This window comes from Mauremys reevesii, linkage group 1 (genome assembly GCF_016161935.1).
Source record: "Mauremys reevesii isolate NIE-2019 linkage group 1, ASM1616193v1, whole genome shotgun sequence".
NCBI classification, from domain to species: domain Eukaryota; kingdom Metazoa; phylum Chordata; order Testudines; family Geoemydidae; genus Mauremys; species Mauremys reevesii.
The window spans coordinates 279,596,343-279,740,521 of record NC_052623.1 but is presented as its reverse complement, the minus strand read 5'-3'; the positions used below and the strand labels follow the sequence as shown (position 1 = coordinate 279,740,521).

Below are 144,179 nucleotides of genomic sequence, written 5' to 3'. Positions count from 1 at the left end.
TTGGTTCAAGTTGCAAGGATCACTTTAAACTCCCTGTTTTGTAACAAATTAACTCTTTCACTTTTTGACCAGAAGAACCATTGTTAGGGAGCAGATTTTAAAATCCTTTTTCCAGCTTGCACTACTCCATGCTAAACTTTAAGAACTGAGTTTACTACTATTTCTTTTCTCCCCCTCTCCATTTTTCCTTTTTCCTTCTCCTCCATTCTCTCTAATTTTGTTGTGTAGTACAGGGCAGACCACATATGCACCCAAAATAGCAGTGCCAAAGAAGATAAAGGAGCACGATCAGTTTGCAATCTAGGCAATTTCTAGAAAAGGCGTTTAATGTATATACTGTATAGTTTAACAGACTGCACATGCCCCCAAATCCCATACCTAATTTAAATGAATTGTATTTTCCTACATTTAAAAAAATGTTTTCTCTCCCCTATTCATTTTGAAAGACTTGTAGACGCAAAAAGGAAAACAGACTAACAGATTATAGGTAGGAACAGCGAACTGTTAACTCATCCTGTCAAGCCTACAGGTATTTATGGGGGTCTCAAAACAGTCTATAAACTTAAACATGTACTGAACTACAGTAATAAGGCACAAAAGTGTGATTTTTTTAACAATGGATTTGCAGCCTTAAGTTTGAATCTCCTCACTTTTGTAAATTTGACAGTCCCTTAACATTATTTTAAAAAGGTAATAACTTGTAATGGAAAATTTAATAAAGCATTCTATTCAGAAGAGATCCTGCTGATATACTTTCTATTTAATTTTTGTTCTAGCCTTTTTATAGTGATATTTGAATGAAAATAAGTTATTTACTTCTTAAAACTTTCTTTCTCCTTGTGGTTTATTCTCTATCTGAAGTAATAATTTCCGTCTTGTGACATCACAATCATTTTTACAGCAGCCAGTTGTGATTTTACAAACAAGGGATTAGGACTTCAAATGAGAAATAAACAGCAGGAGCAAAGGAAATCTTAAAATACAATTTACATACAAATGCCACTAACAAAACAGGAGAAGATACATACAGCAAATCTGTAATAAGGGCAGCTTTCTTCTCTAGGTAGAATACATTATAAAATTTTCCAGCATGAATCAGAGTGGCTTTAAAATGTGGTCCTAATCTGAAAAGTTACCATATTAAAATAGCATTTTCCTTAGCAACAGATCTGCTCCCAGCATATTTTCAGAGAGACAATTATTTTAGCAACAAAAATACATTTGCACTACTTTTTTTTAAAACTCCCATTAACAATGCAAAAGCAGCACAGTTCTGAAAGAGTGAGCTAAATCCTATTCAAGTGCTCACATCATCAACATCAGAATTGTTAACTAATTTCCGAACTATATGGACATATTCTGATCCCCATTGCACGTGTGCAATTGGAAACAAATGGGTTCTACAGGAGTAACATAGAGCTGAATTTGAAAACATGTGAATTGCACAGATGAAAATAGGAGCAGAATATGGTTTTCAAAATCTTTATTACTTTATAGCACTAGTGACGATGCATGAGTCAGAAAGAAGCCTGCTTGATTTTTAACTCCCATCTTGAATTTGAGATGCTGGCAGTAATTAAAACCATCTTTTTGTTCAAACTAAACAAATGTGATCTGGAATCACTGAGACATTATAAACATGGAAGCCCACAATGCCATATTTACAGAGTCACTTTGCAAAGTAGATTTTTTCAAAGGAACCTCATGAATTGTATAAGTGGCCTGCTAAATATTAACAATTTTTTTTGGCAACTAGCAAACTAAACAAAACTAACTCAAATCTTTCTCTCCACTTGTCCACATCCTCAGCATTATGTTTATATATTACAAATAATCTTTTTTTTTTTTAAACACAGCTGTTTGAAACAGTCCCCCTTTTCAGATGTTAAAGTAGTTATTTCAGGAGTTACCCCAAAGTCTGAACTCAAAAGACATTTGACACTCCCAGAGCTTTCTCTCTGTATGGATAGTGAATCCACATACATATTCTACCTACGTTCTTTTATTCAGAAGTCATATTAATAGTAAAGTTCACATTACCTTATCACTAGACCTCACCCTTTTGCCTGCTATGCCACAAAACCTAGCAATGTTATACATATGTTTGCATCTTTCCCGTGCCACAAATTTTGAATTTTTAAAGACACAATTAAGTATTTTAATGCAGTCTCTAGGATTTTTAAAAAAAATTCTAATCCTTTATCTCATGATACCTAAAAACAATTTTCCATCCCAATTTTGCCCTCTTCTGTTGGGCAATTCGTTACATTTTTCCTATTTTGAATAGACCTGATATTAACATGGTTATTATTTTGCTTGCTTTTAAATAATACATAGGGTTGGCAGAAATCAATATTTATTTGATAATTTGACAGATAATTATTTTTAAGTTTAATTTTTCTATTTTTATCAATTTTAAATGTTCACGGCTGTCAGAAATTATGGTGGATCAGACAATGGGGGGTTAGACAATAATTATTCAATGACAGTAGATGTTGAGACTTATAACTTTATAACTGTTAAAACACTAGCTGTCAACTCATATCAAAATAGACAAACTGAATACCCTTAAATCAACTTTCAAACGTTGTCAAGCAGCATTTTTCGTACTTTGCCTATCTGTAAATTTTAATTATTATCCATGGAAATATTTTTCACAGGTGTCTGTCCAGTGAAATCCACATTTATCAACATTTCCAGGCAAAAATCGAACCCTTTCAAGCCTCCTACCAAAACATCAACAGCCCTAAGCAATGCAAAGCCAGCAGAAGGAGGACTACAGTGCACCGTTTCTGTGAGCCCCACCAAAAGCGGTTTACAGATTATATAAAAATGGAACAACAGACTAGTAGATGGTTGTAATAAAAAGATATTTTAGTGCCTGCATGTGTGGGGGCAGGAGTTTCAACTATAAAAATATCCGTATAAAGAGTTTCTAACTCTTGGCAGTGTCCCTTTAAGTACCTAATAGGCCTGAGACTGATTTCCCCCAGAGAAAGAGAACTCCCAAGCCCTTTTATTACTGCGCAAGGCTGAGGTGCTGCTACAGCTCTCGAGTCCCGACTTTCCTGGGAAAAGGAAGCTACATCAAGCGTAGAGACTGGCTGGGACGCCCAATTCCCGAGTCGTGCAGTCAGGGCGAGGTGCCCCCAGGTGAGGGCGATCCGCTTGCTACGGGCGCCACCCGGCTCTTAAGGAGGGCCCCAGGTTTGTATCCCGAAAAGCAACGATCACTCTCGGGAGGAGGAGAAGAGGGTTTCCTGGGTCAATCCGCCCGGCCCCGAAGAGCGCCCCGCTAACGGAGCTGGACTCCCGGGACAGAGGGAATAGCTGGTATGTGTGGGCGACACGGGGGCAGAGGGCGTGGGAGGGCGGCTCGACCCTACAGCGACACCTGGCCCCCGGCTGTGTCAGCCAGCCACGCTGCGATCACAGCAGCTGCCTGACGCGCTGCCTCGCCTGCTGACCCCAGCCTATCCTCGACCTCCGGCCGCGCCCCCAGACCGCGTGGGCCCGAGGACGGTCGGGGCGCCGCAGGGCAGCGATGCGCCGGCGTAGGGAGGATTCACTAGCCGCGGGAGGCCGCCCCCGGCCCGGGCCAGGGGGGCCGGTGTTGTACCCCAGCCGGGTGTCTCCTCCCTGCCGTGCGGGGTGGGAGGGGCGGCTGCTGAGGCTGCTCCACGCCTGGCGGCGGCGGCTCCGGCCCGGCTCCCCTTCAGTGCGGAGGCGCCAGAGCTGGCGCTGTCACATGATGCGGTTCCTGGAAAGTTCCTGGAAAGCAGCCTGTGCAGTCACCAGCGCGGAGAGGCGGGGGGCGCCCTGGGCTAAAGACGTGCACGCGTCTCCGTGCTGCCTGCCGGGGGGGTGGCCCGCTGGCCCGGCGGCTCCTGCCCGCTCCCCTAGCAGAGGCCTGGGCGGTGCGGGCGAGAGGGGCTCCCCGTCCGCCTCCCGCCCCGCCGCGCGCGGCTCGCCCCGGGGGCCCTGCCCGGCTGGGCGCCTCCCGCCCCGCGCAGTAACAGCCTAGCGAATAAGAGCAACCTGCTGCTCGCCCCCTACCTGAGCCCGCCGGCGTCTCCCACAGGCTGGGCTCCAGGGGCCGACCCCCACCCGGCTTCTCCTGGTCTCCGAGTCCCGGGCCACGGTCCTCCCCCCACCGCCTGGCTACTGACCCAGGGACGCTGGTGTGGCGAAGGTAAGAGCCGGGCTCGGTGCCCCAGACGCCGCCTTCTGCGGCCGCCCGGCTCCGGCCGCGCCAGGCGGTTTGTTGGCGGGGCCGCGTGTTCCTCGACAGCAGCAACAGTGGCGCTGCCCTGGCTGCAGCGAGGCGGCCCCTCCGCTCCTTCCCCGCGCGGGCACGTTGGGGACTCGGCCCCTCAGCTGGAGCTGCGCCCCCGGGGCCGCCGCGCCGGGAGAGGCGAGTCTCCGCGCCAGTGGGGGGCTGCCCGCCCCGTCTGCTTGTGGGCGGCTCCTTCCCCTGCTGGGCGCGGGGAGAGGCCGCTCCGCCCGGCCGGCACCCGGGAGGTGGGCGCTGGGCTGGGTGCGAGGACGCGCGGGCTGAGGCTCGGCGGTAAAGCTCGCTCTCCTCTCGGCTTGCAGGCTGCGGCGGGCGCCCCGGGCAAGGGGCTGGGGGCATGTCCGGGCGGCGCTGAGAGCGGAGCTTCCCGGGCTGTGACCGGCGGGTGACTTCTGCCTCCCCCCAAATGACCCTGCGCTCTTTCGAGCCCTCGGATGGCGCGGAGCGGGCCGGGACCGAGTGGCGGGGTCCCCGGGCTGAGGGGACCGAGCGGGCGGCGGCGGAGCGCCTGGCCGCGGCCATGGAGGAGCTGAGGCGGGCAGGTAAGCGGGGCGGGCGCTTTTCCCGGGGGATCGGCCGGGCACATGCACCGCGGACCTCGCGGCTGGGCCGGGCTAGCGCAGGGCCCGGCCCCGGGACACTTGTCTGCCGCCTGGGGAGGCGGCTTCGGCGTGGAGGTGCCCCAACCTATCGCTGCCCCTTGCGGAGCCGGGCTTGCTTCCCCCGACCCCGGGAGGCTGGCCAGCGGCCGGGCGGTGGGAGCGTCCCCTGTCTCCCCACAGTGGCAAATAAACGGTCTACTAGCCCAATGCCTGGGTCACATCCCCACCCCGGCGGGGGCCGGCTCCCCTCCCCTCCGACTCCGCGGGCAGGGGGGCCTCTTCCTCCGGCTCGCCCCGGCCGAGCAGCAGCTCCGCTAGGCAGCGGGAGACTCGCGGGGAGCCGCCTTGCCCAGGCTCCTTCCCTCGGGCTGCGGGCGGACTAGCGATTTGTAGCAATTTCATGCGAATCCGCTCTCCATTGGATCACCCAGCGCTGCGCGCCCTGCAACCACGTAGCTTTTAACTGCTGGTTTAAAAACAAATTGTCTTGCTGTGGTGACTGTTTCTCAGAAACCAGCTCAGGTGGCTTTGTTTCCTCCTCTCTCTATCTTTAGGTAGAGGAAAAGGAAGAGACACAACCTCAATCCCATACGCAGCAATGAACGGGGGAATAAATCCAGTTGTAGATTACTGGGTTTCTATTTTTTAAATAAATTTAAAACTTTTTAAAAAATCCTGGAACTTCAAGTCGCCTGTTCTGGAACGATGGTATCTGGTGGAAAAACTACTCTTACAAATCTCTGAGAACCATGTGTTTTTTTTTGTTAAAGATAGCTTCACTTTATATATAAAAATTAAGCCTTAATAAAATCATGAAACACTTAAATAGCATTGTTATCCCAGATGGAACTCAGAATTACTGTCCAGGGGGGAATAAATTGTTAAAAATAGTATCAAACTTGAGTTTCCCAAAGTTCAGAAGAGTTTAGCTTAGCCCTCTTATGTTCCCATACACTTTTTAAAGCCTTTTCAGTTATATTTATATCACTCAAATGTGGAAAAGGAAAAATAGCTCATCATACAGCTCTAGAAATTATTGGTTTTTAAAATGAGGGATACTTGCAGGTCAAGGGACAATCAAAGGCATTACAAAATGCATGATTTTTATCTTCATTAGACTGCCAGAATGGAAGCCTTGTTTCATAACATGGATTTCCTCTTACTTGTACTGTCTTTTTTTCTAACTAATTCAGTTATCATTTGACTAATAAGCTAACCAGAATTATTAAAAATAGAATCATTCTTGACTTCAAGCATTTATGTAGTTTGATATGAACTTATTTGGAATGTTGTACACAGGATGGTACATGATAGTGTCAGCAAATTTTGAAATCTAATATGTATTCACACAGGAATACACATGGAATTAGTGATCTGACAGGGTCGTGATAACACATTATACAATAAACAGTTAAATATTTAATAGACATTATAAAATGCCTGCTTTTTGGCAAGTTATAGTACTTACTTTTTCTAGTGATAAAGGAAATAAGATACTACAAAAACTTTTTTTTTTTTGCAATTTTTTTGTGGAGAGAAAAAAACAAACCATCTCTCTCTTCTAACAGGGTGGTACTGGGGCAGTATGAATGTTGCTGAAGCCAAAGAGAGATTACAAGATACTCCTGAAGGTACTTTCTTGGTTAGAGACAGCTCCCATTCAGAGTATCTACTGACTATCTCGGTAAAAACATCAGCTGGACCAACCAATCTGCGTATCGAGTATCAAGACGGCAAATTCAGACTGGACTCCATCATATGTGTCCGATCTCGGCTTAAACAATTTGATAGTGTGGTCCATCTGATTGAATACTACGTTCTTACATGCAAGGATAGAAAAACTGGGCCTGAAACTCCATCAAATGGAATAGTGCATCTTTATTTGAACAAACCTCTCTATACTTCAACTCCATCTCTGCAACATCACTGTAGAATAACTATAAACAAATGTACAGATAAGATCTTGGAACTGCCTTTACCAACAAGATTAAAAGAGTACTTGAAAGAGTATCAATACCAGGTATAAATATCTTTTCTAAATATGTCTCTCAGAGAGTAACTTTGAATGCAACTATTAAGATCAGCCGAAGAACTGAGTATCCAGCTGTACAATTCGGCATGGAATTCATTATCAAAATAGGGTCAGTCTATTGGGGGGGAAGGTTTAGATTTAAAATGCCTCCAAATAAGGTTCTGCGCAGAGCCTTCCCAAGTCATATTTTTGATGGGAGTGGAGGGGATGAGGCTGCAGTCTCTTAACAAGGTATGTTGGTATCCTTGGGATCCTGTCCAAGATATATAGTGTTATGTTTGAAGAAAATGGTGTAGAGCACTGTAATGGCCACCAAGTAATATCTAAAGTGGTGATACACAGGAAGTGGGAGAGACTGCAGCTTTAGATGGAAAAGGTCATAGAATAAGTAAATGGCCTCAGTTGTCTGATTCCAAGGCTAGTTAGGTGCTGATGCTGGTATGCTTTTGCAATGTTAAGTGGCTTGTGCTTGTGATTCTCTGGCCAAACTTATGCAATTAATCAACCAAGCCAAAAAGCTATCAACCTCAGTTTTGTCTGTACTGAACCATAATCCTGTGGGGTTTTTAGCTCTTGTTTGTCTTTTTTTGCAAACATAAGAGTACTGCAGTAATCCAATTTAAAAACCTTTTGGAAATAAGCTTTTAAAACTGGATTTAAGGGGAAACACTTCATTATCTTTCAGGGGACCCCAGTGTGTCACTGATCTACCAGATTGGTATACCAGCATCTTTGTGGATGTGTTAACATCTTCCCTTCTTACTATTTAGCCTCTTTTTGGATGAGGCCATAGACTCTACACAGCAGCTCTGCAGTTGCTCAGTTTCAATATCTAAGCATGAATAGCAGCAGTTATGGCTGCCTTCTACAATGTAGAAGAGCTTTTTCAATTTGTTTCCTAGAACTATAGGAAAGTTTTGTTTATACACTGCTGTAGCTGTCAGACTTCAGACTGTATTCAATAAAGCGTACCTAACTGCACAGGTTGTATTTCCTTCTAATTTGTGTTGAAACTTGCTACTTTCTGATAGTCATGTTTCCTGTGAACCTCAACTTCTTTTCCCCCTAACGAACATACAAGTGAGTGCACAAATATCAGATGGTTGGATTATTCATATTAGTGGAGTAGAGACTGTTTGATGAATTTCTGTAACTAAAATGATGGTAGAGAAAATAGCAAAGATAATACTTGTATTTCAGTAGCTCCCAGAAGCTGCAAATGGGATGAAGACCCTAGTCTGATAAGTGTGTGCGCGCACACACACACACACACACACACACACACACACACACACACACACACACACACACACACACACACACACACAGAGCAGGGTAATAGAAATACGTGGTTACATAGAGGAACTAGTCCAGTTTGTTGCTCAGTTATCACTTTTATAAACAGGCAAAGAGTTAAGATTATCTTAATGTCTGCTTTTTCAAATAGAACAGAGCTTGAACAAGGACTGCTGAGACTCACTATAAACTAAACCTGCCCAGGTTGAAAGGCAAGCAAAACAAACGGCTTTTTGTTTTTGAGCAAAACTCCTTTATGCTACTGTCCAGACCCAATATCCACTAATCTAAAGAGACTTCAGTCTATATGACCAGAATCAACTCAGGCTCCAAGGCCCACTTGCAGGAACAGCTCCAGGTTTTCTGCTGCCCCAAGTGCCGCCCCCCCCCGCCCCCGCAAAAAAAGCCATGGCAGCGCGGTTGCGCCGTTCCACTCTTCGGCGGCCATTTGGCAGCAGGCCTTTCGCTCCGAAAGGGACTGAGGGACCCGCTGCCGAAGACCCGGACGTGCCGCCCCAATAGTGACTGGAGTGCCGCCCCTTGCTATTGGCCGCCTCAAGCACCTATTTCTTTAGCTGGTGCCTGGAGCTGGCCCTGCCCACTTGAAGCTTTTATTTTATTTAAAAATTTGATTTCCTAGAAGTGTGCAAGAGTAGAGCTCTCTGATCCCATCATGCCTTCTTGGTCTAACCACTGGCCTGTTTTCTGGGGAACCCTAATTCTGGAGTACCTTGGCCTTATATATGTATGACATGCTGGACCTGGAGATTGCTGCAAGGTTCTGTCCCCCAGTAGCAAGCCAGAACATCTGGCAGCAGCTACCAAAGCACAGTATCCCTCTATTCTGCTACTTGTTGCACCTATATTTTCAGTGTTTGCAGATTCACTTGCATCAAAAACACATGACTGCACTACAGTTGTTGGCTGGAAATTTCAGTTTGGTAGGGGATGGTTGAGATTATGGGAGACTATCTTTTAGCCCCAGTTGCTGTCTCCTCCTGTCTCCTTGTCTTCCTCTTCTTCTTGCGCCCTCCCCCCCCCCCCTCCCCGGATCCACTGAGATGTGCTACTACTGCCAACAGCAAGCTCTTATGCTTGCTGATAACTAACTGCTGGGTTTTTTGATTGGGTTTTTGGGGGGAGGGTGGGGGGGGTGGAGAATGTGATGTTTAATGGCCATTTGACTTCAGGGATGCCACAGAGTGGAGGGGGGGTATTGTACTAAGTTGGGGGGGAGGGAGAGACTACAGACCCCTAAAGATAGTCCTTGCACCCTAAAGAATCTACCACATGTTAGAAAAGTGGATCAAACAAATTATAGTTGTTTTGGGAAGCAGGGTTGGTTAGGAAGCTACAGTAAGTTATTGACTTAGTACAATGAATGAGTCATGGCTTGCCAGTGACAATGAGTCAGCAGGTGTCTTGTAGGCCTCCCAGCATAGCTAGATGGGTTTTTGTTGGGAACCAGTAGAAACCACCTCAGTGAGTGAGCTAGCCAGTCCACACAAAAGAAGTGGGTGTGAGAATGCCTATTATCTTGATCTGAAGGTCATGAAAACCACCTTTTCATGCTGCCCAATATTGTCTGATTGTTTCCCATCTGTCTGTATCTATCTGTTGTCTCTTATATTGTAAAAGCAACAAAGAATCCTGTGGCACCTTATAGACTAACAGACATTTTGCAGCATGAGCTTTCGTGGGTGAATACCCACTTCTTCGGATGCAAGTGAAGTGAATTCGGTATTCATGGGTGAATACCCACTTCTTCTTGCATCCGAAGAAGTGGGTATTCACCCACGAAAGCTCATGCTGCAAAACGTCTGTTAGTCTATAAGGTGCCACAGGATTCTTTGTTGCTTTTACAGATCCAGACTAACACGGCTACCCCTCTGATACTCGTATATTGTATGATTGTTGGCATAGGGATGGTCGTCTTGTTCTTTGTACAGCATCTAGCGTGATGGGGTCCTGGGCTGTGACTAGGATTCCTAGGTACTATAATACTAATAGTGCAGGTGGAAAGTGAGTTTAAAGAAGGGGGGGGGGGGGAAGAAATAACTGAAATCCATATATGTTGTTGCCTATAAGACTGAACTTTAGGAAAACCAAGCTCATGGTAAAAACATGTGGCTGTTGGGCTTTCAGCAGGGCCAGAGGGCAAGGACTTCAGCATAATAGTCTACATATTTCCAAGGAGAGCTTTAGAAAGTTTTTATGTATCTTATTGCTATCAGACTTGTAGTGTCTGACTTCAGTGATGAACCATGTGGCTCTTTGTTGCAGTCAAATCTAAAAGAAACCCTATTTAAAAAGGAGAGGGCCTGCTTCCCTCCTCCCCGCCCCCACACACACACACATACACTTGGGACCAACCAAAAATAAATAAATAAATTTTTGAAAAATGCTCCAGAAGCTGAATGCTGCATTAAGAAAAAACTTTAAAATGCAAGAACAAAAGCTGTGTAGTGGTATCTACTTTATATCCACAGACCATGTTTGCGGATTGAATGCAGATACAAAATTTGTATCTGTGCAGGGCTCTATGCAGTTGGGGATGAGAAACAAGCAGAGATTTTATTAGAAAAGAGTGGGATGGATATTATGCAGAAAGTTTTTCAGTGTTGACTCTGATACAGAGTCAAAATAAGAAAACAACCAAATTAAATATCTCTCTAGTTTTCTTTCACTGGCATGGCTTATGTAAATGATTATTTTGTTTTGGATCAAATTGGCTTTAAGCATTAGATAATTGAGGTTTAAATTCTGCCTGCTGCAGAAAAATAAATGTCTGAAATTGCTTCATATAGGACCAGTCCAAAGTCCATAGAAAAATTCCTGTTGACTTCAATAGGCTTTAGATCAGGCTCTATAAACTTCATGTGAGAAACAGTTGCATGGTATATTGAATTGTCAGAACCACTGTAAGAGAACTTTTTAAATGTGGTTGTATTTGTTAAAATTAAATATACATGTTCAGGCCCCAGTCCTACAATCAGATGGAGTCAGTCTTCCATTGAGTTTGGGTTTTGGATTTGGTCCATATTTCAGGGTGGGCTTTTCTGTTAACCTGCAGTACTGTATATCACTCATTTTTCCACGTAATATCTGAATCTCCACAAAACCTCTGCTAACTTCTCATCCCATAATACTGTACGTAGCACACAAGTTCCACATGTATCGATCTAACTGTGGGACTGTAGCCATAACTAATGATATAATGGGACAACTTTCCTTCTCCTCCCCAGCAAAGATGGACATAATTAAAATACCATCTTTAGTAAGGAAGAAATCATGGATCATTATTTCTGTGATATTTTTTGTTTGGTTATGGAATTCCTTGTTGTTCACTTTCTTATATGAAAAGCAGTTTTATACGGGACTTAGCCTGTACAAGATTGTCTATATGTGCTTGTATGTAAGGATTGTAAAGGTTTGTATTGTTAATTATTACATTTTTGTTAATTTGTTTTTAAACTCAGTTATACTCTTATAACATCTGCCATGAATTTAAGCTACGTGGTGGTGATGTCTTTATATGGGTATGCTTTGATGGGGAGAGATGAAATTAAGAAACCCAGCATCATATGTGACTACATTACACAAGCAGTAGTAACAGAATGTCTGTCTGTAGGGAAATTAGTTGAAGTACTTCAGAGGGATGTTATCTGTAAAGAAAATTACTTGCATTAAGATCAGTGTTTTGAAGACATTCATCTGCTCTTTCTCTTTGCTCCCTGATTGTCTCTGACAACATAATCAATCCACAGCAGTGTCAAGAAAAAATTAGTTTCACTACAACCAGGGAATAAATATAGTAGTAGAGAATTGGAGGAGCCTGTTCTGTTTTAAAATGGGTTTTAGGGAAGAAATATAGAAAATGACAAGTCTCTGAATAGACTACTTTGCAAAACTTTCCATAAGTCATTAATGACTTCTTAAAACGTACCCTGAAAGTTTTAGCCTTTTAAAAATGTAACATATATTGATTTGGCCATTTCAAAATTGGGATAAGAAATATAAGCTTACCAAAATAAGGTACTTAATTTCTTCCTTTAAATAACAAAACCAGCTTTCTAATCCTCCCCTGTATTCAGAATACCAAGCAACTAGTTTTATGTTTGATATGTTGTAATTTTGTAAGTAAAATAGAGCTGAAACTTTATTTCAAGCCCAATCTGACTCTTAATTTTCTTTCCCTTATTAGTCAAAGTCAGACGTTTAGGGTTAGTTTGTATATATGGTTCAATATGTCTAATTCACACACTATTAAAATAGGTGCTTTTCATTTTAAACATTGAGATTTTTCAATATTTCATCCAACTTAAAAATTCAACTTGTAGATTCACTGCATAAAGAACATAATGCATTTGTAAATTTCTTTTTTTTTATGTATGTACTTTAAACAATGAACTAAACATTGCTTAGGTAGAAAATATGTATTAAACTTTGCAAATATTTATTGCCATTCATTCCAGGGATTTCTTCCTGTAAGGAATATGCTATATGCACATTTGAAGGTTGTCCTGCTCTTAGAGCTACACAATATCTTTTTTTGGCCAGAGATTAATCATACCAGACTAAATATAATTTTAAAAAATTACTTCCAGTACTGTTCATCAAGAGTTACATTTTGTAAACATCATTTTAAATTTAGATATTTTATGAACATTTCAAGCTTTATTCATGGATTCCAGGGCCAAAAGTGACCACTGTGATCATCTACTCTGACTTTTTGTATAACACATGCTATAGAATTTCCCTAAAGCATATCTTTTTAGAGAAACATCCAGTCTTGATTTAAAATTATCAGTGCTGGAGACTCCACCATGACCGTTCGTAACTGTTCCAACTATTAATTACTTGCACTGTTAAAAAGGTATGCATAATTTCCAGTCTGAATTTGTCTTTGTTCAACTTCTAGCAATTGGATTGTTATACCTTTCTCTGCTAGATTGAAAAGCCCATTATTAAATATTTGTTCCCTGTGTTATGTATTAATCAAATCACCCCTTTACCCTCTCTTGCTAAGCTAAATAGATTGAGCTCCTTAAGTCTATCACTATCAGGCATGTTTCCTAATCCTTTTAATTTTTCTTGTGGGCCTTCTCTGAATCCTCTCCAACATCCTTGAATTGTGAACAGCAGAACCAGACACAGTATTCTAGCAGCAGTCCAAATACAGAGGTGTAAAAACCTCTTGTATTTACTCAAGATTACTCTGTGCATCTCAGGATTACATTAGCTCTTGTTCAGCTGACTAGCCATTACAACCCCCAAATCTTTTTCAGAGTTGCTGCTTTCTAGGATAGAGTCCCCCATCCTATAAGCATGACCTACATTATTTGTTCCTAGATTTATGTTTACATTTAGACATATTGTTTGCTTGCACCCAGTTTACCAAGCATTCAGATCACTTAGTGTCAGTGACTTGAATTCGTTATTTACCACTCCCCCAATTTTTGTTCCTTCTGCAAATTTTTGTTTTCAGCCAAGTCACTAATAAAATACTAATGCACCTAGGGCCAAGAACTGATCCTTGCAGAATTCCTCTAGAAACACGGCTGTTCAATGATGATTCCCCATTTACATTTTGAGACCTATCAGCCAGTTTTTAATCCATTTACTGTGTGCCATGTTAATTTAAATCTTTTTTTTTAATCAGAGTGTCATGTAGTACCAAGTCAAATGCCTTACAGAAGTCTAAGCATGGTACATCAACGCAACTATCTTTATCAACCAAACTTGTAGTCTCAAATAAAATATCTTAAAAATCATCAATTTAGTCTGTCAGGATCTATTTTCTACAAACCCATGTTGATTGACAATTCATTATAAAACTTAAACCATCTCCTTATTGTCCTTAACTCTCCTGGCTATAACTTTCTTCTTATGTCCCTTTGCCTCCCTTATCTATCTTCTACAGTTACTAGTTTCTGATGTATTTTCCTTACTATCCGCTTCCCTTTTCTTCCATATTACTTTTTTTTATAAGTGTCTTCACTTCCCTTCTAGCCCAAAGTGGTTTTTTAACAGCCATCTTCCTTGATTTGTGGCTTTGGGGGCATCTAGTGAAAATTTCCCAATTATTATTTACATTTTCCTGATTTAAATTCTTCCTTCCAGCTGATTTTTTGGCTCAGAATTGTCTTCAGCTTTGTGAATTGGGTCCTGTTAAAGCAGAGTGAGAGAGAGAGTGTGTGTGTATATCATCATCACTGGTCTGGACTTTGTTAGCACATTATAAATGTCATGATCACTTGTACCTAAGGTACCATTAACTTTTTATATATCAAGAAGACATCCAACACATGTTGAGTTAGGAAACTAATCTAAACATTAGAAATTCCAAGGATGTTTTAATATTGGTAGCATGAGATTTCCAGTATATATCACTCAAATTGAAGTCCTCCGTGATTTTACAGCTATTTTCCTATAGAGCAGAAGCTCAGGCCTGGCCTACACTACAAATGTAGGTTGACATGAGCTGTGTTAAGTCGATCTAATAATGTATGTGTCTACACTACCGAGTCCCTTCTATCAACTTTAGTGGCCTGTAAAGTCGACTTCTGTACTCCACCTCTGCAAGAGGCGTAGTGCTTGATTTGACATCCTTCAACTCCACTACACATCAACCAGGTATACAGGAAACAGCCGCTCCCTGTTAAAGCCCTGGGAACTTATGAATGTTCATTTCCTGTTTGATCAGTATGGCGAGCTCAGCAGCACAGCTGATCATGGAGACTCAAGGCTGCAAACACACTCCAGCATGGAGTACACAGGAGGTGATGGATCTTATTGGTGGGGAGGGGGGGAGAAGAGTCTGGGCAGGCAGAGCTCCGATCCAGCAGAAGAAATGCTGACATCTATGCCAAGATTGTGCAGGGCATGGGGGAGAAGGGCTACACCAGGGACATGCAGCAGTGCTGCGTGAAAATAAAGGCGCTTCAGCAAGCATAGCAGAAGATAAGGGAGGTGAACAGTCATTATGGTTCTGCCCCACAGACATGCTGCTTTATGAGGCGCTGCATGCAATTCTTGGTGGTGACCCCATCACTACCCCAAAACACTCCATAGATACCTCCCAGGAGCCCCAGGCGGCCTCGAGCAACAACGAGGAAGAGGAGGAGAATGTAAAGCAGGCAAGCAGAGGATCCATTCTCCCCGGCAGCCAAGAACTGTTTTTAAACCCTAGAGCCCATCCCTTCATAGGAACAGTTGGCAGCGGAGCGTGATGCTGGGGAAGGCACCTCTGGTGAGTACACATTTCCAGTCAAACTGTAGTGCTATTTTTTACGTTTAATCTGAGCAAAAAAGTAAGTGTAGTAGGTATCGGTAGCCACTCCAGCTATGCAGAGGGTGCTCTCCGAAAAAGACTGTTTATTTTCACAGGGATGATCCAGGAATCCTCCATGGAGATCTCCAGGAAGCTTTCATGGAGGTACTCTGCAATCCGTTGTAGAAGGTTTCTGGGAAGGGCTGCCTTATTTTATTCACCACAATAGGACACTTTCCCGCACCACTCCATTATTCACTCTTCTGGCATCATTGCAGAACACAGCATTGCAGCATAAGGACCTGGTCTGCATCCAGACACTTGCAGCATCTGCTCCCTTGCTGCCTCTGTTACCCTCAGGAGAGTGATATCACATAGGGGAAATTGAGGAAGTTTTCAATGCTAGCCCTTAAACCGTAAATAATTCAATAAGTAATCTGCCCCGTTTGGTGACATCTGGGTCACACAATCACGCTTTCTCAAACGTGCCAGGGTTGTGGTTGGAAGGAATCACCATGTATTGCAAGCAGTATTTGGAAAAAAGGGAGGCTTCCTGTCAGGGGCGGCTCCCCCAGCGCGCCCCAGCAGGCGGGCGGGGGGGGGGCCTTTCGGGGCGGCGGGGGGCGGTGGACCTGGTGGACCTGCGCGACTGCGGACGGCGGGTCCCTCCTTCCCTGCTCGGTTGAGCGGCCGGCGCCGGGCGCGGCACTGGGTCCACTGGGCGGAGCCACCGGCACCCGCACAGTCATGCAGTCATGTCCGCCGTCCGTCCCTCCGTGTGACTGGCGCAGGCGGCATGAGTGGAGCTCGCAGGAGGCCGAGGGAGGGGACCCGCCATGGGACCGGGGAAGGGCGGCGCAGCGCACCGCGCTGCTTGGGGCAGCCTACTTTCTAGAGCCGCCCCTGCTTCCTGTTTGTCTCCCTTCCCCCACAACCCAGTCTCGCTTTTGTAAAAAAACCAAACTATTTGGGGGGGGCTTTACAATGGTGCCTCCCCTCAAGCACCCTCCAGATTCCTAGGGGAAAAGGGGCTTTTCTCAAGTTCCAACTTCCAATCCCAAGGATGTCTTCACAAAAGCAGCAGCACAAGACCTCTTGCCACCTTACTCACCATGGCTGGAGCAGCAAACCAACTCTTGCAATAGCCAGGAGTTGTGATTATGTTGTGGCTCGCAATGAAGTGTATTGAGGGGTGATTTTTTTTTTAATTAAAAAAAATTAACCTTGCACCAAAAACTATGTATGCACTGTCAATGCTATCCTTGTGCTTTGCATTCCTTGCAGCTGAAACCTTTTCCGTCGGCGCATCCTCCATACCGGGACAAAGACTTTCCCAGATTAGAAGGTGGAAAAAGACGACTCGGGAAGACATGTTTAATGAGTTAAGGCGCACCTCCAAAAGTGACAAGACGGAGCTCAGAGCATGGAGGATTACACTGTCCGAGAACCTGGACATGGAGAGGAAGGACATAAGAGCATGCAGGGAACAAGAGCATGCCATACAGGAAGAGATGCTGTGGATTATGAAGGAACAGACATGTTGAGGCATCTGGTTGAGGTTTAAGAAAGGCAGCTGGATGCTAGAGTCCCTCTGCAGCTTATGCTGAGCCTGCTGCTATAATCACCCAGTTCTACATCCTCCTCCTTAAAACATCCTATCAGGCAGGGTGTGACGGAATTCAGTATCCCTTTCACTCCACACCAATATCAGAGGGGTAGCCGTGTTAGTCTGGATCTGTAAAAAGCGACAGAGTCCTGTGGCACCTTATAGACTAACAGAAGTATTGGAGCATGAGCTTTTGTGGGTGAATACCCACTTCGTCAGACGCACCAGGAGAGGGTACAAGGACCAGAGGGTGCCCATTCCCACACCTTTGATTGTTACTGCAGTGCATCTGTAAACCAGCTTTCCTTGTTTCTTCCCCCCACAGTGTTAACCTGGGGCAAAAGGGCTGATATCTTACTTTTCTTTGCTGTCTGTGTGTTTGTGTGTATATTAAAACTCAACAGATTGAGGAGAAAAGGCTCTTTATTCATCCAACACACAATGGTTGGTGGGGGTGGAGTTTAATAATAATATATGGAGATATACCTATCTCATAGAACTGGAAGGGACCCTGAAAGGTCATTGAGTCCAGCCCCCTGCCTTCACAAGCAGGACCAAGTACTAATTTTTGCCTCAGATCCCTAAGTGGCCCCCTCAAGGATTGAGCTCATAATGCTGGGTTTAGCAGGCCAATGCTCAAACCACTGAGAGTTTACAGGGGAGAAAATGCAAACAGAGGGGACAGTTTGGTATTCCAAAGCCTCACAGAGACAGAGAGCCCCTTGATGTACTCTTGTTATTGCCCTGGTGTCTGGCTGCTCAAAATTGGCTGCCAGGCAATCTGCCTCATCACCCCACCCTGGCGGAAGCTTTTCTCCCTTTGTTTCACAGATATTATGGAGCACACACCAACAACAATGGGGATATTGCTTTCACTGAGTTCTAACCTTGTAAGCAAACAATGCCAGCGACCTTTTCAATGTCCAAAGGCACATTCCACCACCCTTCTGCACTTGCTCAGCCTATGGTTGAACCGGTCCTTACTGCTGTCCAGACTGCCTGTTTATGGCTTCATGAGCCAAGGGAACAAGGAGTAGGCTGGGTCTCCCAGGATCACGATTGGTATTTCAACATCACTAATGCTTATTTTTCAGTGTGAAAAGAAAGTCCCTGCTTGCAGCTTTCTGAACAGACCTGTGTTCTTAAGATGTGCATGTCATGTACCTTTCCCAACCATCCCACATTGATGTCAGTGAAACGGCCCCTGTGATCCACCACTGCTTGCAGCACCATTGAAAAGTATCCATTTTGGTTTATGTACTCTTTGGCAAGGTTGTGTGGTGCCAAGATAGGAATATGCATTCCGTCTGTTGCCCTACTGCAGTTAGGGAACCCCAGAGCGGCAAAACCATCCACTGTGTCCTGCACGTTGCCCAGAGTCACTACCCTTCTTAGCAGAAGTCTGTTGATGGCCCAGCAAACTTGGATCCCATGTTAGATTTACTCACTCCAAATTGATGCCCTACTGACGGATAGCAGTCTGGCATTGCAAGCTTCAACAGAGTGATTGCCATTCACTTCTCCACTGTCAGAGCATGTCTCATTTTTAGTATTGCTGTGCTTCAGGGCTGGGGAAAGCACTTCACACAGTCCCTGGAAAGTGGCCTTACGCATTTGAAAGTTTTGCAGCCACTGTTCATCATCCCATAGCTGCATGACAATGTGGTCCCACCAGTCAGTGCTTGTTTCCTGGGCCCAGAAATGGCACTCATCCATGTCAAGTTGATGTGTGACTGGCACCAGCAATTGCGAATTGCTCTTCTCTTTGTCTTCCAGCAGAGCTGCATATGTGGCATCACATTGTTCCATGCAGCGGCTCCAGTATCTGCTGTGTAAATACTGCAGGATAAGGCACGAGGTGTTCGTAATGCTTAACAACAACAGTGTACAACTGAGGGGGTCCATGCTTTTCATGCTGTGGTGTCTGCGTGGGTAACCCAGGCTTGCAAAAAAGATTTGGTTTGTTTGCTGTTGATTTCAGGGAAGGAGGTAAGTGCATCATGGGTGGCTAACGCCATATTCCCATAAGCACCTGTGCCAATGTTTTGGTCCCATAAGGCATTAAGCCCAACCCAAAATTCCACTCAGCTACATGCACTGTGGGTAGCTATCCCACAGTGCAGTGCTCCATGTGTTGATGCAAGCCCTGCTAGTGAGGATGCATTCCCCTGACACAATGAGCATAGTGTGACATTCAAGATCGACTTGCTTAAATTGGAGGCTCCATGTCAACTTACATTAAGTCGACTTAACTTTGTAGACATGGCCTCAGGGTAACGAACGCCTCAAGAATGGAGGTTGTTCATAACTCTGAAATGTTCATAATTGTGAACAAACCATTATGATTGTTCTTTCAAAAGCTTACAACTAAACATTGCCTTAATAGAGCTTTGAAACTTTATTGCGGAGAAGAAAAATGCTGCTTTTAACCATTTTAATTTAAATGAATCAAGCACCGAAAGAGTTTCCTTACTTATCACTTTTTTTTAAACTTTCCCTTTATTTTTTTAGTTGTTTACATTTAACACAACACTGAACTGTATTTGCCGCCCCCCCCCTTTTTTTTTTGGTCTCTGCTGCTGCCTGATTTCATACTTCCAGCTCCAAATAGTTTGTAACTCTGGTGTTCATAACTCTGAGGTTCTAATGTACGTTATAAATAGGTGCATAAGGAACCAGTCATCCTAAACCCTCGTGCAGGCCTGCACAACATACGGCCATGCGGACCGCGGAGCCTCACTGTGCAGTCTGCCGGGGGATTCTAAATCCCCTGCACACGGTGCTCTGCGGGCAGCCCAGAGCCCTTTAAATCCCAGCCGGGGCCGGGAATCAAACGGCTCTGGGCTGCCGGCAGCGGCGGGGAGCCCTGAGCCCTTTAAATCCCAGCCACGGCCGGAGTCAGAGGGCTCTGGGCTGCCCGCAGCGGTGGGGAGCCCAGAGCCCTTTAAATCCCAGCCGCGGCCGGGAATCAAACGGCTCTGGGCTGCCCGCAGAGATTCCCAACCGTGGCTGGGATTTCAAGGGCTCAGGGCTCCCTGTGGCTTCGGGCACCCCAGAGCTCTTTCAATCCCGGCCACAGCTCTGGCGGCGGGGCCGCGGCTGGGATTTAAAAGGCTCAGAGCTTCCCACGGCTGCGGCAGCCCAGAGCCCTTTGAATCCCGGCCATGGCTCCGGTGGCGGGGCCAGCTGGGATTTAAGGGGCTCAGGGCTCCCCACGGCTGCGGGCAGCCCAGAGCCCTTTGAATCCTGGCCCACGGCTGCTGATTGCCCCCTGCCCCAACTGCCCCCCAGAACCCCCCCCCCCTATATAAGCACCGCTGGTCCTTGTCCCCAGATACCCCTCTCCCGGGACCCCTGCCCCGAACTGCCCCCCCCGACTCCACCCCCTATCTAAATGCCACTGCTCCTTGTCCCCCGATTGTCCCTTCCCAAGACCCCTGCCCCTTGGGACCCCAGCCCCTATCTAAGCCTCCCTTCTCCTTGTCCACAACTGCCCCCTCCTGAGACCCCTGCAACTTCCCCCCAGGACCCCACCCTCTACCTGTCCCCTGATAAACCCCTGGGACTCCCATGCCTATCCAAATGCTGCCTGTCCCCTGACTGCCCCTCCGAACCTCTGCCCCATCCAACCCCCCCTGCTTCCTGTCCCTTGACTGCTCCCCGGAACCCCCTACCCCTTCTCCAACCCCCAGCCCCCTTATTATGCCACTCAGACCAGCATGTCTGGCTCCGTGCAGCTCCAGACACGTTGCTGCCATGCTCCCCCATGTAGCCCCACCCCTAGCACCTGCTTTCCAGATTTGAACACCTCAAAATTCAGGAGTGCTCAAGCTCAATTTGGGCAGCTGTTACTTCATTTCTCCCAAATCAAATATACTGATCCACTGTAACTTGCTGTAGAAAAAGTAGGATGAAATTGAGCAAGAAATGCTTATTAGGACTGGAATTGCTATTTTCAACATCCATTGCCTTTTTGTTTGTTTAAAAGGAAGACAGTGATATTGCATTGGCAAATTCCCCATAGAAAGAAAGAGTGGAACAAAAGAATAATAAAGGCACCTCAACTTTTCCTCATTTATGGAGGACAGTCTTATAATATGCATCCAGATATCCTCCAATCACACAAGCTGAAAATTGTTCCACTTTACTGCAGCTCTGTTTTGTGCACATCCAAAATTCCTGCTGAATGACCCGCCCTGGGAGCGAGTTACTAGTGACCCAGGGCTGGGGTGGCAGGAGGTGTGGGGAGGGACACTGGTGGGGCGGAGCCCAGGGCTGGGGCAGCAGCAGGGTGGGAGGAGGGCACTGGTGGGGAAGAAAGGGGGAAGCCCAGCGCTGGGGCGGCAGGGGGTGTGGGTATGTGGGGGGAGAGCCCAGGACTGGGGCAGCAGGGGAGTACAGGTGGGAGCCCAGGGCTGGGACGGGGGGCAGCCAAATATTTTTTTGCTTGGGGCAGCAAAAAACCTAGAGCCAGCCCTGCCGGGTTCCCCCAGCTGCCGGAACCCCGGGCCTTTTAATTTGACCCTGAGGGCTCCCAGCCACCTCTTCAGTGGCGCTGGGGAAGGAGGGTTTGTTTCCACAGGGCTGGGCAGCCCTGGGGCAGGGTGTTTCTGTGAGGCCGGGAGGTTTCGGCCCTCAGCTGTTTTCTTTGGAGTAATGTGGCCCTCGCCGCTTTACGAGTTGTGCAGGCCTGCCCTAGTGTGATCTGGTGGTCTGTAGCAGACACCAACTAGTACCCCATCTTGTGCTTTTTCTATAAGGACATTGGTGCATAAGCATTCAAGATCATTTTCTTCCAAGTGATCAGTGACTTGGAAACAGGTAATACCATTTTTGATAGTGCCACTTCCCCTCCTCTCTCCTTTTTCCCCCTCAATCCTTCCTAATAGATTATAACCATTGATTTTCTCATTCTAATTATGAGAATCATGCCACCGGGTTTCAGTAATACCAACTAGAGCAAATTTATGCTCATAAATGGGCAATTCCAATTCCTCTTGTTTATTACCCAGGCTCCTAGCATTGGTGTATAAGCAATTCAAGAATTTCTTCTCTTCATGCCCTTTGGTTCCTTGATTAATTTTATTCTCAACATCTCAGTTTTGTATTGAGCACTCATCTCTTCCCTCTTTTTACCATCCTCTTTTATTAGTTTAACGCTCATCTGACTACTGTAGCCAGTCTGTCCCTGAGAAGACTGATCCCACTTCCACTGAGGGGAAGGCCATCCAAACTGTACAGCCCTCTCTCCACCTAGAAGGTGGAGCAGTGTTACACAAAACCAAAACCTCACATCCCTATCCCACTTACCTACCCAGTGGTTTATTTCCAGAGTTTCTGCCTTCTGCTTGTGGTATAGCAAAGACCTCCAAGAAGATAGTTTGGATGTTCTTCTTTTTCAGCACACTTTCATGTTCCCTAAAATCATCTCTCATCAGTGAGATATCTCATGTCATTAGTGCCTATGCAACCATCACCAGTGGCTCCTTTCCTATGAACTTAAAAAGCCTATCCAATATTACAGTGATATTTTGTGTCTTAGCTCCTGGAAGCCAGCACATCGTCCTCTTGTCTGCCTGTCATTGCAGAATGTTCTTTTGATTCTTTTGAATCCCCTGCCAGGATCATCTATCTTTCTTGAATGGTTGGAGAACTCTTTTTGTAGACAAACATTTTCTAAGGTTGGGCCAAGCTGCTGTCCACTGTTGTGTCCTGTACACCTCTCCATTCCCATGGACCAGCTGGCTCTTGAAACTTATCTTCCACAGTTTCTGTCTTGAGGACCTGGTATTGACTGGAAACTCCTAGCTGTGTGGAATTCCTCCTGGTTCTCTCTGGTGACCACAGCCTGCCTATCCTTTTCTGTCTTCAGCCATGTAGAATACTGCTGAGAACTCTTGCCTCTGGTTATGAGGTACTAGCCTCTCTGACTTCCTCTCTCTCTCTCTGACTCCTTGGTGGCCAGTTCCTTTCTTCCTTGAACCTGGGATACTGATGTTTCCTAAACCTGGCTGTCTAGAAACTCCTCACATCTCTGATTCTCATTGGCATCTCTGCTTGCCCCTCCAATCCAAGTCTTCTCCTCCAGCAGCATAGGAAGTCCTTTCTGGCTTCAGGTAGGAAAGAAAACATGGCACATCCGTTGCAGGTCACCACCACTGTTCCATTGCTGGTCATCATGAAATTGCATGTAGAGGTGATTTTGGAAAGAGAGCCTTCCAAACTCCTCTAAACTATACTTGAAACTCTCTTGTGACCTGCCTCTGTTCCTGGGTCTCAATTTTGCCTAGCAAGGGATTTTTTTTATACCAAGTCTCCTTGCTTAACTTGTATATATTTCAATAGTGCATGCGCCATATTTAATTAATAAACTAGATCTTTTATTGCCAACATGTCCTAAGGAGAGAGAATTCCTGAAAATATAACCTCCGTTTTATATCACACAGTCTATATTATTTAGTTTTAATGTAAAGTGTATTACAAAATTTAATGTCTTGAATAAAATTTTAGTTTTCTAGACACATTCAGAAATGGTTTCTGTGAATCTATATTATTTGTTCTAAGTTAAACTGATAACCATGTAGTGTATTTTTCTATTCCCAACTTGGTTTCAGAAGTTTTATGAGAGATTTGACAAATTAGGTGTGTTTTAAATAAACAAATGTAGATTGTCAGATTTCACTTTTTTTGTCATTAAAATGGAATGCCATTCTACTGCCAACTGAAAACAAAGTATTGTCTTAATTGATTGTAAAATTGGTACAACCAATTTAAGTACATTTTGGCTCTTTTATCACTTGGGGGGGGAAACACTTTATCATGTAGAAAATAAATAAAATATTTAGATGCTAATATAGCACCAGACGCTACTTTGTATAAAGAATCCTCCCAATGGTGTGGGTTGTTGGGTTTTTTGTTTTGTTGTTGTTGTTTTAATAATTATATTTGTGAGGGGGTTTCTAAAAGAATCGATAACATTGTAATGCTTTTTTTTTTTAATGTGTGGTCACGTGTAAAGTCTGGCATTTTGATCTCTAGTAATCCATGTTTAAAGAAAATAATAACATTATCAGAGTGGTGGCCAGATTTTGACAGGCCACCCTAATCTAGATATTTTAGCCAAAGGAAGTCATGCAGTCCTGAAGTGTTGCTTCTGCATTCTTGCCCTAACTACAGGGGAAACACAGAGCTAATCAACTTCTGATTTCTATTGCTGCTGATGAACTTATGCAACCAGAACTGCATTTACTATTTCCAGTTATTGCTTTATATTTAAAAAAACACCAAGATGAGCACATGCCTTAAATGGATTAACCACATGATCATCTTGATGTTGCTCTCATCATTTCCTGCCCCATCTTTTCCTGTTTGTCAATCTAACTCGTTGCTTCATGTCTATACTTCCTTTGGCCAGGAGGGATCTATGAAGAGACTTAGACATAGCATCACTGAACGTTGCGGCATCTAACTTTTCAGCACCTAGAAAAGCACACGAACAACACTGTGATCCATAAGGCTTAGTTAGACACCTAGCCTCCCTATATAGTATTTGAGGAGAGACAGGTGCCTAAGAATGTGATCCACAAAAGGCAACACACTAGGTGCAGAGCCACCTAAGGTAGCCAATGGGAGATGCCAAGGAAAGGGTGATAGGTGCTGAGGGGCTGGACCCAGGGTTTCCCACCTCGCAGGTGGGTGCTCTAACCACAGGATTATAGAGTCATTCTTGCTTGCTCTCTCTCAGGCCCAATGACTGTTCCACTGTGGATATTTAAATGGTTTTTGGGCCAGAGCGAGTGAGAGAGAGAGAACCTAGTCCAGTGGTTAGGGCAGCCACCTGAGGTAGGAGACCCCTGGCTCCAGTCCCCCAGTTCCTATCACTTTCACTGGTTAGCCACCATGGAACAGCTTCAATAGGAGAGACTGAGGGAGTCCCATAACACAGCGTGCCTGAGATGTGGGAGAAGCCTGTTTAAATCCTTTCTCCCCTCTGATAGAAAGGGGGGAAAGTAAATCTGGGTCACCCACATCCCAGGTGAGTGTTCTAATAATTGGGCTAAACTTATAAGGTGGGCCCCATCACTACCTCCAGCCATTTTGAATGGCATCTGATCCCATAGAGTGTTCAGAGACTACCTACTGGACCAGGCCTCATGCATGACTATGAATACCTATCTTCCCCCCCGGCCCGGCTGCAGGGGACGGGCCACTCCTCAGCTCGCAGCGGCAGGATGAGCTGGAGCCCCAGCCTTTTGCCGCCCCCTAGATTTTGCCGCCCTAGGCACCAGCTTGTTTTGCTGGTGCCTAGAGCCGCCCCTGGGTGTGAGATACCTAGAGGAAGGCAACAGCCCTTGTGTCCGGAGGCAGAAACAATCACTTATGGAACGTCTACCCTGAAAACTGAGGTGCTGAATGAATTTAGGCACCTACAGAGTTTGGCTGGGGTTTTGTGGATCACAGTGGAACCTAAAACTGGGACTTAAGCATGTAAGTACCTTTGTGGATCTGGGCCTAAGCTCTTTGGGGGCAAAGACAATGGGTAAAATCCTGGCATGACTGAAGTCAGTGAGCTTTGCTATTGATTTCAGTGCAATCAGGATTTTGCCCTATGAATTTCTCTCTCTTCTGTGAAGTGCCTGTGACACTTCTGGGCACTATATAATAAATCAAAGTAAAAATCATGCCAAGGAAGGCACAGGTCCAGTCAGATGTTCATTTTTTTTTTTTTTTAATTTCAAATGTATGCACGTTAAATACAGATTCAGGCTTCCGGCGATGTGACATTGCAGGTGTCAGTGTTTGGTCACCACAGGCCTGGATAATATGATTCCTTATGTTCTGTATACATCTGAGAGAAACAAGCAGGCCACCAGAAAAGTAGGAAATTGTGAAGGGAGGCTTTCAGAGACCACATGGCTCTGCTCTGAAGAGTGACTGTATAAATGGATCCTGAGGTTGCTTGTTTATTGTCATCCATGATTCCATATCAGTTTTGCTCTGTTTACAAATATTGCATTTCCTCACTGCCAGCCCTACAAACTCTCTGTGGTATCTGAAAGCCTGACAAACATCTCAGTTGCACTTTAGGTACAATTATAATATACCGCTTCCAGGTCACTGGTGTTGCTGCACAAGAAGGAAGAACTTGTCCATTTGTGTGACTGTCTCAATAAAATACACTAATGTGTAAATGATATATTGGTACACCAGTTAGTCAAGTAGTGATTTTATTAGTCTCAATCTCTATTAGTGAAAAACTGACAAATCTGTACATGTATGTGAGGTAAAAACATTCACCTGAATGTATGGAAGTGTTAGAGTAAGGTGCTATTTAGCCATTATTTTAAAATAATTTAAATGCCTCACATTGAAATCATCCCAGAAAATGGGCATGCCACTTTTTCGGGGGCTGACTACTTTCAAATATTCTTTTAGATTTGCTAACAGACTGCCTCTCCAGAAATGCTACCTAAGTGATAAAATATATACTGATAAAATACATTTTAACTCTTTTAAAACACTTCTCAAACCCAGTATACCTTTGAATCCTGCCTTTTAGATTGTAATGTGTCCTGGGCCTACATAAAGTATTAACTTTGCTGTAAGCCATACATCAGTGAAAGAATTGAAGGAAAAAAGGTATGGAGGTTTTTATTTTATTTTATTTTTTTTTAAGTCAGACTCATCTCAATAATGCAAAATACGCCTAGCATATGCAGTATATTAACTCTAACCAGTAATACTTTGGTTTATATATTCTTAGCCTTGTCGCAGATATTTCCAGAGTACAGTCTCCAACAAATAGCTGAGAAAAGTTTCCATAAACAACTTAAAATCTGCTTAATTGTCTGAGTGATTTAAACTACTTACAAATCAGATTTTCAGAACAAGGTGGCAAAATTTTCAGGAGCAGCTGCAGCAGCTGCTATTTTTGTTTCTTAAAGGAGAGTCGTCAGCATTCAGAGCAGATGGTAGCAGGCTTGCTGTGACTGCCTACATCTTCAAGGCAACACATTCTGGTAATACAGGCGCTCTTTTCTTTAATCCCTGCTGCAGTCCCCAGATACAATATGTGCTGCAAACTAAGTTTAAAAAATAAATTGGGTTATAAAAAGCAAGCACCTGTCATCACTCAAGCACACATGAAGTCTGACACCTAGCCTCACTCAGAAGAAAGTACTTTGATCACATGTGACAAAAAATTACATTAAATCACACTATTGGATCTATGGATCATAGGCTCCTGTCATTTAAGTATTACATTTTCAAATATCTAGATAAAAAAGGGACTCTTGAGAGAGAGGTTTCCATATTTAATAAGATACTATTATTAACAATAAACTATAAGTATTGGTTTGTATATGGCATCTGAAGTACAGTAAAAACACTGTAAAAATACCAATATATTTGTTGAGATGGGTCCTAGTTTACCAATATTACTCTTATATGGGAAAGTTTTTCTCATTTGTTTTAAGTTTTATGCAGCTGTTCAAATAAGGTGCAAAGTAGGTAACTGTGTATAATACTGTATACATTACAGCTCTGTGTGTGGTACTTTCATGTGGCTTAGCACATACTTACAGATCAAAGTCAATACCTCCACTGAGTAATGAGTCCAAATGTTTGTTACAACAACCCCAACAGATTTCAAGTAAGTAGATTAAAAAAAAAAACAGTGATAAAAAGATCCGTTAGGACTAAATATTGAGAAACTCATTAGTGATAGACCCCCCAAAAAAGAACATTAAATTTGGTCCAATCCTGTGTACTTCTAAGCACCTTCAGTTCCCATTAAAGTCCACAGAAGCTGGGCAAGTGCAGCACTTCACAGGGTCAAACGCAAAGTGTATTATAGTGATAGTTCACAAAATATAAATTGATGGATAGTACAACTAACCTAATGACCCATGTTCAAATATGAAACACACAGTCATTCAATTGCATGGGGGGAAAAGAATGCAATAAATACTACTACTAGTGGTCCTATTTTTTATCATTTGGAGAGTTTTACATCTTCAAAGAATTATGTAAACAATACATAATGTGACTCAGAAGACACAGGAAATTACATACAGCCTTCTAATTAAGAAACAAGCAAGTGGCAAGGTTTTTTTTAAAGTTAATCCCCTCGTGTGCTATTATGAGATCATATTTATTAAAGTTATGTAGCATGTAGATACGGAATCCTTTGGGGAATCTTTGCTACTGATTTTTTTCCAGATATCATGTATCAGGCTAAACACAATATATTGCTTTCTACTTCCAAACGAAGAGTATAAATGAGGATATATTCTGGATACAAGTTCGGTGTCAACAAAAATTCTCTTCAAATATATAAGCTCCCCACCAAAATCAGTTTGAAGTTTTGAGTGGGTTTCTATGGTGTGGAAACTAGCCAGTTTTTGTTAACGTGGCTCTAAAAAGTTAGACAAAGAAGGTGAGGTAATATCTTGCACTGGACCAACTTCTGTGCAAGCTCATCCTCTCACCAACACAAGCAGCAAAGAATCCTGTGGCACCTTATAGACTAACAGATGTTTTGCAGCATGAGCTTTCGTGGGTGAATACCCACTCCTTCGGATGCAAGCATGCACTGCTTGCATCCGAAGAAGTGGGTATTCACCCACGAAAGCTCATGCTGCAAAACATCTGTTAGTCTATAAGGTGCCACAGGATTCTTTGCTGCTTCTACAGAACCAGACTAACACGGCTACCCCTCTGATACTTGTCACCAACACAAGTTGATGCAATAAAATATATTCCCTCACCTACCTTGTCTCTAATATCCTGGGACCAACATGCCTACAACAACCTTGCATGTTCTAAAAAGTTAACAGGAGACACCAGGAGAATAGAAGAGTTTAAAATAGGAAGCTTAGAATGTTTGTTGAATGTCTTAGCTAACTTCTTGGATTCTCTCTAACAAATTTCTCTTGAAGCAGCTATGTGTGTAATGAAATTTTGTACTAACATAGATCAAATAAGAATAACTTGCTGAAAATAAGTTTCTCAAGTACAAGACCCTCCCCAAGTAGCAAAAAATATCTTTTAAAATTGGACTGTCTAACTAATTTAATCTAATAGTAGTAGTATCAACTAGCCTGTAAACAGAATTTTGAAGCAGCAGCAGAGAGCCATTTCTCCTAGAACAATTTTCTTGTTATATATGGTATTTATATTTAATACTATTGCAGAAGCCAATTTAAGATGTTTATTCCCAGACAATGTATTAGTCAATAGGAAATGCTGAAGGGAGATCTAAAAACAGTGAATGGAGGCTAAATTGATTTGCAATGTTACTAAAGAAAGGAAGAACAGTCAAAAGACAGGGAAATTGCTTTCTCTAGGTCCAACCATTTTGGTATTCTATAACTGAAGAGCAACCCCATTAGTCTGTCTCATAGGCAGACTAATGGGCCCGAGCAAAACTCCATTGACTTCACTCCTAGCAGTATCAAAAAAATAGAAAGTATGGACCTGTATGAAATTTTTTACCTGACTGGTGTTGAAGGGCTTCTACCTTAGGGGAAGGTATCACTATGTATCTCTGTGAAGGGGTATAAAGATCCCACCCTCAGCTACTCCATAGATGGTGTGTATGAAGATTCTGCTACTGCCTGCTCTCTACCCCTTCCAAGGGGTGAGATGAAAATTCCATTGCTGGTGAAGAAGTATATAGTAGTGGCTGCCTCAGTGGGCTACGTCTCAAGACAAGACTGCTGCTGTCAAGAGGGAGCAGGTTCATGGCTTAGTGCTTCCAACCCATTGCCCAAGAGCACCATGACAATCTTGTGCCCCCACCAATCACAAAACACTTGGGTGATTTGATATGCACACAAAGGCAAGAAATAAAAACATACTAGGGCTAATATATATGAAATTTGAAAATGGTCAGTAAGCTAAAAATAACTAAGTAGAAATAATAAGTTGGAAAGGGCTATGGAAACAAATGGGGGGGGGTTCAGAACTAGGAAAGGGTTCAAAATAATTTATAACAAAGCAAGAAAGGAATAAAAAATTAAGAACGAATAGTGGCCAGCCAGAGAGGCAGTGCTCTTTTTATAGACATAAAAAAATAACATTATATAGAATATATAAACATATTAAAACCAAAAACCAACAATGACATAAACCCAATGGAACTAACCAAAGATGTCAGTCATCACTCTGACCTCTTTGCTTGTATGCTATATCTTTTTCTCATACCCTCATTTCCTTTAGGCCCCAGTACTGCCAGGAGTCCCTTGCAGGTCCACCTGCAAGCCTGCAGAGAGTTTGTTTGATTGTAATAGGACTCCATATGATCACTGGAGTCTCCCTGCAAAGATCTAGTTGCAAGTGTGACACTGCACCCCATATTCATCACAGTAACGTTGTTATGATTATCACATAATTATGATGAATTTTGTACAAGATAAGTTATGAGGTGTAATTGAAAATGTTATGATTTGATTAATATGATTATCCTATTTGTATGCATGTATAACTTTGTACCCGAATTTATGAATATTGGCTACATATCTGTATTTCAAATGTAGCTGGTTGGGAAGGGCCTAATCAGGGAAATGGGCCATTAGGAAAAACAATAGACCTTAGGAGAAGCTTATCCCCTATCTGGTGAGCCTTCCTGAGAATGCTACAGACAGCCTGTAAGTAATGGCTGCTATGACTCTACAAGGACATGTGTCAAGACCATATGATGCTGGACTCCCATCTTGGGATGTCAGTATTTTTCCACAAACTAGTCTGGGAACCAAGCTTTGAAACAAAAGGGTTCCCACCATAGGCTAAAGCTATATAAAGCAGGGAGTGACATCATCTGGAATTCTTCACTCCCTACACAAGAAGACTCCTGGAAACACCTGAGGAACTGGGGGAAGTGCTGGACCCAGGCTAAAGGGATTTCTAGCCTGGGGATTCCAAACTGCAAAGCAAGTGTAGCTTGTGCCTTAAGAATCTACAAGTCTGCCTGTACCATCAGTTAGAGTGAGAATCTGCTATTCATATCCAATCTATGTAGTATATTAAGTTTAGGCTGTGCTTTTGTTTATTTGCTAGGTAATCTGCTTTGATCTGTTTGCTATCATTTATAATCACTTTAAATCTATCTTTTGTAGTTAATAAACTTATTTTATGTTTTAATACAAACCAGTGAGCTCTGACTGGAGTGCTTGGGGAAAATCTCTGCTTGGTCACCACAAGTGTGCATTGCTCTCTTCACATTGAGGGAGAGGCAGACTGAGTATTAAACCCATATACTGGCCAGATTTGACCAGGGCAGGATGGTACTGCTCTGGGGTCCCTAGGTTGGGAGGCTGGTGGTGAGAGAGCCTGCGTGTAACTGCAGCTGTGTATGTCCCTATCTGTGTGAATGCTGGTGAAAGTGCAGGCTGTAGGGCTTTGCAGCTTGTCACAACAGCACAGTGTGAGAGGGAGCCCAGGCTGGTAGGTCAGAGGGCTCAGTGGTACCCCAGTTCCAGGTGGCACCCTGGGGGGAACCCGTCACAGTGGCGTAGTTGGCAGGATTAAATGCACAGCTTGTTGTTCTGAGAGAGCACTCCATACACTGGTGGTGATTTTAAGTGAGTTCTAAGTGTGGTGGCTTGAGATCAGTCAAAGAGGTTACCAGTTTGTTATTTTCTGTTTGCTTATTTTGGGAAAGGGAAGTAAGGACAGAAAAGCAGCAAAATGAGTGAAAGTGAAACTAGTAAAGAAGCTGGAGCTGTGCAAATTGCAGGCAGAAGAGAGGGTGAAAGAACACATGAGACGTATGGCATTAAAACAGCTGGAAATTGAGACACAGAATGCCAGACAAGAAGCTGCACACCGAAGGCCAAGGAACTGCAAGCCAAAGAAATAGAGAAGGAAAGAGAGAGAAAGCACCAGCTGGACTTGATAGAGAGGCAGAACCAGAACCCCCACACACTAGAGTCCTACTGCTCCAAAAATCCACAAATGGGAATGGTTGTGTCCTACATACATCAGGATGGGATATTGCTGAATATTTTATCACCTTTGGGAGGCTGTATGTATTTCATGAGATTCTTTGGTTGTAAAGTTGTCTGGGAGAGCTCTGGATATATTCAGCAAGATGCCAATTAGAGATGCTTCAGATTATGGTAAATTAAAGGAAATGTTTTTTAAACCATTTCAGATTACATCTGTAACATATAGAGTATAATTTTGAAGCCTTAAGAGGGGTGCTGGGATGAGTAATGTGGCATATGTAAACCGGATGAAAGATTTGATGGAAAAGTGGGTAAAGGGAAAAGGAGTTACAAGGTTTGAAGGAATGTGTGATCTTGTTGCTCAGAAACATTTCCTGAATATATGTGATGATGTGAAACAGTGTTTATGGGATAAAAAGGTGAAAACTATTGATGAACTGGCTACTTTAGTTGATCAATTTGAGCAAACTCAAGCATCTATTGCAAACAAGTCACAGACAGAGGGATTTAAACCTGGTGGGAAGCAGGGTTCCTGTTTTACCCCTGGGAAGAAGATGGGGGGGCACTCACCTCCCCAAATCCATTTATCTAGTCCTCGTCCCAAATCTCCTGTAAAAACAGAGGAACCCAGAAGCCACTGAACGCCTGAGAAATAAGTGTCCTGTGCTGGGAGGGAACAGGCAGCAAGCAATTCATGTGAATGCTGCTACCCAGAGCACAGAGGCACCTCAGGCAATTGCCACTTATCATACAGCGTTTGTAAAAGTAGCCTCTCCACAGCCAGGCATGAAGCACATGAAGGCTGTCAGGATTAATGGTAAGGAATGCCTTGGGTGGGAAGACACAGGGGCAGAAATTTCTGTGGTTAGAAGGAATGTTGTACAGGAAAGTGACTTACTGCAAGGACAGATGGCAGAACTTTTAATAGTAGGAGGTTACAAAATCCTTGTGCCTTTGGCTAAAGTGCACATAGAAACTGAAGATTAAGAAATGGAAGCTGTATTGGCTGTGGCTGTGGTAAATGATAACCTGATTGCCTTGTTCCTGGGGAATGATTTCTTCCGTGTAGCTTGGGCTGTCAAGACGAAATTTTATGCTGGAACCCCAGAGGGAAAGGGTAAAATCTCAGGAACTACTGGAGGAATGGGAGACTCTCTCTTTAATTCCTCTGCAGCAGTGGAAAACTTTATGCTTCCAGGGGTGGGTGTGGTTGAGACCAGCTTCTTCTGCCCTGTAGCTAAAGGCAGCATCTTCTCTGGGGGGGAGGGGAGTGTGTTGCCTGTCAGTGAGAAAACTGTTCAGGTTGCTGGCTGCCAACAGGTTAGCAAGGGACAGACCTCACTCTAGGGTGCATAGAGAAATGTGTCTTAGCCCTGGTCTACACAGGCTGGGGGAGGGAGGTGTCGACCTAAGATATGCTGACTTCAGCTACGTGAATAGCATAGCTGAAGTCGGCGTATCCTAGGTCGACTTACCTGGCCGTGAGGACGGTGTTGAGTCGACCCCTGCTGCTCCCCCGTCGACTCCGCTTCCGCCTCTTGCGAGCTGGAGTTCCGGAGTCGACGGGAAGCGCATTCGGGGATCGATTTATCCGCGTGTAGATGAGATGCGATAAATTGATCCCTGATAAATCGATCCCTACTTGCCGATCCAGTGGGTAGTGAAGACCTGCCCCTAGGGAAGACCAGTGAAGAGTGATGGAATCATAGAGACCACTGAGGTGGGTGAGGGATCCATTGATTCTGTAAACCCAGCTCAGAGAGGGAGGAGGGTATACCGCTTGCCAGGAAAGAACTGTTCCGGCTGTTAGCTATGAGCCCTTCACAGCTGAACAGGGGATAGATCCCACTCTAGAGAACACAGAAGTGTGTGTCTTAGATGGGGGCCCAGAGAAGAAGGCTGAGAGAGAATTGGTGGGAGTACAGGAAGGTCTCCTCACTGATTACAGTGGCTCAGGTTTTGAAAGGGAGCCATGTAACTGATCTCCCAGAGGGGAGCAGTCACACAACTAACCACTTGGGGATAGAGAAAGGGGTGACTGAGGGTGTCTCAATGCTGGTCCCACTTTTGTAAAATGCTGTTCCTGACATACTTGTGGAAACTAACTCTGTCTCTGTCTCTTTAAGACAGGATTGGAATCCTGCTGAATCCTACTGAAGACTTAGCAGATTCTGGTTCTTAGATTGTTGTCTCCCTAAGTGCTTATACAACACCTACCACACTTTGGAATGCTAATGTAATATACATAATAATATATGAATATCACACTAGCATATGGGCAATGGTGCTGTGAGGACAGACTACTGTGGCTGACAGCAGCTGTGAATCATTGGAATCCAGAAGGGAAAGTCCTGGACACTGTAGGCCTTGAGAAGTTTTGGAGGCATAGGAGCCAACAGAGACTGAATGGGTTGGGTTGAGGGAGACCGACAGGCAGAGAAAGCCAGCCTCTTTTTAGCCAATCAGAGTCCTAAAGGAATATAAAGAATGGCAGAGAACAGGCATTACCCCATCCTCTCATTCAGACTTGGAGATGCAATCAGGCCACATTTATGCATCACTTCCCTCTTCTTCCCTTTCAGATGTAACCCTGTCAGAAAGTTTTAGTACTAGAATGCAGACACCATTCCCATTCTCCTGTGTGCATAATCATTTCAGTGCCACAGCCACTCTTCCCATTACTTGGGAAACAATGATCATTCATTAAAACCTTTTTTTTTTTAAATAAGAAAATTCCCAGCATTTTTGGTGCTTGTTTTTTGTTTGTTTTGTTTTATTTTAAGACAAGGTTGCTAAATTCATTTCCACTCACAAAAACAGTTGTGAAAGAACATTGCAGTTATAAAAAAACCCAAAAACCTGAACACCCCAAAGTGAGTTTGTCCATAAATATGAATTCTCATGATAGTCAATTTGTAAATTTAGTAATACCAAACTAACTCTGGAATAGGGAGCCTTAGTTCTGTTTATCTCAGTTTAAAAGGGGCACTTTGAGTTAAAAGTCATGTGTTGTGAGGAAACATTTTGTCTTGCCTATGGACTCCATCCTACAATGCAGAAAGGGGCTCTGCTGTACGTGTGCAATTGCAGGCTCACTGATGGCCCAGATCCTGCAAAGACAAGTGCTTAACTACATGCCCTGAATAGCCTCATTGTAGTCAATGGGACTACTCACAGTGAGGAAAGTTAAGCATGTGTGTGTCCTGCAGAATTAGAGCCTGTATTACTAATAATGACACCTTAGATTTTTAAAACTGACAAAGAATTAAAAAAAACCAACAATTTACTTTTCACTTATGTTGTTTACTTTTTTGAATTTCCCTCAATTTGGACAATCAAGCCCGTTTCACCTTTGTTTACAGTCTGTTTAATTTGTACATTTTCAGTACTGCATTATTTGAGTTGTAATCACTGCAGAAAGATGTTTGTTTAAAAAAACAATTTCCATTGTAAATAAACAATATAGCAACATTTGTAATAAAGGTAGGTTTTCTTAATTTGTGCAAAATCTAAACATTGAGCCAAACTGTTCCCTTCCAATGGATTTTTGATATTATAATTATACTTCTCTATATATTAGTTTGCTATAGATTAAAATTAAATGACTGTACTTTAATGATTATGCACAATGGGGCAGAGTCAAGATTACATGTTCAGCCTGAACTATCACAGTTCTGTCTTTTGAGCATTTTAAATAGTAATTTGTTTCATGGATGGATATGAGCATTATAACAATCAAGTTGGCTCTTAAGGACAAAGCCCAATGTCACCCCCGACCTGCAGAAGTGCTCTGTGTAGCTAAAAAAGCTTGTCTCTCTTTCTAACAGAGCTGGGTCCAATAAAAGATTTTGCCTTTGTCTGACTGGGCTGCCAGGGCTACAACACTGCTCCAGACAAAGAACATTGTCTCGGGGTATTGATTACACAGTTCTCGTGTTACACTTACATGGCATTTCCCAGGTAAGTGCTCTCTACTAGTCTAACACTGGGGAGTGCCTGTGTCCACAACCCTGATGGCTGCTGCGCTTTCTATGCCAAAACATTTGACCTCAACAAACATGGCTGCTGCATTTCCCCCGGAGGACTCGTCCCCTTAGGAAGGATGGGGCAGGGCATTTCCTGTTCAGCCCTTTTGCCTTCAACAAAGATGGTGCCTCCAGCCCCCGGCCGGGAGCGTGTGTAATCCCCGGGTTTCCGGCTGTAAGTACACTTCAGTGCCTTCCCCGTGCGCAGGCTGGGAGCCCTGCTGCCGCTCCACTGGGGCGTGCAGCTTTCCTCCAGTCTCTTGTTTAGCCCTGTCCTTACATGATCCCTGCACCTTTCCTCCTGCCCCAAGCGGCACCGGCTTTGGAAGATCAATCCAGGCACGTACATGCACACGCACAGCAAGACAGGTCCAGCCATGGGAGTCTGTCCTCCTCCCCCCCCTCCCAGCAGCAGCAGCAGCTTCCGCAGCACTGACAGATCCTGCTACCGGCTCCGTTTATAATGGTATGGTGGCTTTGAGGAGGAGACGCCCCGCAATGCTGCTGTGATTTATGGGAGGCTACAGCGCTCCTGCCTTGCACACCCCCGGGGATTAGATCCCCGCTGCCGTAGCTAAAGGTTTTGCCCGGTCTGTTTTAGACACACTGGGGTGAAAAAACTGCCAGACTCAAAGTCTGATGTATAGTAAGTGTAATTTGTTGGCGGATTCCTGTGTTACTAGAGTTTAAATTACCAGCCACCCCAGAACCCCTGAGACAGTTCCACCTCCTGCAGGAAAGCTATAAAGTTCTCAATGAATTTCAGATGGCATTCTGGTGTTATGTGTATCTACACACTGTGTGAGACAGTAGCAGCATATATCGGTTCAATGAAATGACAAATGTCTCCCTACAGCTTTATGACATGGTCACTTTATGCAAGAGGAATAATGAGGAGAGGGAGGAACCCTAAATCTTAACCTGCTGGATTAGATGAGCTACAGAAAATACTAGACCTGCAGTGCCAGTAAGTATGAATGGCAATAGCCAATCTGTTTGTTCTGTATTGTCATGGATGCACCTGTTTTCTAAATTATGTATTGATAACTTCTGAAGTGTGAATCTATATAATTTATGGAGCACTTTCCAACTGAAAAAGTTGGGAAAAACTGTCCAGACCTGACAGGATAATAATCAGGCCGTTTGGAGTTAATGGCTCACATCATTCCTGCCTAACCAGGCACTAACTTCCCTATTGAAACGTTCCAGGAGTCATAGGGATCCAATCCAAATTATTATTGACTCACAGAGAAACCAATTAATATAATAACTATTAAATCGGGAGAAAAGCTAGAGTGTTTCTTTCAAAGGTTAAATAAATAGGTATGAGGAAGCTATTCAGAGCCAGATTTTCAACTTTCACTACTGGTGTGCTTCCACATCAATGTATGCATGCAAACAGTGATTTCCCCTGTGTCTATAGCAATACCTATGTCAGTGGTTCCCCAACCTTTTTCTGGCCAATAGCACATTAATGTTTTCAGAAGAGTGTGGCGGGCGCCAACAATTTTTCAAGGCTTATTTTGTATTTGTACATTAAATAATACAAAAACATCATATTTAATATTACATAATATATGAATCCATAAGATAAAAAAGGTAATTTTACATGTAAAAGGTGTTAATTAAATTATTCTGCAATTATTCTTTCACCTTACCAGGTGAATTTGCTCTTTTTTATCTACCTGTAAGAAAAATTAAGGCGTTTTTACAAAATAAATATCATAAACAGTGTTCATCTTATTTATTTTTAAAAAGTAAAACATTATTGAACTGCTGGTCCAAATATATTTGTTGTTCTTACTTTAACATAGCCAGTTATGGTTAATTAAAAATATTCTTTGTTTATTGAAATCTAGATACAAGTAACAATACAAACAAATATGAAAAAAGTTAAACACAAGTTAATCATACGCGCTCATCAGTACTTAATGGAAAATAGATATAATTAATTCATGTGGTTTTTCTAATAAAGTCAGTGTGACTTTTGGCACTGCATTTCTTCAGCCAATTTTTCGTAGTTGGGAGAGTAGGATGATATTTCCGTTCGTAAGCAACTGTCAAGATGGGCATCTGTAAGTCGAGATCTGTAGTTTGATTTTCTGATGTTCATTGTTGAAAACAGAACTTTGCATAGATAAGTGGAACTGAAATAAGATTTTATTTTGTATGCTATGTTTTTTAAGACAGGAAACTTTTTTTGGTCAACCAGATTCCAAAAGTTTTCATCTGTTGCGCAGGATTTTAGAATAATATCATTTTGAAGGTCCAAAATTTCCAGTTCCACGTCTTCTGTTCTTACTTGAATGAGACTCGCAATTAATGTAGCCATTTCTGTTACCTCTATTTGGCAAGTAAAAGGATTCACAAGAAAGGCAACTACAGGCTCAATGATGGTGAACTGTTGAAATCTCTTTTCAGATTGTTCCAGAAGTGTTTGAATGTGGATAACAAATGATGATGGGTTAAAATCACTGTCACGTACCATTTTTTTCATACTTGGGAAATGTACGAGAGACTTCGTCTTCATATGTGACATCCACAAGATCAGTTTTGCTTTGAATGATTTTACAGAACCTATCATTTGAGCCACATGTTTGTCTTTTCCCTGGAGCTCAAGATTTAAAATGTTCAATTTGCCAGTGATGTCGGCAAGAAAAGCCAAGGCCATTAGCCAGCTGGTGTCTTCTAGTTGCTCGAAGTTCTGATTTGTGGACTTCAGAAATTCTTTGATCTCTTCTATTAGGCTTAAAAAAGGTGCAAGAACTTTACCTTTGCTCAGCCATCGTACTTCTGTGTGCAAGATAAGATCAGATTGTTTATCATCAACATCTTCCAACAGGGCCTTAAAAAGTCGGTGTTGCAAAGGTTTCACTCGAATAGTTAATTATTTTAATAACATTCACAACGTATTGAAAAGAGAGAACTTTGACGCACACAGCTTCTTGGTGGATAATGCAATGATAAGACATAAAGTTCGGAAAGGATTCATTCTTCTTACAGAGTGCAATGAATCCATTGGTGCTGCCCATCATTGCTGGTGCCCCATCAGTGGTGATCGCAGACAGCTTGTGTAGTGGCAGACTAATTGATGTTGTGTATGATTTGCATAAATAATAGATGTCCTTACCCTTTGTTCGCCCTTTCATAGGCAATACTTTTAGTAACTCTTCTTTTACGGTGAAGTCACTAAATACCATCCTCACCATAACTGCCAACTGCACTGTATCCGATATATCTGTCGACTCATCGAATTGCAGTGAAAACCAGTCACATATTTCCAAGTCATCCTTAAGCTGAGTTTGCATGTCGCTTGCAATTGCATGTATCCTCCTTGTAACTGTGTTGTCTGATAACTGCAAGTCTTGTATTGCCGACAAAATCTCACCCTTGTTAGGAAATCCTTGAAACAGGCAATCAGCACCCGTCAAAAATGCTTCCTTCGACAATTCACCATCTTGAAAGGGTTTTTTCTTCTTTGCGACCAGATGAGCAATTTTAAAGGAAGCAATAGTAGCACTTTTAGACTTTACCACTTGTCTAGTGAAAACAGATTGCTGGGCAGATAGATTTGATTTGAGTTGATTAATTTTCTTCTTTCTCAACTCAGATTTAAGTGGATGGCTAATGTCAAAAGATCCATGATTAGTTTGAAAATCGCGTTCGACATTATGTTTTTTTCGGCACTGCAACAGCACCCCCGCGCAATAAGCAAACACGTTTCCCTTTATTTTCAATAAAACAATAGGATTCTTCCCACTCTGTGTTGAAATAATACGTACGTTGTCTTCTATTTGAACCACTCATTTTGAGGCAAAATGTTAAAAAAATAATAAATTGCAAAGCACAAGAAAACAACAGTATTAGTGCATTGGAAGAATACTCACATACAGGGCCGGCTCCAGGCACCAGTGGAGCAAGCATATGCCTGGGGCAGCACATGCTACGGGGCAGCATTCCATCCATTCTTGGGACGGGGGACGGCAGAGTCGGAGGTTTTTTTCGGTGTCAGTTCTGGGCAGCGCGGAGAGAAGCTGGAGAGAAGGCGCGAGGACAGAGAACACCAGCACCTGCAGCCTTGGAGTCCTCTGTCCCCAGCAGGGGTGGGGCCCCGGCTTCTCTCCCCTGCTGGGCACTAGGCGGGCCCTGCACCTGCTGGGGACAGAGAACACCGGTGCCTGCAGTCCCGGAGTTCTCTGTCCCCAGCTGGCACCGCACTGGGGATTATTGACCTATGTGCAAGTCAGGGACTGTGCAAGTACCTCTGAGTTGGTGAATGTTTCTTAAAGTCTGGTCCTAAAATTGAAAAATCACAAATATTTAGAAATACTTGGGAAAATTTTGCCTTTACGGTAACTTTGGCCTTCTTGCTTGGTGGACAGCGGTTTTCTGTGATAGCGATGATGTGGTGTTTCGTCTCTCTCTTCCCCTCCACCATCACTATCTATCTATCTTTTAAAAAGCCTCCTCTAGCTCAATCTTGGATCCCTTCCAGACAGTGGTTATAGTAGATTGGAACAGGAGGGGGAGCTCTCACTACAACAGTCAGGAGGGGGAAATTAGTGAGAGAGGGGTTGGAGGGGAAGCTCTTCTCTGCTTTTAGCTGTGCTCTATCTTTAAACTCTCCTCCCAGGCTGATCTCAGGTCAGGAATGGATCATGGTAAGTCTCCAAGTCTTCTGCTTGGTTCCCTGTCCACTGCCTCGCCTCCAAATATCTAGACTTTGGGAGCTCTCTACCCAGCCTGAAAGCCCTGAAAGACACTGGTATTTAAGCATCATTTAAAAACACAAAGGAGTTGTTGGTCCTTTGTAAATATCTAAGATAAGTACACACCTCACTCCACTTCCCCACTTCCCTCCCCACCCCCCAGCAGCTCTTGGCAAGGATCAGGACTGCTCATCAGTGCAATCTTGGCTCCTCTAATCTCTTACAAACAGCCTGAGTGGCCTTGGCTTTCTGGAAGGGAGCCATGTGGGAGGGGAGTTGTGGAATGTTGTATGCTGGGAAGATGGGTGTGTGGCAAGAAGAGTTCAACTGAGGTTGAGAGGAGAGGAATCGAGAGCAGCACTAGCTTTTTCTTCTCTCAGGAAATGGTAGACTCCATGCAAAAACTGTTTTCATATAGGAACTACTGTTAATCATTGAAATCTTTTGTGTTTATGGGGCACCAAGAGTGTTTCTAATGGGTGTCTTGTATTGTGTGTAAATCCAAGTAATTAAAGACAACTAATTCTATTGTTTTTAATACAAGCTGAGCTGTTTCAGGGGCAGAAAAGATCTTGAGTTCTTTCCTTTTAAGTCCTTTCACAGTAAGTCTGTCCTGCCCTAATTCTCAGTTTTTCACTTCCCGCAAAAAAAAAAAAAAGCGATTGACTCAGAAACATGCTATTTTAATCTCAATGTCCCAAGCCTACCAGTTACTCCAGCTGCACCCTTGTTCCAAGGATTGTGGCCTTGGTGCTTCAGTTCTGCTCCTATCTAAGTCTATGGCAAACACATTGACTTCAGTGGGAGAAGGATCAGGTCCCAAATTCATGGCCCCAGGTGCAATTTGAGAGGTAAGAAATCAACTCCCAGCTGAGGCAATATAGGAAATCCCAGCAGAAAAAAAGGTGTCTGAGCAGTGATGTATGATTCCCACTTTGGCTGATCATAGTGTGGTTTTCTTTTTAAACACGTTGAACAGTAAAATAGCTTTCTTTGATGCTAAAAACTGAAGCAATTTAATATCTCACGTGTCCTGCTTCTTCTCTCATATGCCTCGTGACAGATGGATGCCAGAGACAAGCAGGTTCTGCGTTCCCTGCGGCTGGTGCTCTGCTCAGAGGTGCTGGTGGAGGGGCTCATTGTTCAGTATCTCTACCAGGAAGGCATTCTAACAGAAAACCACCTTCAAGAAATAAAGTCCCAAGCCACCAATCACAGAAAAACCATGCTGCTTCTAGATATCCTTCCTACCAGAGGACCCAAGGCCTTTCAGACTTTCTTAGATTCCTTACAGGAGTTTCCATGGGTGAGAGACAACTTGGAGAGAAAACGTAAGGAAATGATGGCAGAGGATCCTGTAGGTAAGACCAGAACTATCACTGTGGTTTTGAAGTTGGCTTTGATGTTAGCAGCCAAGGAGCTGCACTTTCCTGACTGTTGAGATCACCAATAATTCCATCATTTGGGATGAGAGAGGCTGTGTCAGGTAGAGGTGAGGCATGGTGTCCATGGTTGGCCACAGACCATATTTCTTGAGAGTCAGCTGAGTGGGAGGAAGTAATGCAGATCTTGTGAGATGAGCAAAGGCTAGGCTAGGTTCCTAGGTGCTGGTTAGGCAGCCCAACAGAGGGGGAAAAAGATGAGCGTTGATTCAGGAGGAGCAGAATCTGGAGGGCCCAGGCAGGGAAGAATCATAGGGTTAGAAGAGGCCAAGATGCAAGATTTGTTGTGTCGGAACCATCCAAGAGAGATGCCTATCCAGCCTCCTATGAAAACCTCCAGTGAAGAAGTTTCCACAGCCTCCCAAGGAAGGAGATACTAGACCTCCTGGCCACAAAAGGACTGTGCTGTAAGCTTAGGAATGGTATTAACTAGCTGAAGAACAGGTCTATAAACCAGATATGTTATGTGTATGTTTTTTGTTTATAGTTTTTTTGTTCTAATGGAAGGATATTTGTTAACTTTTGTTGCTTACTGCTTGATAAACTACCTGTGGCATCACAAGTAGACTCCACCAGCCTCTATGGAAGCATGAAAATATGATAGTGACACAAGAACAGTTAAGAATGCAGCAGGTCTCAGTGAGACCAAATGTAAGTTAGTGTTTAGTTTTAGGAATGATGCAAACTTGATTTTGGGTTTGAGTCTCATTTACACTATGGCTGCTTTTCCCCCACTTTGATAGTGTAAGGGGGTGTAAACGTAAGTTTTACGTCAACTTTAAGTACTCTTTATGCTCCCAGAGCAGTGTAAAGTAGGCCTTGGTGTAAATGGGACTCAGGCCCTCCATCTTAAATATCTAGGAAGAGTCTCCCAAACCGCCTATCCATTGCTCAATTACAGCAAACAGGAGAAGGAGCTGAGGGATGTTGTTAAAATTGTACAAATTTGTATTATAACCCTTAGTGTCCTGACAGTTCAGTATATTTCCAAAACTTTCTACTTCCAGTCTGAAATTGTCTAGGGCTCAGCTTTGTTAAAAATAATTTCATACAAACATTTAAAAAAAATCATTCAAATATTTTTAAGTACAAGGAGAGTGAATAAAATGCACTTCCCTCATCATAAAAAGTCTCTGGCAAAAATTTTTGCCAAACAGCTGTAGTGCCAAAATGGTATGAAGTTAGCGGGGAATTAGTCCTCACTTCAGAGCCTTTGAGCGTTTGGCTGGAAACTGGCCTTGATTTGACCATGTTATGATTCACTGAAAGAAAAATATTCTGTGCAGGTAAGTTTTTGTGCAAGATTTTGTCTCTACACTTGTGAAGGTGGATAGCTAAGGAAGGCTATACAACAGGTGTGCACCCAGCTGATTTAGCTGCACAGTGGCGGATCTTTATTCAAGGCACTCAGTGAAGCTCCTCATTCGCTGCACATCTTACAAGTGGAGTAATCAACGAGGCAAAGCAAAAAATGTTTTCCTCATTTGCTGTGCAACTTTAGCATAGGCCTGATCCAAAGGCAATAGAAGTTGGGTACGTTTTTCTACCTTGACACATTCCCTTTGCATTGTGTAAGGCAGTGTTTCACAAAAGTGTAGCACTCATTGCCCTGGGAGGAGGTGAAGGGCTAACCTGGTGGGTGGGGAGAGCAGGGCCATTCCTAGGGGTGTGTGGGGCCTGGGACATAGGCGCCAAGTTTCTGTCTGCTCGGGAGTGCCCCCCCCTCGCTTTGCTCAGGTCCTGCCTCCACTCCACCCCTTCCCCTCCCCAAGGCCTCACCCCCTCTCCACCTCTTCCCACCCAGTTCCACCCCCTCCCCTAAGTGCACTGTGCCCTCTGTCCTCTCCCCAGCACTGAGTTCAGATGCTGCAAAACAGCTGATTGACAGTAGGTGCTGGGAGGGAGGGTGAGGTGCTGACCGGTGGGGCCAGCTGGTGGGCAGGAAGTGCAGGGGGGAGGTTGGTAGGGAGGCTATATGGTGGTGTTTGAGAACCATTATGTGATTAAAGATTTTTGAATGATTCTTTGACTTACACTGGTGAAAGTGCATTGGTTCAGTGGTATTATCCCTGATTTACACCCAAGTAAGTGAGATCAGAATCAGGTTCTGAATCATAATGTATACATGCCAGGAAGTAGATTTTAGCATGAGTGTGCAACTTTAAATTTGGTATTTCTTGTTTTTATTTTTTGAGTGCTAAATTGTGAACATTTAACGTTCTCTTATCATATTCCATTAAAAAAAAACAAGGTCACTTTTTTGTTGGATCTGGTCTAGACAGCATTTTATGCTTTCTCTTTGGCTGCAGAAATTTCTCAATAACTTTCACCATTTATTGAGAATAAAAAGCATATATTATGGGTGGGCATGAGTAGTATGAGCTACTCATATGTGTATATCGACAGTATTAAACAGTGTTGAAAAATACCTCATTGCTCTGACCCATCATAGTAATATTTTTTCTTGTTGTAGATTAGTAGTACATTTGCTACATATTAGTTTATCATCTGAATAATCTTTACAGTTACATGCATTGGACCCTCAGGTATGTTCAGCAGCATCATACAGTTTGATATTAGGATAGTTGCAGATTCTTATTCTTTCTCTAATTGTTTTTTCTCATAGTAAATAGTTTGTGACTAATGTACTTTATCTATGCACATTATGTTATTTAGTTTCAAGTGGTTGCCTCTGCTTGATAATCCTATTGCCAAACCTTGTGTGTAATCTAGAAAAGGGCTCCAGACTAGATTAGTGTGCCTTTTATTTTTATTGGAGCAACGCAGAATATGAAAACAAGATAGCAAGCAAATAGCCATGCCTAATATCTGAGTTTGTACTGCAGAAGTCAGAGAACAGAGCACCCATCATGCCTTAAGTAGCAGAAAACCTTAAAATAGGATGCTAACTATGATGACATCGCCAGTGCTGCTTGTATGCAAACATGAATGGCCTTGTTCTGTGTTTTTAAACAAACATAAATTTCTGTTCCATTTAAAAGTCTAGAAAGAGGAAAACACCCTACATTTGCCAAATGGAAAAGAAAGAATTGTTAAGGAGGAAAGTATTTTCCTAGCTCATTCAAGGAGTATTAAGAACAATGAAGAATAGAATTATCCTGTTTAAATTATATGGCATTATATATGTTTAAATACCTGTAGTGTTTAGAAGAATAAACTTTAAGACTAGAATGGAATTGTAAGGAGTTTAAACACAGTTCCTGCTAAAATGATTTCTGACATGGTTTGGCAGGCCAATGTGGAACTCTAGAAGTATAGTTTTTTAATGTGGGTTTAAAATAGTATGGAATTATCCACAATGGTTGGACAAAGCATGTTAAAAACTTGGAATGCTGGGACCCCACTTAAACTGACTGTGGACGTGGTTAAAAATCCAGCATGAATGGTGTCAAAGACTCATTTACTGTTTGGGTGATCAGGATGGGTAGCACTGCCACTGACTTGTGTCCATGGGCCCCCGTCCAACAAAGCATGTAAGCACAGGAATAGTTCTTGCTGACTTAACGTTAAGCATGTGCTTAAGTGCTTTGTTGGATCAGCACTATATTTCTCTGCCTTGGTTTCCCTGTCTGTAAAACTGGGATAATAATATCTTACATTGTTGTGAGGTTTAGCTTGTTTGTATTTTTAAAGCACTTTGAGATGATCAGCTGAAAATTGCTTTAGACATGCCCCGTATACTATAGCTAATAAATGTTTCCTTAAATCTGTTATGAGAATTTTAAAGAAATTATATATTTTTATTTGCTAGCTTCCTAGTTCTACTCTTTCTGGCCTGAAACATGCAATCTCTTTCTGTTAGGTAGTAAAGACAAAGGTATTAACAGAACTATTGACTATTTTCCTACATGATTCATAGTCATGGAGGAGATTCGTTTTGTGGCTAGGGCACTGGACTGGCACTTGGGAGATGGGGTTCCTACTCAAAGACTGTCAGACATTCTGCATAGTCCTGATAAATCACTTAATTCCTCTGTTAAACCTTCTGTAAAAAAGAGATAACAGCACTTCCCTCCTCTCAGGGAGGTGCACAGATCCTATGGAGAGTGTGGGGAGGCAAAGATAGATAGATTTGATGAGATGTAAAAAGTATTCGGGGGAGGAGGGAGAATACCACCAGTCAGGGCCAGATTAACTTTGTGGGCCCGTCACCAAACATACTTGTGGGCCCCCATGGGGCAAGGTGCAGGGGGGCGGGATGGTCAGTCTCCAGAATGAAGGGCGGGCTGGGGGCAATGAGTCACAGCGCAGTGGGAGCAGCCCTGCTCTGCGCAGCCCAGCAGGAGGGCACTGTTTACAAACCTGCAGCTGCCAGACGCACACTGGCCTGCCCAGCCCTATGCTGCCAGCATGCCCCTTCCCCTTGAGGGTGGGCCCGCACCACACCCCCCCCCGCCCAGTGCCCCACCCTTATGCCCAGCACACCCTCACCCAGAGACCTCCACCACAGATCTCTATGCCCAGCCCCCACCCCTCCCAGAGACCTCCCCCGCTGGCCTCCCACCACAACTGCACAGCACCCTGCACACCACACCGCTCGTCCAGCATCCCACGCCCATAGACCTCCCCACTGCCCACCACCTTCCTTACAGTCCCACCATCACAGCTGCACAGCACCCCATATTCCTGAAGGGATTCTGCGCACAAAATTTTAAAATTCTGCAAATATTATTTGTCAATAAATAAATGTGGAGGCTCTAACATGGCAGTGGGGAGTACAGCCACTGGATGCATGGAGATGGGAGATTATCCTGCAGCCTCCCCCCTACCCCACCCTACCCTGGGACAGGGACTTGGCAGTGAGGCTGCACCCAACCCTGACACAGTGCAAGGGCCAGGCCTGCCCCAGAAACACCCTGGGGCCCTGCCCCCCTGTGCCAGGCACACCAAGTGTGGGTGAGCAGGCTCCGCCCGGCAGCAGGATCCAAGAGCAGAGGAACTTAGTGTGGGGGGGATCCAGGTGGGGTTAAGAGAGTTTTCTGTGGAGCAATCTGAGTGCAGGTGGCTCAGTGGCAGATTTGGATGCACAGGGGCTCATTGGGGGGTTCTGGGTGCAGAGGCAATGGGACTCTGCAGGGGATTCAGGTGAAGGTGTTTGGGGCTCAGCAGGGGGGGCCTAGGTGCAGGAGAGGTGGGGTTCATTTGGGTACAGCAATTCAAATTGTTGGGCATTGCTTCGTTATACTAAGATCTTGATTGTTCTGATGAAATGGCATGTGTAATGGCTTCATAATTATTAGAAGAGAAATTTCAAAAAGTGAAAATAATTCAGTATAGAAAACAAGGAAGTACTTTAAACTGACAGATTGATTCAGTTCAGTTGGGGCCACGATTAAGGAGAACGTTTAGACACGCGTTTAACTTTAAGCATGTAAATAGCTTCATTGCAGTCAATAGGACTTCTTGTGCTTCAAGTTAAAACACAGGTTTAAGTGCTCTTCTGTGTCAAGGCCATAGTAGGTACGATCCTGAGCCAACTCCTTTCAAAGTCAATAGAAAGGCCCTTATTGACTTTTGTGAGAGCATTATCCTCTGTGAATCATAGTTTGTTAATGACAATATGTTTGAAAGAAAAATTCTAGAATGAAAAGAACCTGCAGGATATATGTTTAACATTCTTTACAGTCTGATAATTTGAAATTTATTTTATGAACCAAATCATTATTAATATGAGAAATGCTTACCCATGGAAGTAGTCCCACTGAAGTCAGGATTTACCTGGACTTTGTTGGATCAAGCCACATAGCCCCAAACTGTGCAGATCTAGTTACATAAACAGAGCCTGTTGGCATATAATAATTTGTTCCTTGACGGCAGGTTGAATTTCATAGCTGAGCAAGATTTGTTGTTGATCATATTTAAGACTGCTAAATTCAGTGTAGTGGTCTCCCCACATCCAAAGAAGCAAAAAAAGTGAACATTGTTAAATGTCTTGCTAAGCAGAACTCTGAATTATTCAACATTTTGTTTCACTAAATCAACCTCATTTTATCTCTGACTCAGTTAGGAAACGCATTCTGGTGGTTTCATGGTCATAAGAGTGCTGCTTCAAGTTGCTGAGAAGTTGTTTTATTATTTTTCCACTTTCCAAGTAAAAAGATAGAACAACTATTATAAGATTTGTAGTGAGGTTTTCCAAAAGCTCTATGAGTGTACTCTAGTGGACTGAGTAGCTGTTGAATAGAAGCCAGGAGTTTGAGTTTTAAACAAGACTCTGCCACTGACTCATTGTGTAGCATTGGGCAAATCACTCTGAGCCAAATTATGTAGCGATGTACAACTCCTATAACTCACTGTGATAGTAGTGGAATAGCTGCACAGAGTGTAGCTGTAGGTCAGCACAGAATTTGGCCCTAGCAGTCTGTTTGGTCATTTGTAAATATACAAAAATATTTGCAACACCTCTGAGTTTTAATAGCACAAGGGAGTCAGTTAACTGACACTTCTGCTTGGAAATATGTTACCTACTGTTGTTACTGAAACACTAAAAGGCCCCAGTCCTACAACTACATAAGAAAGGGGGTATCCCTACTGCATGCTTGAGTCTATGTGTATGCGTGTAGGTACGGGATTGGGGGTATACAATTGCTAGACCTGAAAGACATGATATGACAATATATTCTTCTCTCCCCATCCCACCCCATTTGTTTACTTTGGGCATTTGACAGCCCTTTGTGAATAGTCAGTTTCCTCTGTGGTATTTTTTGTTTGTTTGTTTTTGCCTTTTGTTTTTTTGTGGATATATCATGTGGCAACAAAGAAACTTTTTTTTTCAGATGGAAAGGCATGATTGTAAAGCCAAAGAATCAGCAGAGAGATTCAGAGTCATGTAGTTCAGATGAGGTACCTGTAACTTGTTAAGTTGCTGGTGTCATTTCTTTTTTGTAAAGTAGCTAGGGTGAAACAACAAAGAATCCTGTGGCACCTTATAGACTAACAGATGTTTTGCAGCATGAGCTTTCGTGGGTGAATACCCACTTCTTCGGGTGAAACAATTCATGCTCATACCTCATTTAAGCACTCAAGGGGTGAATTCAGGGGTGCTGGAACAATTTTTATAGTGGGGGTGCCAAGAGCTATTGAACCAAACTGTAAACCATATATATGATGGAGACCACTTCAAGCCAGGGGTGTGGCAGCACTCCTAGTTCCAGCACCTTTGGGTGAATATCACCTTTTGAACATAAAACCCACTATTGTGCTCAGTATTAAGGACAATCTAGTAGGGCTATTTTGTAAGAAAAGGTTGTTTTTCTACTCTGAACAATGTTATGACTTTGTCAAAAGTGTAAATCTTCTATATAATGTTTATGATTCCTCTGAAAGGCTACAGCTGTTGGCAACAAAATGTAATTCTTTCTAGGAACAGCAATCCATTACCTGACATGTGTTTCTACAGAATGGAAAATGCATGTTATGGAGGCGATTTGTTTGTTTGATAGAATGTTTTTGTATTCTGGTCTCTGTTCAGGAATGTCTTCTCTTTATTAATTTTTTCTCTATATTTTAGATGTTTGTGTAAAAGTATTTATTTCTAAAACCTCTTTTAACCCACCTCTCTTCAGTATGGTTTTTGTTTGTTTCTGCCTGGAAGAACCTGGCATATCAAAACAGATAAAAGTCTGAGGTTGAAGTTGGAATTATGGAACAGCAATTGCTAACCTGCTTTATTAGCTTGTGTTAGTGAATTTTGGGGATGGAGTCAGATAAGATCAACCTGAGAGGGGATTGTGTTTCTTCCCACTAATAAACAAGAGCTATTTTCTAATGCATGGTCTGTTTGCTGAAGTGTATGATCCCAAATTGTGTTTGGATTTTGTAAATTTGGATTTATATATAATTTTTTTTTAATTGCAGTTTTGTCTTGTGTGGACTGTAAAACACATACAAGGACACAGTTTTGGATAAAGCATATACATTTCAGAAAACAAATTTGTTGCTGATAAAGCTCTAAAGTTCGTTCTCCACATCAGAGCTGTGCTTGGGTCACACAGTTTGGAAGAATTCCAGTTCAGGACTAGTCACATTTGGGCTTTGTCAGGTTTACCTTCTCTCCTTGCTGCTGCTGCTAAGTATTTCTCACCCTGTTCCTGCCTTGCCTTGCCCCACCCATAGTGTAATCAGGAAATAAAGTTGGTCTTCTGTCAATGCCTATGTTGAGATCCTGAAGGGTAACAGCAGGTGGTTTCCTTCTCGCATTGACATGCATTCAAGTGGTGGGGACAGTAGGGTGTGTATTCTCTCTCTCTCCCCCCCACCTCTCATCTTAATTGCATGCTCAGGTGGCAGCAGGGTTCATTCCTTCTGTCTTCTCCCTATAGGTGCTGGAACTAGGGGTGTGGGGGGTGCTGCCACACCCTCTGGCTTGAAGTGGATTCCATTATATACAGGGTTTACAGTTTGTTTCAATAGCTCTCCGCAATTCCACTATAAAAATTGTTCCAGTACCCCTGCTTCTCCCACATGTTTGGAGGAAGGAGGTGGGCTTTGGCCTCACTGGGTTGATCTTTGTCAGATCAAGGAGCATTCTGCTTAGTGCTTCAGAGTATGCCTGAGGGTTGTAGGAAATGCCCTCTCTCTCTATTGAGAGGATTAAGTGTACTCTTGTAGGAGCGCTTCCCAACCTCTTCTCCACATCCCCAACGCTCCTGAAAGCCAGATATGACATTCAGGGCTTTGGCTTTGGTTCCAACTGCAATGAGATCTGTGAAATCTGACATTACGATCTGTGCACGCACTCAAGAAACCTTTATTGTGACATGGACAAGTGACTTTCTTAGTGCTACAGGGTGTTCCATGTGAATCCTGTATCAATTTAATGTGCAAGAGTACAAACTTGCAACCTTTTTGTAGCTAAAGGAATGTTTGTTTTGTAGCTTTTGTTTTATGTAGTTTTACTAAGCAGCTGTGTTTACATTTGCTTCTCACTTTGAAAAGCCTAGAGCACTGACAACACCGATAAGAGCTTAAAGAATGCACTGTGCTGTCTTAAACTATTTCCTTTAGCTAAGTGACCGGAAAGATGTAACCATACTTGGTCAACCCCTGAGAAACAGATAAAAATATTAGCTGGGGGGAGGGAAGGAATGATGGATTATTTGTAATAAAGTAAATATAGTGATGAAGAAGGGTCCAGTTTGACTCCCTTGGAGACTGAAGGCCTTTTATTTATCCACAGGATAGGTACAGCCTGGGCAACAACAATGCAAGCTTCCCTGCACTGTCCTGTCGTCATCCCTCGACTCTGTCTTGGAGGGTTTCCTCTCCAGATGGGAGGGAGGGTACTTACAGTGTGCCATTGTAGTCAATGGGAGTTGGGTGAGGACCTAATGCTTTAATCCAGAGTTTAACTGATGTTGAAAATAGGAAACGTTTTGGGTTAATGGATGTTGTAGCCTTGCCTGTAAGCATAAGCTGTCTTGGTACCAGTTTTCTGCCTCCCAAAACATGCTATGCATATCTATATGGTGGCAGTGATTTTACTCTTCCCCCTTCTCCCCCCCCGACTCCCCCCAAAAGCTTACTTCTGCTAAATTTAAGAACCAAAATTCTCCACTTAAACTATTGTACAGTGCTTCCCCCCATCAGATATGTCCATTTCTAAATAGCTTGCAGATTGCATTACATGTAATTTTCCATCAGACTGCATTTTCATAATACTGTCTTGGGTCCTTTTTCCTTCTTAGCTTTCACCAAAGTTGTTAGGCATAAGGTGATAAACTCATGCCAGAATCTTGTTTTATTTCAAACAAACATAGGCCTTTATGATCCTGGGGGTCCATTGTTAACTTGCTGCCAGTTTCTCATTGTTGCTCTTGTCTTTAAGATCTGGAAAATGCGCTATTGAAAATGATTTGGATAGATGGCAATAATTACATTTTTTTTAAATTAGAGATTAAACTTTCTTTAACTGCCTGCTCTTAGAGACTGATTAAGGTAGCAATTGAGCCTGAAAAGGCTGGAAAAAGTTACTTGGTTTTATGTACGCATGCTGCCACACCCGTGATATTAATATCTACCCACACACAGGTCAAAGTGACCCAGAGAAGTTCATGCCCATGATTTTCTGGAATTTCTTTCATTGAATTTTTCATCCCAAGTATTGAATATTTTCCTTTGTCATGGCCAGCTTTTGTTTCCAGCTCCTTCTGAATTGCCGTGGGGTGCCATCTGATAATAATTTTCATCTTTGTTTGTATTCCCACTGCCAAGAGAAGACCAGTTATCTCTTTAAGTAATGAAGAAATTCAGTTTGAAAAATATGAAATGTTGTGAATGCTGTTCAGTTTGTTTTAAAAGCAAATGTATGTGTATGAAAATTCAGGGTTGCTCTAAGACTCCCAACTACTTCAACAAAAACAAGGAGTCTGGTGGCACCTTAAAGACTAACAGATTTATTTGGGCATAAGCTTTCATGGGTAAAAAACCTCACTGTTTCAGATGCATGGAGTGAAAGTTACAGATGCAGGTATTATATAATGACACATGAAGAGAAGGGAGTTACCTCACAAGTGGAGAATCAGTGTTGATAGGGCCAATTAGATCAGGGTGGATGTAGTACACTCCCAATAATAGATCAGCAGGTGTCAATTCCAGGAGAGGCAAAACTGATTTTGTAATGAGCCATCCACTCCCAGTCCCCATTCAGGCCCAAATTAATGGCGTAAAATTTGAAAATGAATTTGCTGTTTCTCTTTGAAGTCTGTTTCTGACTTTTTTTGTTCAAGAATAGTTACTTTTAAATCTGTTATAGACTGTTCAGGGAGATTGAAATGTTCACCTACTGGCTTTTGTATGTTACCATTCTTGATGTCCGATTTGTGTCCATTTATTCTTTTAAGAATAAAGCTTATGGCCAAATAAATCTGTTAGTGTTTAAGGTGCCACTGGACTCCTTGTTGTTTTTGTGGATACAGACTAACACGGCTACCCCCTGATACTTAACTACTTCAACCGGTATTGAGTCCAAGCCCTTATGGCAACTGAAAATTGTACCACGTGTCCTGGGGTGAAATCCTGGCTCCATTGAAGTAAATGGCCAAACTCCTATTGATTTGAGGGGGAGAGATAGCTCAGTGGTTTGAGCATTGGCTTACTAAACCCAGAGTTATGAGTTCAATCCTTGCAGGGGCCATTTAGGGAACTGGTTTTTAAAATCCAGAGGAGGGATAGCTCAATGATTTGAGCATTGGCCTGCTAAACCCAGGGTTGTGAGTTCAATCCTTGAGGGGGCCATTTAGGGATCTGGGGCAAAAATCTGTCTGGGGATTGGTCCTGCTTTGAGCAGGGGGTTGGACTTAGATAACCTTCTGAGGTCCCTTCCAACCCTGGCATTCTAGGACTTCAGTAGGACCAGGATTTCACCCCTGGAGACTGCAGTGGTCTATTCATCCACAGAACAGATACAGCACAGGCTTCCTCGCACCAACACATCAGTGTGCCACCTTGACCTTGCATGTGGAAAGACCACCTCTAAGGGCAAAAGGGTGTTAATAATTTAGTTTATACACCCATTCAGTATTTGCCCTCTCTTCTGAGGTTGTCAACAACGATCTGACAGTCTCGCCTCTGAGAACTGGACTGAGGTCACAACTCATTTGACACAGGTCACCGAGCTCCCATGAGGCAGTAGTAACTTCTGGTCATTATAAAGCTAGACCCTGATCCTGCAGTGCAGTCTGCTCTCAAGTTCAAACGCCCCCCCCACACTACTCTTTTTCTGATTTTTTTTAATGTATTTTTAATTCAGTTGGTGGTATATCTGTGATTAAAAAAATTAGAACAGATACCCAAGTGTATTTCACCTCAGTCGCACCGGGATTTGATTGCAGTTTATCCTGTTAGTAGTCTGAACAGTTTATATGCAAGGCTTTTTAAAGCAATCATTAGCTATTTGTCAGTGACTATGTAAACAGAAAACCTATCTTGTTTCTTCTATGAGACATTTTTCTGGTGGATAGTTTTTTTTCTTTTATTTTGAATTTTCTTCCTGATTCTTCTTTGTCTGTAAATAGATTTCTATCCACTCATATGCTGACGTGTTGCCAAGCAGTTATACATGTACTTTGCAAAGCACTCGTAACTCGTAATATCGAGAGCAGAAGATAAGCAGTTTTCAGTGTTCCTTCATATTTGCCTTCTAGGGGAGCAGCTGGTTTGATTTGTTTTTAATTTTTTAAGGGAATCAGCCTTAAAGCCATGGGTCTGAAGGGAATAAATTGCCATTAATGCACCTTTTATTCAGAATGCTCTTTAATCTCTGCATTTAACCACCTCAAGTGGGATTTTCAAACTGCTCAGAGTTGGCCTAAATCTGCTGCCATTAAGGTCAATGGTAAAACTCCCATTGACTTCAGCAGAGGTGTAGTTAGGCCAACATCAAGCAGTTTTGGAAATCTCACCCTTCATTTGAAATTTAGTGTGTGTAGAGATATTTAATGAAGAGCCCAGTTCCTCTCTCTTCTTCTGTACCCACAGCTATGTGCAATAAAACATTTGATATGAGGAGGTGAAGGGATTTAGGCAGGTGTGAAAGTAACTTACAGGACTTACTAGTACTGCCGGAGTCCTGAGGGGGGGTGTGTGTGGCCTCATCTGGAGGAGGCGTGACCTCAACCAGAAGAGGCGGGGCCTCTCAAGATTTAAAGGCCCTGGTGCACCGGCTGTGGCTGGGAGCCCAAGGTCCTTTAAATCAACTCGGGGCTCTCAGCTGCAGAGGTGGCTGGGAGCCCCGGGGGCTCAGGGGCAAATTAAAGGGCCCGGGGCTCCAGCTGCCATGGAGCTCCGGGCCCTTTAAATCTGGCCCCAGCCCAGCAGCCGGAGCCGCGGGCGGGATTCAAAGGGCTCTGGGCTGCCTGCAGCCAGGGGAGCTCTGAGCCCTTTAAATCCTGGCCCCAGCCCGGCCGCCGGAGCCGTGGGCGGGATTCAAAGGGCTCTGGACTGGCCGCAACCACGGGAGCTCTGAGCCCTTTAAACCCTTGCCTCAGCCCAGTTGCCGGAGCTGCGGGCGGGATTTAAAGGGCTCTGGGCTGCCCGCAGCCGGGGGAGCCCAGAGCCCTTTAAATCCCCACCGCGGAAGCCAGTGCGGTCCGGCACGGCGTACTGGCTCTTGCCGGTACGCCGTACTGTACTGGCTTACTTTCACCTCTGGATTTAGGCTATGGCAGGTATGGAGTTAATTAATCAAGCAGCCAGCCAGCCCTGCACTTCTCTAACCAGCTCTAGTTGCAGGTAAGCCTCAGTAATAGCAAGCAGCTGATTCTCTAAGTAGCAGTATATGAATCCCCAGGGAAAGTAACTCCAAGAAAAAGAGGGCTGAAGCTGAGAGGAAACCAGTATTTTTCCTCCTTGCTGTCTGAAGAAAGCTTCTACATATACATTTATTTGCTATCGTTGATGAGAAACTGTTATTTTTACTTGGCTATTTAAAGCAGCAGGACATGTTATTTACATTTACTCTACTGTTTTTTAAATGAAACAAATCACACAGCTATCTGTATTCCATTTCTGCCACCGCCTGCTTGGGATTATTTTCCCCTTTTATCCTCTCGCAGTGATTGCTACAGTTAAGGCTGCAAACCTCTTTTGATTATAATCCCCTTATTTCACATGCTCATAATGATCTGAAAGGTTCACCTTTGATGCATTTTTGTTTTAAAAGCAAGCTGAGTTGAAAGACAATATTTTATGTTATTGTGGGAGCAGGTAGACTTTTTTTTTTATAGGGGAAACTAAATAAGACCCTGATCTTGCATTTAGATCCACTAGCACTGACCCTGTCACTGTGCAGTTACATTTATAGCCAGCTATACAGTTAGGCTTGGAAGGATTAGATTTTTATCACTAAATGTCAGTAAATGTCTATTTCACTGTACACTTCTCAACCGATGAAAAAATAATTCTATATTAATCCAAAATTTACACATAGACAAAACAAGAACAAATGCTGCTTGAGAAGTTTGATTTAAGGATATTTACTTTGTATGTTTGACATGTGATGTTGACAATTTGTGTTTTAGTGGTTTTAAAGCTTTAACTTGAATCTCAGTCTGCTGTCATTAAATCATTGTTTGACCTCCCCTCCCCTAATAACTTCCTACAGCTGTGAATATTTAAATTGATAAAAATGGAAAAATGCTTACATATTGATATTTTCCATCAAAATCATAAAAAAAAAATCAAATTCTGCCAAATGTACTTTTAACCTTTAGCCCAGTATTTGGGATACTCACCTGGGATGTGGGAGGCCCCCAGTTCAATTCCTCCCTCCTGATGAGAGGGGATCTGCTACCTCTCAGGTGAGTGCTCTAACACCTAGTCTATAGAGTCATTGTAACTTTTTCTCTGGCCCAATTAATATGTAATTATTCAATTACTCAATTAAAATGGAACTTCAACAGAAGAGACAGACAGAGCCCTACATCAGACTGTTCCGTAGCTCAGGGGTTCAAGCACTCACCAGAGAGGTGGCAGATCCCTGTTTAAATTCCTTCTCCCCAGACAGAGAGGGGACGTGAACTGAGGGGTCTCCCACATCCCCTGTTAGTACACTCACCACTATAGACTACATTTTATAAGGGGAAAGGTGCTCCTCTTCTCCTCACACTGTTTTATGTGGAGTTAGGGGGCCTCTGAGCATACCTGCCAGACTGGGCCCCACACATAATGTAGTATTCTAATCCTTTCCTGGGTTGGAATCACTCAGGGGCTTAGGCAGGAGATAGGTGCCTGGACTCCTAGAGAGAGACCACAGTGTGCACAGTCGGAGGCAGAAACCTAGGCACTGAGGGAACTTTATACTTCAAAAATTTAAGTAGGGTCGCCACCTTTCTAATTACTAGTAACCAGATCCCGGAGGCCCAACCTCCTGCTCTGCCACTTCCCCCCGGGCCTGCCCCCTGCTCAGCCTCCCCCCCCCCCCCCCCCAGGCCTGGCCTCTATTGCTCCTCTTTCTCACCTCCCCCTCCCCTTTCCCCCCGTCAATCGCTGGATCCTCTCAAGGAGCCTGTTTGCAGGTAGGAGGTGGTCCCAGCTGAACAGGCGCTGGCATGAGTTAATGACTTGATACCTGCCCCTGCTCCGCAGTAACCGGACTCCTGGTTTGGGTGCCATTTAGTGCTGCCAGGTCCCTGAAAACCGGCTACCTGGCAACCCTAAATGGCCCCTGGATACAGAAGCCAAAACCTGGACTGTCCAGGTAAAAATGAGATTGGCGGCAACCCTAGCGCTGAGTGACTTTAGGCACCTATGGGCAGGTGGCAGCTGAGGAGGAGGAGTTCCATGGATCACAGTGGAGCTAAAAATGGGGCTTGTTTAGGTGCCTAAGTACCATTGGGTACATCTACACTTCAACTAGACACCCTTAACTGGCCCATGCAGCTGACTTGGGCTCACGAGGCCCAGGCTGCGGGGCTCTTGCATTGCTGTGGAGACTTCTGGGCTCTGGCTGGAGCCCAGGCTCTAGGACCCTGCCAGGTGGGAGGGTCCCAGAGCTTGGTTTCCAGCCTGAGCCCAGAAGTCTCCACAGCAATGAAACAGCCCCTCAGCTATAGCCCCGCACTGGCTAGTTGACTGTTTTTCTTTGCTGTGTAGACATTAGGTTTGTGTCTCAATTTCTTCCGTAGTATTATCCTTATTTTACAAACATACCTAACAGGGAGATTGTTGAGGATTTCATTTAATCGGTTAATGTTTGTATAGCATGTAGACGATAAAAGCATTTTGAATGTATGCAAAATTGAGCTGGTTGCCGAACAGAAACAAATTATTGCAATTTTTTGCTAATTTTTTTCTGTTTTGTTTTTTGAAGGAGACTTTCTGAACAGCTGTAAGATTAAGTAATATTTTAAATAGCACAAAATAAATCATATTAGAGTCAGTATCCTATAATATGGACATCGTAATGATATCTAGGCAGTACTAAGGACACAATGACTGCATATACCTTGTCCGTGTTTTACAAATCAGTATTACTGCTACTAATAAGGCAATCTCTGGGTGTATATTTTTATATGTAGCTACAGAGAACAAGAGATTTGAACTTCTTAAACAAGAAATAATTCAGACTTGCTGTTTTCTCTTGAACCACAATTTAACATCTAAAAATATCTTAATTAGGAATTAGAAGGCATTTGGAAGCGACTGTTCAATCAGTTTTGTTGAATATGCTAAGAGAGACATCTGTGAGAGCAGAATTCTAAAGAGCTAATTTTGTTTTTATTTTATTTTGAGGCTTGGTGCTCACTAACTGTTTTTAATTGGATCTCTTGTGTTGTTGGGAGGGATCTGGTTGGGTGTATAAAAACTATTCAAAAAAGTGTTTTCTGTTTAGTTTAAAAAAAAAAGAAAACAATGGGCAGTGACTTCCTGGAAAGAGTGGATTTCCATTTTTATAAAATTAGTATTCTTTATGGAATTCATCGTTGAAGGCTCTGAGCATGCTGGCCCCAATCCAGCGAAGCATTTCAGTACATGCTTAATTTTAAGCACAAGTAGTCCCCTTGCAGTAAAAATAAGACAGGCCCCACACTTCAACCAAAGGAGACAGCAGTGTCTTGGGAAGGTTGTGGGAGTGAAAATGTGCTATGAAGGAGCTGAAATTACAAGAGAGAATTTAATCAACAGTGAAGTGAATTATAGTTCCAAAGATTCATTACAGTGCTTAACTACGCTATTGCTGCCAGATTACTAGGTATATCAAGTAAAATGCACCTCCTGTGCATGCCTCCCTTCCCCTCCCAGGTCCCCCATGTAGTGGAGTGGAATTTTTTTTAACCTTTTCTATTTTAAAAGTTCTGAAAAACATTGTTTTTAGGTCTACTCATTTCCCCCCTCTTTTTGGCTTCATTATTATTTGTACTACGGTAGAGCCTAGGAGCCCTTTGTGCTAGGTGCTAGGCACGGAACAAAAAGACAGCTAGTGAACCAAATAATCTGTTATTCAATACGGCTCTATTGCATCTCCTGAATTTCACTTTATCTACCTTAAGTATTATGTATTGGCATCCATCATCTCAGTGTCTAAGCAATTAAATTTCAGGTTTGTTTTTAAACCCTATTATGGTTAAAGCAAAACAAAGTGAAACTGGCAAGCTTTGTATTGCATATGGTTTTGCAAGGGCTTTGTAATAGTTCCTTCAACCTACAAAAACCTATTTATTGGTCAGGTTTTATAATGAAGGCTTGAAATGTAGTCTAAAAAGTTCATTCCTGTTCAGAGATTTCAGAACTCCAAGAGAAACTTATTCCTAAAAGTTTCATAGAAGCTAAAAGCATGTCAGAGCTACGAAAGGTTTGCACAGCTCTATTGAAAAGGTGCTGTTACTGTATGCTAGTCATAGTTCTCTAGTTCCCCTGCTCTTCCCCCACTACATTCTCTGTCTGTCCTTGGTTTTTTTATTTTATTTTTTTTGTAGACCACCAGAAAAGTACCAATAAATCATTGTTGGAATCTATCCTTTAGCTCTTTTTTGCCAAAGACTTCTCAGTAATACTAGCATTCTTCTGGGAACTACCCTAAACTGTGTCTTCTATGTCTGTTGTCCTTTTTAATGGGATCGTTTCTTAGTTTGATTCAAATAATGGATTGTAATTTGTTACAGAGAATAAAAAACTATGCACAGAGGACTCTTTCACTATTGACAAGAAGATCATTTGGCTTCCTTATATTTTTATTTAAATACCTTTACTGCAGAGTTGTATACAAACTATAATGTGGGAAAGGTCAATAAATCACCTTCAGACTTTACTTACTATCTGAACAACATAATTATTACCTGGTATAATATCTCAGGGTGTGGGTGCTAAATTCCAAACCAAGATTGTAAACTGCCCTAAAAGAGATGCAGGCAACAGGAATTTGAACTTCAGGCTGTTAATGTCACAGGTACCCAAGAAAAGAAACATCCCCTTATTGATGCGCAGAAATTAACAATAGCACCCAAGTGCTTGGCAAAGGGAACCTTACCTTTATAAAAACAATTGATTATAAAGCAACAAAAACTAGTCTCCATCTTAAAGGTGAGCAATGCAACTTGAGTCTCAATAACAAAAGCTCCCAAACCATTGCTATTAAACTAAACCAAAAATCCTTCAAAGGCTTGGTCAAATAGAGAAGTCCTATCTTTTGCCCTCAATCTTTTTATGATGGTTTGGATTTAAAAGGAAGTACAACTAACCTTTTGGAGATCGTTGTTGCAAGATATCACTGAGACCAGGTGCTCAAGATGATTCCAAAAAGGATTAGCCTTAGGGCAGGGACTCATTCCAGAGGTATGAGACCTTCATTGGAAATACCCTCACTGGCCATGCAGAGTTAAATATCAGGAACTGAGAGCAACAGTGATGCAAGTGTTTGTAACTTCTGCTGTCGGAGATACCTGATCTCCAGTAACTCTGTTCCAGATTATTAGGGTTTCAGAGAGATTGTGACCAGCACCTTGGCTTGCACTTGTAAATAAATAGGTAGCAACTGTAGAGCATAAATACTTATTTTACTGAGCTTTTGATCTCAATATCTATGTGAAGCACAGTTTGTTTTTTTCTTTCCTTTCACAGAAGAAGTGTAAGATTTCATTTTACCAGTTATACACTTCCTAATGTTTTAGCCTTTATTTCAATTTCCCTGCAACTGAGATTAGGCTCTCTATTAGTAACACCTGAGGTGTAATTGTCCTGGTCTGCCTGGATGTGCCTATTTTTAAAAACAGGAACCATATAAATGACTTTTCAGGGAACAGTTGCTGTTGTAAAGGTTACTGTATGCTCTCTCTCTTTTAGTCAGCATCTCTGCTGTTTGAAACAATCTTTTCTTCAGAACTCTCCTAACAGTTACCACTTACACCTGGTGATTTGCAGCACTTAAGTTCTCTCTAATTTAATCCTTGGACAGTTTAACCTTTGTCCACTGATTTTTCAAAAAAAATTGTGTTTGGAAAAAGAATTTCCCCTTCAAATTCTACAATAAAGAATGATATAAAAAAGTTAATTTAATTTATTTGATGCTTCTACATCCTCTGTATATGTCATCCTCTCTCTTGGATAGCCTAGACTGTCTTCAGTTAGGCATAGAACCTTCTTGTTTCTAATACTTTGAAAAAAGTTATCAAAGACAATTATATCTTCTAAATGATTATGTACATTCTAGTAATGCCTAGATGATCCAGCCAAGACTGGGGCTCCATTTGGCTAGGCCCTGTACAAGCACATAGTGAGAGAGTGTCCCAGACCCACAGAAATTACAATCTAAATAAGACAGACAACGGGTGTGAGGGGAAACAGAGTCATAGAAAGGTGAAGTGACTTGCCCAAAGTCACACAGCTGGACAGTAGTAGTGCCAACCCCACAGGTTGGCACTACTTACAAAAAACAGGAATCAAGCCCACGAAAATAAAGAGATTTTTAAAAACAGTCCATTTGGGGTTCTTTTTGTTTGCTCCCTTGTGTTTGAGCCTTCAGGAATTAGATTTTCACATTTTTCCTCAATCACAAGGACTAGAAGCTTTTTAAAAAAAAATGCAAGCTGAGAGTCTCATGTAATAACTCGACTCCAGGAGTTGGGACTTTAAAAAGAACACTGAAGAGTGTGTGACTCATAATAAAAATCAGAGTTGGCAACGCTGTCAGGAATAGAACACAGATCGCCTGACTTCTGGTCCAATCCCCTGTCCTGCAGGCTACACTGCTGCCTGTGTCTTAATTCTTTATAACTGCCTCTCTGATTCACACCTGATGTGGCTTTGTAAACGTTGTGTGGGTTGGGCAGGATTTCTGTTTTGTGAAGATTCTTTTGTAGCTCTAACAACTAATGTACATCTCTACTTATTAGGTACACAGACCATCTCCTAATGTGTTATTCTCAAATAGCTCCTAAACTGATTGTGTTTTTTGTACATTTCACTTTGCATTACTCTCAGCCATTTACCTTAAGTCTAAACATATGCCCTTTCCAAAGTTTGTCTGGGCATTGCCTCAGGGAAGTTGCTTCCTACTACACTATCAAACCTAGCTGTGGGTGAGGTCAGTCAGTGCACCCTTTACTAGTGCAGTCATTCTACTGTATTAACTCCTGCCTCTTAAGACACAGTTGGGAGATCCTTCATTGTAGGCCCCAAAACAGGCTGATGTTTATGGATTATATCAGGGGTCGGCAATCTCTGGCACACGGCTCGCCAGGGTAAGCCTCCTGGCGGGCTGGGCCAGTTTGTTTACCTGCCGCGTCCACAGATTCGGCCGATTGCGGCTCCCACTGGCCACGGTTTGCCGCTCCAGGCCAATGGGGGCGGTGGGAAGCCGCGGCCAGCAAATCCCTCAGCCCGCGCCGCTTCCTGCAGCCCCCATTGGCTTGGAGCAGCGAACCCCAGCCAGTGGGAGACACGATCGGCTGAAGCTGAAGATGCAGCAGGTAAACAAACTGGCCCGGCCCACCAGGGTGCTTACCCTGGTGAGCTGCATGTCAGAGGTTACCGACCCTTGGATTATAATATCAATAAATGACTTCCCCCAAACCATGCCCTGATATGCCATCCATCCAGGTAACACTGTGGTTGTTAAACTCTGTTGATATTATGATGCCAACAGATTTTGCAACATTTTGAAGCTTGTGACATGCAGTCTTATTATCAATATTCTAGTCTGGGAATCTGCAATATAATTTTACAATTACTGTTTCTGGTATCTGAGATTTTAGATCCAAATAAACTCTACATTGAAATGAACTGTCTGCAGAACATACAGGTCATCTTTATATAGGAACATAGGAAATGCTATACTGGATCAGACTTATGGATGGCCAGTGCAGTATCTTGTCTGTAATATTGGCCAGTTCCAAATGCTTCAGCGGCAGCTGAAAGAAACCCCATAGTGGACAGTTAGGGGTGAAATTTCCCATAGGGGAGGTTTCTTAACTGACACCAGTTAATGGTTTGCTAATGTGAAGAAACATGAGTAAGCTTATCTTATTTTTTTTAAAAAGTCCTATCAGATGTAACAGTAGGTGATCTCTTGGCATGAGTGATATCTTGTGGCAATGAGTTCCACAGGTTAATTCAGCATTGTGCAAAAAGCTATTTTCTTTCACCTGTTTTAAAATGTTATCTTTTCAGTTTTATTGACTGTTCTTGAATTATCAGGACAGGCCAATGTACTGTGCCAGGCCCCTGAAGCAAACCTCTCTGCCTATTCCTCCCAATCTCCCCCAAGTAACCTTAACCTATATTTTCTGTATATCTTATAGCTGAGGTTCTGTGATGATTTATGATGGAACCACATGTCTGAGCCCCTACCTATGTCAAGTTCTGCTCCCCCCTCTCTCTATCCCTTTTACCATGCCAAATTATCCAGCTGTCCCATTTGGGGTTTTAAGACTATAGAATTATCATAAAGACATGTATAATTTTTATTCCAAAGAGTATAGTATAGCTGTTACTATTAGCCACATGCAATTGGAACCCTGTTGTTGCTTGGACTGATACATTGATGCCCCTTGGAAATTACACACCTTTTCTCTTTTTGTGTCCTTCACCACTCACGTTTAGGAATAGAATTTCTGTTTCAACTTGTGTGCATTCCACGGCACCCGCTAGCTTTGCCACAGCTCCTAGCTGAAATAATCTCTCTCTCTAAATCTATTAATGTTGTCTGTACGCTGGTTTATTTGAGTTGCAGTCTAGTGGATTGTGCGGGGAGCAGGAAGACAGGTTCACCTGAATTTTAATCCCAGCTCTCCCACTGATGTATTGCATGGCTTTGGCAAGTCAACCCTGTGTCTGCTTCCCCTTTTGTAAAATGCAGGCAATGATACTTATTCATTATCCCTCCAGGAGCTACTCGGATGTGCTACGAATAAAAGGAGAGAATGGGTCCGCAGGAACTGCAGTTACCTAATTGTACTGATTATTATGGAGCTTCAGGAGTTAGCACGCTTCTAAATCACTAATTTTTTTATTGTCCCCATCCCATGCCAGATGAGTTTGAAGTGAGTTTATAATTCTGAGAAACTGGAGTGCTTTTTCATATCGGTACATTTTTTGTGGGGAATCGGGTATCTCACTAAGGGAGTCAAGCAGTGGGAACCTTAAGCATTTGAAAGCTACGCATAGCAGAAGGTACTAAAAGAGGGCCAGTTGCAAGAATCCATTCTGGGAGGAAGAAAGAATGAGAGAATTGCAAAATGAGGATCTATCTAATCTGAGTATTTATATATCCCCCGTCACCTGTAGTATATCATGGTATCTCAAACAACTCTTTAGTATTTTACTCTGAACTAGGTTTAACTCTTAGTGGAAATTATGGCATAAGAAAATCAATTAGAAGTCCCGGCAAAGCTGGCAGACTTTGTTCAGGGGAAGGACAAGGTTAAATTGGAGATTGAATTACCCTTCCTCAGGAGAGGGCTGTGCCTCTGAAACAAACAGAAGAGTACTGAGGTTATTGGTGGCACAATATTGGCATTGCAGTTTCCCCGTGTTCTCTGGATAAATGGAGGATTTCTGTTTCCATCACTGCCATCTCCTAAACCTCATGAACAGCATCAGTGATCCCCAGAATTGTATCTCAAATAGGCAGGAAAAGATCATCAAGAGATTATTGTGAATTGCTTTGAAGTATGAATGCTGCTATTCATGCCTAAATACAGGTGGTTGAGTATCACTTACCATATGAACATGGGTTCGTCACTTACATAGTATGCCTATGATTTCTACATCGAACACTAGCTCCTCTCCCCCTTTTGCATTTTATTTAGTGAAGAAGTGAAATGAAAGGGTCTGGGGACCTGATCCAGCTTCACTGAAGTCAGTGGGAGTCTTGCCATTTACTTCAGTGGGTGTTGGATCAGACCTTGGGTATCTATATTCATGGACAGAAAGTTTGATGTTGTGCTTCCATTTTGAAGTGGATAAAAGCAACAATTTAAATCAAAGAGCAATTAGATTGAAAGAACTTTCAAAGAATAGACCCCTAAAGCTGATCTGCATTTAGTGGTGTATTCTTCTGTTGGATCAAATCCTGGACCATTTCATGAGAAATTATAAGGTGCAGCCAATGTATAGAAAAAGATGGAACGACAGAAAGGAAAGGGAAGGGAATTCTGAAGCACAGGCAAAGCCATCCTAGGACTAGTGCCTGTGTGGAAAGTGAGCAGAGTTTGCAACAAAACACTGGCCTCTTTCCTGCAGTGTTAGTGCGAGGTTATAAAGAGCTTATTAGTCATGGAATGTGCTAAGCTAAAATAAGAGCCCCAGCAGTAGGGTAAATAACGTGACGTGGTACAGGCTTGGCACAGGCAATACCAGTATCCCTCAGGATACCCAATAAACTTAATGGTAATTAGGTACTTAGGGCATGTCTACTGCAGCTGAGAGTGAGCCACCGAGCCTGGCTAGACAGACTCACACTAGCAGGTCTCGAGCTAATGTGCTTCAAATAGCAGTATGGATGTTTGTGGCTCAGGTGGCAGCTCTCAAGCCCACCCAACCCCTTGGTTGTGAGCTCGGGTGGCTAGCTCAAGTCTCTGCCCAAGCCAGGATGTCCACAATTTTAAGCAGGCTAGCTTGAGCCCCACTAGCATGAGTCTGTCTAGCTGGGCTGCAAGGCTCACTCCCAGCTGCAGTGTCAACATACCTTTTGAGGTAAGGCTACTTATGACAAGTGCTCTGTAAGTACTAAGCATACTGGGTAACATTTTCAGAAACACTGAAGGAACTTAGGAGTCTTTAATTTTTACCCATAATGCATATATAGTGAGAGGAGCCTGTCCCAGCACTGTGTCCTTTGGTTGGTGGAAACTTTGAGTTGGAGCATACAAAGGGTTAAAGTTTGCAAGCATTGCTCTGAGACACAGGCCCTCCCTTATTGACATTATGCACTTTGTAATATAAAACAGAGCTATCAAGATAAAATATCAACAACAGTCTATAAACCTTTCTAGGAAAAGATAATTAAAACCATTAAAGGCCATTTCCCATAACTCTCTCTGTACAGTGTATTATTGACTTCTGTCCTAGAGCTGGAGTGATATTATTACTGACTTCAAGTATGAGTTCTGCTTATTTTAAAATGGGGGAAAAAAAAAAAAAGACGTGAAAGCAGTGGCAGTATTTATTTTAACAGAGGTCTTGTCACCAAAGCCGAGGATTATGTAGCACTGGTTAAAAATGCGTTGAGTCTTAGATTCCAAGCCCAGAGGGACCACTGTGATCCAGTTGTCTGACTGCCTGTAGAACACAGGTCATAGAATTCCCCCAAAATAACTCCTAGAGCAGATCTTTTAGATGAACATCTAATCTAGATTTAAAAATTGTCAATGATGGAGACTCCACCATGATCCTTGATAAATTGTTCCAGCGGTTAATTACCCTCTCTGTTTAAAAATGTACACCTTATAGCCGGGCTGAATTTGTCTAGCTGCATCTTCCAGCCATTGGCTCATGTTACACCTTTCTCTGCTAGACTGAAGAGCCCATTATTAAATATTTGTCCCCCCACATAGATATTTATAGACTAATCAAGTCACCCCAGAACCTTCTCTTTGAGAAGCTAAATAGATTGAGCTTCTTGAGTCTATCACTGTCATGTCAAGATTTTTGTCGTGGTTATTTTTAGCAAAAGTCATGGACATTTTGTGGGCAGTTAACAAAAATTAATGGGAGCCCTGACCAGTGTTCCCTCTCATTTTCCCCCACCCATGTGCAGAATGAATTTTGTTATGTGCACCAATATGGAGGTGTTATGTCACACATCACCTCCATATTGGTGCGCATAACAAAATTCATGTGGTGGGGGTGGGGCCAAGGGGCTCAGAGGGTAGAAGGGGGCAGAGGGCTGGGGTGCAGGGGTGTGAGGGCTCTGGCTGGGGCTGCAGGCTCTGGGGTGGGGCTGGGGATGAGGGGTTTGGGGTGAAGGAGGTTGCTCAGGGGCTACGGCGGGGAGAGTGGACTCTTCAGCAGCACCTGGGCTGAGGGGCGGGGGGCGGGGAGAGGCGCCTCTCTGCGCTGCAGCAGCTCTGGGACTGGAGGATAGGTGCCTCGGCCCCAGCCCCAGCTGGTCCAAACTGGACGAGGGCTGCCCGGGCCACACCTGGGTCTGGGCAGCCCTAGTCATGGCTGGGTCTGGGCCACTCCAGCTTTGCCTGGGGCCAGCTCGTGCCACGCCGCAGCAGAGTTGGGGCCAGGGGAGGGGCGCCCTGTGCGCCGGTCGTGGCAGGTTGGGGGCCAGGCTAGGTGGGGACTCGGGGAGGGGTGCTCCTCCCCCAGCCACAGCAGGTCCTTGGGCGGATTCCTTGAGCACCTGCACAGCCCTAAATGGGAAGGGCTGGGTGTGGGGTTGGGCGATGCGTGTTCCAGATGCCAGGGAGTGGAAGAGGTGGGACCAGCCCCTTCTAGCCGCTGGGATGCTGCTCTGTAGCATGGCGGGCTGTTGGCTCCCTGAGAGAGCCTGGCTGGGCAGGCGGTTCCTGCTCCCAGCCCAGGCTCGGGTGCCAGGAACCAGCGGTGAGCGAGCCAGAGCCCCCCTGCCTCCAGCATGTTTCCAGCTTGCTTAGCTGCAGTCTCCAGCAGCCGAGTCTGGACAGGGAGCAGAAGCTGCCTCCCCAGCCAGGCTCTCTCAGGCAGCTGCCAGGCTGCAGAGCAGCAACTGGAAGGGGCCGGCATTAGAAGTGACTCCTTCCCAATCCCCGCTTGGGCTTCCTTCTGCCAGGAACGTGTTGTGGGGGGTGGGGTCAAGCGCAGAGGGAGGACAAAGCACCCCTCCTGCTGACAATGTCTACATCAGTGGTCCCCAGCCTTTCTCTTGCAATAGCATATTCATGTTCCCAGAAGTGTGTGGCAGGCATCATCCTGAAGTGTTGCCACTGAAATTCCACCGAGAAGCAGCGGCATTTCCGCAGTGACGCTTCTTGGCGTTGCCGCTTCTCGACGGCATTTCGGCGGCTGGTTGTCCGGCGGAAGCACTCCCTTGTCAGTAGGCGGGCGCACATAAATGTCCCGGCGGGCGCCATGGCGCCCACGGGCACCGCGTTGGGGACCACTGGTCTACATCATCTGTTTTTCCTCCAAATACAGAACAGACATATTTATTGAACACTTCTGCCTTTTCTACATTATTACTGATAATTCTACCATTTACCCCTAGTAATGGACCAATACCATTATCTGGTTTCTTTTTGTTCCTAAAATACTTAAAAAACTCCATCTTATTGTCCTTAACTCTGCTGGCCATAGATTTCTCCCTGTGTGCCTTTGCTTCCTTTTCCAATTTTCTACAATTCCTAGTTTCTGATTTAGATTCATTACTATCAACTTTTTATTTTTTATTAATTTTTATGGTTGTCTTCACTTCACCTCTAAACCAGGTCTGTTTTTTAACCAACATGGCCTTCTTTCTTGTTTGTGGGATTGTAGCTTTTGGGCATCTAGTCAAGTGTTCTTAAACAATTCCTAATTATCATTCACATTTTTCTGATTTAAATTTTTCCTCCCAGTTCATGTGGCTCAAGAATTATGAAAATGGCCATTTTAAAGCATTAAGTATTTATATTACTGGTCTGGACTTTATTCTGTTTGGACATTATAAACGTGGTCAAGTTATGATCACTAGTAAACTACCATTAATTTTTAATTCTGTGATCAGTTCCTTTCTGTGTCAAGGCTAGGTCTAATATAGAATTCTCCTGCGTTGGTTACAGCACTTCTTGAGTTAGGAAATTGTCCTCTATAATAGTAATGTTGTTATTGAGTGACGAATGCTTTACATTGTAGATATTTGTTCAATGGTGTAATAATTGTATGACCTAGTGTTAATATATTTTTATATGGTGCTAAAACGATGTGAAAGAGAATACACAAATACTTGTGAATTTTTAGAGCTCTTGTGCAAACTGCATCTGTTCATGTCACTTGTATTTTTTCTGTATATGTCTGACATTAAAAATAAATAAAGGCTGCACAGTTTGACTCCATTCTGGTGTTTATTCACCTTAAATGAAAGATGATTCTTTTAGTTTTTTGCCAAGATGAATCCACAGAGGATTTTATAATACTATTGTCCCCATATTTTTAAACAAAAATACTTATAATTTTACAAAAATCTGAGTAAAGGTTTTCACTCAGTTGCTGATGTGTATAATCAATTTCTTTCAATATTCCTTCAATCTGTGGTATGTGATTTTTTTAAGAGATAATATAAATTTGCCCAGTATTATGCTATTGGGAAATGTATCTCTATTAAAACTTCTGTTTTGTGATTTGATATCTGAGTGGCATTGGGAAATTAAAACTTAACAGACAATTGTTACAAAAAGACAGTAAGAAAGGCAAACTTATCCTGCCCCTCACCACTCCTTTTCACAATAAAGCAGTCCCATTCTTCCACATAACCCTTCAAAGCTGGAAAAGGGTACTTTTTAATCAATGTCTTAAATGTGTTCATAAAGCTGCTGAAGTCAATTATTTGTCAAGGCCTGCTTTGTTGACTTTGTAGGCTCTGCTCTTATCTATAGCATATGGGAAGCCAAAGTACCCATTAATATTTCCAGTATCTCTAGGATTAATATAGAGCCCTATGATTTTGTGTTGTTATCCCACCTTGTGACGCTGTTAGGGTTTTATACAATGCTCTTCTGAGTTCAGCGGCATAAGCAGATTTAATGTACAGCAGTGGCTGACTGCGGAGACACCCTGAAAGTTCCCAGTAACAAGGGGTGCTAAATATTTTGCTAGCAAGAATCTTTTGTTTTTCGTCTTTAACAGTTCTTGATGCCATCTGAGAATGTTGGGAGCTTTCATTTCAGCTACTTAAAATATTTAAATTTAAATGTAAAAATTGCTGCAGATGTTGTGACCCAGGAGCCTTAATCCTGTGGCCATCACCTAGACTTAATTCCCATTGTATTAAAGGGAATTTTGCCTGCAACTGCAATATTAGGTTCAGAGTCCTAAATGTGTTCAGTCTTATGCAGTACAGTATGCTTCTTATTAGATAGTATTAGACAACAGATATGTGACTGTACTTACTCTGAGCTTTACTGTATATGCTTAGCTAGATAAATTCAGACTGGAAATAACATGTGAATTTTTAACAGTAAAAGTAATTAACCACTGGAACAATTTATCAAGGGTCATGGTGGCTTTTTCATCACTGACAATTTTTAAATCAAAGATTGGTTGTTTTTTTTTTTTTTTTAGAAGATCTGCTCTAGAAATTGGGGGAAGTGCTGTGGACTGTGTTATGCAAGCGGTTGGACTAGAAGATCACAATTGTCCCTTCTGGCTTTAGAATCTATGAGATTATCTTTGAAAGTGAAGTTTACAAGGTTAAATTTGATCACTTATTCACAATTCCTGATTCAAAGGCTGAAGTAGGTTAATTTCCTTGGGGTGTTTGTTCAGAACTCATCTGCTTTCCTTTTAAATCATTAAACTATCAGTAGTTTTCAATGTACTTTTAAAAAATATGCTCAAAGCAAAAAAATCAGACTGAAATGCATTTGAAAATAGAACATTCCTTAAATCAAAAATATACTTACTATGCATTTTCCAAAAAGGATTGTTTTGCAAAGTGAGGAATGGTTAATGATTGTGGCATGGTAATTTTCATGCAAACACAGACCTTCGATGTCTCACAAGAGCCTTAGTAACAGTGCAACAAAATGAAGGTGAAAAACAAATTGAATTAGAAAAAGTAAACATATTTTAGAACTGGAAAAAAAAAATCTTCAGCAGCAACCCCTCCTGTAATGTAATCCAATCTGTTTTAATGCTGAGATTTTTCCAAGAAGGCAGGAAACAGTAAAGGGTAAGGCTTTCAAACCTCTGCTGTTTCGTTTACAGATTCCTTGTGCTAATTTAATGTTTCTAGGGAACCAGGACTCTTTTTTTTTTTTCCTTCCCCTTTCTCAGAATCTCTTCTCTAGGAAATATTGAGTGGTACAGCATTGGGAAGCAGTCACTGTTTACAACAGATAAGCCAAAGGGCCTGGCTTCAAATACCACACTTTTTTTGAGAAAACAAAACACATCAATGTGTGTTCTTTTTAACCTTCTCTTATGCAGTTCCAATTTCTTTGCTACATGTTATGTAAAAGTTACCTTTGAAAGAGCTTATATAAACAGCTTTTTTTTAATTTTATTTTTTTACCATTTTCAGTGTGTGTTTGCATCTAATAAGTTTGTCTCCCCGTGACATATTACACAAAGTCCAAAAGGTAAACATTAGACAGTTATGTCTTTTGAAGCACTGTCTAGGGCTTGGTCTGTACTTAATGATTTTTCCAGCATAGTTTTAGGAATATGATTTTCTCCAAACTCTGAAGGCCTTAGGTAGATGCAGTTAGGCCAGCAAAAGAGTGTGTCTGCTGGTATAGCCCGTTTTATTTGAGGAAACTGGTACAAGCTATACTGACAGAAGAACACTTTTGCCCATATAAACTGCATTTCCATTAGGAGGCTATGTCTGTACTAGAAAGGGTATCGCAGTATAGCTATACTAGCAAACATATCTAATATAGGTTTCGGTCTTTTAGTATTTTTTTTTTTTAATTTCTGTTGGCTCAAAAAGAAGGCTGTATGGAATGGGAAATTAATACAAATTATCGCTTTTGCAGGGTGGGGAGGTTGTTGGGAAAAGGAAAGACAAAATGAGGGTGGGTGCAATCATTTTCACTAGGGTTCGGCATTTGACGGGTCTAAAAATAATTAGACATTTGATCATATATTGTCCAAATAATGTTAAAAATGGTCAAATATTGTAAAGCACTAGTTTATTAGAACAGTACCAAAAAAAAAAAAAGACTCTGTGGTCTCCAGTAGGCCTTACCCTTGGTAGATAATTATGCCTAATTCCAAAAAAGTTACTTCTGAGCTATTTTAACTCAGAAAAATGGAAACCAGTGAAATGAAGTTTAAAAAATGCACACATAATTACTACCATTTTTAGCAACATTAGGTTAGCATTTAAATGTGAACATTATTCAAGATCAGAAAAGAAAAGAGAAATGAAATTAAACAAATAAAACACGCATAGCAACTATAAAAGGAAGTCATTTTAAAATGCATTTATGCTATGTAGGCAGCAGGCCAAATCTTCAAACCACTTAATGGCTGTGCATCTATTCTCTTTGTGTTGCCCGAGGAGGTTTAATGGCTCTGAACCTTCCTCTCCCTTCCACACTCCCTTCTGAGTTAATTTCTGCATGTTGGTCCACTCAGTTTAGATTGTGAGCTCTTCATGGCAGAGACCGTGTCTTTTAACATGTTTAATGTGCTTTGTAAACCACCATATACATTGATGGCCTGGTGTACAAATAAAGATGTTCATATTTACAATATTCAAGGAAGATTCCAGCCAGTCAAGATGCTCAGCTTCCAGTTTATCTTTCTCAACAGGTAGCATTATATAAGAGTGAGCCATCAAGAGATGTAAGTAGGCTTGCTAACAAATGGCACTATGTTGTAATCCAAAAGGTAAACTGCCACCTACCTCAGGGCATTCTTGTCAGAATATTTGACACTATTTTACCATGGTCAACTAACAGGGGTTCAACTGACCTGTTAGTTGACATTATTTGGCTGATCAACTGACTGTTTTGCTAAACCTAATCTGCAGCATATCTTTGATTTAACTACCATCTGGCTGCTCTTGGGAAGATTTTAGAAAGACTCTTATCAATATGATGCAGATCATCCCTCTCTAGATCCACATGTAAAGGGTTACCGCTGAGCACAGATCTCCTCAGTACTGTGTGGAGTTGCGGGAGGGGTCAACAACCTTTATAGCAGTGGTTCCTCACCCCCCCGCCCCCAACCCTTGTGAAGTCCGGTCTTTGTCTGTGGTTCATACAGAATGAAGGAGCAGAGATTGGGACAGAGGGAAGAGAGCCATTGGGAGAGGGCTAGGGCGTGCACTCTTTGACCCAACTCCGTGGAGTTTAGGGGAGAGAGAGAATGCAACCAGGGGTTATAGTATATTTAACAAAGAGAACAGCCTTTGATGATCAGCAGCCTTTTGGGGCTGCCACAGGAACTGCCAATTTATAAATGATCACTGCTCTGCCTGTCTCCACTCCTAGTGATTGCATTACCTATGGGCCATGGCAGCAGGCATTGGGTCTTTGTAGGCCCCAGTACCTGGTCCTGTTTCTGGAAAATCATTTCTTGTTCCCTAAAAGTCAGGCTTTGTTTGGGGATCATCAGATGGAAGGAGAGTGTGTCTTGGGGAATAATGTATTACATGCAAACAGGACTGTTACCAGCTCAGTCTGAGTAAGGAGATGCTAAAGGAGACAGAGTGCAGTGTTCACTGTACTTCAGCAAGATCATTAATAACATAGAAACACATCTCTACCTTATTATTTAGCATTTAGGGATGATTCATTCCATTTGCACTGAAAATATGGTGTGATTTACCAATTTAGGTCGTGCAAGGGACACTTGATAATGCTGTCTGTCTAGAAGCACCGTCCATACCAGTTATGGAAACAAACTCTGGAAAATAAATTTGCTTTGTGTCTCAAATTTGCAAAATAAGCATGTGCTTCCCCCTCCCTCCCCTGCCCTCAGATTTTTCTTTATCTTGTTTCTCATTGTGTGTAGGCTGTTCAGTGCTGGGCCTGTAATAACCAGAGACGCAGGCTGCTAGTCAGTGTTGCCAGAGCTCCCTAGTGTGTTAAACATCTGCAACAGCATATATTGTGTTTACATTTTTTAAAATGGAAGATAAGATTAAAAAATATAGGTTTTCTATAACAGCAGGAAGATGTGATTGGATTCTGTGGATTGAATCTATATTTTCATTACAATAGGGTTATTTATGCTTTTGTGCTACCATATGAAGAATTCCTTCTGCTCCCAAATCATGGAACTGATACTGCAGCCTATCCTTCTTGTTGTAGCTCAGGTGACTTGAAGGAGCAATGGTGGTTTATACCAGCTGAGCATCTGTCCCTGTATCTCCATTTTAATGACATCTATCATTGTTTTAAACACATGGGCCTCCATCCTGCAAGGAGATGCACATAGGCAACCCTGCCTCCCCTTCCCATGCTAGTGCAGTTACTGAGGCTCTGCTCAGGTGCAAGGTGTGATGGGTTGTGTCACAGAGACCTCCTTGGGACTGCCACCTGATGTGCTGAGACTACTTCTGAGCCCATTTTCCTTGCCAGCTTGGGACTTCAGAACCCTGTCTTGATGAGCCAGACATGCTAGCCTGCTGCAAACACAGACCCAGGTCTGAACCAAAGCTGCAGACTTAACTGAAAACAGCTTAAGAAGTGCTCCTATATCCAGCACCCAGATACTCGGTTCCTAATGGGGTCCAAACCCCAAATAAATCCATTTTACTCTGTATAAAGCTTTTATGGGGTAAACTCATGAATTGTTCTCCCTCTATAACACCGATAGAGAGATAGGCACAGCTGTCTGTTCCCCAGGTATTAGTCACTAACTCTGGGTTCAATAATAAGCAAAAGTGATTTTATTAAATATAAAAAGTAGGATTTAAGTGGTTCCAAGTAACAGACAGAACAAAGTAAGTTACCAAGCAAAATAAAACAAAACATGTAAGTCTAAGCCTAATACGTTAAGAAACTGATTATAGATAAATCTCACTCTCAGATATGTTCCAATAAGCTTCTTTCACAGACTAGACTCCTTTCTAGTCTGGGCCCAATCCTTTCCCCTGGTACAGTCCTTGTTCCAGCGCAGGTGGTAGCTAGGGGATTTCTCATGACTGTTTTTTCTGTTCCACCCCCTTATATTGCTTTGGCACAAGGTGGGAATCTTTTGTCTCTCTGGGTCCCCACCCTTCCTCCTAAATGGAAAAGCACCAGGTTTAAGATGGATTCCAGTACCGCGTGCCATGGTCACATGTCTGGTGAGACCCCAAGCCTTCATTCTACCTGGCCAGACTCACAGAAAGGCTTGCAAGTAAACATTGTCATTTACAACCAGTTGTCCTAGTTGATGGGAGCCATCAAGATTCCAAACCACCATTAATGGCCCACACTTTGCATAATTACAATAGGAGCTCAGAGTTATAGTTCATATTTCTAGGTTCAGATATAAGTATGATACATTTATACAAATAGGATGAACACACTGAGTAGATTATGAGCTTTGTAATGATACCTTACAAAATGATACCTTTTGCATGCAGCATATTCCAGTTACATTATATTCACACTCATTAGCATATTTTCATAGAATCATATGGAGTGCAGCGTAACACAGGGGATCCATCTCTTTGTAAGATCCACAATCAGTAAGATGGTTGACTTATAAAAATAATCACAGATTTTACCATCTGTAGTTCGGGTGCTAATTCAAGTGTTACGTTGATGTATATTTAACAAAGTCTCCTCCAAAGAGCTCAAGCTATTTTCTTGTATTAGGTCTAGTCTACACTGGCAATGCTAAAGTGCTGCCGCAGCAGTGCTATAATGTGGCTTGTGTGGTCGTGGCAGGACGCTGGGAGAGAGCTCTCCCCACGCTCTAAAAAAACCCACCTCCATGAGGGGTGTAGTTACCTGCGCTGGGAGCGCGGCTCCCAACGTTGGGTCTATACTGGCGCTTTACAGCGCTGAAACTTGCGGCGCTCAGAGGTGTGTTTTATCACACCCCTGAGTGAGAAAGTTGCAGCGTTGTAAATTGCCAGTGTAGACAAGCCCTTAGGTATGTTACATTGTCATTAGCTTCCTGTCATGCAGTTTATACTACAAAATATTACCAAGGTAATCAGGTAGTTTAGGCCTAGAAGATGTGTCTTGGGTATATAATTCTTGTAGTTATTGCATAGCTTATTATTTGTAGAAATATATATGTGTTGTACATATGTATGGGCCTTATCCTGCAGATATTTGTTTGTATGAATAGTCCGGCTAGTCAACATGACTACTTGTGTGTGTATTCATGTAAGTAAGGGTTTGCAAAACATAGTTGTGTGTTTGTATATACAGGCCACGATAAATCATAAACAACACTTAGTAAAAATAGAAAGCAACCTTCATCTTGACTCAGCTAGAAATCCTAGTGCAATTTTTAAACACTATGGTGACCTCTGTCTATCCTAGGTTTTTATTAAGTGCCTATCGTTGTATGGTTCTCTTTCAATATCTGAAGAGAAAAATCAGTTCCATTTTTGGGAAAGAAACCAGATGTTTTATTTGAATTTTAAAATTCTAACAGTCTGCTAGTTGGTGGGAGTGGGAGGAGAAGTAGATTTTTCAGGAGTTCAGGTTACTGTGTGTGGAAGTCTGGGCATGGGTAGCAGAATTGGGAGTGGAGAATCAAGGCTGTGATGACGAGGGATCGAAGCTGGGTAAGGGATAAGCTGAGTGGAGGAAACCAGGCTGAGGAAGAGCTGAAGCAGGTATCAGCACTGGAAAAGGAACAGCATGAGATGTCAAGGTGAGACAAACTGGGGCAGAAGGAAAGCCGGACCACCTGGGCGGCACACAAGAAAAAGGGGAATCTCAGAACAGCACACCAGGGAAGAGGCCTGATATTTGCCCCCTGGAAGATGTGCAAATGTAAAATTCTGTATTTTTTGTCAAGCTATAAGTATGTAAGTTCTTGCAAACTTTTATCTCTGGCCTTTCTGTGGTCTGAGGTAGGCAGGCCTGCCTGCACTCTAGCCATGCAGCTTGTTCCCTGCAGAGAGGCTTTTGTGTGAATAAGGGAATGAAGTCATGGAAGGGACATTCTCTCTTCTCTCACCTCGATCTGCTGCCTTCTCCTCCACTGTGCTTCTAGGGAGGTGGAGAGGATGTTTGGGTTTTGAAGACATGGCTTCACCCATTCTCAATTTTATGACATTAAATAACATTGCAAATTTAAAGTTGCTTGGTGCAGATAAAAGGTAGCATTTAGTATTAACTGATTGATAACATTCTTCTGCTGTCATCATTTTTTCTTCCAACTTTAAAACCTCCCGGAACCCAGTCTTACACCTCCTCCCCTTGCAGGATCTGTGCAAGGGTTACTGTATTCATCCCCCATCAGTCCCATTTTGGTGTGGGGAAGAAGTGTGTCAGGATAGACTTGTGGCTTCCAGGGGTGACTGAAGTTGATGTGCATGTTTTCCATTCCTGCACCAAGCAGCTCTGTCCCTGCTGCTAATGGATTGGGGGTTTCCTGCAACTCCCTTGTGCAGCTAGACCAGCCACCCTTAAATCTGGTCAGGCTGCAGCACAGCATCTTTATGCAGTCCTTTGGGGTAGTTGTGCCCCTTAGTGGTGTGTAAACAAGGTTACCAATTTTAGTTGGATGTATTCCTGGAGATTTCATTACATGACTTAATCTTTAATTCCTGGAGACTCCTGGCCAATCCTGGAGGGTTCGCAACCCTATCAATATTTGGCTAAACTCAGCCAACAGAAGGGCTTGTTTTGTTCACAAAAGGCCAAAGACTGACCCACCACATGAAGGAATCCAGAACAGTGTTAATGTGAGTACCTGTATCCTGGCTGTCAGTGGCCTCATGCACAGCATGAGTGGTTAGGCCTACACAGAGTAGGATTAATCTGTACTGTGTGTGTATATCTGCATAACTGCCGTTGTCAGGCCAGGGGGCACATGTGCACTGATGTGGGGATTGCAATAGCCCAGCGGTTCTCAAACTGTGAGTCGGGACCGCATGGGGGTCACCAGGGCTAGCTTACTTTTGTTGGGACCTGGGGCTGAAGCCTGAGCCCCACTTCCTGGGGCCAAAGTTGAAACCCGAGGGCTTCAGCCCTGGGCGACGGGGCTCAGGTTACAGGCTGCCCGCCAGGGGCTGAAGCCCTTGGGCCCATGCCACCTGGGACAGTGGGTCTCGGGCTTTGCCCCCCCCCCCCCCACCTGGGGCAGTTGGACTCAGGCGGGCTTGGGTTTTGGTCCCCCATCCTGGGGTCGTGTAGTAAATTTTGTTGTCAGAAGGGGGTCGCAGTGCAATGAAGTTTCAGAACCCCAGCAATAGCCTGATGCCTAGGCCCCACCCTAGGCCTCTCCTTTGTGGCTCTTGTACACAGCAACTTTACTTCTTTGTGAGTTGTTTGGGAGCCAGAATTAGGATGTTAAATTTTGGCTGGCTGTGTTCCAGGCAGACAGAGTTTGGCCCAAAATATATTATGCAGGGCATCTTAATTCACAGTTCCTGTATTAAAATTAAGATGCTCATGGGTATTTAATTTATATATCAAATAAAACTATTTATGATGTTGCAATTTGGGCTCTGTCACTGTATGCTAATATAGTGATCCTTATTTCGACACAGGCATTTTAAGAACTGCATCAGGGTTCTTGTTTTTTTAGTTTTTTGTTTTTGAATTCCACATTTCAAAGTTATTTCCCCCCAGGTTTTATATTCTGTTATTAGGTGGTACTGAAACCGAGAACTTCTAGGCTTTTTATTTTTTTAAGAATATTATTATTATTTTTATTATTATTATTATTTTAAAGAGAGTGGGATTTAAATGTAGAATATATTTTTGTAAAAACTGAAGATGATGGGAGTCTGGAGCTAAAATTGGGTGAGAGCTACAGTTTTACTGTCACTTAAGCGCATAACAATATGGCTGAATTTGGCCTCTTGACTTTTTAGTACTAGGCACTGTTCACTATGGGGGGTTGTGACTGCAACTGAAACCATTTGAAACGTGGTTATGTTTGTAACATGACTTTTGTCTATACTAGATATACTTACAAACAATGGTACTAGTCCTGCAAACGGAGCCATATGGGTCAACTCAGATGCCCATGTAGATCAGCTTGCAGAATTAGGGCTTATGTTTCTGACACTGTTACACTGTGTTATAGTCCTGCAGGGGGTTGAGTTTATAGCCGAGCTGGGCAAACACTACAAATGTTTTCCATAACCATTTAAGCGTGAAAGTGGTTTTGTTTGAATCACACTTAAATGTTCTCCCTCCCCCTTTTGAGGTTTGCTCTCTGTGAACTTTCAAGAACATAAGAATGGCCATACTGGGTCAGGCCAAAGGTCCATCTAGCCCAGTATCCTGTCTTCCAATGGTGACCAATGCCAGGTGCTTCAGAGGGAATGAACAGAACAGGTAATCATCAAGTGATCCATCCCCAGTCGCCCATTCCCAGCTTCTGGGAAACAGAGGCTAGGGACACCATCCCTGCCCATCTTGGATAATAGCCATTGATGGACCTGTCCTCCATGAATTTATCTAATTCTTTTTTGAACCCTGTTATAGTCTTCACAACATCCTCTGGCAAGGAGTTCCACAGGTTGACTGTACATTGTGTGAATAAATACTTCCTTTTCTTTGTTTTAAACCTGCTGCCTAATAATTTCATTTGGTGACCCCCTAGTTCTTGTGTTATGAGAAGGAGTAAATAACACTTCCTTATTTACTTTCTCCACACCCGTCATGATTTTATAGACCTCTATCATATCCCTCCCATAGTCGTCTCTTTTCCAAGCTGAAAAGTCCAAGTCTTATTAATCTCTCCTCATACGAAAGCTGTACCACACCCCTAATACTTTTTGTTGCCCTTTTCTGAACCTTTTCCAATTCCAATATAACTTTTTTGAAATGGGGCGACCACATCTGCACACAGTATTCAAGATGTGTGCATACCATGGATTTATACAGAGGCAATACAATATTTTCTGTCCTATCTATCCCTTTCTTAATGATTTCCAACAATCTGTTCACTTTTTTGGCTGCTGCTGCACATTGATTGGATGTTTTCAGAGAACTATCCACAATGACTCCAAGATCTCTTGAGAGTAACAGCTAATTTAGACCCCATCATTTTGTATGTATAGTTGCGATTATGTTTTCCAATGTACGTTACTTTATCAACATTAAATTTCATCTGCCATTTAGTTGCCCAGTCACCCAGTTTTGTGAGATCCCTTTGTAGCTCTTCGCAGTCTGCCTGGGACTTAACTGTCTTGAGTAATTTTGTATCATCCACAAATTTTGCCACCTCACTGTTTACCCCTTTTTCCAGATCATTTATGAATATGTAGAATAGCACTGGTCCCAGTACAGACCCCTAGGGGACACCACTATTTACCTCTCTCCATTCTGAAAATTAACCATTTATTCCTACCCCTTGCTTCCTATCTTTTAACCAGTTACCAATCCATGAGAGCACCGTCCCTGTTATCCCATGACAGCTTACTTTGCTTAGGAGCCTTTGGTGAGGGAACTTGTCAGAGGTTTTCTGAAAATCTAAGTACACTATATCCACTGGATCACCCTTTTCCACATGCTTGTTGACCCTCTCAAATAATTCTAGTAGATTGGTGAGGCATGATTTCCCTTTACAAAAACCATATTGACTCTTCCCCAACAAATCACATTCATCTATGTGTCTGACAGTTCTGTTCTTTCCTATCATTTCAACTAGTTTGCCCGGTACTGAAGTTAGACTTACCAGCCTGTAATTGCCGGGATCAGCTCTGGAGCCTTTTTTAAAAATTGGTGTCACATTAGCTATCTTCCAGTCATCTGGTACAGAAGCTGATTTAAATGATAGGTTACATACCAGAGTTAGCAGTTCTCCAATTTTACCTTTGAGTTCCTTCAGAACTCTTGAGTGAATACCATGTGGTCCTGACTTATTACTGTTTAATATATCAATTTGTTCCATATCCTCCTCTAATGACACCTCAGTCTGGGACAGTTCCTCAGATTTGTCATCTAAAAAGAATGGCTCAGGTTTGGGAATGTTCCTCACATCCTCAATCGTGAACACTGATGCAAAGAATTCATTTAGTTTCTCATTGAGTGCCGGTTTAGCATCTCGATTGTCCAGTGGCCCCACTGGTTGTTTAGCAGGCTTCCTGCTTCTGATGTACTTAAACATTTTTTTGCTATTACTTTTTCAGTCTTTGACTAGCTGTTCTCCTAACTCTTTTTTGGCCTTCCTATTATCTTCAAGACATCATGTTTCATTCTTACAGATGATGTAGATAGCCCATTTTAAGCTCACTCACGTGAATGTTTGTATATGGCGTGAATTACTATTTGATACGCCAGGGAAAAAGGATTCCCAAACCCATTGGCAGAGCCTGGGCATTGATTAAATGAACCAGACAAGGATCTGATTACATCCCCACTGCAAATTGGTCTGCAAATGCAGTTATTAAAACAACAAGGAGTCCAGTGGCACCTTAAACACTAACAGATTTATTTGTGCATAAGCTTTCATGGGTAGAAGTGGATCTTTTACCTATGAAAGCTTATGCACAAATAAATCTGTTAGTCTTTAAGGTGCCACCTGACTCCTTGTTGTTTTGTGGATACAGACTAACACGGCTACCCCCGGTACTTGACACCAGATGCAGTTATTATGTGTGAGTGTGAATCGAGTCTAATTTAAATGTGCTTTTGTCTTTATCTAGTCAAAACTTACAGTAGACTATTTTCCCCCAGGAATGATGCCTTAGGCAAGACCTGTATAGCCCCAAAAGAGAGAGTTCAACGTCTGCCATCTTGGATTACCTCCAGAGCTGAAAGCATTAGTCTCTACACCTTGAGCTGAAGAGCCCAGCTCTGAAGCTAGGGGCTGTAGTACACTTGCCTCCTCTGAGGGTTAGGTACAGAGGGGAACAAAGCACACTGACCTGTAGGTCACACATGCCTACCTATTTCCTCCTTGAAAGCTTCAAAACTCCTGATCAGATTCTTCAAGTGTTCCAACCATCCATTCTGGGGATAAAAACATTGATTTCTATGACCAGTCACAATTAAGAAGCTTGAATTTAGAATGATATTGTTCATGATTGAGTCACAGACTTAAAAAAAGGTGTCAAGTATCAGAGGGGTAGCCGTGTTAGTCTGGATCTGTAAAAGCAGCAAAGAATCCTGTGGCACCTTATAGACTAACAGACGTTTTGGAGCATGAGCTTTCGTGGGTGAAGTGGGTATTCACCCACGAAAGCTCATGCTCCAAAACATCTGTTAGTCTATAAGGTGCCCCAGGATTCTTTGCTGCTTTTAAAAAAAGGTGTGTAAAAAATTGCAGATATTCCAGAGATCAGTATCTATTTAATTAAAGTTATTGTAATAGTTAGATTTCTAAGATTAAACTCCTCCAAAGTTGCTTTTTCAAGTCTTTTAAGGTTCCCTGAACAAAAGAGTGGGGAAATCCCTAGTTGCTTCTCATGGAGTGAACAAATAAATCACCAGCATGTGCATTTTCTAAGCAACCTGCTAAAATAAATTTTAAAATTGCTGGTACAATGGAACTTCCCTATTTTATTAGCTTAAGAACAGTGTTCTTGCCTTTCTCAGTACATTTAAGTTAACTGTTCCCTGCAAAAATTGTGAACAAGGTTTTACACACATGACCATTGTGTTTGTGTCAGAAAAGAGCTTTCTCTCTTCTAGAGACAGATATCTGAATGTTAGACTCCAGTGGGTGTTAAGAATAGATATGAAATTTTGTGTCTGAATTTTCACTAAATCAGGAGTTGGAGACAGTGGATACCACTGAAATGCATAGCTTTGGAGTGGATGAGTTTTCACCTATCATAACGTTATTTGTTTTTCAATCACTTGTTTTGTCATTTTTAATATGTTGGTATTTTTATACTTGTCATTGTTTGATAGTGAATAAGTTTGGCTTGCTGCAATTAATTGTAACGGCAAATGTAAACATGACTATTATGGTCAAATGGCATATACATAACCTTACTGTTTGCATCCTGCAAATGTACCATGCTGCTTTTCACAAACAGATTTTACTTTAAACAATCTGTAGGAAGTGTAAACTGCATCTGTAAAAGACACGACAGAATGACTAGTCCTAAATTGGTATGCTAAGTTTCAGTAAACAAATTTGCATTTAACTATGCAGTGGTTTCTGTCTCAAATACTGTAATCAAGCTTGTGGTTTAATAGAGAGACTTACATCAAGGAATTGAAACCAGTTGATGATGCTATCTGGATTTAATCAACTTAGCTATTTATTAGAAAAGCCACTTGCTGATTTAACAGTTCACATGAAAAAAAATGTAGCACCTTTCTGAAAAAAAAATTAATTTCTTACCTGCTTGATTTAATAATACAAATCTACTGTAAATTCTTAAGAATGTTTCTGGAAAGTCAGTTTTTTTCTTTCACAAAAACACATTTTAAAGCTAATTAGCTCTAGTACAAGTCTTCAGAAAAATCTAGTTACAAGAGGGAAAGAACATGTTTTTTATTTACCAGATTTTAGTAAAATAAAAGCATCACAATGTTTTTACATCTGAATTAAAATTAAAACCAAAACTTATTTTTTATCATGCATTGCAAATAATTTACAATAATCCTTTTGGGTATTTATATCAAATAATTACCTTTATTATATAAGCCTTTGTGTTGATGGATTTTCAGCGTTAATCTTGGTAGTAGTAAATCCTATTATATCCCTGGACTGTGTTTTGATTGTCGGAGATGTAATCCTGAGCATCTGAAAAATCATTATATACCCAGCAAAAGACAATTCTAAAAACAAAAGTATAGAAACGTATTTATTGATGACTCCAGCCTGAAAACTGAATATACGCCCAAAAAGTATGTTGAAATTTCTAATACTCCCTGGAGCTATGAAATCAAGTAGGTTGTCATAATTGTGTTAGAGCTGCTATTTGTTGTGCTTTTGTGGTTCCTGGTTTCTTCTCAGTTATTCTTAGTGTTTTCCAGGAATCCTGGAACTGAGAAATGCACTACTTAGAATTTGAAAACTTGGAGCCATTAATTCAGAGGGTTTTTTTCTAAAGTTTGGAAGACCTGTGAAATAGAGATTTATAATGCGTTATATAACATGCTACCTTATAAGCGTGTTTGTTTAAACAGAACCACAAACAGTAATTGCCGATATAATCTTATCACTGAAAAAACAAACACTACCCATCCAAAGTAAAAAGTGATTCCAGTTGCAAACAAACAAACGGAGAGGGGGAGGGGGAGGAAGGAGTGAGTGAATGAATAAATAATAAAACTAATTTGCAAAAAACATAAAAATAAATGTAATATTTTCTTATGTTCTTTCCTCTATTCCTGAATTGCTTATCTCCTTTTTATTTCTTATAGATTTAATGGAAGGGATAATAAGTTACTTGTTTCCATCTGATTTTGTTTTTCACATAAAACGATGCCATAGCTTGTGACTTCCTGCCCTCCTCCTCCTTTTTCTTTTTCTTCTTTTCCTGCTATTTACTCAGTAGATCCTATTTTGTCTCCTCTGTCTTCTCCCCCACCCACCCTCCACGCACACAGTTTTCCTCATTTTGCTGAGTGCCCACAACTCAATTGAAAGTCAAGATGCAGATGGCTTTCTCTTTGTGCTAGAGAGCAAATCTCTGTTGCCAATCATCTGCAACACCGGATATAGTATGTATTATAGTTTTGATTAATTCCACCAAAGAAACCTGGATTTGTGAGTCTGTGAGGTTGGGAGACCTGCCTGGAGCTGGGTATGGTTTCAGTGGTACAACTCTCCTGCAAACCCACTCCTCTGGCAAGTGTGATTAGGTAACTAGTGCGGTTTTTTGTTTGTGACCCTGTCACCTGAGTGTTGCACTGGGCAGGCCTCTGCACCCCAAACAAAAGGTTACACAATTTAAAAAATTTATTTGGCCATCATCAGCCAGGAGGAAAATCATTGGAAAATATCCCTTTTCTCCCCCCCCCCCCGACCCAGCTGAAATTTTTTAAAATTCAGATTTAGTGTTAATGACTATTTAAAAAAACAAAACAATAAAGGGGGGCCGGGAAGCAGGAATAGATTTACCATGCAAGAGAGAACATAGTGTGTCATCCTGACACAGACAGAAATGAACTGCAAAAAGAAATTGCCCAGTTTCTGAGGTAATGACACCTCTGTCCCTTTTGTGGTCTCCTTGAGGGCACCTGCAGTTTGATCCAGGGCCGGCTCCAGGCACCAGCTTAGCAAGGTGCTTGGAGTGGCCACTCCGGAGAGGGGTGGCAGGTCCGGCTATTCGGTGGTAATTCGGTGGAGGGTCCCTCACTCCCCGTCGGAGCGAAGGACCTCCCGCTGAACTGCCGCAGATCACAATCGTGGCTTTTTTGGCTGCTTGGGGCAGCAAAACCCCTGGAGCCGGCCCTGGTTTGATCTCAGGCCTCTGTCACCTTTCTCAGGGCTGGCTCTCATGATCTCCTCTCTCCAGACTGAGGGCTTTGACTGCCGACTCCTGCAATTCATTGTGATTATCTTGGCACGTCTGAGCTGGCCATGCAGTCATCCATCTTCTATGTGGATCCCCTATGAGGGCTGAAGCACTTTTACCCTTTCTGTAGGGCCTGGCTCTGTTGCGGTACGTCTACACTACCCGCCGGATTGTCAGGCAGCGATTGATCTATCGGGGATCGATTTATCGCGGGTAGTGTAGAAGTGATAAATCGATCCCCAATCGCTCTCCCATCGACTGCTGAACTCCAGCTCGGTGAGAGGCGGAAGCAAAGTCGACGGGGGAGCGGCGGCTGTCGATCCCGCGCCGCGAGGATGCAAAGTAAGTGATTCTAAGTCGATCTAAGATACATCAACTTCAGCTATGCTATTCTCTTAGCTGAAGTTGTGTATCTTAGATCAATTCCCGCAACCCCCGTGTAGACCAGGCCAGGGTCACAGTTTGTTGTCAGTTCTTGGATGGAGTGACAGTGACTCCTGTCCCTTCACCTGAGCTTTATACAGTTTTTGTCTTCCAAGCCTCTTGAACCAAGTCAAACCAGTATATGCTATTTCCACACACTTGTTACCTGCATTAGGGATTTGCATTAAGTACTCAGCAGTGATTTTAGTTCCTACAGGAAACATAGTTTAGCTCACCCATTGAGCCAGGAATACAATACAAGCTAGCCCATAAAGATACATATAATATTTATATAGTTGATACAATAGGCTTTGACTGTTCTATATGTCCATAGCATTGGACACATCTCAATATAAATAGCCCTTGAACATTCCCTGTTTCCAAAGCGATGCATCTGTCACAGGAATCACAAACACAACAAAACTCAGGATGATTTTTCAGGAATGAACAACTCAGTAGTCCAACTACCTTAGACATACTTTCACCAAGCTTCAGATAATTTTTTTATTTTCTAACTGAGATCCATTGTAGTTCACCTCTTTTGGATTTCAGAGTAAGGAGAGCAGCTGCGGAAGATATGAGGTGGTACGACCAAAAAAGCAATCAAAGCAAAATATCAGACTATTAGCAGATTAGTCACCTAGTGGTCCTAGAAGAAGTCCGGCAGTACTATCAAATACATAGCACATCCAAATCTGACGCAGGTCCAAGATGATGCAGTTCCGTAAAATTAGGATATTGGAGCATAAAGTTGTAACTCTTCTTGGTCTGAGTTTTTCTGGAATGAGAAAATTTGTGTGAAATGCAAGAAATAATAGGTCAAATCCCCAATTGATGTAGTTCCATCCAGGACAATGGAGTTACACCAATTTACACCATCTGAAGATCTGGCCCAATATCTGAAGGAAATAAATAATGGTCTTGGGCAGTGAATGGATACTTGCCTTTAGTCAATGTGCCAATTGACAGTTCAAGTGCTTTCCTAGTAGGTAATGGATAGTGTCAAGTGATTTATTCCTAAAGCCAATGGATAATATTTTGTAAGTAAAGGATAATAATGTGTGAAAAGAGGAGCCTTTTTGTCAAACAACCTCTATGGGAGAAAAGTTTTGTGGTAGAAGATTGGTAGTAAAATTGGTTGCCACCCAGTGCAAGAAATGATAGAAGTTTTTATTTGTAGGAGTGAATTTAGTTTTCAGCTGACTGACTTTTGAAAGCCAAAATCTGATCCTGCAGACTCATGCTAATGTAATCTTAACTCGAGCGAGTAGCCCTACTTTCAGTTAGAATTACTCAGTTAATAAGATCTTGCAGGATTGGGCCTAGTGTTTGTCTTTTAAATATAAAATTCCAGACTGCTGCCAGCATTTGCTTTCCTCATTTGCATGGAATGCACTGCCCCTATATTGGGAGTGTTTATCAGAGCAAGTCTTGTATAAGGGGTATGCAGTAGATACATTTCTTTCAGGTTCTGCAACAGTCACTTTAAAAATAACTGTATGGGTAACCCAGTGTAAAGACATAGTGCTTCCAAGGTGGACCAGTTCTCTGGCTTACCAACTTTGATAGTTTCTTGCATACAGAGTATTTTCATGAATTGCTCCTTTTCTTCACTTTCTTATGCCTGGATAAGTAAGGGTTCCTGGAACCCTTTTCCTTCTTACTGGAGTTTCTCCAGTCAGTGCATGACCAATGCCAAAATCTTGTTCTTTTTTCCATTATCTGGTGTTTGCTTTATATAGAGTACAGCAGACCGATTTGCAAGCTTCTCAGTGGTGCGAAAATTCAACCGTTGATGTGCTTGCACTTGCTGGGCCTGTTGCCACTTGTGGCTGTTTGTAGAAATTGGATCAACTCAAATTTTTAGTAGTTACAGATTGAGGGAAGGGTGTTAGGTTCTTTTTCTCACATCACACTGCCGGTCAGTTTGACTGCAACTTTGCATTTGTAGTGCATGTTTTCCCTTTTTCTTCCCAGTAGTAACCTTCTGCTTTTGGAGCAAGAAAGCTTGTCTTTCAGTGTAGCCCTGTTCACAATTTTTGTCTGACACATTATTGTCCTGTTCTATATTTTTGTTAGTGGAAGTTCTTCAGTTTTCTCATGAGGTTAACATTTAGAAACATGATAACTAAGGTTGGTGCGGGAGCTGATTCAGTTGTACCTGTCTGCCTTCTGACTTTGATTTGTCATTTTAATTAATTATCAACTTGTTTAATATTGGCGCCGGTAGACACAAACGGAAAACGAGGGCATGAGGGTGAGAGTCCAAATGCAGAGATTCATACCTTACAGGGTGAGAAAGGACCATTGTGATTGTCTAGTCTGACTTCCTGTATAACAAAGGTTGTTAGATTTCCCTGAGTGCACCCCTTGATATCGTCCACTCCCTCTCATCCGCAAGAGAAATTGTGTCACAAGGAGCTCCATATGACTTGGCTATGTACCTAGTACCTTTGCCAATATACCCATTTGGTTTGCAGAAACTGATAACTCAGTCAGCACTAGTCCATGTATTCATTTGTTTTTATATTCTAATACCCTTGGGTAATTTGAAGTATGTTGTGCCAGTAGCGAATGTAGAATTGTCTCAAAAGTCAGCGTTAGTGAAGAAGTCCATAGAGCTAAGGAAGAATAATTGGGGCTAGAACAAGACAGTTTGGTTGCTAGTCTTTTGCAGGCATTTTTTCAATCGTTCCTTTCATTAGTAAGTTTTTGGAGCTCTTTTCTAAGTAAAATCTGCACATCAAGGATAAAACGCCAAACTCTTTATTTTCCCTCTCTGAAGTGAAGTTTGCTTTTCAGAGACTACAGACAAGTAACAAGAGGGGACCAGATGTCCCTAGTGGCTTTAAAAAAACTGGCAGACTTTGCTGAAGTTTATTAAATCATCCTTTTCTTTGGCAAAAATATAGCTGCATTTGGTAAGAGACCGGGAGAGGTACCTGTGGATTAAGAACGTCATGGCTCTACTGTGTACTTGTACATTAACTAGGAAAATAGGCCTCTTAAAGTTGTTTTTCTACAAAGCAGAGAAAGAGAGAAACTGAATCCTTCCACAGTCCCTTTCGGTCACAGTAAAAACAGAAATATAAACATACACCTCTACCTCAGTATAACGCAGGGGTTCTCAAACTGGGGGTCGGGACCCCTCAGGGGGTCATGAGGTTATTACGTAGGGGTCATGAGCTGTCAGCCTCCACCCCAAACCCTGCTTTTCTACCAGCATTTATAATGGTGTTAAATATATAAACAAGTGTTTTTACTTTATAAGGGCGGGGGGGTCGCACTCAGAGGCTTGCTATGTGAAAGGGGTCACCAGTACGATAGTTTGAGATCCACTGATATAATGCGACCCGATACAACACAAATTCGGATATAACGCGGTAAAGTAGTGCTCCAGGGGGGCAGGCTGCGCACTCCTGCTGATCAAGTTCGATATAACGCAATTTCACCTATAACACCGTAAGATTTTTTGGCTCCTGAGGACAGCGTTATATCAGGGTAGAGGTGTATCTGTCTATTTGATCACTAGCTCAGTGGTAGTCTCAGTGTGGCACTTCGCTTGCTCCATCAAAAGGGACAGCTCTGAGGTTCTGCCCTCATAGCTACAACACCACCTTTTACTAAAACAACCTGCTTATTCTGAACTGCTTTGTCCCGAAAATGTCACTTTATTTTTTCCCTTCAGAATGTTTAAATTAAATAAAAGGCTGTTTGCTTTCTCTGATAAGTGGTCTTAGCAACAGAGAGGCAGAGATGCCTGTTAAAGCCACTATTTCATTCCTCTTGCCCAAATAAAATTATGTAAATGAATTCAGTGAGCCAGAGTCTGTCTCCGTTCACACTCCTGCAACCCTGCTGAAACTGAATGCAGCAGAATTTTATCCCACCTTCCTACTACCTACAGCTGCCACCTTCCTATAGCCTGAAGAAAACAAACTGGCAGCAGGCACCCATAACTGTAATCCAAATACACACACACACTCTTTTTCTATTACTCCCTTTTCAGTAAGTAAACCAGCTGTATTGATTTTTCATTCCCTAACAGTCTGTTCCACTTGCATTCATGTGTATTATGAAGTAGATGCTACAGTATCCAGTCTGTCCCTATTCACCCATTGTTGTGGGATGTTTGCATTAGTAGATATTTCAGAACAATTACATATAGGTTGTCCCCCTGCGTTTTCCTGGTACCAAAGTCTTATCTGCTATCATGCTGTTCTAGGCCCTGTCTACACTGGTCAAGGAAACATTAGTGCCTTTCTGATGAGCTATGTTTATGAATGGGAGAGGGAAATAATCTCTTAGTTAATTGCATCTTTGCAAGGTCTGAGAGAACAAATATTTAATAATGGGCTCTTCAATATAGCAGTGAAAGGTGTAACATGGTCCAGTGGCTGGAAGCTGAAGCTAGACAAATTCAGACTGGAAATAAGGCGTACATTGTTAATAGTGAGGGTAATTAAACTCTAGAACAATTTACTAAAGGTAAATTGGCTTCTCCATCACTGACAAGTTTTAAATCCAAATTGAATGTTTTTTTCTCAAGGATCTGCTCTAGGAATTATTTTGGGGAAGTTCTATGTCCTGTGTTACACAGGAGGTCAGACTAATGATCAGAGCGGTCCCTTCTGGCCTTAGCATGTATGAATCAGACTGAGTCTGGCCTGGTCTGGAAGGCATAGAAGTCCCTGTGGGTAAATAGGTCTCATTTCACTGGAATTTGAGTTGCATAAATTCTGCGCCCCAGTATGCTACTTGTAAAATGGAGATAACACTTAGCTACTTCACAGGGTTTTGCAGTGTGTGTAAAGTACTTTGAGCTCCTTTGATGGAAGGTGCTACAGAAATGCAAATTATTATTTCTCCATCACCATTAAGCATGCATGAGGCTTTACAGATTCCAACTGAATGTTGTGCTTATGAATTAACAAATGTGGACAATTACTACTACTACATTTCATGGGCTTCTCCATTTATTACAGCAGCATAATGTAGAGTGTCTCAAATACTTGGACTATTCTAGTTACATCAGCATGCTGTCATAGGGCTCGATCCTTCCGTTGAAGTCAGTATGAAATGCAAGTGTTTAGCACCTCAAAGGATCATGTCCGTATAGCCATGAACCAATAATACCTGATTGTGTTAAGCCTTAAAGTGGCTTAGGTTCCAACTCTGAATGAAATCTAATGGGAATTGGGGACCTAACTCCCCTGGGGTTTCTTTGACAATTCCAAGCTAAAAGAATTTCTAAGCGGATCACCAGCTGCTGTCTGACTCACTTGCTGGAATTTCAGACTGTGAACAAAAGTAGTTCATGCAAACAGCCAGCTGGCTTATGAACAAGATTAAAATCGCAGTACAAAAAGCAGTAAGTTATTGTTCATCAGCAACCGTATAATTTCAGATTGTAAATTAGCAGGTGATCATAGCTAAATACAACTTCACCAATTATAAGAGACTTATGATTTTTATTGAACAGTTACCACAAGAACACAGGGAGCAATTCCAGTCTATCATCTCTGAGGGCCAGTTGTTGGCTAGAACTGCTCTTCAAGCATCCTTAGATGCTGCAGACACTGCTGCCAGATCCATCTCCATGGTGGTGGTTATCTGCAGAGCGCCATGGCTCCAGCTTTCAGGGTTTCTGAGAGACAGTATAGAACACTGTTGTGGACCTCCCCTTTGATGGTCATAAACTCTTCTCGGAAACCACAAATGAGTTCCTGCACACATTGAAGGACTTGAGGGCTACTTTACAATCCCTGCATATATGTACATCTGCAAATAAGGTTTAGTAGGTCAGAGACTGCCCAGAGGTCATGTACTACTCAGTTTTCTGGACTCCATGGATCTTCTGAACCACCAGAAAGAGAGAGAGATTTCAGGAAGAGAAAGAGCCACTCAGCCACCCTCCTTGACCACCCAGGCCTCATCCAAGCAGCAGTGTGGATAGTTTGCTTGAGGATTTGAATCCTCCTGTATCTCTGGAGTTACAGTTGTGCCCATTGGCCTCCCTTCCCCACTTTGGGGACCACCTTTCTTGTTTCCAGAAGCTTGGAAATAGATCAACATGGACAAATGGGTCATGGAGGTCATAACATTGGGCTATACCATCCATTTTACATTATCCCCCACCCCCTGCACTCTCTTCCCTGTCCCTCTTCAGGGACCCCCTCTCATGAGCTTTTGTTGAGATAACAGCTGGACTCTCTCCTTTGGTTAGGAGCAATAGAACTGGTCCCTGGTCCCTTCTTCCCACAGGGGCAAGGGGCTCTAGTCAAAGTATTTCCTGGTGGGGACAGAGGGAGGAGGCTGATCTTAGATCTGAGACTCTTCAACAAGTACATGAAGCCTCAAAAGTTCAGGGTGGTGACTTTGGCAACTATAATTCCCTTACTAGAGGAAGGGGATTGGTTTTTGGCCCTTGACCTACAAGATGCCTATTTTCATGTAACAATACAACCATCGCACTGGTTACATCTATGGGCCAGGCTCATTTTCAATACCAGGTACTTCTCTTCGACCTATCATCAGCCCCCAGGGTATTCTCAAAGCTTTTGGCAGTAGCGGTGGCTTACCTTCAGCAGGAAGCAATCTTAGTCTTTCCATACCTTGACGACTGGCTACTCCAGGGTTGCTCCTACAAAGTAGTGTTATCATCCACCCACAGGCCCCTTGCTCTGTTCCAGGAGTTGGGCCTGCAGCTGAATGTACAGAAATCCACATTGATACCCATACAAGGACCGATCAAGCAATGCTGTGCCAAGATGGATTCAGCTCAACCTATTCCCCGCTCAAGGACATCCTGGACAGGCAGCTGGACCTTGGACAGGCAGGTAAAAACAACTCCCTAAATTGGCGGAAGGAACAAATCAATGTCTGCATGGGCATCCCTTTCTGTCTCTTGATCCCATCAGTGACTTTAACGACCCCTGTCAGCAGAGGTGTAGCGAGCGCCCTCCGACCGGAGGGGGCCCCGCAAGGAAGGGGGCCCCTAAAAGTGGCAAAAAAAATGTAAGGTATAACTAGGTAAGTGACATTTATTGACGCTATTGCACAATCCATGTCGGTTTTACTGACAAAACCGTGAAGTCGTTATGATACATCATAATGCTATTGGCTACATCAGTTGTCTGTCGGTCAGTTTCGAATTTTAGTTGGACCCATTCAAAGAATGTGTATTTGTGTTCATAATGGCGGTCGGCGGATAAATGTTATTAATTTAGTTGTTTAATTTTTTATAGTTTCCAACGCAGAAGCATGCTTTGTGAAGTCTAAGAGAACGTATAAGAGCGGAGCTAGTAAACGAAAGGCAGCAAAAGATGCCGAGAAGGAACTTGAGAAAATTCCAAAGTTGTCAACGTATTTTGCGCTGCAATCCAACGTACAGGTACAGGCACATGAAACGGACAGCGCTAGCAGGGACGAATCGTATCCAGAAGTGCTTCAAGTGAGGTCGAAGGTGAAGCCAGTTGTTCTACCAAACACAATATACGTTATCTTTTCTTCATCACCTTCACGTTGGGATATACTTCAAGAACATATGCCAATATCTGTTAAAGGGTTATTGGACACTCATTGGGAGTCGAGAATTGATGCTGTGAAGCCATTGCGTTATCACCTTGAAGAATTGTGCAATGCTTTGTCATCTTTGCGAGAATATGCGCTCGAAAAGAAAGATGGCAATACAGCAACAGAAGCCGGTGCGCTTTTAGACCATGTTACTACGTGGCCTTTTGTTCTGACTGTGGTACAATATACTATTTCACGTCAATAAAACCAGCAAATTAATTCAGTCACCAGATGTGTCAATTGACGTACTGCAGGCAGAAGTCGGTGCTACAATGAAGTTTTTGGAAGACTATCGAAATACAGGATATAACTTTGTGGTCACAAATGCACGTGAAATAGCAGAGCATATGGGTATTGAGCAGGTGTTTGCAGAAACCAGGGTGCGACGTAAGAAGAGAATGTTTGATTACGAATGTGCTGATGATTCGAGTCGTCTTTCTGCCGAAGAAAAATTCAAATCGCAGTTCTTTCTTGTTCTCACTGATCAGGCCATATCTTCTGTTTCGTCGCGATTTGACCAACTCGTGGAGTGGTATAAGTTGTTTGGATTTCTGTACAACGCTAACAGCCTGAAGCAGTGTCACAGAGAAAATGAACTGGAGAATCACAGCAAAAATTTTGAAAGAAAAATGGGAGACATTGATGCCAACGAACTCATAATGGAATTGAATCGTTTTGTTTATGTCATCGAGAAAGAGAGAGGACTTGTCACGGCAAACAATTTTTTAACGTACATATACAAGAACAGCCTTCAGGAGATATATCCGAATCTTTGCATTTGCATCAGAATTCTTCTGACCACACCAGTTACTGTCGTCGGTGCTGAAAGGAGCTTCAGCAGAATGAAAATGATCAAGAATATCCTGCGCTCAACCATGACAGATGACAGGCTTTCTGCGCTTGCAGTTATCTCAATCGAAAACAAGATTGCCAGATCTCTGGACTATGACGCATTGATTAACCAATTTGGGGAGAGCAAGGCTCGAAAGAAGCGCTTTGCGTAAATACGGAATACATGTACACTGTAGGCCTATGTATACATAATATGAACCCTGTATATTTTATAAAATAAATACCACATTCCAGTTTCTGCATTGTAAGGGGCCCCGGACATATGTTCGGAGGGGGCCACGTTCTTTGTTGCTACGGCCCTGCCTGTCAGGATGGGGATCCCACCTTGATGCCCTCCTGATTGAAGGCAGAAGAACACCCAAAAAACCAGTCTACACATCAATCTGTTGGAACTCATGGTTGTCAGTGTGAAAGTAGAATGAATTATATTGTAAAAATAAGAATGGATTAAAGAAATGTATGTACCTTTAAGCAGAAATAAGAAATGTTGAAATACAGGTGCCAGGAAAAGAAACATTAGGCATAAACAATGGTGCTAATGGCGAAACATTAACAGAAGATGGGTAATAGTAAGGAAATAAGATATGCATACCTAGCCCAGGTAAACTTATCTGATTCTGCTTCCTTTGTTATCTTGTTAAGTTCTCACCCTTTATCTGTATAAATAAGATAGTTTGTGTCTTGCATGGTGCTCACATTATCTGGGTGTTATTAGCAGAGCGCTGTGCTAATAAAACAGAGTGGTCTGACAAACTGTGAGTCCTGAGTCTAACTTTGACATCAGGAATGCTTCCCGTAATTTTCTACCCAAAGGCAAAGCAAACAGGGTTATGATGGACAACATGCCCTGCATGTTCTACATCAGCAAACGGGGGGAACAAAGTCCCACTCCTTGTGTGCCAAAGCCATGAAGCTCTGGAACTGGTGTATAGCCCATTAGACCCATATTTCAACTGTCTACCTCCCAGGCGTTCAGAACACCGCAGTCGATGCCCTCAGCAGACGCTTCTCACAGGACTGCGAATGAGAGTGGGACACTCAGATTCTCCACAGCGTATTCCAAAGATGGGAACTGACACAGGTCAATCTTTTCGCCATCCCAGAAAACAGGAAGTGACGTCTTTTCTGCGCAAGAGAGGGCCTGGGTCACCACTCTTCGAGAAACACCTTCCTTCTCCCTTGGAGGAAGGGTTTGTTTTATGCGTTTACCCCATACCATTAATTCTATGGGTTAAGCACAAGCTCAGACAGGATGGAGCCAGAGTTATCCTGACAGTGCCAACCTGGCCAAGACTCATATCTGCTTCATCCATCTCTTCACCCACTGTTCAAGCATCCAGCCATTCCTCATCTCCTATCTCAGGATGTAGGTCATGTGCTTCATCCCAACCTAGCTGTTCAATGCCTCAGGGCATGGTTCCTTCATGGCTTTCTGAGTTAGAGGCTTCCTACTCTGCGGATGTACCGCAAGTGCTACTAAACAGCAGAAAGACTTACAGAAATGGGCGAGATTCTCTCATTGGTGCAGACATTGATCCCTCTGACCTGATTCAGCTTCACTTCCACTCAACCTTGATTACCTGCTGGATCTGAATAAACTGGGATTATCCTTTAGCTCAAGTAAGGTACGTTTGACTTCCATATCAGCCTTTCATCCCCCGGTGGGAGGGATTCTTTGGATTTGCTCACCCAGCATTGTCAAGAGTCATTAAGAGCTTGGGCATATTAGCAGCCCAATATTAGCAGCCCACCCCTACTGGGATCTGTACCTGGTTCTCCATCAGTTTGAGACTGACATTCAAACCAATGGCAAATTTCTCCCTGCTCCATTTATCTATGAAAACTGCTTTCTTAGTTGCTATCATGTCAGATCATCGGATTGGGGAAACTGGAGCCTTAATGGCAGATTCTCTCTCTCTCTCTCCCCCTCCCCCCATCCTTCCTTAGTGTTCTTCAAGGATTAAGGTCTCCTTATGCCCACACCCTAAATTTTTACCAAAAGTTCTGTCAGATTTCCACCTTAATCAATCCATCCATCTACCAGTATTTTTTTCCCAAAAATTCAGTTCTCAGCGGGAATCCTATTTCCATACCCTGGATGTTCTATACCCTGTTTAGATAGGACCAGACAATTTCAAAAGTCACCTAGGCTCTTCATCTCCATCACAAATAAATCCAGGGGATTTTCTCTCTCTACTCAAAATGAATATCTGGTTGTACTGTAAATTGTTATGAGAATGGAGATACTCAAAACCCCACCCCATCCTGGCTTAGGGTGATAGCACATTCGACCAGCTCTCAGATAACATCTGTGGCATTACTGAAGAATGTACCAATTTTTTAAATATGTAAGATCACTACATGTGCTTCAGTATATATATTTACGAAATAGTACATCCTTATCCATGCTGTCAGGTCTGATGCAGCACTGGGCTCTGCAGTACTATCTTCAGTTCTGGACTCTGTTCCAAAGCTCCCTCCTCCTTCTGGGGATACTGCTCGGAAGTCACCTGAAGTGGAGCACCCATAGGGACACTATTAGAAGAAGAGGTTACTCACCTTGTGCAGTAACTGCAGTTCTTTGAGATGTGTGTCCATATGGGTGCTCCACTACCTGCCCTTCTTCCCCTCTGCTTTGGACTGGGCCAGGGGATGCGGGGGTAGAGAAGGAACCAAGGGAGGTTCTCCTGCTCCTCCCTGCCCCCCCCCCATAGCCTTGGTGTCTGGCATGAGGAGGTTTAGGGCACATGCATGGGCCAAAAGGACCCTGATAGCTGAAAATCTCGGCTCAAGGGCTTGAGAGGCACACGTGCACATGAAGTGGAGCACCCATAGGGGGACATATCTCAAAGAACCACAGTTACGGCACAAGATGAGTAATCTCTTTTTCATGTCAACATACCACAAGCGTCTTAGATTTAGGCATTTGCCTACACTGGAGCAGTCTGTATATATCACATATGAAAATGTAACTCATCGCCAGTTGGTCTTTTTCTCTTTTTAGAGGGCTATGAAATGCTTGAGCAAACAATTAGAAACTAGCCAGACTGAAGTTAGTCCCATAAGAGTTCATCACCAAGAGGAATTCTCTACTATTCGAGAACTCTTGCACCAATGGAAGACATCCCTTAGAAAGCTTTGCCAAGCCCTCATGAAAACATTTTAACTGGAAATGGCTGACTAATTGTCTGGGCTTTTACTACCATAGCCAAAATTTTTGTTGTTAGTGGTAATGGTGTTTTAACCAGGCTGATTTTGAAACATAAGAAATTCCTGGCCATGGCTTCCCGTTCAACTGACTATGCTTACCTGATACTTCTGGCTACTGTTATAATCGCTGCAACAGGAAGTCTGATTATGTTCTGTTCTGATTCATACCACTCTTTCCCACTGCTCAGTTAGGCCTTCCCAATCCCAGGTAATCCCTTTTGAAGTCAGTGGTCCTGAGGGAGAATTTGTCTCCTTAGACACAGAAACTGATGTTGTCTTCTTGCCATCTGCTTTATGGCTAAGTTATAAGAACTGTGCAGCTCAGTGAGGGTTTGTTCTGCCAACAGGCTTTGCATCCTCACTCCCATTGAAGTCAGGGGGAGTTGTAGGCACTTGGAACCTCTTCGGTTCATAGCCTCATCCTTTCCAGAGCACCTCTAGTCACTTCTGAGTGAAGCCTTACTTGCATCTTTTTCTTGTGGTTTACACTTGACACTGTCAATTTTAAGAGGTCAGGACATAGGTAATGTGTCCCCTCAGAAACCAAAGAGGTCAGGCTTCTATATTTAAACACTTAATCCTGTTTAGCCGAATGCTAACATACAGTATTCACTTTCCCTCAGGGTGATCCCATCCAAAAATGCCAGTTTACATCCCTGCAGTTTCTCCCACCAGATAACATGGCAGATATACATAGCTTCTGTGGGAGTTACATGTGCTTAGCTAAGAGCAACATTTTCCCTAAGTTCCATTAGCCTCAAGAGAGGTCAGCTTTTTAAAGCTGGTTCAATACTCAGAATATTTCCAAGTTTTCTTCCAAACTAAATCTTTCCTGCTCCACTGCTGACTGTTTCATCTTAAGGTAGGGTGACATTCCTGTAACGCTACACCTGCCAAGAAAGGTTGGAATTGCCTTTTAACTGGTTAAGGAATCTTCCCCTGGACTACCCTCAGTTAGGTGCTATATCTTTGAGGCTGTTTAATTCTTAACCCTTCAGTTACACATTCAGTAGTTCAAGTATCCATCTCAAAAAGCAGCCACAGGGAAGAGAGAGAAAAGTGGCCTTACCGACTTAATTGCAATATTGTCTATTTCAGATGTCTTCTAAGGGGATTGCAGTTAGCCTAAGCTATAGAATCCATTACGGGCAGCACATTTGCTTTAAATTTTCATAGTTCCCATCACCATCCTTTTTGCCGCTCTCATTCAACCATCTCTTTTGTATGCTTCATACCTCAAAGGCTATGGATATTGCTGTTGGGTCTCAATCAAAATCCTGACCCCAGGTCTAAATGCTCCCAAACTTTAGGAAAGTTTGTTTCACCTATCTCTAATGAATGTACAGTAACAATGTAGCTGAATATTGCTAGATGTGAAACATGCTGTTAGCTAGGATAGACTAGACTCACTGCTACAAATTATTATTGCAAACATAGATGCCAGATTCTATTTCTGAAACCTTAGTGGCAGACTCTGAGTCTACTGAGAGCTTTGCAGAGTATGTGTGATAGAATGATTCATCTTGGAACTGATAGGACTTTGTTTATGCAGGACAAAGTGCTAAGCATAAATCGTTATATTTTAAATGTATAATATATTTAAATGTACTATAGTCATAATATTATAGGCCTAAACTCATATGTTAAAACATGTAAATATCAGAGCTTTTGGTATAATTATGATATCTTTGTATGTTCTATAGAGACACTGTCAAGTTAAAAATCATATATTTTAACACAAATGTCCCTAGGTTTTTTAATAACACCTTACATTACTGAAACAGAATTATACAGATATAAACCCAGGGTGTATCTGATTCCATGGGAGTGCTTTTCGTCGCTAATGCTGTTTTATGTTTCATGTACCATGAACAAAGGAAATTGATTGGTCAGTTGGACTTTTCTTTTTAAAGTCTATTTTTAACAAGTTTCATTTTCCAGCTCCCCTCCACTAGACCTGTGGTGCAATGTTTGGGTTACAAATGCTGCATGGGAAATGTTTGAAATCCAAACAATTCCCCTCCACCCTGTTTTCATTAAGGCTATGTCTAAACTTGCACACATACCTGAGTAGTGGATCATGTAATGCTCCTGCATGCTTCCCGTACTTGCGCCCAAGTGTCCCTATATGCTGTGCTGGACATGGGTACAATGCTTTGTACACGCATATACTTGCATCCACACTGCCACTGTAGGTACGCGACATTAGCACTACCATTTTTGGGATGGTATCCCAGGGTTCTGTGCGTCACAAAGAGACAATCTAGGAACTACTTGGCTGTATTTTGTTGGTACTGTCATCCCCCCCTTCATCCTTTTGCCAATGGCAATTCCTGATTGCATAAATCCTCACTGTTACTCCCTGCAGAACTGGATGGAAGACGTGGACCAATGGGATGATGATCTGGTTCTGCTCCTGCTGGGACAAATGGTTATAGAGTGGAGTGGGCACTCGGTGAGATGCTGGTTGGAATTTGAGCAGCATTTTCTGACATGTCAAAGATGTTTGACTTTGAGGGTCAGTGACAATTCACTCAGCTCACACTGTACAGATATGGTGAATGCCAGTGCAGTGTGGTGGGATTGCATTATTTGGAAACATGGGGTGACCAGCAATGGCTTCAGAACTTCTGAATGAGGAAACAGACCTTCATGGAGCTGTGTGAGGAGTTTGTACCAGCCCTCCAACACTTGATTCAGAGAAGCTATACCAGTTCACAAGTGGGATCGCCATTGCCCTGTGAAAGCTGGCTACACCAGACAGATGTTGGTCCATTGCAAACCACTTTGGGGTTAAAAGTCCACTGTCAGGGTAGTGGTTGTGCACATTTGTAGGGCAAATAACATGTGAACTACCCAGAAGTGGTTGCCACAAGAAGAGTTCCAGAAATAATAGCTGGAATTTAGAGGATGGGGTTTCAGAACTGTGCAGGGGCCATTGATGGCACCTACAGCCTAATACAAGGGGCAAATGAGTATGTGAACTGAAAAGGTTGATACTCAGTTGTTTTGCAAGGCTTAGTGGACCCCAGAGGCAAATTCCCAAATTAAATGTGGGAAATACTCGAAAGGTTCATGACACCAAGGTGCTGAGGAGATCAGGATTGTACTTGAAGGAGGGAAGAAGGGACTTCCCCAGAAATGATATGGTTCTATACAGCGTCTGTGCCAACTGTTATTTTGAGGGACCCCGCATACCCACTCCTGCCTTGGCTCTCAAAACTGTACCCTGCCATCAATGAACCTGGAGAAAGGAAATTCAGTTACAAGCTAAGTAGCAGCAGAAAGCTCATTGATGCTTAGGGGGAGTGACCAGACAGCAAATGTGAAAAATTGGGATGGGGTAATAGGAGCCTATATAAGAAAAAAACCCAAAATCGGGACTGTCCCTATAAAATTGGGACATCTGATCACCCTATTGATGCTGCCTGTGCACCTGTCTGGTGCCAAAGTGGCAAATACTCTTCATATAATCATTGCCTGCTGCGCACTACCTAACACTTTTGAGGTTAAATGGGAGTGCTTCCATCCCAAATGGGCTCAGGGCAAGTCCAGTTGACAAACTCTGTACAAGCAGCCAACTCCCACCCTTGTGCACATGTGGCCTGGGTCCCAGGGGACAAGGGAAATCAGGGGTACCACATGTGCACAGCACAGATTGTGGCACAGCAGGGTCGCAGAGGATGACTTCTGTCTGTGCCACAGGACACCTTGACATCCTGTAAAGTAGCTGCAAATACACATGAGGAATTGTTGGTACATAGTGTGATGGAGCAAGGCCGGATGGCTACAGGAAAGTACTCAGGAACAGGTATGTTAGCCCCAGGCTAAGCAAATCCCTAGGACCATGGGAACCAAAATGGCAGTTGCTCCAGGGTAATTAAGGCACCTGGGGCCAATTAAGAATTTTCTAGAAGGCACCGGAGAGAGCTACATTGATTGGAGCACCTGCAGCCAATCAGGGCAGGCTAATCAGGGCACCTGGGGCCAATTAAGAACTTTCTAGAAGGCACCGGAGAGAGCTACATTGATTGGAGCACCTGCAGCCAATCAGGGCAGGCTAATCAGGGCACCTGGTATAAAAAGGGGGAGCTCACTCCAGTCAAGGAGGAGGAGCCAGAGGAAGGAAGGGCGTATGAGGAGCTGGGAGCCAGAGACACAAGGAACTAAGAACTGAGAGGGTGTACTGCTGGAGGATTGAGGAAACACCATACAATCAAGCAGTATCAGACACCAGGAGGATCCTATGGTGAGGATAAGAAAGGTGTTTGAAGGAGGCTATGGGGAAGTAGCCTAGGGAGCTGTAGCGGTCAAGCAGCGGTTACAAGTAGCACTATAGAGACTGCTGCAATTCACAGGGCCCTGGGCTGGAACCCAGAGTAGAGGGCAGGCCCGGGTTCCCCGCAAGCCTCGCTGCTCCTAATCAGACATAGGAGGAGGTGATCCAGACTGTGGATTTCATCCAAGGGGAAGACCACCGAGGGGAGGAAATCCGCCAATAAGCGCAGGACCTACTAGAGGAGAGGAGGAACTTTGCCACAATAGTTATGGGGCTGCAGAGCTTTGGGAGGGTTTTGTTCCCTCGTAGCCAAAGGTCATTAGCCATTGGTTCATGTGATATTGCACACATCAAAGACAATAATAAGAGGACACCTCTAGTGGGTTATCACCTTGGGTGATGGATGGCAGCTGAGTTAGGTTGTCATTGTGCAGTGTTTTTTGTCTTTGCCAGTCCCACTTCTATGCCTCTCTTTTTGGGAGCATTTATACTTTTGTAACAAGCTTTTGATAATTTGCTTTGGATGGGGAGTACTGTACCCATTGCAGAACTTTTTTACTTTTTATTGTTTAACTGCAGTTGATGGGTGTTAGAGAGCACTAATCCCTGGTATGGTTGAAACTGCTTCAGGTTATATATATATATATATATATATATTATACTGGCAGATGCTGTTATTGCCAGTATATTCCCTCTTGCTTAGTTATTGTTCTTGGCTTTTGATTTTCAACATGTGTAACAAAAGCCCTTAAGACGCTGACCCCTTTTGTGTGTGTTAGACATATGTACAAAAATGGTAGTGCTTCTTAAAGCACATCACACCGTATACTGCACATTCCCCATCCCTTCTGAGTATCCGTACAACTTCAGATATTACTGAACTTTGGGTGTGGAGGGACAGACTCAAATATATTTTCACTATGATGACCCAGATTTCTACAGACCATTACATTACACGAAGGCGGAAGCTTGTGGCCCATTCACTACCTTCAGCTCATCATTAGGAAGGAGGGACCAACACATCGTTAAACAAAGCATAACATTTATTAAAAGTATGAGGTAGAAGTTTTAATGGAAAGATTTTGAAATCAGACCTACAATACTGTTTACCAAAGTAGCTTTTCGCAACCAAGAACACTGCCCTCAGGTTAATGTCTTTGCACCCTCATTCCAAGGTGTGAAAAATGGGGGACAGTGACTCTGGGTGAGAACCAGGGATATCTTCTGTAAGAGGTTGTAGGGGCTAGTACATAGTGGTTTTCTGGTACTCCTGCAGGCTCAGCGTTCTCCTCCTGATCGGTCGGAAAGGTCACTGTGATAGGATCCTCCAACTTGGCAGCGCTCTGGGCAGCAGCCGGGGGAGGAGGTGGCAGCCAGTGCGCTGGTTCTGGGGCCTCAGGTGGACACCGCACTCTCAGTTCAATGAACCTCTCAGTTAGGGAATGTTTCTGGTCTGCCTCTTCTCCATCTGCTCTCGCTGGGTACTGTTCCTGCCCTCTTGGTGGCATGGTTTCACTCTTGAAAGCCGAAGGCCCTGCTAGCTCAAAGAGGAGGAGAACATTATATTATTGGTCTCTGGAACAAGCTGAAAAATTCCCCCACATAACATAACTTTTCTGTAGAAGGCCCCAATTTTTATACTTTTCAGCATTCCAGGAATGTAAAACTCACTATCCTTGGTTCTTGCTTAACTTTTGCAGCCCATGAGGAAGTAGCAGAGGTGAGTAATAGTAAGAAAACTGTACTAGTGTTTTTAACAATTTAAATGGTTCATACTATCTCAGCAGGGGTGGGGTGATTCTATGTTTGCAGTTTACAATTTCTTCCTTTAAGGCTGGCCAGCAGTTGGAGAACATAGTGGTTTTCAAAGTACCAGAATGGAAAAGAGAGGTGGCTTTCCAAGCCTGTGGAGGGGATTTGGCAGTCTATTCCAGAGATACATTTCTGCTAATGATCTCCCCTCTACGTATCGCTTGGTTTGGAAAATCCTGGCTCTTTGCCTGACTAACAATGGTGAAATAGACAGGTGAAAAATGAGAAGCCACAGCTTCATTGGGCTTCTTGAGGATTCAGCTCAGCACCACAACTCCTTGCCTCAGAGAGCTGGAAGGGGCCATTGCAGGGTTTTTGTCTGACCGCCAGACAGGATCCTTTTCCCACCTCCACTGTCCGTGATTGTGCAGCATAGTTCTGTGTGAGGAGAGGGCAGACACCAGCGACTATAAAGTCTTCCAAGGTGGAAAAAGCTTCTGTAACTGAGGCCATGTCTACACTACAAAGTTAAGTTGACTTACGTTATGTCGACGTTCATCTACTGCTGTAATTAAGCCACTGTTACACATCTGCACAACACTCTTTGTGACAGCAGTTGGTGCTTTTCCATTGAGAGAGAGAGAGCAGTGCAATGTGGGTAGCTATCCCACTGTGCAACTCACCACCAGCTGCCGCTTGGTGTTTTGGGAAGGGTTTGCAGTTCCTCATGGGGGTGGGCTCAGTGTCCCATGATGCAGTTTTCTCCATTCCATCATTCCATGGCTTCCTAGTACAGTTTGGGCTGTTTTTCAACAGACCCTGTAAACTGTGCGTCTACCATTTCTGTCAGAAAGCATGGGTCCTGCACTGCTCTCCAGTATAGTGAGGAGTAAGGCTAAGACTTTATCATGGATATTTTTAGTAAAATCACAGACAGGTCATGGGCAATAAAGAAAAATGCATGGAAGCCCATGACCTCTCCTTGACTTTTACTAAAAATATCCATGATAAAATGGGGAGCTCAGCTGCGGGGTCCCCACACCACCTGCAGAGCTCTGGGGTCCCTCCCGGGGCAGCCGGGAGCTTCAGGGGCCCCCCACCACCCATGGCAGCCGGGTGGGGGGTGTACCACAGCTCCTCACTGCCTGTGGCAGCAGGGGCGATCCTGTGGCTCTCAGCTACTGGGGCTGAATTCATGGAGATCGCAGAAGTCACAGAATGGTGGGGGGACCCCGCAGCTCCCTGTGGCTGCGGGTGCCAGGGGTCTCCCAGAGCTCCCAGCCGACGTGGGTGGCAGGAGCTCTTCCCCCCACCCCGAACTCCCAGCCAATGCAGGGGAACCAGGAGCCCTGAGCCAAGCCGGGGGACCCTGGAGCTCCAAGTCCTCACAGGCGGTGGGGGCCCCCAGAGCTTGGAGCGTTCCCTGCAGCTGCCCCACCTCTGCAGGCGGTGTGGGGACCCTGCAGCTAGGTTCCCCATTTTGTTAGGGATATTTTTAGTAAAAATCAGGGACAGGGCTTCTGTGAATTTTTTTTTTATTGCCCGTGATCTGTCCATGACTTCTACTAAAAATATTCATGACAAAATCTTCTCCTTAGTTATGAATACAATGCGCCTGAGCCGCACATCTGATGATGATGCTTTGGTGTTTGCCCTGCTGTGTGCTATAGACAGAAACTATTCAAGGAGCAGCTGCACATGGATCATTGGTTTTGGATGCAAGAAACAACCAATGTGTGGTGGGATCACATCGTTTTGCAGGTATGGGATGCTGAGCAGTGGCTGCAGAACTTCTGGATGCAGATGCTAAAGAAACAGTAGACAGAGGCACTACTCTGAGGGCACTCTAACCCTTGATCCAAACAAGTTAGAAACACACTTCCCCTTGGCAGGCACACAGCATGGCGGGAGCCCCAGCCATGGTGAGTTCGGCCCAGGGGAAAAGAGGCAAGATGGAACCAAAAGTGAGGGGGTTTCCATGGGGTTATCATTACAAGTGTCTTGGGCTACTATTCTGAATACTGGCACAGTTTTCCATAGGCCAGGGTGATAGCAGCTGATACCTGGCTCCTGAGGGTAACTGAGGATGCAAGGATGCAGCTCCTGCTTGCATGCAGATGCAGACAGGGTCTATATGCTGCTTGCCTATGTGCTGCTTTGTTGCCTGTAGAAGTAGTTGCCTATTGGCACAGCAAAGTTTCCTGTGGGGGTGGGGGGAAGAAACAACCTTTGGCAGAGGATTGCAGATTACCTCCAAGAGAGTTTCTTAGAGATCTCTATGGAGGATTCCTGGACATCCCAATGTGCATAAACAAACTTTCGCACAGGGCCCCCTCTGCATAGCTGTACAGGGGAATGAGTATCAGATACAAACTGTACCTGTGCTGGTTATTTCAATCCCTCTTCTACCTTGATTAAAAAAGCAGAGCTCTACCTCATGTCTCCCTGCAGTATCAAAGCACAATGAGTACTTACCAGAGCTTCCCTCTCCAGCATCATGTGCGCCAGAGCCAGCGTGCTGGGACTGGCCAGACTGCTGGCTGAGAGATGCACAGACACAGGGGCATGCTGATTTTTCCTTTATAAACTGTTTGAAAAAACAGCATTAGGTGCCAAATGCATAATTTTGGTTAATCAGAAATCAATAAAATTATTGAGTTAGAACTCGGTCTCATGTGAGGACCATGTTGGGGTGGAGCAGAGCAGGGGCTGGATGGAGGGGGGAAAAGTTGGAGGAGTTTGGTAAGGGAATAGAGATGTGACAATGCTGTGGGCCCATCACTGCCGTTTAAACACACAGATCGACCAATGCATAGCATGTTATCCAGGGAGAAAAAGTCAATGCACAGTAGTATTTCAGTACTGCCCTTGATCTTAAACTCGGGAAGTTAGCACCAGAGCAAGAGGCGATAGTGGTAAGGGAGGGTGCTGGCCCATTCTAACTTACCAGCCTCAGGTTCTGGTTTCTGCCCCGGCTCAGGGTCTTCCGCAGGTTCGTCACAGGGGGCTTCTTCAACCCGCTCCTCTAGGTAAAGGTGCTGAATCACATGCTCCTTGTCCTCCAGGCCTAGTCCCTGCTCCCTTCTCAGCCTTCCCTACATCAGTGTCCTCTTAGACAATGAGGCCAGTGAGGTTGAGGATGGGATTGTGAGCCACTGGAGGTCTGTGGTGGGGCCATCCTCCTAGAGATCCTCCTGGCAGCCTGGTGCAGCATCACAATTGTGTCTCTGCCTTAGTTTCTCCGAGTGGGCTTCAATAAGTCCAGTAAGACTTATGTATATTGGACAGTGTCCCTTCAGGGGTCTAATTTACTTAACTATACAAACAGGTCTCCACCCCAGCATCTCTAGCTGGCAGGGGAGGAGGCTGAACTAACCTTACTCCATCAAACCCATTTGTGTCCAGGTCCCTTACCAGCAAGGCCCCAGTGGCCCTTTTCTGGAGCCAGGGCCTAATGTCATCCACTGGGGGAGGGTTTCTCTCTTTGGGTCAAGGGCCCCAGAGACGTCAAACCATCATGACCCTTCCTCAGACCAGCTTATAATTCCTCTGATCTGGGGCTTCTGCTGATACCCGGTGAAGTCCTTCCATGGGGGCCAGGTTCCTCTGAGACTTGGCATGCGTGGTGACCCATGGACGCAGACAATTTTTCCAGATCGGATGTAGATACAAATTTTGTATCCACGCAGGGCTCTAATGATACACCCTCCTTCCTTTTCAGACTGAGGACATATTAGTCTTTCTGAAACTGCAACTGGCCTTCCAATGGAGAGACAAACAAGCTCTGAGAAGGTTTTTATTTTAAGGGATATTTTTCATTTTTGTAGATAGTTTGGCAAAAGCAGAACAAGATATTTAAGTATTCAGTGACAGATACTTAATAGCAGAGTCCTTATTTGCTGAGCCCAAAGTAGAAATGTCCCAGCAAGAAAAAATAAAAAGCCCCCCTCCCATGTGATTAAAACTGCTTGCTCTTTTCCTTCAAGAGACAAAAGTTGAAGGCCAAGATTTTAAAAAAGCTGGGTGGCTAAAGTTAGGCTATTACCTAAGCACCAAAATAAGTGGGTGAGTTTTCAAAACTGTGCACAGAAGCTCCCATTAACTTCAGAATTTTTGAAAATTTGCTCATGTATTTAGATGCTTAAGTATGGGCATAAGAGTCCAGCTTTAGGCACCCTTTTTTTCTTTTTTTTTAAATCAAACAATGGCCCAAAGTTTTCAGTAGGCTTTGGTTTCGTTTTCTGCATTATGTTTTCCATTTGGTGAAAATACAGTTAGATCTAAATATTCAGCATGGACACACTAGGCAAGGAAGCAAAAACATAATTCTAAACCATCCCTTCCTCCCCACCACCCTACATGGCATGACTAGAAGTAAAGAAAAGATGATTTATTTGTATTACCCTAGCGGCTAGGAGCCCTAGACATGGAGGGATGTATATGACAGTATCCCTTGAACGTGTGCTGTCCAAATGCGTACCGAGACAACCCCTACCCGAAGAAGCTTAGGGAATATTGGCTTTACTGGTCACTTCCACGTGTGTGGGTGTGGAAAAAATAGACAAAATGATGTATTGAAGCTGGTGGCGTTGTGGACTAGGCAGGGCTGACGCAATAAAAGAACTGGAGAAGCAGGGAGGCGCCAAGTTACTCAGAGTCTTGAAGGCAAGGAAAAGAAGCTTGAATGTAATGTAGTGAAGGGGGCGGCCTGGGGAGGGACTCAAAAGCTGTGAGGGTGAAATGGTTGTAGCTACCGTCAAGAAGATGGTTTAAGGGGCTGCAGTTTGCACCGAAAGGAGCAGGGGAAAGTGGGAGTCAGGGAGACCAGTGTGGAATGAGGCTGTAAGGTTTGATAAAGCCACATTCCTAGATTGTAACCTCTTTGGAGCAGGGACCATCTTTTAGTTCTGTGCTTGTACAGCACCTAGCACAATGGGATTCTAGCCTGGGTGTAGTTGGGGGAGCATGGGGGCATTGCCCCCCAAACTGCAAATCTCAGGTAGGGTGCAGAATTTCCCCCCCACACACGGCCGTTGGCCTGATAGGAGTTACTCCCTCCAAACATAGAAGTCAAACTACACATATGGGGTTTAGTCCATGACTGGAGCTCCGAAGTGCTACAGTAATATAAATTCAGTTGTAATAACTGTGGAGCCCTGCTTCTCCAGCAGTTGGTGGTACTTCTGTACAGTTTTCAAAACTCAATCTTGCACTTACTTTAAACACCACTATGCAAAACTACCTTTCCCCCTGCTCATACAGTGCTCACCCACTGCTCATGGATGGAGATGCCAAGAACTCACCTTTTGGGGTCTTTGCAGAGCCACTTCGCTTATTTCAGAATTTCTAAATTATTAAATTGGCTTTGAATGACACAGCTGGATAAAATATCCATTTGACACCCAGTTTGGGAGACTGAGTATATTCTGAGGGCTAGTCTACGCCGTGGGGTAATGCGCTCCATGAGAGTTTGATTTCTGAGGCGCACTGTGTTGCATGTAAATTGGCCTGTGTAGATTCTGCCGGTGTTTGAAATAGTAACATGTTAAAGTGCACTAGGGACCCTTTAATGCACACCAGCAGGGTCTACACAGACCAGTTTATATGTAACATGTGACTGCACTTTAGAAATCACATCACTGTCTAGTGCATCATGTTACCATGTAGACAAACCCTGAGAGTTGTATTCCTGGTACGACAGTAATGAATTTTTCACAAGTATTTGGTTTGAGTTGATGAATCTGAGTGCTCTCAACTCTGTATTTTTATTATAAGCTCTTTGGGCACCGATAAGTAATAAATTTGATTCATTACACTATCCAAGAAAAATACTACTGTGATGGTCATGAATGTTTCAGATCAAGATGTCTTAGAAAAGGCTGGACATTCCTGCAAGTCTGTCCATTTGAAATATTAGTGTGTTCATGAAGAAGTGTGGCAAAATTTGAAGGATTTTATTTTTTAGGCTGTATACCTTCATTTTCACGACTTCCACCTCCCCGTCGTTCTGTATAGATTCATCCCGACATGCTAACTTGCCGGGGATGTACATTAGCTCAACGCCAGGAGCCAAGTGGCCTGCCGACTCATTCTTATTTTGTGCACAAGTCTTGCAAATTGCATATTTTACAAGCTCAACTTCCGAAGCACTTCAATCACTGGCATTTTAAAGCGTGTTAGAGGAAGAGCGAGACAGTTATAGCTGACCTGAAGCTATCCGTCCTCCCGACCCCATCCTATTTATTATTTTAAAGCACTCAGTAGTATGCCAGCTGCTTTGCAGCAACAAATAAAGACACCGTCCCTGCAATGAAGAGCTTATAGCAGGGGTCTCAAACTCAAATGACCCCGAGGGCCGCATGAGGACTAGTGCATTGGCCCGAGGGCCGCATCACTGACACGCCCCCTTGCTGCCCCTGGCCCCACCCCCAATCCACCCCTTCCATGAGGCCCCGCCCCTGCCCTGTCTCTTCTCCACCTCCTCCCCTAAGCGCACGGCTCCCCGCTCCTCCCCCCTCCCTCCTGGAAAGTGCTAAGCGCCACCAACAGCTGTTTGGTGGCTTGGCGGCGGGAGCCTCCGCTTTTCTCTTGGGGGCCCCTGCGGAGCCCGGGGCCCGGGGCAAATTGCCCCCTTTGCCCCCCCCCTCTGGGCGGCCCTGCCCCGCCGCGGGTCTTTGGGGCACTTAGGCGGCGGGTCCCGGAACGGAAGGGGCCCCCCGCCGCCGAAGACCGGGCTGCGCTCGGCGCGGCGGGTCCTCTTTTCCCACCCCGGCCGGTCCCGCTTCCCACCCGCCCCGGCGGGTCTCGCCTCCCCACCCCCGGCCCGGCCCGGCGGGTCCCGCTTCCCTTCCCCGGCCCGGCGGGTCCCGCTTCCTTCCCGGCCCGCCCCGGCGGTCTCGCTTCCCTTCCCCACGGCCCGGCCCCGGCCCCGGAGGGTCCCGCTTCCCACCCAGGCCCGGCCCGCCCCGCGGCTCCGCTTCCCTTACCCGAGCACGTCTCGGCGAGGCCTGAGCCGTCCGCTCAGAGCCGCGTGGTGAGGGGCGGGGCTGTGAGCTCCACGCCGAGCGCAGCGCCAGCCCAGAGCTCCCAGCCCCGCCTCCCCACGGCTCGGATCGGGGCGGGGCTCAGGCGCTCGGACGGAGACTCGGCGCTCTATGCGCCGAGGCTCCAGGAGAGGGGCGGAGGCGGGAGCCTCCGCTTTTCTCTTGGGGGCCCCTGCGGAGCCCGGGGCCCGGGGCAAATTGCCCCCTTTGCCCCCCCCCTCTGGGCGGCCCTGGGGAGCTCCGCGGGCCGCCGCATGTTTGAGACCCCTGGCTTATAGTCTAAGCAATCCTAGAATCAGAGAAAAGGAGAATGGGACTGGCCACTTCTCTGTTCAGCGAACCTAGAAGTACTGTGATGTCCTCCACACTTTTATTGCAAGCACACCCTCCACCCCAGGCTTTCTGCTTCTGGACTGTTCCCAGTCCTGCTGATTCCCTCTTATCAACACTTCCTGCAGGAAGCACTATAATGGGTGCCAGGGCTGCAGGTGCTGCTTCTCATCTGCTGGCAACATTGTGTGCGAGTGTTTGTTTAGTGCTGCTTTTATCTCTCCCCCAGTTTCCCTCCTCTTTGTTGCAGTGACAGGCAGGAACAGGAACAGGACTGGAAATGAGGAGGAACTGAGGGAACAAGTCAGCTTTTTGGGGGCAGGGACCACGTTTTTGTTCTCTTTGTACAGCACCTAGCACAGTGGAGTCCTGGGCTGTGATTCGGGCTCCTCGACTTCTACAGCAATACACATGACAATAAACCTTGCCCAGATCCACATCTTTTGGGCACTGTACATTGCTCCATTTTCTTACTGGCAAGTGGGCAAATATATTAGCAACTTACATGTTTTTAACGTGATTCACCTGTGTCCTTTGGGGATTGACAGACAGCAGGGAAGGAGGCAGGCACTGGAGGAGTGATGGTTTAGGACCAGGAGTACGAGGTAAGGCCAGCAGTGGGACGGTTTGGGCAGAGAACTATTGCTATCTGCTGCTGCCTGAGAGATCATAAGGCAATGAGATACCAACAGAGCAAGCATATAGGCTGCTAGTGTTGTTAGTGTTCCAGGGGGGTTAACCCTTTGGGGCCCTCTCAATGTAGTGGAACCCAGGACTAAGGAGATTAAGAGACAAAAGATGTAATAACACTCGCTATCTCTCTGGGTTTTACACACACACACACACACACACACACACACACACACACACACACACGTGTTTCTGTTATGCCTGAAAAACACAGGTTTGTAGTTTTCCATCACCAGCTGTTATACCAAGATTACAATTTACTTTGGAAGATATTGCAAGGCTATAATTTTATGGGTGGGTTTTCTGTGCTGTCGTAACTCATCAAAGTACACTTCAGTTAGTTCAGTTACGGGAATTCTGTGGTGAAGAAAAACAGTGTTAAAAAAACAAAACCCCAACGTTGGCATTAACAGTTTTTCTCAATATATTGCATAATAGGCTGACTTCATTAGTCAATAGCATTTTGGCTCTCCACCCATTGGAGTAAGTTTTTGTGGGCAGAAATCCAAACTACTTTCAGGGTTGCGACCTTATTGAATCCAGACTACCCCCGGAATGGGAAGAAAAGAATAAGAATAGAATGAAAAGAATGGTGAAGTTACTGAAAATCCTAAGTGCTTCTGGATCAGGAGACAGAAAACTCAGGTGTTTACATGGAAGAGAGGTAGTTTTGTGGCCTGGGACTTAGGAAACCTGGGTTCAGTTTCTAGCTCTGCTACAGCCATACAGTCACAACCTCTCTCTCTCTCAAGGTCCCCCAGCTGTAAAGTTGGGGCTTTTAGCTGCTACTGTAATACAAATACAAAATAAAATCATATGTGTACTTAGGAAGCTTGATTCGTGCTAATAGTTCCATCAAGGTTGAAGCTAAAAGGAGATGTGCTTTAGCTACAAGTGCTGCACAGATATTGATGAAATCATGGACTGATAAAAAGATTGCATTTGGTACCAATGTGAAAAATGACTGTGTTTTGACAGTATTCCTCTATGATCTAGCAGCAGCTGCGTTAAATGAAACAGACCTCAGAAGGCTGGAGGCAGTAGAGATGAGAGTTCTTCGGAAGATGGCAGGTGTAAAGTGGAGTGATTTTAAGACCCATGAGAAAGTTAGAAGGAGAGTGGAATGTAATCAAGGAATGGGACTGATTGCAGTTGAAAATATTACAACGGCAGGGGAAGGGGACACTGTAGAAACAGATAACAAGATACCAAAGAAAATTAATGCAAATGCAACCAAGGTCAGTCAGACCACTAACTAGATAGCAGGACATTTCATGCAGGGACATGACCAGGTTGAGCTTAACGGATTGAACAAGCCATAGACAGGAATGACTGGTGACACGTTACTGCTGCCCATGTCTGTAAAGATGCATTGGGTTGAGAATTTATATAAATAATTATTAATAATATACATACAGAACCCTACATTATGCTTTAGATTTCACAAGCACACATGTCAAGAAACACAAGGGTATGGTTCCTGTTTCAACTGTCCGTCTTCTCTTTGTAGCATGTAAGCTCTTCAGGGCAGGGAACATCCCGTACTATGCATTTGTACAGTGCATCATTTGCACAGTGGAGCCTCAAACTGCTACCACACTACAAATAATGATGTGTAGACCATTCATGTGAACTTATTTCGATATGTAACATGTTCACATGCCACAGTAATAGGCTCACTGGAAAAATTTTCATTTTTTTTCATTATGGCAAAAAACTTACAATAAAACGAAGCATTTCTGTGTTGTCTGGAATTTTTTGAGGAAAACATAGAGCCTTTCTCTTTTTTTTACCGTCTCTAGCCCTAACTCTAAAACCCAAGCCTAAAAACCTCTCAGCCCTAAGCCTTCCTGTGCCACCTCACTCATCCCAAACCAAGTCACCTGCTCAGATGCAGCCTGGGGAAATGGGTGGGCTTTGCAACATGGCCTAATGGTCATCAAACTTGGGCCTCTGTCCAACCAAAAGTGGTAGGTGTGGGGAGAGGACTGTATTCCGGAATCTGGGTCCCTTAACAGGAAATACCCACTTACCAGCTGAACACATCCAGGAATGGTGAGCTCAGGTGAGCCCATTGGGCTCAACGACAAGGAGGAAATGCAAGGAAGAGAAGCAGTCTGAGTCCCAAAGCATAAAAGGACAAATTCTGCTCTCCTTACTCACGTAGCTGAGTGCCTCATTGGGCAGTCAGGTCCATAGATTTCAGTGGGACTATCTGTGGTGCAAAACTACTACTCCATATGAGTAAGGCTGTCAGAATCTGGCCCAAAGGAATTTACAGATTAAAACCAACACCCTGAAGTGCATCTGGATACAAAATTGGAAGTTGGTGTAACCTGTGGGACACAAGGGACCTCGCAGGAAGCTCTGCTAAAGTGAGCTGGCAGCTGCATTCTGTGTCAGCTGGAGTTGGAGTGGCCTTCAAGTAGCCCTTCAGAGAGTGCATTGCAGTACAGGTCTGTCTCCTCTTACGCTGGGGTTACATTCTGCAGCCAGCACGTAAAGCGAAAATCGCGTATAGTCAAAATTATATTGAGTGTAATGGCGGGTGGAATCACCCGCACTACAGAAACGGTATTTAAATTATTTTTTTTCTTTTTTGTTGTTTTTTTCTTGTTTTGCCGACCGCGTAAAGCTGAAATCACGCATGTTAAATGCGCCTAAGATGTGACAGACCTGTAATCTAGTAAAAATAAATAAATAAATAATGAATCATTGTGGCGAAGTACACATCCAGGAGGAGAAGGTGCCAGATGCCCATTGGGGCAAAAAGCATGACTGTTCTCTCAGCATCCATAGCCTATTTCAGATCCAGCAAAACCCTCTAAATGAAAAACCTGAGTAACAAGAGGTAGAGAAACTTCTTCAGCTGTGGCAGCAGATATTACATGTGCCATCTCCTCTGATTGTTCTCCCCAGGTCCAGCAGCTTTACCACACTTCTTTCTTATTAGAGTTGATCTTAACCCAGCTAAGTATTTTTCTGAACACTAGGCCTAGTCTACACCTAAAACGTAGGTCTACCTAACTACATCACTCAGGGCGGTGAAAAATTTCATGTCCTGTGTGACAGGTTGACCTAACTTCCACTGTAGATGTAGCTAGGTCAATGGAAGAGTTCTTCCGTCAGCCTAGCTAATCACCTTTTGAGGGGATGGATTTACTACAGCAATGGAAAAAATCCCTTTGCTCGCTGTACTATGTGTGTACCCCATAGCGCTGCTGTAGCACTTGTGGTATAGATGTACCCGGAGTCTCAGGAAGTCACTGGGGAATGTCTAACAACTGCACCATCCATCTCCATCTAATACAAAACCAAACAAACAAGTTGAGTGTCATGCATTCTGAAGACATCCCAGTCCATGCTACTTCGCTGTCTCTGCTAACAGCATTACACTCACAGCAAACAGAAGGGGCAATAGCATGGATATTTTTTAATGGATTGATTATATATGATGGAGGTTGATTATAATAGATAGTAAATCAGTAATGATGCAGTTCTGATTGGAATGTTTGGATACTTACATTTGTGAAACTTTAGGAGTTCTCAGATGTTCTCACAAATAAGCAGGTGCTCACTGGAACAGTTGCAAACAATGAATCATATGATCCAAGGAACAATATCAGAGCAAACTCTTAGGCTCGATCCTGCAATTTACAGGGCAATGTGTGGGAGGCCCTCTGGGACTGTGCAGAGCCTCATTGACATCAGTTGCAGGTGGGGGGAGACATAGAGGTCCATCCATGCATAGTCAGTTGCAAGATTAGGTCTCTTTATTCAGAAAAATATGTACATATTAGTCTATCAGCTGTAGCTCAAATAGCTAGCCGCCAAGTTAGTAAAATAGCCATTTCAGTCTGGCACCTCAGATCAATAGGTTAGTGGATTCGCCAAATATCACTCCCAAATTTCACACTAAAGATAACTAGGAACAATTTATTATTTAAACGCTTGGAGTCTAATAAGCGAACTAGTCTCTCTTAAGAGCCAGCTTGCAGATGAAATTAATCAAATCAAGTAAAACAGAGAAATAAAAGTAGATCACGGTTCTATGAGAGCCCTACATTAAGCATGTGTGGAAACCCTGACAATAACTAGAAGAGGCAGCAGTGTCCAGTAGTTCTTTGGACTGGGAGTCGAGCCCTGAGGTTCTAATCCTGGTTCTGCCACTGACCTGTTGTGTGACCATAGGCAAGAAGGAACAGTCTCACTTCACTAAAATCTGAACGTCAGTAAATCACAATGTATACAATATTAATTTTGGTTTGACACCTGTCAGCTAAAAGAACTTTGCCAGCCAAAAGCACTCTTCTAAACTGAGGTCTAGCTGTTGCACAGATCTTTAATTTTGACTTCTTAAACCAAGGCCAAAAAAGTAGCCAGTTCTGAGGAAAGATCTCTATAAGGAATGAATAATTTTATCAAGGCTAAATAGAATAGCCTATAGTAATATTTGGTTTAAATCCTCTAAGGAAAAAAAGTGAGATTAACTGCATTATATAACAAAACAGCACTTAATAACTGGCAGTGTTATTTTTGTTGTTGCAAGAAAGAAACAGCTGTAGCTAAATCCAAAGCACATGATTTTTTCTGTTGAAAAGTTGCGTGTAGCCTTTGGAAATTTCCCTCTCTAGGAATGTCACTAATAGGAATTTCACTCTGCTTATTAAGAGTTTTTGTTTGTTTTTTCGAGTTAGGAGAGAAACACCCTGTCGATTTTTATCATGATTTTTCCAGGCAAAAGAGCAATCAAATAGTGTTTGCTCAACAGCTTTGCCAGGAGAGGATAGGCCTTTTGAGATGAGGGTTCAAGGTGGGTAGAAGAAGTGATTTCCAACCCCCTGACGAAAGTCATATGATGAACTTGTCACATAATGGTTAAAACAATTATTCATCACTTCAGCTTTCCCTAGTTGACTACATCCATGGGGGAAACATACTTTCAGTGCAGCCCCATCTGCTTGGTGTGTGCTGACAGAAGCGAAATCTGGTTCCAGTGGAACTAAAAGAAATCTAGTGTAGATATGCATGTACTTGATAGTTATCATGACAGGCAGCTGCTGACTGCTGTTACTATTTCTTATTTGTATTGTGGTAGCACCTGGAGGGGATTTGATGTGGGGGAAAGGGTAGATTGGATTGGGGCCTAATCTGGAAAAGGACTGAACAACACAGCTCCCACTGAATTCATTAAGAGCTGCAGAGCTTCCAGAATCAGGCTGTAATTGATTACATAAGTCAGGGCCGGCTCCAGACCCCAGCACGCTAAGTGCGACCTTCCACAGTCATGCCTGCGGGAGGTCCACCGGAGCCATGGGACTAGCGGACCTCCTGCAGGCATGACTGCGGAGGGTTCGCTGGTCCCGCTGCTCGGGTGGACCTCCCACAGGCATGACTGCGGAAGGTCCGCCGGAGCCGCCTGCCGCCCTCCCAGCACACCCTCTGCAGGCACGTCTGCAAGAGGTCGCCCGGAGCCGTGGGACCGGCAGCGCGCCCCCTGCGGCATGCCGCCGTGCTTGGGGCGGCCAAATTCCTAGAGCCGCCCCTGACATAAGTGTATTTTCACTTAACTTTATTTCATTTCATAGCTGTTGTGTTAATTCTGCATTATGTCTGAGATTTTAAAATGCCCAAATATCAGAAAAGTCACTTGTGAGCCTCATACTAACTATAATTTAACTTCCTTGCACATATGTTTAACTTAGTACTAATGTATATCAATAATAATACCTACCTCTTGTATAGCATTTGTAATCAGTAGATCTCAAAGTGCTTCACAAAGCAAAGACACCTTATTATTCCCATTTTGCAGATGAGGAAATACAACCACAGAGAGGGGAAGTGACTGGTCCAAGGTCACCCAGCAGGCCAGTGATGGGACCAGGAATACAACCCAGATCTCCTGAGTCCTACTCCAGTGCTCTGTCCAGTTAGGGTGACCAGACAGCAAGTGTGAAAAATCAGGATGGGGGTGGAGGGTAATAGGAGCCTATATAAGACAAAGCCCCAAATATCGGGACTGTCCCTATAAAATCAGGACATCTGGTCACCCTATGTCCAGTAGACCATACTACAAGCTGGACCTCTATTCTCATGGAAAAGTTAGGGTTTTTTTTCCAGCACTCCAGGGCTAAATTCTGAGGCAAACAGGAAATGCTATGGTAGCTTTAAGCACACTAAAAATGGTAGGAATTTTTTTGAATTAAATATAAAATGAGTAATATCTGTTCAGTCTTTCTTGTGTTACTTATTTTGAGATTAAATTCCATTAATTTTACACTGCCTCTAATATTTGGTTTTCAGTGTGCCACAGAACTTGGTTGGGACCAACATACCAAGCTCTGTGTTGAACCTGCTCGTGCCTTCTTAGATCATAAATGCTTCAGGGCAAGGATGCCATGGTTAGTTCTGGCACCACCGAGTCTGCTTTCAGCTTTATATACTTCAGCTAGTAAAAAACAACAAAGCATATTTCTTAAAGCAGTGCAAAGCGGCCTTAGTGTAACTGAGTCAGGTCCACAATGTTTGTAATGCATAGCTACCCCCTTTAAATAGGGAACAGGCAATAGAGGAGGTGAGGGAGTGTTTTCTTTGCATCTGTACCATTTTACTTCTATGCATTTGAGTCTAAACTCCGTAGACTCATGGATCTCACTGTGTGTGTGTGTGTGTGTGAGAGAGAGAGATGATTAGAATTGATGGTAGGCAACAGTTGGGAAGCAAGCAGTTGATGCTGTGGATACCATTTTGGTGCTGGTGGTAAAAATTGTTGTAATCCTACTCTGTTTCTCAACTGTAGCTTACCATCAATTCAAATAATTTTTCTCTCTCTCTCTCTCTCTCATATCCAAAAAGGGTAAAGAGTCAGGATCACATAAAATCCACCAGGGACTTCACTGTTCCTAATCTATTTAATGTGGAAGGGGCTCAGATACTTAATTGGTGGTGTCCTATTTTTCTTGTTGAACTGTCCCTTTTCATGGGCACAGGCTTTGTTTTACTTCCAATTTAGCAAACAGGGTGGGCTCCTCAACAAGCCTCCCACCCCTTCTGGTCCCTTTCCTCTTTGTAATCACGCCACGGGGTGCTCTTTTCTGTAGTTGGGGTGCCATACGTACAACCTTCTTCCCCTTTACCCGCCGTAATGGCTGCCATTGGACAGAACGCACGGCCGGTTGGCATTTTAACTGTTCGATTGTTTTTTTATGGCGAACACACTGCCGCTGCTGCGTATGCTGGGCACGAATGGTTAAATTTTTGACGAGTTTCTGAAGGACCGGTACTTGCTTAGCCAGTGCTTTCAAGCGGGTGCATTTCGCTTTTTCCGCTTGGAAGTTCTGTTTTAAGGCCTGCAACTTGTTTTGGGCATAGGCTTGGGTTGTCGCCTGGTTAGTGATTTACACTTTTAGCTGCTCAGTTTCCACCAGCTGTCAGGTACAGACTTCTTCCCTTCTCCCTAACTCCTCTTTCTGCCCCGACAGCATTTGATACCACATGGCCACTGCAGCTTATATTAATTTCACAGCTGCCCCTAGGTTTTTACCCTTTTGCTGTTTATACTTGGCATACAGGTTTCATAAATTTTGCCAAGTATGCATGCCTTTTTGAAGCTCCGCCACGGAACCTCAGGGATTGTATTTGACTTTGGTGAGAGCCCTCTCCAACCAGGCGAGGTCCTCACCCGCCTTTGAAAGAGGCAACAGGGTTTTGTTCCTTCTTGTTGCCTCCCACGTGGTGCGGGCATTGAGTTCACCAGCCTCCCGGGACTCCACCGGCCTGGGCAGCTGGACTTCCATGTCCGCGCTCCCTAATGCCCGTGGGTCCAGCCATAAACCCATCGATGATGCCACCGCCCATGACTGCGGAATGCCTCAGGCAAATTGGTAACACAAATCTGTCACAGTTTTGGTGGAGAATTGCAGGGGGAGCCTGCAGAGCGCACCAACTGTTCTGCCCTTGGTATTTCAGGTTTGCTCTGTCCAGCACTGTTGGTATTTCATGTTAAAAATGTTATGATTAAAGGTGTGCCCACCCTCAGCTGTAGTATGCCTGAGAAACGGAAAAAGGGTTAGCATTCCTCTCTCCACCCCGGTTGGTGGGGGAACAGTACAGGTGGGTATGCCCCCAGTTGTAAAAATCCCAGGTAAAAGGAGAAAAACTTAGTAATTCTCACTCCAAGCAAACAATTCTCGTTGTATACACCCTCAGCCGTAGCATGCGTGAGTTTAAAAAACAACAACAAAAACTTAGGGTGCATTGGCCCGCGGTTAAGCTAAGTATGGTTAATATCTCTAATTATGTTGTGTTTAATTTTTCATGAATTACACCCAATGTTTTCCTGCCCCTGACGCACACCCAGGAACAACTGACTGTATTCCAGGCAAATGCCTCTTCCTTTACAGTGTTGCAGCACACGTTTAATCTGAAAAAAGCTGCCTTTGTTACAGCCATTCAAATGGGGCATCTATGTCAACAGGGGGATGTGTTATACAATGTTACTAATAAAGCCAAAAGCCACTACTAGCTAGTGTATGCAATTGTTGCTACCCTAACCATTTGGTTTGTGCTATATTTCTGTTTATGTAGAAAACCAACAGTAACCCTAGCCACCATGTCCGAGGGAAGGTGGAAACCTAAGTGGTGACCCCTCACAACAAAATGTTGACTCGGAATCAAGGGGGGAATGTCACAACCCAATGGCCCCCTCCCTCAGGGGGTCCCCTGGGGAGGTAGATCAGCACTGTATTTTCCTAATGCTGTTGCAAGCGTCGCAAGGCATTTTGGGAAGGGTTAAAGGTGTAAGTGTAAAGTAAAAAATTCCTTTGCAGGTTACAAGAGGCCGAAGGGGGAGGAAGGGAAAAGAAAGTGGGTTAATGCGACAACTCAGCTCAGCCCAAAGATAAGACGCCAGCTCCAGTCCAAGGTCACTGCGTTCAAACAAACTGTATACAGCCAAAAAGGCTGCAGCTGTACCTGGATCTTACCCAACCCCCCAAAAATAGGGAGACGGTGAACGCCAGCAAGGGAAAAAACAACCGTCTCACATCCCTAACACTGGTGTGTTTTGGGAACACTGAAAAGGCCACAAAAAACTGGTTTAAACTGGTACAAAAAGCATGGAAAACAAAGGTCCCTAAACAAAAGCCCCCCCCAAGCCCCCAAACTTAAAACCCTCCTAAAAGCTAAAGCAAATCGGAGATCAACAGCCAACCCTGGACAACCTGTGCACAAAACAAAACTCCCGTCCACCTTTTCCCGCCCTTCTTCATACGTTACACCCAGGCTTGGCCAGCCCCGGGTACTGCATGTGTAAGTAAAACAGTGGGTTAGGGCTTGGGGCACTAACGCTTTCTTCCTTCCTCTAAGTAACATGAAAACCCCCCAGCACTCCGCTGTTATTTTATTATGTTATTAATAAAGCTTTAAACTCAGTCACTTGGTGTGCTCTGTCATCTCCTCCCCTAACAGTCCTGCGGCCTCAGCCTAATCACCTGATGCCTCAGGCAAATTGGTAACATAAATCTGTCACAGTGGGTGGGAGTAGAAAATGCTAGATCAGACAGATTGTTCAGAAAAACTGCTTCGCTTTTAGAAATGGTTAGTGAGCTGCTGCTTTGTTTTTTAATTACTTTTAAACAAATAAAAAAGAAACACATTACCAAAGATTTTGAATATACAGTATTTTTGTCATGGTTTTGATGCATATAATATGTTCCAGGTTTTAATATTCTGGCTGCCACCTTTGAAGCTGCTATGCAATGATTAGCAACTTAATAAGCTATACCTGAACTTTTAAATAAGCAGATTTTATTAAGCTGAAGTGGAATCCTCCACATTCATGAATTACTCATAGATTCCAAAATTCTCTGCCACTTTTTGGACCATTTTTTTTATCATACCAGAAATGCATTTAGCTTCTCACAATCTATTGTTTTCATACAAATATGGAAAGGAAGGAGATTGATAAGTGTCACATTTTAATATCCAACATCATTAAGTGAAATCTATTTACCAATTAGTACAGTAATGCTTGCAATATAAAGATTTTGGCATGGAGTGGTTCAAACTGATAACATAGGGGTGGATCCTGCTCCCACTGAGGCCAGTTTTAAAATTACAAACAACTTCAGTGTTGCAGAATCAGGGCTGTAATGTAGTTCACAAATTTAGTAGCATTGTGTTAGCTTCAGATGTATTTACACTAAAAAGACAAAGAACTTCCTATCCTTTCATTCAGAATGTTTTGAAAAATATACTGATACTGGTTATTTATGTATTTAGCATATGCAATCCACTCAAGCCAAGTCACATTGTTCTTATCAACAATATTCAAGGCACGAAGACCTCCAGAAAGTTGAGTCATTTTGCTGTCCTCAACAATATGTGTCGTGGTTTGTGGCTGCCCATGTTGATAGAGTGGACTATCTCTAAAACACCACCAAAATTCCACTGCAGCACAAATTCCATGTCTGGTATGAAATCGGTTCAGAAGGCTCCATTGCCTTCATGGTAAATCAAACCCAGGTTGACATCAAGTGGGGTCAGAGACAAGATCATTATTTGTCACTTTCTCTATGGACCATGAAACTCTCCACGTGTCCTCTACCATAAGTCCCTCACCTGGTAAATTTATCCACAATGGGTGCTGTGAGGGCAGACAACCATGTGGTGGACTACACAAGTCTTTAATTAACAGTAGATGTGGCATATCACACAATTTTGTGACAAGCTTTGCTACGCTTTCCTCTCTGCAAACACTGGGTGGAGCAATATTGCAGAGAACTGGTAACCATAGTAGAGGATTAGATTTAAGTGTGCCTGAAATAATATGCATGGTGGAATTAAGTTGTACGTCAGTCATCTTTGTGTGAGACGAATGAGCCTGTACTGGAGCGCAGTACTGCGTCGCTGAATAGCAGAGTGCCAAGACTGAAGTGTGTAATGTTTGGGCATTGGCATCCCATGTCATCCAGCCAGTTTTCAGAGCAGGCTGTTGCACGTTTTGACCTTAGTCGCTATATTTGTAAGATGGTCACGATATGTGAGCGTTCTATCCAACATGATGCCTAGATAGACTGGGTGTGAATCATGCTTTATTCTCTGACCATTAAGAACTATATTCAGCTCTCTGTCCACTTGTGTATGATGTAAGTGGAAGACACTTCACACGGTCTTACTTCCATTTGGTATCAGGCGCCACAGACAACAATAATTGACCATAGCCTCATTCAGAACACTTTCAAGTATGTCAGAGGAGTGTGACTGAGAGCCGAGGCATGTGTCATCTGCATGAACAAACTTGTGAGACCCAGTATATGGCAGGTCATTCGAATATAAGTTGAAAAATGTCGGAGATAATATTGCTACTTGTGGGAGGCCAGACTTTTGGTGCCGCCAAGCACTTTTTCTATCACTGATACGCACATGGAAATGGTGATTTCTCAAAAACAGAGCCATTGCACATACTAACCAACTTGGCATAGTTCTAGACAATTTCATCAAAAGGCCCACGTGCCAAACCATACCTATGCCATGGTCAGGTCAAGGAAAACTGACACCAGTCTTCAGCTTATGTTGGAATCCATTTTTGATGGAAGTTGTAAGTGCCAGCACTTGATCACATGTACTACAACTGCAGCAGAAACCAGCTTGCTCTGGTGCCAATATGCTTCCACAGGTGGAAAATCATTAAGTACAGTACACGCTGCTGGCTGTGTGTGATTGGCATACGACGTGACCTAGCACTGGTCTGGGCTGTAGTCTCAATTCCAACGCGCTGAATGGAAGATACCGTGCCGCTTAGGGTCATGGACCAATGCGAGATCATTATTTGTTGCCAACTCCAACAGTTGTTCGCTGTTTTGGGTCTGCAGTCATATAACCTCATTCGCTATGATGACTATTAAAGTTGCCAATGTTCACTACCGGATGCTTAAGGTTTGGGAGAACTTGTGGACCCCATGTAGAAGCATTTCAAAGGATATGGCAAACCATATTTTATTTTTGTCTTCCATTTTAATTAGCAGCTTTGATCAGTCAGTTACAATACATGGAAATACTAAATATCATATGGATACTTGTCAGTGGCTGTGATTTCTGGTACTATACATATTCTGCATTTTAATGACTTTTTTGTTTGCATTCATCAGATTAGAAGCTATCCAGTTATACAGGCTTCATACCATCCTGAATTAATTCAGACATGAAAACAAGGGCTGCAGAGCAAAACGATACCTACTGTATATACCTAACTCAGCAGTATCCCAAACTAGTGTAGTTTTCTCATTAAAGCCTGGGCTGCAGTAGGTTTGAGGGAATGGGGAATAAACAGGTCAGTGCTAACTGAACCTGCAAAGTATTATGCTAGTTTTGGAAGGCTTGTGTTGTTTTCCGCATTCTACTCTTGGTACAGATTCCATATTGCAGTATAGTCTGTATATTTAATAGGCCAGACTCTGAGCTTGATCAGACTCTACAGCAGGCAGTGGAGTTACTCTGGATTTATACTGAGGTGTTACTGACAGCAGAATCTGGCCCGTAGTTTCTGCAGATAGCTTTTCCGTCACCAGGGGTTTCCAAAATACTGATTCCATTCTGTAATTCAAGGAAAAGGGAGTTTCCACTGACAGGTTAGCTAATTCTTGGCAGCAATTATGAGACAGGACTACAAGCAGATGTCCTCGTACTGGGTTATGAGGAGTAGGCGAAGCTAAGTAGTGAGTAAAAACCTCTTCCAAGGGAGCAGTGGGGAGAGATTAGGGCAGGGCCTGCCAAAATCTTGCATCATGGACATGTTCTCCCAAGGTGAAGAAATGTTACTCATTGCTCATATGTGTAACAGCACAGACAGACAGATTGCTATACACAGCGACACCTGCAGGGGGTTCTGTACCTTCTAAAGAATGTTTTAATCTATATTACTTTAATTGACTTTGATAAGGAAAACTTTCTAACATATCCAACCTGTTTGCCTAGGTTCAAATATTACAGCATCTAAATCCATTTTCCTTGATCCTTGAAATACTTTTCCAGAACCCATGGATGCCAGTAGAAAGACCACCATTGATTTGAATGGGCTTTGGTTCAGACTCTTCCATCCTGTTAGTAAACAGGGTGGAAAGTGGGTGGTACGTACATACATAATATCTTCCTATTCCAGAATATATGATTTATTTGGAGCTGTTGCAAAGTGCCATTTTTCTTCCTCTGAGCAAGTTCAGTGTCTCATTTGCACAAGGTCGGAAATTGGGAGATAGTCTGGGTAATTTGTCTGACCGCATCAGTGTTGAGCAATTTGAGCCGTTTGAAGTTTAGAATAACTGTAACATCACTGTAATATTTCATTCTCATTGTCAAGTATTTGCAAAGTGCAAACAAAGGGCTTGGTGCTGTACATAGTACACATGCACTGTGCAGGGCTGCCCAATATCATGCATCTCTCAGGACATGTATCTGACAGTCCAGTCACGCATTCCCGCAGGGCAGCCTTGAGCTCACATGTTTAGATATGCAGGGGGCTACAGGCGTTTGCCTGTCATTCTGCCTGATGGAACAGGGCCAAGAAGGAGCAGCCAGGAAGAGAAGCTGGGAAGGGCGACAGCACAAGAGGGAGGCCTGATACTGGCCTCAGGTTGCCCTCAGTACAAACCAAGCTAAGCTACCCCATCCCCAGCAAAATTCCCTTCCCCATCCCCCCACTGCTTCCAGGGAGCCCCGGAACCTTCTATTCCCCACCACCACCTCTGCCAGGTGCCCCCACCCAGGAGCCACAACACCTTCTATCCCCCGGCCTCCAGAGCTCCCAGATCACTCTATCCTACCCTGCAACAAGCAGCAAAAGCACCTCTTACCTCCCCCGGGGGGTTCCCTGTCCCAGGGGCCCAGCACTCTGCTCTGCTGCAGAACCAATCATCACAGCACGCCCCCCTCCCCATGCTTCCCACTCAGATTTTGCTGCCTCCACCCAGCTACCAGCCAGAGCTGCCAAATTCTGTTCCAGTCTATGCCCTGAGTTTATAGCTACATGCAAATTATTTGCTATTAGGAACATTCACTCTTTAAATAATTTGTATAATATATCACACCTGGAACAGGACAGAACCTGGCAGTTCAGATCTGTGATGTGTTTCAGTTAAGCAAGTGTATAGGCCTGTAGGGGGCCGCAGGGAGAGCAATTTGTTGTTAAATTCCTTTAAAAAATGAAATGTGTCTTCCGAATGTGACGGGCTGTTGGCTCACTCGATTTGTCAAGTGAGCAGATTTGCTATGGAGGTGACTGAGAGATGAAAAATGTTGAGCCTCAGGCTGCCTTTTTTCTTTAGCACTTTTCAGGGAAGAACTGTGCTCTGAGTGAAGGCCAGAGGATAAAGTCATCACTGAGAATATTGATAACACTTGCTGTGAACTCTGTGGGAATTACGCACTTCCTAATGATTTCCAACAATCTTGGGAATGGAAGGCCGGATCCTTGGCCCTGATGAGTGGCACAAACCAGCACTAAAGCTGACTCGTGTGGCCAGCTGGGGAGTCCCCTGACATAAGAAAATCTCAAGGTGGCATAAAGCCTGCTTTGGTTAGCTTTATGCCATCTCTCCTCACTGCCGTTGGCACAGGGGATTACTGGAATGCTTCAATGACCCATGGCTGTAAGTCAGAAAAGCCCTGAGGAACAAGGGAATTCACAGGTGGCATCCTGCCATTTTGCCCCACTTAAGGCTGTGCTGTTTGGATTAGTAAGGGAGAGCCACGTTGTGTCTGGGTACGCGTTTATGGGATGTTCTGTTTAGATCCTGATTCTGTTTGCTTTCTGCTTTCAACAGCATGGTACCATCCTCCTGTCTATGCACTGGTCTGGAAGCTCAGGAACACCCCCGACTCCCCCACCTCCCCCCGTTCTTGCACCACTAAAGTTAATGAGAGCTTTGCCATTTCAGCATAGAGCGTCTTCAGCAGATGCTCTACAGTGGCACAGCTGCATCTAGTGTAGACTAGCCCTTAGAAATGGGAGCAGACAGGGCTTTGGAAGGTGTGATCCAATTTGCCTGCATCAGGACTGAAAGAAAAGGATTGAGTTTGATCCTTGTTCATTGAAATTTGTTATATGGCCCCAACAGCTAGGCTCACTAGAGTATTTAGGGGGATACTTTGTAGTTACTACAAATTACTTGTAGTATCTGAACAATATGTTAAAGACTAAGGCCTCAATTGTATAGCAAATTTCCCCCTCAACTGAAATGCCTTTACTTTTGTAAAACAGTAATAATAATAAACCTCAACCCTCTTTTATGTAACTTAGAATTTGCATCTAAAATGGCCTATTTAAATATTTCTCAATAAAGATACAACAATTTTTATATATCTAGATAACATTATCTATCTATCCCAAATGTTCCAATAACTATGTGCTACTATATATGAAAAAGAATCGGCACAGAGTATAGAATGGGACTCAAATCACAGTGCTTTGTATTAAATATAACATCTGGCTAACATCCCAGAAACATGTGCACCCATATTAGATTAAAAGATTTCCTGGATGGGTTTTATTGATGATGATGATGATTATTATTATTATTTATTATTAAAGGGCTGATAACATGCTGAAGGCAAGATACGGTACTTGTGTGATGCTTCCCAGAGGTACGAGTTGCCGGGCATCTCCCTACTGCATCTGCTCTTAGCATGAGGAAGCCTTGTCTGTGCTTGGCATGGGTCAGCTTCCCAACACCGTCATCAACTCAAACACTCCCATTTAGTCTTTGCAGGCCCCACTGCTACTCTGCAGAAGTAGCAATAGTCACTCGCCAAACCTTGAGCCCTCCAATCTCCCTGGAGTATCCAGCCCCGCGTCCACTGGACACTTGCAGTATACACAGATTCACTGTTTCCAAAGAAACAGTACGTGCCAGCTTACCAGATCTACTTTGGATCACCGCTCTGCTTAATGCACAGCAATTAGCTATGTTTATAATTAGGGACCTACCACATTCACGGCCATGAAAAACACATCACTGGCCGTGAAATCTGGGCTCCCCACCCCCCCGTGAAATCTGGTCTTTTGTGTGCTTTTACCCTATACTATACAGATTTCACGGGGGAGACCAGCGTTTCTCAAATTGAGGTTTTGCAGGGAGGGGTCACAAGGTTATTTTATGGGGGTCCCGGTATTGCAACCCTTACTTCTGTGCTGCCTTCAGATCTGGGCGGCCGGATAGCAGTGGCTGTTGGCCAGGTGCCCAGCTCTGAAGGCAGCACCCTGCCAGCATCAGCACAGAAGTCAGGGTGGCAATACCATACCATGCCATCCTAACTTCTGCACTGCTGCCTTCAGAGCTGGGCAGCCAGAGGGTGGCAGCTGCTGACTGAGGGTCCAGCTCTGCAGACAGTAGCGCACAAGTAAGGGTGGCAATACCATACCATGCCATCCTTACTTCTGCACTGCTGCTAGCAGCTGCTCTGCCAGTAGCAGCACAGAAGTAAAGGTAGCAGTACCGCAACTCCCCCTAGAGTAACCTTGTGGACACCCCCCCTCCAACTCCTTTATGGGTCAGGACCCCTACAATTATAACACCGTGAAATTTCAGATTTAAATAGCTGCAATCATGAAACATGATTTTTAAAATCCTATGTCTGTGAAATTGACCAAAATGGACCATGAATTTGGTAGGGCCCTATTTATAATGAAATTAAGTATAAGTTTATTTAACAAAGTACAGAGACTGAGGTAGTAGCAAGTAGAAGTAGTGGAAAGAAATGGTTACATATAAAACAAAATCATAACGCTCATCCTAAAGCTTAGACTTAATTACACTGAGGGCTTGGCTACACTTGGAAGTTGCAGCACTGGTGGAGGCTTTCCAGCGCTGCAATTAGTAACTGTCCACACCTGCAAGGCACATCTAGCGCTGCAACTCCCTGGCTGCAGCGCTGGCTGTACACCTGGTCTGGTTGGGGTATAACGAGTGCAGCGCTGGTGATCCAGCGCTGCTCGTCAAGTGTGGCCACACACCAGCGCTTTAATTGGCCTCCAGGGTATTAGGAGATATCCCAGAATGCTTTTAACTAAATTACTCTCTTTGTTTTGTTATGCAGCCTCTCTTTGTTTTGTTGTGAACTCCGAGCTCCGCGCGGAGCTCCGTTGCCGGTACTGCTTATCTAAAAAACAAACAGAGCTCCTGTTTGCTGTGATCAATCTGTACCTGGCTGTAAACAATCAAATGAGAGGCAGGCAGGGAGTGGGTGAAACAGCGGGGAGTCGTGTTGGATGCAGGCTGTTTGCAGTTAAGAGTTAAGGGTAAGGGATCGGGAACATGTTCTGATTTTTCAAGGCAGGAAGGTAACACACAGTGTTGGCTCCAAAAATCCACTCTCTCTCTCTCCCCCTGCTCCCTGTCACACTAGACCCCACTCCACCCCCCTCTTTTGAAAAGCACATTGCTGCCACTTGAACGCTGGGATAGCTGCCCATGATGCATCACTCCCAACAGTGCTGCAAATGCTGCAAATGTGGCCACACACCAGCGCTGGTAGCTGTGAGTGTGGCCACACACCAGCGCTGTTCCTGCACAGCTGCACGACCAGCGCTGTAACTCCCAGCGCTGCAACTTTCAAGTGTAGCCAAGCCCTAAGCTATTCTCGTGTCTTAGAGCAATGCTCACCCAAAATCCTTGCAGCGCTTTACAACCAGGCTTGGCTGTAATCCTCCTTTCATGAGACAGACAACCTGTCAGCTTGTCTCCTAGGTGAAGGATGACCGAGTGAGTTTCTTTGCCCCCCAGGATGTACCAGTCCCATCTTTTGTCTACTTCCATAAACAGGACACTCCACCTGCTGTGTTTGTTTCTTCCTGTAGATTTTCTCTTTTGTAGATTTTGCAGCTTTTTGACTGGCACCTGGCTCAGTTTGCAAATAGGCCTCCACTGTGAGGCAGACAATACACAAATGATCAGACAGGGATATAAGTGTCTGCTACCTCCTACCTGAAAGGAATATGTCCAAGGTATGTCACCTTTTGGTGACCTCCCTTATTCTAAGACCTTAAGAACATAATTTTCAGTGTAGATACATAACTCCTTAAATATTATCCCTACATACATTTTGCAATGGTTATGGTAACCAGTGAGCTACAGGCTCTCAGGAGAGACCTTTCATGCCACTTTTTGGTGAGTAATCATGCAGATATCTGACCCAGGAGATCCCTGTAAAACCCTGTCCAAGCTCTGTGTTTTCTGCTTGTTGGCACCAAGGGTTCCCTGGGTCACAACTAGATGTCAAAATCTGTTTAATATTAGAGAATGGAAGGGCCGGATAACGTGTTTTTTCAAGCCTCCCTGCATAATCACATTTCAATATCCTCAGCGTAAAATCATCTTATTGCTAGTGCCCAGAAAATGTAAACAGTTTGGTATGAGAGCAAAGATCATAGGAGGTTGGCAGATAACAGTTCTTTGGGGGGAGGGGAGCAGTCGTTTTATATTTAGTAGCTAAGCATAATAATAATTGTATTACCACAAGATATTATCAGCCAGAGTACAACATAACCATAGTTATACTGTGCCATATCTTTTTAATTTTAGTGTTAGTTAAATATTTGTTCACGGAGGGTTGAGATTAACAGTTATGGAGACAGAAGGCCTCTGATTACCTGCAGAGCTGGGAAGCGGCAGTACAGGCAGCCCCACCAATGTTGTCTCAACCCTTTTCTGGAGAGACCCCCTCTACTGATGAGAGGGTAGTTCAGTCTTCTTACCCATTTCATCCTTGATCCCTTTGCTGAGATTGCCAGCAAAAGGCATGACCCAAAGCTTACTGAAGTCAGTTGAAAGACATTAATTAACTTCAGTGGATCAGGCCCAAAGTAATCCACTTTTGCAAACTGATTTGAAATTACGTCCACTGTGATCTGGACTGAAAACACCAATTTATTTCCCATAAGCCACCAAATGGCCATTTGAGGGTCATACTGTTCAGCTAATCCTGACTTGGGCTGGGTTTGTCCTGGTGACCTAAGGAAGGCAGAGGAGCCCATTATTAGTCCTCTGTTAACCATTCAACCGCCCAGGGCTCTTCTAGTGGTCTGGAGACATAAAGATGAAAGCAGCCTACAATATTTTTTAGACAGTAACTATTTCTTTTATTCAAAACAGCTCTTGATAGTGTACATCAGTCTCGAATGACCCAAATGATCTGCAGGCCCTGGATATTTTATGCAAAAAATATTTTACAAGAAACTTTTCATGCTGCAAAGGGAGTGCTGCATTTTCACTGTTGTTCCTGTGTTACATTGATGGAGACTGTGAGCACGATATTGGAGCTATGAATTTGATTGCACAAAACGGCTCTTCTGTAGGGAGCTGGCTGCTTATTCATCATTGAGATCAGTAGGCTATAATTAGCGCTCTCTTGGAGGGTATTTATCTTCCATTTTGATGCAGTCCCCCAGGCAACAAATTTAGAGGACAAAATTCATTGGCCTGTAGCATCAGGGTGTAATCTCAAGGGACGGTTAGTATCTAAGGATGACTAGGTTTCATAGATATGTTTGCAATACCTTCTTTCCAATTGCATCATTTTCAATGTAACTAGTATCAGCTGGGACTTTACAGGCAAAAGACTGTGTCTCTGAACAGCACATTGAGATCTAAAATATCCTTTTCAGTTCCTTTGAAATTACAGTAAGGAATTCTCAAGAAGGCCCCTCAGGTTTACAGGAGGTTTTATGTTCCATTCCTTTAACATTTTAAACACTGTTAACTATGGTAGCCTATGCATTTCCTTGGGTAGCTGTATTGGTGGATGGACTATATTGGTACTGTAGTCTGTGACTCTGGTAGTAAAATCTTTCAGTGCATTGGAATTTTTTGAGGTGAGCAATACATTTCTGGATTTTGGGGGAAGCACTGGGGAACTTGGACAAAATTCAGGAGCCAGTCAAAAGAATTGTTTTGGGATCATGTGACTGGAAAAAATCCCATGAAAGAGATCTGAGGAAGGCCAGATGAATGGTACTGGGTTGGGGAAGAGGGATTATGGGAAATAATTTGTAACGGGAAGGAGAGTGTGAATAAGGAGAGGCCAAATAGCTGAGTGAGATAGGGTGTTGCAGGTTGGGATTGTGCTGGCAGGAGTGGAGAAGAGACATGGGCAATTTGGTGGAATTGATTAAAAACTGGCTAACTCAGTGGTTCTCAGACTTTTGTACTGGTGACCCCTTTCATGTAGCCAGCCTCTGAGTGTGCCCCCGTCTTATAGATTTAAAACATTTTTTTATGTATATTTAACACCATTATAAATGCTGGCGACAAAGTGGGGTTTGGGGTAGAGGTTGACAGCTCGTGATCCATCCCATGCAGGCCGGCTCCAGGCACCAGCTAAAGAAGCAGGTGCTTGGGGCTGCCAATATCAAGGGGCCGCATTCCGGCCGCTATTGGGGCGGCACATCCAGGTCTTCGGCGGTAATTTGGCGGCGGGTCCCTCAGTCCCTCTGGGAACGAAGGACCTGCCGCCAAATTGACGCCGAAGAGTGGAGCGGTGCGATCGCGCTGCCCCGTTGTTTTTTTTTGCCGCTTGGGATGGCAGAAAACCTGGAGCCGGCCCTGCCCCCATGTAATACTTCCTGACCCCCAGTTTGAGAACCCCTGGGCTAACTGCTAGATCTAAAAAAAAAAAAAAACACCCTGTAAATGGGGGATACCTGTCCACTGGGAACATTTCTAGTAGGATCCCACAGGGATCTTTTAATGGCCCACTGTTATTCAATATGTCTGTTAGTGGTCTGGGAAGGAACTATAAAATCATTGCTGGCAAAGTTTGCAGATGACAAAAACTGGTGGAATGGCAACTAATGTTAAGGAGAGGTCAGTTCTACAGAGCAAGTTTGATGGCATGGTAAGCTAGGCTTATTTGAAGTATATATATTTTAATACAACTATATGCATGAACGTTAGATCACACTGAATGTAGATCAGACTCACAGAATGGGGGATTATATTTTGGTAAGCAGCAACACACAAAAGATTTAAAAGTACTTGTAGATCACCAACTGAACATGAGCTCACAGTGCAATGTGATCATTGGGCATATAAGTAGGGGAATAATAAAGTGGTATGGAGATTTTTCTGCCATGGTATATAGCCTTAGTGAGATCATTACTGCAATACTGTGTCTACTCATCATGGCCACGCTTCAAAAAGGACATTGACAAATTGGAAAGAGATCAGAAATGAGCTACGAGAATGATTTGAGCATGCCTAATAGGCAGACAAAAGAAGCTCAATGTATTTAGCTTAAAAGAGGATGGTTAAGGGATGATCATGATCTATAAGTTACTCCCCGGGGAGAAGATTTCTGACACTAGATGGCTCTTTCATATAACAGACAAACGCATAACAAGATCCACTGGCTGGAAGCTGAGGCTAGACAAATTTAGACTAAAAGTAAAGCACAAATTTTTAACAGTGAGGTTAATTAACCATTGAAACAAGTTATCTAGGAATGTGGTGGATTCTTCATCCCTTGATGTCTTTAAGGTTGGATATTTTTCTCAAAGATATACTGTAGTTAAACCAGGAATTATGGGCTTGACGCAATTATGCGCTGAAATTCTATGGCCTGTGTTTATGCAGAAGGTGAGACTATAATGGTCCCTTCTGTTCTTAGCAACTAGGACATAAAATCTGGCCAAACTTTTCAAAAGTGACTGGTGATTTTGAGTGCCCAGCTTGACACCTTAGAGGGGCCTGCTTTTCAGGAAGTGCTGAACACACCCCCTCTGCTCGGGGATCTCAAGTTAGGCACCCAATATCACCAGTCAGTTTTGAAAATCTTGGCCTCTTAGGGTATGTCTACCCAGCCTGTGACAGCAAGTCTCCCAGCCCGGGCGGACAGACTCGGGCTAGCAGGACTCGCACTAGCACTCTGAAACTAGTTATGTAAGCACTGAAGTTGCCGCTCAGGCTCTGAAGCCTAGGAAGGGGACGGAGGGGGCTTCAGAGCCAGAGCTCCAACCCAAGCCACAATTTCAGAGCGCTGTCTACACAGCTCTTTTTGGAGTGCTAATGTGCTGGAACAATTTGTCTAGTGGAGGCACAGAGCCATTGAACCAGACTGTAAACGCAGTATATGATGGAAACCACTTCAAGCCGGGGGTGTGGCAGCACCCCTAGTTCCAGCACCTATGCTAGTGTGAGCCCTGCTAGCCCAAGGCTGGGAGGCTTGGTTCCACAGGCTCTGCAGACATACCCTGAGTAGTATCACAATGTCTAGGGTTTTTATTTTCCTAAATCTCAGAATCCTATAACAAAGTTTGTTTATCACTTTTTTTTTGGTAATGAATCCTTCCGTTTTAGATATGTTTTGTTCCCTAAATCCTTTGGTTGAAGCTTCCGACTGCATTAACCTTGCCCATTTTTTTGCCCAAAATATTGCCTGGTGATGTATGTATGCTTTTTGCTTTTTTCCAGATGACGGGTTAACTGGAATTCCACCAGACGTTTTGAAGAACCCCCCAACAGATCAGCAGATTAACAAACTTGCCAGGAGCCTGGGGCCTGAGTGGGAGCATATTGTACTGTACCTGGGTTTGTCACAGAATGACATCTATAGATGTAAAGTCAATCACCCTCACAATGTGCAGTCACAGATTGTGGCTGCATTTGTCCTTTGGAGACAGCGTTTTGGAATCAAAGCCACAATCCAAAGTCTGCACACCAGTCTGATGGCCGGAGAAGTGGATCCTTCTGTGATCCAGCATATGCTTGAGTGAAGTCTTGTTATCGATTGGTGGCTCTTGAGTTTTTTGCTAAATAAAATACACTGGATTCACTGAATCACGTATCGGTGTTCTGATGTCTCTTAATTTGAAATCGAGGAAATGGCAGACAAGCAGCTTGGTAATTTTATTACTCTGTGCTTCCTTGTAGCTTTCAGTTCTCTGTGGGAGGTTTTGACGTCTCTTATTATTACATGTATGCCAGATTATTTTTTAACAGGCTTTAAGAAATTATCGCTCTTTTTGTTCACTCTTATACTTCTTCCAATGTTATGTAGTTAAGAAGGCGTTGACGCTTAAAGTTTGCTAGAGTCTTTGCAAGCAGTGAGCCACATCCTGAGAGGTGCTGAGCTAATAGTAATGGGAGGTTGTTGGGCACAGTGTCTCCCTTAGGACTTTGTCCATTGTTATTGTACTATTTAAGAATACTGTAAGGCAGGGGTGGGCAAACTACGGCCTGATCCGGCCTGCCAGCCATTTTAATCCGGCCCTCGAGCTCCCGCTGGGGAGTGGGGTCTGAGACTTGTCCCACTCCAGCACTCCAGCTGTGGAGCAGGGTCGGGGGCCACTCCGCGCGGCTCCCAGAAGCAGCGGAATGGCCTCTCTCCGGCTCCTACACGTAGGGGCAGCCAGGGGGCTCTGCTCCGCACGCTGCCCCTGCACCAAGCATCACCCCCGCAGCTCCCATTGGCCAGGAACTGCAGCCAATGGGAGCTGCAGGGGACCAGACAGCGGACCAGACAGCGCGCAGCAGAGCTGCCTGGTTGCACCTCTGCATAGGAGCCAGAGGGGGGACATGCTGCTGCTTCAGGGAGCCGCTGCCCAGAGCCTGCACCCCTGAGTCTCCCCCCGAGCCCCAACCCCCTGCCCCAGCCTTGATCCCCCTCCCACCCTCCGAACCCCTCAATCCCAGCCCAGAGCACTCTCCTGCACCCCAAACTCCTCATCCCGTGCCCCACCCCAGAGCGTGCACCCCCAGCTGGAGCCCTCACCCCCACCCCCGCATCCCAGCCCCCCTACTCCAGGCCAGAAACCTCTCCCGCCTCCTGAACTCTTCATTTCTGTCCCCACCATGGAGACCCCACCCCCAGCCAGAACCCTCACCTCCTCCCACACCCCAACCCCAATTTCATTAGCAGTCATGGCCCACCATACAATTTCTCTACCCAGATGTGGCCCTCAGGCCAAAAAGTTTGCCCACCCCTGCTCTAAGGAGTTATGGCAAGGAGCAGGATGCTGTGATAGCATGTATCTCTTGAAGAGCAGGACAGCTGGGGATCCTTTTCGAGGTATAAAATAAGTAAGAGGATAGGCAGGATCTAGTGAAGGAAAGTTCTGTGGACATGGAAGTGAAGTGCCTGGTAGCGGATGTTGGTTTCTCTCTTCTGTGACTAATAAACAAGGATATGATCTTGTATCCCTAGAATCTTTGCAGTTCTTATGCTCTAGGATCCAGATGAGCCTGCCTCTCAAGTGCAATTTTACTCTTAGCTGTTCTCAAAGCCAGAGGGGAAACGGCCTACCAAAATGTCCTCTCTAATTTTACAATAAGCCCAGCCAGAGGGGTGGTTTAATGGTCTAAGCAGCAGGTTTGCAGTCTCTAGATTCTCTTGCATCACAGGTTTGAATGTCAGCAAGAATAACTTTTAACCTTTCTTGCCCACCACAGTAGATAAATGGAATTGCATGAAGTTCAGTGGATGGGATGCTTCTGGATGAGACTTTAAAACTGAGCTCCTGCATCTGTGTTGTCACATGGGTGTACCCTAGGAGGATGACAAAGCCCTGGCTGGGATGATTTAGTTGGGGTTGGTCCTGCTTTGAGCAGGGGGTTGGACTAGATGACCTCCTGAGGTCTCTGCCAACCCTAATCTTCTATGATTCTATGATGACAGTCTGTGTGATGCCACTAGCTGGCAAGCTACCTCAAATCTGAGATGGCAAGAAGCAGTCTGGGAACTACTGGTGCCAGGAGACAGAGGCTGCCATTGCTGACTGGGGTTAAGCATGGTCTTCAATAGAACCAGAGAATTCCTGCTGCCCTTGCCTGAACACCCCTCCTCATGGTCTGGCCAAACCCATTCCCAGAAGCCAGCCCTTCTCCATGAAGAAGAACTTTGCAGTGGTTCCCATCACCTTCTGGGAGAGGAGAAAAGAAGATTCCTGAAGACTTTGTTTCTTTCCCACTCAGTGTGGAAGAACTCCCACTGCTCTCCTTTGTACCAATACAGCTAACATGGAGTTCCTTTTATCTCAGCCACATGTACCTGTGTTACTGGAATTATGGGACCCATTCTCTGGTACCATTGGTCAGGTTTTACCCCAGAATGGTGGTTAGAGCATAAGCCTCCTCTTCCCTTGCCAGCTAGCGCCATTTCTTCCTTTTGGCAGGAAGCTCTAAGCATTTGCCACATTCCTGCCTATCAGGTAGATGTATCAGTTGCCGGGGGAGTATTCATGGACAATCAGAAAGATCAACTGCTGTATGAAACCAAGATCTCCTGATGATTCAAGGCAGAAGTACATTAGAACTCCTTCCAGGTGGATTAACTCCAAGGGAAGGACACACATCACAGAGGACTGATTTGGCAGGTAAACAGAGTTTGGGTCCAGAATTTTGAGATCAATTTATGCACAACCCCTCAAGCAGACTGTTTCATCTCTAGAGCCAATGCGGAACACCCTCCTCCCCCAGGTTCTGCCCAATATATTTCAGCACTCTCACCTAGGTCAGAGGTCTTCATAAAGTTTTTTGGGGTGAGAGTTTTTTCTCCTGTACCCCCAATTCTCAAAACTATAAGGTAAATTAGAGAGGCAAGGGTCATCTGAACAGTCTGCTGGCTGCCCAGTTTGCCATGGTTTTCTGGACTCCTGGTACCTGACAGTATGGTTTGGCAGAATCAGCTCATTCAGGCCCAGAAACAATCTGCTGGTATTTTATTTTTAGTCTTCTATAATATAGTCCTGACCTTCAGCCATTCGTGATCCTGTTACACCGCACTTACATCTTAATTAATTATATCATATTATGGTGTATTAAAGCGTAATTCTATCAAGAAGTCCCAAATAAACAATGTAAAACTTTGGATGTTTTATATATACATGGATGTTGGAATGAAGCAGTTTGAAACAGCAAAATATTATATATATTTATATATTATATATATATAATATTTTGCTGTTTCAAACTGCTTCATTCCAACATCCATGTATAAGTTCTATTTAAAAACAATCTGAGTGCGGCTTATGTATATGTGATTGTGTGATCATGGGCTAATTCAGCCAAATGTAGCCTGGAGAGGGGAAGTGCAACTCCTGGAGGAATTTCTGGGCCATGCATCCGACGAAGTGGGTATTCACCCACGAAAGCTCATGCTCCAAAACGTCTGTTAGTCTATAAAGTGCCACAGGACTCTTTGCTGCTTTTACAGATCCAGACTAACACGGCTACCACCCCTCTGATACATAAACAGTGGTGTTAGTTACATGGTAGGTGTACCTGGCAAAAGATGGTAACATACACCTGCTGCATCCAGCAGGAGAAGTTACTAAGAGCATGAAAGATTTTTTTTTTTTTTTGTAAAGTCCGTCTCATGCTGTTACACACCCACACTATACATTGGTCTCAAAGGGAGTTGAATCCACCACACCAGGCAGAATTTGATTCTTGAGGAATACAAAACCAGTGCAAGTTACATTATTTTGCCACTTACACTCAACATGTAACATACCCCACCACTTTATGACTGTTAATAGACTCTTGAGTCAGCTTCTTTGAATCAGGTAAACTTTGTGTTTAAATTCTACCCTGAAAGGTCACAATGTAGGGTTAAACATCCAGAGTTAAGTTCCAAAGTAAAGATTAAAACAAAAAATGTTTGCAGGTGATAGAAACCCTCATGCTTCAGGGCTTTAGCCAACTTCTAACTGATAGGGGTTAGGAAGAAACTTTCCCTGTGGACAGGTTATCCCATAACTACCTACTGCATAGTTTCTTGCACCATCCTTTGAAATAGCTGGTGTCAACCACTACTGGAGAGTACAATGGACTATATGGTCTGATCCAGTATGGCATTTCCTATATAGTTTTTAAAACAAATCTCCTCACCTATTTTGCAGATAACATTTGAAGGTTACATCCTGCATTCCTAGAATTCCCAGTACTACCACTGAAGTCAACAGGAGCTTGGCTGTTCAAAGAAGGGGCCCTTCAGAAAGAAAAACAGACACTTTTAAAAAATCTTGTTTACTTGCCACTATTTATGCTGTTTGGTTTTTTTCCTCAGGCTTGACAACTGAAGATGAATTAGTCAGGTTCTCTTTGGCTTATCATGACTTTCTAATCAGTTTTGTCTTCAGCTTTCCCATGCCCTAACTTAATGCCCCAATGATGGGTTGACATATACTGCAGGGAAATTTTGTTGTTGTTTTAAAAAATTGTCCATTGTCATTCTTTTTAAATTCATAGAAATGTCTCTATTGGTTTAGGTCTTGTTAAAGCTTGTTTTTACAAAGCCGACATTCAGGACCACCTTTGACTTGACAGTAGTATCCCTGTGAATGGAAAACTCCCTTTCATTAGGCTTTAAGAATCTTTCTTTCGTGGGCATTGTTTTATATTAAGATGATTGTACTCTTAAAATTCAGAGCAAGGTTATCTCATTGCTCTCTTTGACAGTCAAAAGTTCTTTAAAATGTAGTTTATTCTTTTCTATCAAATACAAAACCTTTTCAATCTACTACAAAACCTGTCTAAACAATATGCGACACAGCGCTAGCAACAGTTGCTAAAGTGTTTAATGCTTTGGATGTTAACTAGATATATGAGTAGGGTCACATTTCATAAAACATGAACACATAAGTGTTACACAAGGCCATTATACACCCTTCCTCAGCTATCTGAAGGATATTAAGTCTGGTATAATGCATCTTACTGCAGGGATTCATCACTTGAATATATCACTAAAGTTATAATGATAATAAACCAGGCTGATTTTGTTGGTGGTTTGTTTTTCAGGCCTTCACAGAAAACTTATCAACAATATTTTCTCTGATCATCTTACTGCTCTCTGTATAAGGAGTGTGCGCATCCACAATTTTAAAAAACAGTAGTTTAAAATTAGGGCTTTGAGTCTATATTTAAGTTCCTAAATTAGTGGCCTAATATTTAAAAGTACTGAGCACCCAGCAGCTCCCACTGAAGTCAATGGGAGTTGCTTGGTGCAGGAGTGGCGCCAGAGTTTCTGGCGCCCTAGGCAGAATTCGGGGGGCGGCATTTTGTGCGCTCCCCACAGGGCGCGCGGGAGCTTCCAATTCCACTCCCATCGCGCCGCCGAAGAAGGACCCTCCGCCGAAATTCCGCAGGCAACAGCGGCAGTCATTGAGCTGCTCAACTGCCTGCCGCTGTTTTCCGCAGCATTTCAGCAGAAGGCTCTTCTTCGGCGGCGTGACGGGAGCGGAACCGGAAGCTCCCGTGTGCCCTGTGGGGAGCGCACAAAATGCCATCCCCCGAATCCTGGCGCCCTAGGCGACCGCCTAGGGTCGCCTAATGGAAGCGCCAGCCCTGGCTTGGTGTACAATACATTTAGAAATTGTATCACTTGTTTAGAAGCCTAACTTTTAACCACTTGGGTTTTTTGAAAATCTATATTACAAAGTCAAATCAGTCATTAGCTGTTGCAATCTCTGTAGCAGACTAGCGTATTTATAAAGTTTGTGTGCTTTTCCACAAGTGACCATCACAGGAAATGACTGAAAGCACATTACTAATCGGTCCTGTAAAATACAATATGGGAATTTGTTTTTCTTAATTAAAATATTGCCTGATGCTGGATGTACGCTACATTAATTTACTTGGTATTTAGCATTTGCCTTTCCAGACCGATGTTCTATACCTATTTGGTACAAAATCTCCCCCTATACTACATCTGGCTTCAAAAGAAAATGTGGAAACAAACTGCCTTTCTTATATGGAAAATGTGTGGTGTTATTAGTGTTCTGAATTATTGTAACAGCTAATAGCACCAGTCCTGGATCCCACTGTGCTAGGCCCAGATCATGCCATCTGCAAAGGGTTGGGTTCTCGTAGGAGAATTATTTGTGGGTAAATGCTGGTGTTTATAAACAAGTCAGTGCCTGGCAGTGTTGTCTAGATTAATGAGGTAACAGAGATGCAATTTTCCCCCTCTCTCTACCAGCCGCACCTCAAGCCTTATTTGGCTGCAGGGTGACATTACTACTGTTCTGACGCCTCTTCTTGAATGAAGGAATGGCCATTGTGCCAAGTCATATGAACATTTTATTTTGGCAAATCTCCTATAATGAGTGAGCTGAGACCACCAAATTGATGGCCATTTACGATTCTACATTAAGTCAAGTTAAACCCAATTTTCCTTTATTGCATTGATTTACGCCACTAGCTAGCCCCCTCAGCTGTTTTTTAACAGGTTTAAAACCTTGTTCTCAAATGGGTCTGTGGGTCTGTCTTCTCTGTAGAATGAGCCGGGGTGATTGGCACTCAGGTCTGAGCACCTGACTTAGCCTGACCTGGGTGCCAGCAGCCACACTACAAAGACCTACTCAGGTTATGATGTCCTCACTAGTGCTACACTCACCTGTGTGTATCACTGAGTCTTCTGGAGACATTTCCCATGGTTCCTTGTGATGCACTAAATGGAGCCTCTCCATGATTCTTTCCCAGTGAGCTGTGGGAGAACTTGTCTATCCTTCTAAGCACAGGAGGGATTTGTGAGAAGGCATTGGAGGACTATCAGCAGTCAAGTGATTTTAGCCTGTGTCCTCACTGCAAAGGGAACAGGTTACCTGCTCCGTGAAAGTGGAACCTGAGCTCTAAACCATACCTCCAAACCAGACCACATGGCCTGGGTTGAAAGCACCACTTAACTCGGGTGAGAGATTTTTGCATAGGGATGAGAGGAGTGGTAGGGCAAAGTGGATAAGATCCCAGGCTAACTTGCAGTGAAGCTATACCCTCTGAGTTCTGAGCATGGGTTTGTACTGAGCCAGTACTTAGTAATATGCCATGCTAGCATCTCCCTGATGTAGCATCTACAGAATCTGAACTTTCAAGGTATTTTTAAAATTAAGTTTCTGCCCTGACAGTGGAAGAGAGAGCCTTGCAGATATTATCAGTATACTGGAATCTGAAAGAATGGGTCTCAGAGTACAGTAACAGTTTAAATAACCTGAATTATTTCACTGTTAACCCACTTGTTAGTAGAAACATCCTGCGGGGCAGATGGACAGAGTTTGGGCTCATGGGCATAACTTAAGCAAAGAGCAACAACTGTTTTCTCTTAGTCTGGCTCCCTTAATATGATTAGAGAAATCCCTTCCAGTGAAATCCCTATCAGACGCCCTACCTTTTGTATGATTATTTATTAGTTATTTGAATTGCACTAGCACTTCCAGAGCCCCTGTCATGGGCCAGGACCCCATTTTGCCAGGCGCTGCACAAACTTATAACAAAAAGATGGTCCTTGGTGGCATTATGACAGAAATGAATCCATTTTTTCCCCTTGAAAATGGTGGTGATTGTTTTTCTTTGTTGGTCTATGGAGGGATCTTTAAGGTCTAATTTATCTTCCTGAGGCCATAACCAGGTTTTAGAAATTTTCTTTTGTTCTCTGCTAAGTGGAGGCAGTCATATTTCCAGCAGATTATAAATGGGTACCAACAAAATTAATTCCCACGTTAATTAAAAAGATCTTGAATACCATGAAAAGGAATCTGCCCAGGTCAGAACCATCCCTATGAGACTTCAGACTATTTTGAACAACATTTGGAGATGTACATTAAAATAGAAATCCTCAGTTTTTGAGCTGCCTTCCCCTAGATAAACCAGGGGAATTTTCCATCCTGAGTCATTTGTTATTCATCCATGGGATGAAACATTTTGCAAAAGGCTAGAAAAATAAACAAACATCTTTTCCCAAAGAATATAAAAAGAAATAGTGATCAGATTCTGAATACAGATGAGTTGCCAATATTGCTATATAATGGAAACAAAAACAATATATGAGTGTTAATCTATTTATAAGTTTCCATATTTTCAATAAGAGGAGAATGTTCTTAATACATTGCATAAAACAGCACTCAAAAGGCAGTTCCTCGAAGATCATGATTTATCATGAATGTTCAAATACTAGTCCAGATTTTACTACATGGAAAATTCTTACTCTTCCAAAATGTCTTTCTGCCAGTTGGTAAAAGTCATAGAAAATACATCTGGCTGTTGAGTCTTTTTAACCTGAATTAATCTCTAGCAGAGTTCCTGCGAAACAGGAATATTTGCAGAATGTTCCAATATGACTTCCTGGAGAAGGAGAGATTTACATGGTATAGCTAGAATTCCATGTAAACCTGGCAGTGGAGTTAGAGACAAAATTCTTCATAAATTCCTCTTCAAAGCGCTGCCTCTTGCGAAAATCTGAAAGATCACAATACTGCAGTTCAGCAGTTCCTGAATGGGTAATGAACAGGAAACGTAGGGTGTTACTGGTGTATCCGTGAATGCATTTAACACCTATTAGTGGCAAAGAGCCCGTTTCTAATATTGGAGCATGATCCAAAGCCCACTGAAGTCAATAGAGAAAAACCCTCACATTGGCTTCAATGGGTTGTCACTGATCCGTTTTCATTGGGACCCACTGAAGCATGGTATTTTTACTAGTTCTCTTTGAAAAGCAGTTTTTATGGATAATTGGTAATAAAAGGCAAGAGTTTTCTGCATGTATAGTTAATGTTTTAGATTAGGGGTCCTACTTTCGCTGCCCCAAGGACCACTTTGTACCAGTGAGTTCTAAGGAAGGCTTGATTAGAGAAAAAGAGCAAAAGAGTAGAGCCATTCAGCACAAAATAATAGTTAGACCCTAAAAGGTATTAGTCTCTTTTCAATACTGTTAATATCCTAAATTCTGACTCCGAATAGCTCCTAGGGGGGACTAGACCTCAAAGCTCAGGGGATTGGTTATGTGTTTATGGACTTTTCATGTGGAGGTCAATGGTTCACACTCAACCCAGGTCAATACAGACCCAGAGTTGACACACACTGCTGATTTATTGGTGGCCTATGTGAAATGAGTTTTAGACTTTCAGTCCTGGTCTCAGTGGGTGAGAGTCCTCAACATACACCTCTCCACCCCCGCAGCTGGCACACCCACCAGAGAAGACAAAGGATTGAATGGGCAGAAAGTCTGGCCCACCCGTTTACCATGAAGATGGTGCCCCACCCCCATTTCAGATTTGGAGCCCACTGGCAAGGCAGTCTGGGTAATATATATATTGCCACTGCCCTGCTGTACTTATTTTATGGATAAACAGGGGACACCAGCCTCACAGCAATCAGCCAGGCCCCTTTCAGACCAGCAGGAAATTCATCCACACACAGAAAGTCTGGACTGGATTATTGTCTTGTTATTTACTCATTCCTATATATTAGGAATGGGTTGTATTCAGCAGCTAAACAACTGTAGTTGCAATCACTTTTGAACTGTACAATAGCTCTTTCTGAAGTACTCGGCATGCAGAGCGGGCTGTAATAAATGCTGTTTTGACATTACACTGCCATAATGGTGAATGTGCTCAGGGCTGGCTTGTGCTCTTTTTACTCATGTCGGTGAGCATTTGCTTATAGGAGTAGATCTATTACACTCATTGGGACTCCTCACGTTTACCATCGGTCATAAAGGTTTCCCAGCCAAGGCCTATAAGAGTATTATTTGCAGTATCAGGATTAAGGGACATTCTGCAAATATACTCTTAGAAAGGTGAATTTCTGGCTTTGTTTAGTAACACCTGATTTGGGGGCTTTTCTCATGTCCTGTGTTATTTCCTGGCTGAATTAATTTGTTTCCTGCATGTG

General features: G+C 43.5%; 2 protein-coding genes across 9 annotated transcripts; both read left to right on the top strand.

Moving 5' to 3' along the window:
* Nucleotides 1-3,022: 3,022 nt before the first annotated feature.
* On the top strand, nucleotides 3,023-7,909 carry SOCS2 (suppressor of cytokine signaling 2). 3 transcript variants are annotated; one of them, XM_039496480.1, is made up of 4 exons: nucleotides 3,023-3,333; nucleotides 4,082-4,192; nucleotides 4,597-4,836; nucleotides 6,465-7,909. In XM_039496480.1, the coding sequence occupies exons 3-4, from the start codon at nucleotides 4,701-4,703 to the stop codon at nucleotides 6,920-6,922; spliced, it is 594 nt and encodes a 197-aa protein (XP_039352414.1). In that variant the 5' UTR covers nucleotides 3,023-3,333; nucleotides 4,082-4,192; nucleotides 4,597-4,700; the 3' UTR covers nucleotides 6,923-7,909. The 3 variants fall into 3 exon arrangements, with proteins under 3 accessions (XP_039352414.1, XP_039352398.1, XP_039352406.1); XM_039496464.1 differs by lacking the exon at nucleotides 4,082-4,192 and having other exon boundaries at nucleotides 3,024-3,333; XM_039496472.1 differs by lacking the exon at nucleotides 3,023-3,333 and having other exon boundaries at nucleotides 4,055-4,192.
* A 23,158-nt stretch (nucleotides 7,910-31,067) lies between these two features.
* CRADD (CASP2 and RIPK1 domain containing adaptor with death domain) lies at nucleotides 31,068-134,362 on the top strand. Of its 6 annotated transcripts, none has more exons than XM_039501020.1 (4): nucleotides 31,068-31,089; nucleotides 36,933-37,043; nucleotides 41,849-42,146; nucleotides 133,989-134,362. In XM_039501020.1, exons 3-4 carry the CDS (start codon nucleotides 41,849-41,851, stop codon nucleotides 134,288-134,290), a joined length of 600 nt encoding a protein of 199 aa, XP_039356954.1. In that variant the 5' UTR covers nucleotides 31,068-31,089; nucleotides 36,933-37,043; the 3' UTR covers nucleotides 134,291-134,362. The 6 variants fall into 6 exon arrangements, with proteins under 6 accessions (XP_039356954.1, XP_039356918.1, XP_039356963.1 ...); XM_039500984.1 differs by lacking the exon at nucleotides 31,068-31,089 and adding an exon at nucleotides 36,154-36,251; XM_039501029.1 differs by lacking the exon at nucleotides 31,068-31,089 and adding an exon at nucleotides 36,154-36,251 and having other exon boundaries at nucleotides 41,835-42,146.
* Nucleotides 134,363-144,179: the final 9,817 nt, after the last annotated feature.

Excerpts from the sequence above, each read along its gene's own strand:
- CRADD (XM_039501020.1), top strand. The coding sequence starts at position 41,849 with ATGGATGCCAGAGACAAGCAGGTTCTGCGTTCCCTGCGGCTGGTGCTC. Across the intron at positions 42,147-133,988 it reads GATGGCAGAGGATCCTGTAG|ATGACGGGTTAACTGGAATT; the intron begins GTAAGACCAGAA and ends GCTTTTTTCCAG.
- SOCS2 (XM_039496480.1), top strand. The coding sequence starts at position 4,701 with ATGACCCTGCGCTCTTTCGAGCCCTCGGATGGCGCGGAGCGGGCCGGG. Across the intron at positions 4,837-6,464 it reads GGAGGAGCTGAGGCGGGCAG|GGTGGTACTGGGGCAGTATG; the intron begins GTAAGCGGGGCG and ends CTCTTCTAACAG.